Source organism: Bacillus rossius (assembly GCF_032445375.1).
Source record: "Bacillus rossius redtenbacheri isolate Brsri chromosome 9 unlocalized genomic scaffold, Brsri_v3 Brsri_v3_scf9_1, whole genome shotgun sequence".
Lineage (NCBI taxonomy): Eukaryota > Metazoa > Arthropoda > Insecta > Phasmatodea > Bacillidae > Bacillus > Bacillus rossius.
The window spans coordinates 18,425,465-18,544,241 of NW_026962012.1; the positions used below are offsets into that span (position 1 = coordinate 18,425,465).

The 118,777-nt window shown below is 39.7% G+C and overlaps 2 protein-coding genes across 2 annotated transcripts; both read right to left on the reverse strand.

The window, feature by feature from the left end:
• Positions 1-12,124: 12,124 nt before the first annotated feature.
• Positions 12,125-115,635, reverse strand: LOC134542661 (2-hydroxyacyl-CoA lyase 1). Its single transcript, XM_063387085.1, has 12 exons — positions 115,183-115,635; positions 83,151-83,377; positions 78,492-78,673; positions 77,348-77,524; positions 76,802-77,043; positions 65,022-65,207; positions 56,480-56,555; positions 53,090-53,179; positions 41,475-41,622; positions 37,974-38,081; positions 37,016-37,139; positions 12,125-12,444 (listed from the first exon to the last, which is right to left on the reverse strand). The coding sequence occupies exons 1-12, from the start codon at positions 115,231-115,233 to the stop codon at positions 12,349-12,351; spliced, it is 1,707 nt and encodes a 568-aa protein (XP_063243155.1). The 5' UTR covers positions 115,234-115,635; the 3' UTR covers positions 12,125-12,348.
• On the reverse strand, positions 69,687-72,627 carry LOC134542660 (uncharacterized). The gene is made up of 2 exons (XM_063387084.1): positions 72,201-72,627; positions 69,687-71,842 (listed from the first exon to the last, which is right to left on the reverse strand). The coding sequence occupies exon 2, from the start codon at positions 71,829-71,831 to the stop codon at positions 69,798-69,800; it is 2,034 nt and encodes a 677-aa protein (XP_063243154.1). The 5' UTR covers positions 71,832-71,842; positions 72,201-72,627; the 3' UTR covers positions 69,687-69,797.
• Positions 115,636-118,777: the final 3,142 nt, after the last annotated feature.

Consider the following 118,777-nt stretch of genomic DNA (forward strand, 5'->3'; position numbering starts at 1 on the left):
GTATAAAATAATGCAGTACAAACATTTGAATAAAAAATTTATGTTTGTTCTAAAATTTGGATCAAAATTTTCATTTTGACGTGACGTCTAATAAATCGATGAACGCCGGCTGCACGCATGGAAAAGTGTCCCGTTACGCACATTGTTCCATTACGCTGTGTCCCATTATGCTCATTGTTCCGTTACGCACATTGTTCCATTACGCAGTGTCCCGTTATGCTTGTTGTTCCGTTACGCTGTGTCCCATTACGCTCATTGTTCCGTTACACTGTCGGTGAGTGCAGTAATAATAGGTTATGTTACAATTGACTAAAAAATTATGGTAATTCATATAATTGATGATAGATATTTGATTACAGTTTATTTGTATGAAAACTTGTTCATAATTATATTTAAACTTTATAGCTAAAAACCAGTTTTTAAAATTAATTACAAGTCATCTACACGTGAACTGTTTCGTCGACTGTTTATAAAGTGAAGTGAAAAGTTAATGTGGTTTTCATTGCTTATTACAACAACAATTTCGACAATAAAGGTTAATTATTCTTGCATTTTAAAAATCTGATTACTAGTATGATTTCAAGTATTTATTCTTTTATTATTAAAACAAAAATGATTCAATTTTATTCATAAAAGTATGCAATAATTTCATCAATGTTTTGTTATGACGTTGTCACGTTAAACTATCGTCCGTGAACCGACTTTACAGTCAACCAATTTTTTGCCTTTTACTTTCTTTAAATTTGTATTGTGTACCCTATGAATTGAAACTTAAACATTTTTTTGTAAATTTTGAAGAATAAGCCTCTTTTCCATAAAAAAAATTGTAAATATTTTTCAATCATTTTCTAGGAGGGCATTTTGTTACTAAAAGTAGTTCACCATTTTAATGAGTGGTCAGGTTGGCTACATTAAAAGTACACTAATCCTTCACTTAGTATGACGAATTCGTTCCTATAAATGTTCGTGTTATTCGAAATAGCGTATTCTGAAGCATGTCTCCATAAATAGCAAGGATAATGTATTTAATGTGTTCCAAAAGTGTAGGGAAGTATTCTTTACATAATATAAATGAGTAGAATAACATTTAACAATAAATACGTCACACCATTTATCTTTATAAATTATAATCATACCATCAAATACTTTGTATGATAAATACAACACCGTGTAACAGGAGATGGTGGTTATGTTTTTACTGCTAGACGGCCGGTTGGCCTGCCCGCCTGTGTATGACCTTCAACTTACATCTCCTACCTTTTCACAATCTATCCAAACCATCCTTGGCAGGGAAACTGATTTCATCCGGATTCGAATATGATTCCAACTGCAGGTGCTTGTATATGTATACGTAGTTACCGGCAGACGAATGGGCCGAAGTTGCTTTGTGGTTGTGCATGCGAGTTCCCTGCCACTGGCTAGACTGAAGTTCGTCATGGCTCAGTTTGTGGGTATACCTGGTGGCATACGCATGGTCATAAAAACATCTAGTCCTTTACACTCCATAGCCGCAACTGAACTTGCCATAGTTGATGTTTGTACAACAGCTGATAGCTTAATCAGACCTGCATGCACATTTCTTCCCTCCTCATACATGTAAGCTTAATGTATTCCACGATATATCTTTTACTTACCAAGTCAAAACGGACTTATTTGCATCATGCCCAGAAATGATGCCTGAATTTTTTTTTGTCTGTGACAATTTCATGCTAACTGAAATTTACAGACGTGCTATTCAAGACAGGGGCAGTAAAATTAACATTACGCTAAATGAATTTGTGTTGTTGTAAGACGTGCTAAGTTATGGATTGGTGTACTTAGAATTTGGAACTGTTGGTAAGATTGCTACACTCGTTAAAGTGGTAAACTACTTGAAGTTTTACAGCACCCTTTTAGACATTTGAGTTAAATTTTTTTCTTCAGAACTACAGATTACCTATACCTACTTGTTGAGTATCTCTATAACTTTAATTAAATTAAACCAAAAACTAAAAAAACCTTCCTTTTGCACCATAAAGACAACATGGTAAGTATTAAATAAAGCAACGTCTGTCATTTGGCATAAGCAAGGCAGAATAACTTAAGTATAATATAAGCAAAGCGATGGGGCAAAAGGTATGTAAAACACATTGTAACATGTCTTCTCATATCATTAATTATTTCTAGGCCTAACTATAAAATTAAGAAAAGAGACAGGTTATTTCCGTATTATTTTTCACTTTTAATCAGATGTTTCCCGGAAACACTTTTCTCAACTTGAAAAGACCATATTTTGTGTGTCACGTCAAGTAATTAAAGAAAAGTTATGTAAAACTCTGACTAAATTTCAAATGTGTAGTAGCTTTTAGTGCATAACAAAGCAATTCTTCTTTTACTCTAAATACCAAAGATATTAAAATAAAAGAAGTTGAAGGTTTGTGTTATAAACACACAAAAAGCAACGTATCATGTTTAAGCATTTTATAAATATATCAATTCGAGATATAGTGAGAAAGTGAGAAAAAAATACCATGTTTAAAATAAAATCTTAAAATAATTAATGCATTAGGGAATTTTGATTTAATACACTCTTTGGACATAATTGCAATAGATAGAGTACTTATAAACAGTGAAAAACTGCAAAGTGATTGTTCAAAGAATTGTATCAAATATGTTGGAGACATTTAAGTACTTTGTTACTGAAATTTGTACAAAACTGTGATGCAAAGCATGAAGTTTTCAGGAATGGCATTGATCATCTCGTGGAAATGGCGGTATTTTGCGCCAAACTTCATATTTCCACAAATATTTTTAAATTATACGAAAAACTTAAAAAACAGCTAGATGATTTTAATATTTTTTACGAATGTCGCTGTTGAACATTTCTTAGTTATGATCTTACAATGCTTAAATCTAAATCTCTGTACAAAACGTTATAACGGTTCGTTATATATAAAAAATAGGAAAAAATAAAGATGTTAAGCGCCAATTGTAGTTTTTGTTTTAATTTTCAAAATAGAATTCTGTACAGACGAATCTAATCACTTCCAAAATATTTCTCCCTAATTCAACTCGTACATCCACCTGTCGAGAATTGCTTGCAGCTCGGGCGATGAGAATTAACGAAAAATAACGTAAATTAAGTCCTTCAGTAACATTTTACTGTAAGTACACGCAATCAGTGCGGCCTCAAACGTGGCCGCACCCAGCGAAAACAAATTTCGCCATGAGCCAGACGCCGACGTCGGCAGTTGCAATTTCTAGTTAAAAATGTCCAAAAAGTTCCAAAACAACAAATGATTAAATTACTATCTTCGGCATGGCTCTAGCTACCGACGTTAAATTTTCTCTTCTACAATTAATACATAATTTGTGAGAAGCCGCTGAACGCGCCCTCCTGGTGCGGCGATCGACGGACGACTGGTGAGATCACGGCACTGGTTCCTCCACGCAGGAAGGGCAGTCACATGACCTCACCGACCAATCACATACACTCTTCATTCACACCGACAATTACAAGCCAATCAGAACACAGAACATATACACTGAAAACCATTTCCACACATAGAAACAGGGGATTCACTTTCTCCTTCTCTCTCCAACACCGTGGGAGAGTAGTTCTCCTCCAGTTCCCACGCAGTGACGAGCTATCGTCTCTGTCTCTCTCTTGGTGGGGAATCACCGTTTCTATCTCACTCGCACTCATAGGTCTCATATACCTGCCTCTTCCTCATACATCCCACACCAAGTCCGTTGTTCTAGAACATTAGGTAACAGCAGTCATAACACAAATGACTTGACAAAATTAAACTATTTAGAAAAACCTGAAAAAGTAGGCCAAAACAGGCAAAAATACAGTAAAATGACTTATTTGTGAACAATTACATAACAAATAGTAATGATTGAAAATGTCTGTTACAATACAAAGTATATTCTTAAAACATACAGCAATGCAAATATCAACCCCTAAATACATAAAAACCGTAAAATATTCTTAGCAATACCTTTTAAGAAATGTTTACATTCATGAAATTTGTTTAAAAGAAAAATATTTATCTAGCAGGGCAGGGTCTAGCAACGTTACAAAGTATTCATAATTACAGTAGTCTAAAATTATCATATAAAAATACACACATACTTGGTATTGATGCATAAACAGATGCAATACAATTTTTATTAGTTACGTAGTGTGCTGCTAATGCATGCCCAATAATCATACTGGTGTATTATTGCGATGTACTGGAATCACAATGATCCCAGTAAGCTACAATACTGCCTGAACAAAGCAGAAATACTAAAATGCAAGAGTCGCAGGAAGCTTAAGTTTTGTTCTGATCCAGAGCAGCAAAAGAAAAAAAGATCATACCAAAGGTAAAGATTGCAGGCTTTAGTGGCGATTGTATGAAGTTGCTTGGCTCTGGGTTGTAGCCTCGTCCAAGGGGAATATATATGTATGTATATGTGTCTGTGTGTGTATGTTTAGAGGTGGGTTGCAGAGTATCAATCTGCTACTTTGTAACTGATACACACCTGTATCAAGTACTGCAAACGAGTACACTATTCAGGGGCGCAACAACAGGGAGGGGCAAGGGTATTTTGCCCCCCCTCTGAAACCTTGAAGTGGGAGCAAACGGGGGCAAAGAAAGTGCTATGTAATCAATTTTTAGATAATAAAACTGCTTAAATATCACCATTTTCCACCTTGAAATACAAATTTTCCCGGGGGAGGACCCCCGGACTCCCCGCTTCAATAGGGGGGATAGATGATTCTTTATAAAAAGGTATATTGCCCCACCCCTTCCCCTTTCGAAAATTAGTTGTTGCGCCCCTGACACTATTCAAGTATCAAGTACTTTAGTCAAATATGGTATAGGTATAGGACAATATGGGAAAGTCTGATCGTTTTCAATGGATAACGTACGAGACACGCTACTGCAGCGCCTCTAGCGGCCGGAACTGAAAAATGCCAGCGAAATTCAATCAAATTTAATTTCCATAAGGCAGCATGCACGCACGGTCTAGGTAGGATTTTGGTCTTTTAGATTTGAAACTCGAGGTATTATCGATGGTAATATAATGCTCAATTACGTACATGACTATGAGAGTTTTAATTAAGTACGTCAGGTGCAAACATTACTGCTTGAAACTGTTAAATGCAGATAAGAAATCAGAAACGAAAGTTTTCCGTTTCCGGAGGTCTCGTCCCAAACCGCTCAACATACGAAGGTGGGGGATGGCTCATATTGTAGGGGGGACCGTGCGTGGAGTCTGGGGGGGGGGGGGGTGGCAGCATACCCCTTCCCCACACAATTTTTTTTTTTAGGAGGCTCCTACGCGAAGGCAATGAATCAGGGAGAGGTGGGAGTCGGTGCATTACATAGGGAGTAACATGCTCCAAGTATGGTTGGGGTTTTGTCACCCCCCTCCCCCCATTTGCCCCCTCCACCCTCCAAATATTTATATTCGGAAAGCTCCTACGCCAAGGCAATGTATTGTGGAAAGGTGGGAGTTGGTGCGTGTTGTAGGGGTCACATGCTCCAAGTGTGGTATAAGGTGCATCCTAGCTGCTCCATTTTCTCTCCACCATCCTCCAAAGTTTTGGAATTTTTGAGGGTCCTGCTACAATACAGCTGGCATTGGGACGGTGGGAGGTTTAGCATGTCGCATAAATTATGTACAAAAATTTTTTTTTGAAACACTGCATGTCGGTTACGAACCAGCCTGTGGTTTCAATTGACCTTGATCATTACAAAAGGGCAATTTTGCAATTGTAATCCAGGCCACACGAAATGTTAATGATTATTTCCTTTTTCTGTCTGTATAAACAGGTACATTACTTCAATAAATCATTATTATGGAGCCACATAACCACGTCAAATACAAGGAAATTCCAGTTAATACATAACCAAAGTGTAAAAAGAAATTATATTTTAACTCATTTGTGGGGCATGTGATTACTATATTGTTACGAAATAAGAACTTTTGTTTATCCCCCGAAAAACAACCATTTTGCTAAACTTAAAATACTAAATTAAGAAATAGATGACAAAATTCATAATAATTAGCTATCAAAATTGTTTTCTTCCAAAATATATTTCATGGCAAATGATTTATGGCATATAGAGATACGACTGCCAAAGTTTTCTTGTGTCCATTACTTAGGTGCTTAAAATGTTAGTAAAATGGCTGTTTTCATAGTGTTAGACAGCAGCTACCTTCCAACACTTTTTTCTAGGTGTGTCCTTTGTCTGAATACATATGCAAGTACAATCCAGATCACATGTAAAGGTGACCAACTCACAATCAAAAAGAAAGTTTTCCAAATTTTGACAGTTCTCTTCTGAGAAAGATGTTGACCTTCAGTATTACCTGGCTTCCTGGAAAAAGTGTGTCTGCAATGCTGTTTACAAAGGCAATTCTCAGAAGTAAACTGTCAAAATTGTAACATTGCAAGACCCCTGCCCTCCTAGCTAAATATTTTTCTTTTAAACTATTTTCATGAATGTAAACATTTCTTAAAGTCTCAATAATAATATTTTACAGTTTTAATGTATTTTAGGGTTGATATTTGCACGTGCTATGTTTTTTAAGGATGTACGATGTATTTTTACAGACATTTTAAATCATTATTAATTTTTATGTAATTATTCACAAATAAGCCATTGTACTGGATTTTTGCTTGTTTTGGCCTTCTTTTTCAGGTTTTTCTAAATAAGTTTAATTTTGTAAAGTAATTTGTAATATGATAGCTGTTACATAAGGTTCTAGAACATTGGAATTGGCGTGGGATGTATTAGAGAGAGGCATAAGAGTCTGTAAGTGCGAGAGAGAACGAAACAGTGATTCCCCGGTAACAGAGACGAAAGCTGGGATTCCCCACTGGTCGTGGGAAATGTGTGATAACTGCTGTCTCACGGTGTGGGAGAGAGAAGGAGAATGTAAAGTTCCTGGCTCTGTGTGTAGAGAACTGTTTTCAAGGTGTGCCGTGTATTCTTATTGGCTTGTGATGTGTAGTGTGAATGAAGCGTGTGTGTGATTGGTCAGTGAGGTCATGTGACTGCCCTCCCTGTGTGGAGGAACCAGTGCCATGATCTCACCAGTCGTCCGTCGATCGCCGCACCAGGAGGGCGCGTTCGGCGGCTTCTCACGAAATATGTAGTTTTGGATGCGGTTGTTTCGTCTTTCGGACAATAAAACTCTCAAATGAAAAAGGAAGAACATCTTTTTATTTTATTTCAAATAACGAATTGTTGTAAAATACAAGCACAACTTACATGAAAAACACTTTAATTACAGGATCAGCCACGCAAGTTGTTAACAAAGTTGAAATTATAGTCACAAAAATTTCACCTGCCTTTCGCTGACTCCATTTTGTAAAGGATTGTGTTACAAACGTAATGATCTTACTGTTGGTAACCCAAAGAAATTCTGCAAAATTTTGTAAGCTTTTGGAGAACAATAGTAAACAGCGGAAGCAAAAGTTTTGTCAAATTCAGTATAGCGCCGACTTCTGCCTTTTTTCCTTTTGTTGAGTAGCAATGACAATAAAAAACTTTTCACCAGAGCACTTTTTTAAGTTTTCAACACTATATGATGACACTTGTTCCTCCAAAGCAGATTTTTCTTTCCTAATTGCCCGTATTAGTCTCCGCTGTCTACTAACCGTTTTCTGGGCTCTCCGTAATTTCTGCTGCAATGATTTGATTTCGAGGTCAACATTCGTCCTCCTACGCTTTGGGATTCTGGCATCAGGAAGAATTTCTGGAACAAAATGAACTTTATTGCTAACTGATAACACACAAAACTAGTATCTGACATGTTTACAATAACTGCAGGGCAATTAACTTAGCCTTTTTGAAATAACGTGGTCAAAAACTACTATTGCCAAGATTATAAAGTGACTGATGCAAATGAAATAACACTGGAATGTAAAATAAAACACAACCATATACATATAGAAACCCAAATGCTTCAACGAATAAGAAATATGAATGCCGACACATATATACATACATACATTAATTTTTATTTTCAAAAGAAGCTTTGCTCACTTTACCTTGATAAAATTTACCATGTTTAAATGAGGAAAATATTTAGTTTACTGACTGAAAACATCATGTATGATCATATCAGATACAGAAATGTTAAATTATCAAGCATTGGCAGGAAGACTAATTTGGCACGTTATTTAAACACACCATAATTGTAAGGCATACAATGTTAGTGTTATATCAGTTTTATATGATGGTGACTACAATACTTAAATTTAAAGAGTTTAATACTCAAACATAAATAAACATGAAGTTAGTGCTATAATAATAGCCTATTTTTCACCAAGCTAATTATTTTTACCAGGAACTAAAATCCATTATTTTTCTCTATGAAGATTGATTTTTATTTTGTATAAATTTGTATGAGTGGGAATGTTTTCGTAACCAATTTTATCTTTGTGATTTTGTGTCTGCATGCAAATTAATTGTATAAAAAATCTTTACAAATAACTTTTTTCAGAAATATTATAATATTAGATTGTAATAAATATATAGACTAATTTTGTTAGTATCAAACATAAATTTATCCGAAGATAGTTCCTAATCTATTACATACTTAAATATTTTAATTTATTATTACAAATAATAAACCAATTAATAGTTGTTTAAATATATGCAATTTTTCGGAGGTATTGCAGAGTATGCACTTGATGTCTTAGAAACTGACGGTAGTAAACAACAGTTTTTTACCAATACAATGAGTTATTACTGGAAAAATATAAGAATGTGAAGCCATATTAGGATGTTTAGGTAATATTTTTCTCATAAAGAAAGTTAAAATCAACTTATTCTTTCACCGATTTTGTAATGTGGGTGTGCTAACTTCGCACTTATTTAAAACATTATTATTTGGTAAAATATGTTTGATCGAACGCAAATTTTTGTTGATCAAAACTGATCTAACGATTGGCATAAAGAAAGTTCTAATTTTTAAAAGTGGGGGTGCTAACTACACACTTTTTAAAACATGAATATTTGGTAAAATATGTTTGATCAAACACAACTTTTGGTTGATCAAAACTGATATAACAATGATCTAACGAAGTATATAAAAAAAGTGTTAATCCTCCTTTTCCTTCCCCGATTTTCAAAGTGGGGGTGCTAACTTCGCACTTTTTTAAATAATGATTATTACCAAAATACCACACTTTATGAAATGAAACTTTTTGTTGATCAAAACTGATCTAACGATTGACATATAGACAAGTGTGGTTTCCAAAAGTGGGGGTGCTAACTTCGCACCGGTGGCGCTGGCCAGTGCTCGCATTCTGGAGGGGCTCTTGGCTGGGTCGGGGGGGTCTCGGCTTGTGATTTCATGGCCTCTCCAACCCGCTGCTGGTACATTGGTGTATTGTTGTTAGTTTTCACAGGTGGCTTGCATAGTGGGGTTTATGTGCACGCGCTAGTCAGTTGGCCCTGTGCGCACTTGAGGTACTTAGAGGACAGGTTGCATTGATTTTTGGTATGGAACCACTGCTATCACCGGTGACATTGTGCTAATTTTGGTTTCTCGGGCCTGTACGACTCGAATGCGCACCTAATGGCACTCTGGTGATTTTCGAGAGGCCCTCAATCTTGTAGCCCAGGGGTAGTCTGGCCACAAAGATCGGCAATTTCCTGGTCTTGTGTTTCTTTGTAGTTGGGTCCTGGTAGGTGGAGGTTATCTGCTCTATGTTCTCGACTGGAACTTCATTGTCCGGCAGGGCCTCCACAAGGTCCTGTGTGGTGACGTCCTGTCGGGCCTGTACCTCCTGGTGTCAGCTGCTGTCCTGCACTACTATGTCATACTTCATGGTATGGCCCTGAGCTGCCCCTGTTCCTGGGATTGGGGGGGGGGGGGGCGGCTGTGGTCTGAGTGCTCTGCTCAGTGCTGGCGGAGCTCTGAGCAGTTTGCTTGAATTTCTTTGTTCTATTTCGATGCTCTTTCTGGACCATGAAGCCAGTCAGGTCTCGGGGCTGGTGGGCTGTGGGGTGAACGACCTGGGAGGGAGCTCCGGGATTGTCTGCCCGGAGTTGCCTGTCAGAGTCCGGTGATGCCGGGGAGGACTGGGGGCGCTTGGGCGAGCACGAGTGGCCTGTATTAACGTCCCTCAGAGTTGGGGTTGAACACTGTGCGTTGTGCTGCTTGCTGGCTGACCTGTGCCAAGTTTTCTGTGGTGCAGGGATATCTCTAGGCTGGGAGGTCTGGGGGTCCTGTTGTGGTAAGGTCGGGGCAAGGTCTTCGCCGTCAGAGCCGCTGAATGAGACATCTGACGGGACTGGCAGGCAGGGGCCCAGTTCTTCGCTGTGGTGGGCGGGGTGGTTTGCGGAGGTTTTCCCCTCCGACTAGTGGGGATGAGACACTCAGAGGCTTCATATCTGCCATCCTTGCACGTGTTGTTTACGATACCTGGCGCTGAATCCCTCGTAGACCCGGGGTTTTACCCTGAAGAGAGGGGCGGGGGATGGGAGGCGTCTGTCTGCCTCGACCCAGCCGTCTTTCGTTTTCCCCTCGCTTCTCTCTGAAAGCTCGGCGACGGAACTCCTGGAAAACTCGCGACCGCTCGGCCCAGGTGCCGAAGCAGACCTCTTCAGATGCCACAGTGAACACTGTAGGCTGGATGCCTCACTTAATATTTTTTTAATAATTGAAACCACATATAAAACGGTACCTATGTATACGCTCTATCGGTTGCTGTTTGGGTTCTGAATTATAATTAATAAAAATTGTAAACCACACAATCTAGGAACACGGAAGCCCTGTTGCACATTACACTGTGGTTACCTCGGTAAATAATATTTTTCAATGATAGTAAATTAATGAAAAATAGGTACCTTTGTATCAGCTTTATTGGTACCAGAATGGGTTCTAAGGTATAAAAATGTTTTTGACACAAAGCTGGAAACCTCACATTCGAGGCCCTCTGAAGGCCATGTTTCAACCTGTACAGAGGTTCCTTAGCTATATATATATATTTTTTTTTAATTATAGTAAACACATGTAGAAAGATACTTATCTATCACATTTCCCATTACCGGTTCGGGTTCTGTGGTATAAAATATAAGGTTTATGACACATAGCTTTAACACCACACATTGGAGGACCTGAGAGGCTCTGGTGTACCCTGGAGGGTGGTTCCATCGCCAAACAAAATTTTAAAAATTTGTAAATACAGTAGTAAGGTATTAATGTATCAGCTTTATCGGTATCGGTTCGGGTTCAGTGGTATAAAAATTTAGTTTATGACAGGTAGCCTAAAAACTTTGTTCGAGACACTTTGTAAGGTGGTTCCATCACTAAATATTTTTTTCCAATAATAGTATAAACTTAAATGAAGGTAAAAATGTACCAGATTTATTGGTACCAGTTCGGGTTCTAAAGTATAAGAAATATATATTGCGCTATTCGAGCTACTCAGAGGCCCTTTGCCACCTTACGGTGGTCCACTTAATAAATAAATTTTTAAATGATATCTAACGCTCTATCGGTACCGTTTAGGGTTCTGGCGTATAAAACTTTTAATTTGTTACACACAGCCTGATAAACACTTTCGAGGAACTAATAGGCCCTTGTGCAACCTGTAATGTATTTCCTTTGCTAAATAAATGTTTCAATGACATTAACTTATGTAGGAAGGTATCTATGTAACAGTTATATTGGCCCTGGTTCCGGTTCCGAGATAGAAAAAATAAAATTTGTGACGTAGTGTCACAACAATAAATTAAAGGCCCTGGTACATCCTGTGCATTGGTTCCCTCTCTAAATAAATTTTTGGTCCACTTGTGCGGCTGGTAGCACCCTGCAACTGACAACGGCTTCGTCATCTCGACGCCTGCTTTTAAGCTAAGGCCTGCACATGCATTTGGGATTGGCATAAAGTGAATACAAAATAAATAAAAATGTAACATCGCACAAATAATACGTTCAGGTAGGTACTTTTCTTTACATGAGGGGAACTACATCTACAAAAATTTATATTCAACAAAATACTTTTAAAAATGAATTCGAAAAAACAATTTGCGGTTATTTAAATGTGAATTATAGGCCTGTTACATTCTTTTGTATTAGCGACTATTTAAACAATCAATGAAACATATGAAATAGCAGCTACAACTTTTTTTTTTTCAAAACAATTTATTGTAATTTTAATAAGTACATTCATCTTAAAAGTCAAAAATACATAAAAATAAAATAATACATATAAACCTCTCCCTTTATATATATACAGTGGCATGCAGAAAATGGGTGCTCGCTTCCCAGCCGTCTCGGGCAGCCCTGACTGCGGCCCGTCACTGGAGCGTGAGCCAAACACTTCCTCTTCACGTTCACTGAACCCGGTCACAACTTGGACTCGGTGAGCCAGGAGAAGGTCTGGGGCTTGCGGTCAGCCGTCGGGCTGATCATCACGTTGATGATGCTGGGAGCATCGCTCACCTGCAACCAGCCCGGCCAGCATCACTCGTCGTCTGGAGCCAAACAGCTTGTACATGTAAACATCTACTCCTCAGAACCATCTTGCATCTTTACTGTTTTTAATTCACAGAAAAAACATTTTACGAATAATATTAAACCGAAGAGTAAATTGATATCACATGTGCACATACTATAATGATACTATATATATTGAAACTTTGGAATACTAATTTGTATTCAATTTAAATCAATTCTACATATTCATAATTCAAACATTAACAAAGTGTAGTGGATATTTGATGAAGGAAACACAGCACCCTGAATTCACCAAAGCAGCGAGATTACGAATACATTCTTAGGAACCATCGAAAAATTAGAAATATGGTCACCAAAAAATTAGGCCTGTGCGGGATCCCGAATTTCGGGAAAAATTTTGGGAACATAGAGGCTTTTATCCCGTCGGGCGGAAAAATGGTAAATATGTACAGTCGCAGTAGATGCCAAAAAAAAAAATGTTAAAAATCTGAAAATACTTTTATTCTGTGCTCTTTCACTTCCTCTTTTCAAATCAACCGGCGGAGGTAAGAAATTCCAAATACTTTAGGAGATATTGAATTTTTAAATTTCATCATATGTAGAGTCGCTGTGGATGCCAAAAAAAATGCTCAAAATCTGAAAATACTTTTATTCTGTGCTCTTTCACTTCCTCTTTTCAAATCAACCGGCGGAGGTAAGAAATTCCAAATACTTTAGGAGATATCGAATTTTTTAATTTTCATCGCAATACCTGCGTAGTATGCGGCGATCACCATTGTTTCTTGTCATAGATAATGTTTCTTGTTTACGAGTATCATGTTTCTTATTGGACAATTTTGTCACGTGACTGTTCCGTGATTGGCCAGTATTCAAATGAACCAATAGGTGATTATTTATTCCGTGATTGGTCAGTATTCAAATGAACCAATACGTGATTATTTATTCATTTATTGTTCAATACAATGTTTAATTAATCGGTCAACTTCTGCCGTGAACGACTACATCATTTCCTTATAGTGGCAAAGGAAATGTACCCGCCTCCAACTTAGGTGAGTTTTTAACGTTTTTAATTTTAAAGTATTATTTTTTTATTTTGATATTGTTGCGCGAGTATTAAGTAAAAAAAATTACGTGAGTTGTTAATGTTCATCATTTGTCCGGGTTTTGTTAGGTCAGGTCAGTTACATTATAAATACGTAATTTAAAACTAAAGAACCATTAAATTAAATTCACATTATTTTTAATGTCCGCTTAGCTTGAAAGTATTTATAATGTAACTGACCTGACATAATCGACCATTTTATTTATTACGCATTCACTAACACACGTCAAAATAAAAAATGGCGACGTTCGAAGGGTTAAACGGGCGTTGTATTGCTAAATTAAAAAATTCGATATCTCATAAAGTATTTGGAATTTCTTATCTCCGCCGGTTGATTTGTAAAGAGGAAGTGAAAGAGCATAGAATAAAAGTATTTTCGAATTGTTAGCATTTTTTCCCGCATGAATACGCAGGTATTGTGATGAAAATTAAAAAATTTGATATCTCCGAAAGTAGTTGGAATTTCTTATCTCCGCCGGTTGATTTGAAAAGAGGAAGTGAAAGAGCACAGAATAAGTGTTTTCGGATTTTTAGCATGTTTTTTGGCATCTACCGCGACTGTACATATTTACCGGAAAAATAAATTTCCCGAAATTTTCGGGAATTTCACGTTTATCGTTACTAGATATAACATAACCTAAAATCAATCAGCTAATGAACATAATACAGTAGAACCTCGATGATACGTTCGTTTCATACATTTTCCCGTGTCATACGCCTATTAATTTTGGTCCCGCCGAAAGTACTTTTTCAAATGGTTTACTTTCCCGGAACACACACTTATAAAATCATTAATTTCCCGTTTCATACGTTTTAACGAAGCGGAAAAGTCCTAAAATTCACAAATGTTATATTCCTCCTTATAAACTACGTTTTAATGCTTTAATTTTGAAAAACGTTCATTGTTTACCTTTGCAAACGTAAGAAAATAATAGAGCTGTAGCAAACCGTATGTATTCGTTACTGAGTAACGGGTGCGGCATCTAGTAACGAGTAACGAAACGTTACACACGAATGCCTTTCGTTACTCGCATCTTTCGTATGTTTTACGCATGCGCGCGCTTATTCGTTACAAAGAACGATGTTTGTTTATTAATAAAAGTATAATTTGGAAATTCTTCGTCCAAGTTTTTTACTGTTTATTAAAGGTATTGTGTGTGTAGACAAAGTTTTAGATTCGAACAGAAACAACGTAAGAAAGTATTTTTTACAAATTATAAATATGTATGTTTTTGTTTTTTATTATCGCGTATTTTTACGTTTTATGTTCTTATATTAAAAGATATATTATAATAAAGCCGCTCTAATGAGATTTAATTGTTTCTTGGTTAACAAAAGCTGTTAATTATCATATATTTTTAATTGTTTATATTCGATTTATTTTTATTTACGCGACGTCATACTGTACGCGTACGAAATACGACTCGATTCGTTGCTGTTACATAACATAGCATGTGCCATGTTATGCGGTATCAGAAGTAACGAGTAACGATACGAAAGTAACGAGTACAGATTGTTATAGTAACGAATACATACGGGTACACATTTTTTCGTTACTTTTACACCTCTAGAAAATAACTTTATATTACCATAGATAAGGATAGTATCACGAAGACTGTTCACTTCGTTAGTTGCATCTATGTCCAGCACCAAGCGAGACTAGTGGCGCAAACTAGCAATGATTATGAAAATGGTGCACGCGTTTTACGAAGGCACGGATCTCATATTTTGTGCATTCATTAATCTTTGAACTGAATATACCCGTTTGTTATTATTTTCTTACGATCGGATTGTTTTGAATTTTACGTCTCTCAAATTAAAATTTTATTGATAATTGTTCTGTTGCTTAAAGTTGTTTGTAAAATAAAACAAACAAGCAAAAATGTATGATTTTTTTTACAATTGCCTAATTTTTTTTATTTTTAATTTAGGCTTGGCCAGTCTTTCTCATGTCAGCTTTACTTGATTATGGAATGTATTTTACATTTCTGGTGGTTTTATTATCTATATCTCTATCTATCTATCTCTATCTATCTCTATCTATCTCTCTATCTATTTCTATCTCTCTATCTATCTCTATCTATCTCTATCTATCTCTCTCTATCTATCTCTCTCTATCTAATTCTCTATCTCTATATATCTTTATATCTATCTCTCTATATCTCTACCTAAATCTATATATATATCTATATCTCTCTCTCTATATATATATATATATAATCTCTATATATCTATATAATCTCTATATTTCTATCCATCTATCTATCTATCTCGCCATCCAGAGCCGACCCGATGCCAGAAACGTCTAGAACCCAGCAACCCACAGAATCCCCAAGGCTGCTCAGTAATAGATAACAACACCAAGGAAGGACGATGCGCGGGGAGCGGAGGGTGGAGGGGGTAGCGACGACCCTCGTCATCTGGCTAGGCACTCGTGGCATGCCTGACATCAGTGGATGGCACATGACGCCAGTGGCCATGCAGGGCCGCCAGCCAGCTCCAACCTGATGCATGTCGCCGTCCTGTCCGTGTTAGTAACACTGCCCCCTCCTTAAACCTGTTCATCCCGAACAGGTAACACATCCTTCAGGCATATTCCCTCAATCGGTCCAAATGTACCACTTTCATACATCCCCTGTTTCCTCTCAAGATGTGGTAGACCAAATCATTTAGGCACTTCAAGACTCCATACGGGCCTTCCTATGCTGCAAGAAGCTTATGGTACCTTCCCTTCCTATGTCGCGGGTTGTACAGCCACATCAAATCGCCCTCCTGGAATCTAGTTGAGTTAGCCTTCAGGTCATACATCGTATTCATTCGATTCGTCGCTAATAAAAGATTCTTGTGGGCTTCTTCATGGAAGAGCGCCATTCGCTCCTCTAGACGATTCACATAATCAGTGGTGCTGTTCAACTCTCTGCGATGACGACCACATTTGACGTAACAGGGCAGCCTCAACTCCTGTCCAAACACAATACTCGCAGGGGTCTGCCCAGTGAGTCTCGGATGGCAGACCTATATGCCATCAGGAACAACTGGATGTGATGATCCCAATCCTGTTGATGCTCGGCCACATGCGACGTTTAAGGGAGAAGTTTTTGAAGTGAAAACTTCTTAAGTCGCGTTGAGCGATTTTTGGTAGGGGCAAAACTTACGGGTTCGCGTCACCGACATGCTAGTGACGTGTTGCGCCAGACTGGCGATGCGCAGCGTCCTGTGTACATGTATACGCATATGTACACTAATACATTTTATATACTCGACTGTATCATTGGACTCTTTGGATGGGTAAAATTTTGTGAATTCGCGTCACCGACATGCTGTAATAGCAGTAAGTGAAGTTAAATGGACCACTTTAAGAAGTTTAATTTGTGTATACTGTGTATTGCCCAATGAACACATGATCTGGTAAGCCATAGCTAAGTAATGAATTTTTGCATAAATTTGACATTCCACTGACATCTGTTCTAACTAAAAAATTATGTAAGGTTAAATGATATCATGCTGACATCATACTGATATAATACCAAAATCATTTTCTTACGTACATTTGACCTAAAAATAATGTCATATTACACATTTAAAAACAAATTTTTAAGTTTTCACTTCTGTCGGCAGTCCCCATGACTGCCTATTTTTATCCCAATTTTAATGGCCTAAAATATAGGTGCGATGATTATGCGAGTGCGACGATTATGCGATAAAAGAGGGTAATTAAGTGGGCTCCTATAGGCGTCCCCACGTCCCCGTCTCGCCGTAAGTGGTCAGCGCATGAACAAATGCAGAAATAAGGACACGTGATTCTGTAAATATGGTTTGTTACGATTTATAATAATGTGGGAGAACTGGGTTCGTAATGGATAGCCCCATTATGTTTTATTACACAGTTTTATTAATTGCTAATATATACACTGAACAGAAATCACTTACAATTAAAAATGTTTATCAAGTCACTCAATGTTTGCAAATGTTCTGCAGTTCGCACTCCTCACGGCACTAACCATCACGGGACTCTCGCGGCACCTGTTGCCGAACTCCATCGGCCAGTCAAACTCCGCGTCGCGTCCTCCCAGGGGGTCTCTCACCTCTCTTCACCGCTGTCGCACTTCACTTCGCTCAGAATCCACTCGGAACTGTCACTATACTTGTGTTTCCCTTCCCATCTACTGTTCTTTTTACCCATTTCCTTCCCCATTAGAGAAGAGATGGCATGCTGATCAATTTTTTTTTTTTTGGCAGTTCCTTCTATAAAAAAATAACGCCATTTTTAGCAGTTTTGTCATGGAATGTTGCAGTAGAAAACATGGGAAATCTCACTCCAAGAACAGTGTTTGGATGCAGTTGTGTCACACAAACCTGTCGAGATAGATGTGATGATTGTGTAGGTTGTAACGTAACACTCAAAACAAGAATAAGTAAAAAAAAAGGCCTTGGAAGCGTCAGCCCAGAAAACAAAACAAACAACAATAATTAGCACAGAGGTGCCCAGACGTCGTACAAAGGAATTTACTTATAACATACTAGCAACTCTAGGAGGTGTAATGCCCCTCGTGCCCAAAAACTATATTATTTTATTTTTATTTATTTATTTATTTATTTATTTAAATTTGTTACATGCCCACCGACAGTCTTGAGACTTTAGAGGTGGGCACGACACAAAACAAGTACAACACAAAACAAGTAAAAACAAACACTATCACAATAGAGACAGCACAGGATAAACACAAAACATGAAAACAGAAATTATATAAATACCAAAAGGACAAGATAACATGACACATTGCTTAGCGAAATGTTAATTACATAATTATTAAACTATACACAAAATATATAAAAAAAATGGATAATACAAAATATAACATGTGAGTAGAGGACAAGTTAAGAGGATAAATTTTTAAGTTTAGACAATTGATTATTATTGTTGAAATAAACCTCCTTGCTATTACAGGCCCCACGACAATGGGTGCCACTGAAAGTTAAATCTTGCTATTGTATTGATGTGTTCTCACGGGGTTCTTGGCGCCTACCCTCGTTGCAGTAAATACCAGGACCGCTACTGCTGGATTGTCTGCCCAGACTGATAGTCCAGCTAGCACGTCACTGCCCTGGGTTACTGTATGGAGAGTAATTATAAAAAGGAAATTTAGTGGTGTTACGTGAATAATGGAAATTTGCATATAAATGAAATAATAATAATTGAAAAACATATGATTTTAATGGTTCTTAAATATTGGTGTGAAGTTACGTTTAAAATGAGATTAATTGAGAAACAACCAAGGTGTCAAATCTAGGTGTCGGAAATTAGATGCAAATGACGTCACTAGAACACGTTGAATATCCTGCCGGGTCTAGCTATACGTTGTCGGAGGCTTGAGGCTCTCTTCACAGGACCTCCAGGTGGTCTGCTGCTACACTGGAACTCTGGATGCTGTAATTCTGTAATTAGCGAACTACAGAAGGGCTGCTGTCGCCGGGTATCAGCTGAAGACTCGACATCCCTCTCGTCCTGGAAAGTCTGGTTTAATTCTGGATTGGTCTCACCAATCTTCGTGGTCGAATCTCAGCTGGCGCTGCCCTCAGATGTCTGGAACCACTACGAGACGAAAACGGGACCGACGCGGAAGTTGGCACTCGAAGTCGCCGATACTCCCTATCTAGGATTTATTTAATCCAGATACAATTCTCTCAACTCGTAGAGAGGAGAATTCTAAGCAGGACACGATCGCGGATGACGCGAAATCTTCTATTTCTCGGGCGGCAACCAAGGCTTTGGTTCGCCCCAGCCCGAGAAACGTCTTCTTTCCGCAAGATGGCGATGGCGTCTCCCTTCTTACTCCTAATATCTATTTACTGGTCGTCCTTAGCAACCAAGGAGCTATCGATATCAGTAAACAGAATAAGCAACATAGTGAAATAAAAACGTGGATGTTGGAGTGTAAAAGAATTGAACTAAGACCAAATGAATAAAGTTTCCAAGGAATAATTCTTAGAAGACCCTGAAGTTGAAAGTGTGTCGTCTATGGTAATAAGATGTGTCATATTTGTTATGCCTTGGTTGTCCTCTTTACAATCAAAACAATTAAATACATAATATTCACTCATGGAATATACAATTAATATTACAATCATAATAAAAATAATAATATATAACTGTAAACAGTTGTACTGGTTACAGAGCCGCTTCAATGTTTGTTGTGATCTTTTCTTCCAGAAAAATCAAAATAAACTTTCTAAATATACATTGAGTTAACATGACTATGTTTTTCTTGAATAACAATTCATAAATTTCTTACTTCTGTTCGTTGAAAGTCTATCAGAGTCTGTGTGAGATAAGTTTCATGACGTTACATTCAGCATATCATAAAAGTAATACTTATTAACATAATATTCAAGATAATAAAATTAAACATATCCCTTGTTTTAAACTAATAGGTAACATGTTGTTATCTTTTCAATCAACATCAATTAATTATTTAAAACAAATCAAATTCTCATATTATATATACACAATATCACATATCATCAGTATCTAGTCCTGAATAAAGTGACTTAGTGTTTTTGTTTTCCTTTGTAGATAAAGATTACCAAAATATTGTAGCTGAGAATAAACATGTACAATAGACACAAGTACGTAGAAATGTTATTGAAGAATTCGGAGATCGTTGACAAAATATCTGACAATGTTTTCAGTTCAGATAATGCATGAAGTTATGAATCACAAATAAAACATTACGTAGTTATCACGTATACACACTCGTGTTCTTGAACACTTTCTCGTTGTCGACGAAAATGCACTCGCTAGTGTTCACTTTCTTTAGTTTGTCTGACAAAAATACTTGGACTAAATGGTTGTTCTCTGCTTATGCAAAATTGTTTATAATAGTATTGAAATGTCTTTATTACAAGCTCAATACTAATGGTTGAGTGTAATGATTCTCAAAATTAGCTCATAAGGCAAGCTTTTTCTTTTGTAAGAAGCATGTGTCAAATGACCAATTCTGTTAAATGAAATCTCATCAGATTCATATGTTCATAACAAGAGTAATGAAATACTAGCTCTTTGTTTAGCTTAGCGTGTAGGGTAGGAACAATTCCTAAATAGAAAAGAATATGAATGTCGAAGCTAGGAGAAATGAAACAAAGTAGTGTATGTGTATGTGCAATAGTGACAGAACAGTGTTCAGATATGTAAGTTGGTTGAAGGACGAACGGTAACGTGAACTATATCTCAAAAGAATCTCAGGTATTAATGATTGCGTATGTGACAGTGACGTGTTTCGCCTGACTAACAGCTGGCTCTTCTCTCAGATGACGCCTCTCGACGAACGCTACTGGATCTTAACGAGTTATCTTCATGATCTTCAAATCTTCCATGACGTAGACATACAGTAGATATCAAATTCTTCAATAATTTCAAAGATAAAATAATTATGTGGCATGGCTCAAATCTTACGCACTGGCTAATAAAAATTCACACCACCTATAGGTGTGACAAACATCGACGACGAAAATCGCATATCCGCGACAAATGTCCGCACTGGCCTACATGCTCAGTGGACAAAAACAAATCGTCGATAAGTGCTCTACGCACAGAAATGTCCTCACTGGTACTCCGACACAGTGGACACTAAATTAGCCTCAAGCATGCGTGCTTGTTTTAGCGATGCGACATAGTGCTCCCTTACTGTTGGGATAAACATTAATTATAGCCAAACAATAAATCTACTTCATGTCGAATGTCACTGATGACTTGACCAAACATCATTTCTTAAATATACGTTATAGATCAGCGTATCTAAGACTTAGGTTGCTTATAAAGCCTTAGCTGTGTTAGATTAAATCTTCCGATGACCTTGTCACTGTCAGTTTCCTTGAGAGTGTAACAGTTCTCATTTATTCGTTCACAAACTTGAAATGGCCCTTCGTATAATAAAAACAACTTCTTCGTCACCTGTTTCCACATGTCACTAACAGGATTAGTTCGTTTAAGCACTAGGTCTCCTATATTTAACTTCGTTATTCGTTTCGGCTTCTGTAGCTTACTTCGACGTTCTGCAGCTAGATGTAGATGAGCTGTAACAAATTTCTCTATTTGTTCCCTCATATCTTCGCTTATCGTTTCCGGTTCTTTCGTGTTCTTATCGTGGTCGGGTAATATGGCAATCGGTAACGCCTCTAATCGTTCCGCAGTAATAATTTCATGGGGTGTTAATCCTGTCGAACTGTGTACTGTATGATTAAGGATGCATTCTACCAACGGTATATAATCTCGCCAGCTTTGTTGTGCATTGTGACAATACGCCCTAAGCATATTTCCTAGATTCCTCATCTGCCGCTCCACAGGATTACTTTGAGGATGACGGACAGAAGAAGTAGTAGGGATCACCCCTAAACTTTGCATACCTCGCTGCCACTTAGCGCTGGTGAATTGCGTTCCACGGTCTGACAAAACGCACTCTACTTTTCCTATTTGCGAAATGAATGATTTCATCTTCCTTAACACGGTCTCAGCGTTTGCTTGCTTAATAGCAAAAAGCTTAGTATATTTGGAAAATATATCCATAATTACTACAACGTATTTTACGCCTGCCTTGGATGTGGGTAGGGGTCCATACAGATCAATAGAGACTAGCTGTAGCGGCTTTTCAGGTAAAATTGGCTGAAATGTCCCTTCCATACTTTCGTTAGAGTGTTTGGATTTCTGACATAGGTCACAAGTAGACACTATTTTTAATATACACTTCGGCATATTATTCCAGTAAACTTGTCTTCGTAGCATTTCGTAGAGCTTAGGAGAACCAATGTGACCTACCAATTCGTGTATTTCTCGAACTATAGTGTTTTGCATGCTAGCTGGTATCACTGGTTTCCAATACTTTTCCACTGGTGTTTTAGGTGCGTTATTCCTAAAGAGAATTCCTTCCTCTGATATACTATACAATAGATGTATCTTGTGAGTTTGTGGTAATTCCAATAATTTAGTTTTGACAGCTTGGCAAAACTCGTCCGTTTCTTGCGCTCCCTTAAGATTGTGAAATATATCCTGTAAATTAGGATTTTCCTCTATGGCTTGCGTGATTAATTTCGCTACCAGGTACTCCTTACTATTTCTGTTTTGAATTGACGACTCGCCTAACATGTCCGGAGCTCGGCTCAAATAGTCAGCTGCTATATTGTCTTGACCTTTCACGTGGTGTATTTCAATGTCATACTCCTGGATCAGTAAGCACCAGCGCGTTAATCTGCTACCGAATGTCTTGCCAGTTTTTAGACACGTCAGTGCCTGATGATCTGTCATTAATTTAATTTTATCGCCAAGGAGTAAATCTCTAAACTTCTGCAAAGACCAGACGATTGCCAACGCTTCCCGTTCGGTTACTGTATAATTTCTTTCCGCTGCGTTCATAGTACGACTCGCCATAGCAACTGTTTTCTCTATGCCCAATTCATCATATTGCGCTAGTTTCACGCCCAATGCATACGCTGATGCGTCAGTGTACAGAATAAACGTTTGTCCTTGGATTGGATGGTGTATTACATGTTCTTTCAAAAATATGGCTTTTAACGATTCAAACGCTTGCTGTTCAATTTCGGTCCAATTCCATTCTTTACTTTTCTTAAGTAATGCAAAAAGTGGTAATGCGATCTTAGCAACTTGATCCGAATAATTTCTGTAGAAACCTATCACTCCGATAAAAGCTCTGAGCTGCTTTACATTCCTCGGTGTAGGAAAATTCACGATAGCATTTAGCTTATCAGGTGCAGTTCTAATACCTGAAGGTGTGAGTATGTGACCTAAGAAAGGTACCTCTTCCCTGCAAAATAGCGATTTCTTTAGCTTGATTGTCATTCCTGCGGCTCTCAGTTTCGATATTACCATGTTTAGATGTTGCATGTGTTCTTCAAACGTACTGGAAGTTATCAATATGTCGTCCACGTATGCGCGTGCAAAACTCTTGCATTCCGGACCCAATGTCGCATCTAAACAACGAGTGAACTCCGCCACCGCATTGCAAAGTCCGAATGGCATGACTTTGAACATGTATTGGTGATTTCTGAAAAGAAATGCGGTGTACTGCTGTGACTCTCGTTTGAGCGGAATCTGCCAATAGCCTGCAGATAAATCAAGAGTAGTTAAGTACTTGACTCCCTGGTATAATCTCAGTATATCGCTCGTGTTTTGCGGACTTTCACGATCTCTTACAGTTATTTTGTTTATTTCTCGCGCGTCCAAACATAGCCTTACACTACCATCCTTCTTTCTTACGCAGACCATCGGATTAGCGAATGGACTAGCTTCTCTGTGAACTACTTTCCAGTCTAACATTAAATTTAAATATTCTTCGGCTTCCCTAAAATACTTCGCCGGTATCGGATACGATTTCTTGTGGAACGGTTCTCCTGCTTTCACAACTATTTTAGCTTCATACAAGTTGTTCCGACCTGGTTTATCTGAAAATACAATTTTATGGTTTTCCAATAAATTATACAGCTCCTGCTTCTGATTATTCTCGATCGTCTTTACCTCTAAAACGGCTTGCAACAAATCTTCGGATGTGGCCATTAAAGATTTTCCTTCACTCACATTAGATATCTGGTGTAGCCTTATCTCTTGCTGTAGCAATCCGACTAATTTATCAGATACCTGCCATTTTGTTGTAGTGTTTGGTACTGAGCTGTCAGTAGTAATTACTAACCATCCTCCAAAGTCTAGTATAATGCCGTACTTTGTTAAGAAGTCTGTTCCTAGAATGACTGGTTTAGCTAGACCTCTAACAATCAATGGGTTATCTGTTTTAGTGTGTCCCAATCCTTCTATAGTAATCATTGCCTGTCGATTCACTACTGGGCTTGCTCTAGATGTGACTCCTAATATCTTGAGACTTGAAATGGGTAATATAGGTAATTTAAAAGCTGTATCTTCAATTGCAGATACTAAACTTTCGCTAATGCAACTTATCTCAGCACCACTATCCAATAACACAGGTGCGAGTAATCCGCAAACAAATAAATTTAATTCCGGACAAAATGCTTCTGGAATTTTAGTAACAATGTCATCTTCGTTTGACAAGAAATCTCTCTCATTTTCATGCATTACTATTGTACACATACTCTTACTGTCTTGGACTAGGATTAACCCCTTATTACTATTCACGATCGGTGCTCGGGGCGTACCATCACCGACCTCTTCCAGTTTAACTTTCTATTTTCCTGGCTATTACCGGCGCTAAACGTCACGGTACTGGACGTAGATTTAGCCAGTATCGGTTCTATGCCTTGTGGATTTGCATAGTAGGTGATAGGGTTGACGGATTCTTGTCTCGCAAAATACCCTGCGTACTGTGATGAAGATGAAGGTTGATTCTGGAATGTATTCTGTGAAAATTGAATAGCTTCATTACCGGCGGCTTCACTTCTCAGTTGGTTAACCGATAACTTGCTAGGGGAGTTTGGTTTGTGTGGCTGTCGGTTCCGCGGACTACCGGATGACTTCGCTTCTCCTCGATTTTCGTAATAATGTTTCGAGTTGTCGTAGTTTTTACTCGAATATTTGGGCGAATGTCTGTCGTCCTTATAGCGCGGTGACCTGGGTGGCCGTCTCGGTGAGGTAGGCGGGGTTCTAGACTGTTCGCACCTGCCTTCTCGCCTAGGCGTTGAATCATAAATAATTCCTCCGCGTCTGTATTCTCCGCGTTCCTCGCTGTTACGCCACGAGCGGTTGTGTTTTGAGCGTTCAAACTCGCGTGACTTCGAACCTCTATGGTAAACATCGTTGTTGTTACGGCCTGAATACCAAGTGTTTCGTCTATGGGCCGGCTTATTCTTGCCCCAAATTAGACTGTTAACGTGTGGCTGTTTACGTTGGTTATTGTCCGGATAATTTTCATTACGCCGCTGATTCCAAGGCTGATACAACGGTGGTTGTCTGTTTACCGGTGATTTTTCCGTTTCCTCTCGTTGGCTATTTCTATTCTGACGGTCGAGCCTGTCATATGCGAGTAGCTGTTCCCGGAAATCTGCTATCCCGTCAAAGCTTCTACCTGTCAGATGTAATTGGTAGCGCATCGGAAGTTGGCCTAGAATCATTGCCACGAATTCATCGTCGCTCATGACAACGTCTAGATAGCGGGTACGCTCAAACATGTCGCTTAAATGAGCCTCGAGTGTTTTGTTTTTCTTAGGATCATACTTTTCTCCGTGTAACTGAGCACGTAAATTCCCCTGAATTTTTAAGCTCCAGTGTTGTTGTAGGAAAGCTGCTTTAAACTGTCCAAATGACGATATGGAAGTTTGGTGAACTTCCCACCAATAATATGCGGTACTTTTCAAACAGTTGTTCAAACATCGCAATTTTTCTGTGTCCGAAAGATTGAATCTCTCCGCGTATTCTTCAAATAATTTTATAAATTTACGTGGATTTTCCGTGGATTTTGAGGAAAATACAGGCATTTCCTCTGACCAATGCCTAGCAGGGTGGTTTAAGGCTGCTGTATCCACTAATATTACTTGTTGTCCGGTTGTAGTGTTGGTAATCACGTCTTGTGAACGGTAAGTAGGCGTAGCCTGGTGTGACAACGCGGACGGGTCTCGCTGCGCTGACGTCATCGTTTCTGCCGCAGACGCGCTCGTTGTGTCAACGTTTATCGGTGTATGCGCTGCCGCTCCAGACAATGATAAATGCTGCACGCAGTTCTCGAGCTGGATCAATTTTCTATTCACGGTTCGAATGTCGTCTGCACTACTCGCTTCATGTCGTTGTAGCACGGTATTTACGTTTGCGAATTGTGTTTCGCTAAGCTGAACGTAATGGTTGAACTGTTCCTCTGCAGCACGTTTTGCTACTTCTATGCACGTAGTTTCCGTGTTGATTACGTGTTGTTGTAACTCGGTTACTTGCGCATCAATTTCCTCAAATCTGTTCATTACCGTTTCGCGAATGTTATGAACTTCCTCCTGCGTGTCGCGAATTTGTGTAGCTAGCTGTCTGGTTACGTCACCAATTTTAGCTTCTACTTTGTCTATCAATTCAAAGTGTTGTCGCGCTAGCTCTTCAGACAAATTTTTAGCCTGTTCCGCCGCTTCGGACCTCTGCTTAGCCATTTCGCTAGACATATGTTCGGTCACTTCGGTACGCTGGGATTCTAACGCAGTATTAATTTGTCTAGCCATTTCGTTAGACATATGTTCAGTTACTTCCATACGCTGTGATTCTAACGCAGTATGAATTTGTATAGTAACCACATTCAATGCTCGCATTAAATCCTCCATGGAAATATTATTCGTGTTTTCTTTAGCTGCCTGCACAACTGGTTCGGAAGCGTTACTTTCCTCTATGCGCGCGGGTTCGGGAGCAAAGCTAATTTCTTGACCTGCCTCAACGCTTAGTGTGGGTGTATCCTCTTTGTTTTCGCTTTCCACAACGCCTAGAATTTCTTTCTGGCCCTCGCCTGACGTTTCCTCCTTGTCGGAGCTGGTCTTTTTGTGCCTCAGGAAATACATACCTTCGTCGGCCATCTTGTTGTGGTTCCGACGTACTAGTATGCTATGCTACAGCAAACTACACAATTTCAATTTGGTAGACGGTCCAGTGTGTGTCGACCCTCGTCGAAGCCCCTAAGTTGGCTCGCCACTGAAATAAACCTCCTTGCTATTACAGGCCCCACGACAATGGGTGCCACTGAAAGTTAAATCTTGCTATTGTATTGATGTGTTCTCACGGGGTTCTTGGCGCCTACCCTCGTTGCAGTAAATACCAGGACCGCTACTGCTGGATTGTCTGCCCAGACTGATAGTCCAGCTAGCACGTCACTGCCCTGGGTTACTGTATGGAGAGTAATTATAAAAAGGAAATTTAGTGGTGTTACGTGAATAATGGAAATTTGCATATAAATGAAATAATAATAATTGAAAAACATATGATTTTAATGGTTCTTAAATATTGGTGTGAAGTTACGTTTAAAATGAGATTAATTGAGAAACAACCAAGGTGTCAAATCTAGGTGTCGGAAATTAGATGCAAATGACGTCACTAGAACACGTTGAATATCCTGCCGGGTCTAGCTATACGTTGTCGGAGGCTTGAGGCTCTCTTCACAGGACCTCCAGGTGGTCTGCTGCTACACTGGAACTCTGGATGCTGTAATTCTGTAATTAGCGAACTACAGAAGGGCTGCTGTCGCCGGGTATCAGCTGAAGACTCGACATCCCTCTCGTCCTGGAAAGTCTGGTTTAATTCTGGATTGGTCTCACCAATCTTCGTGGTCGAATCTCAGCTGGCGCTGCCCTCAGATGTCTGGAACCACTACGAGACGAAAACGGGACCGACGCGGAAGTTGGCACTCGAAGTCGCCGATACTCCCTATCTAGGATTTATTTAATCCAGATACAATTCTCTCAACTCGTAGAGAGGAGAATTCTAAGCAGGACACGATCGCGGATGACGCGAAATCTTCTATTTCTCGGGCGGCAACCAAGGCTTTGGTTCGCCCCAGCCCGAGAAACGTCTTCTTTCCGCAAGATGGCGATGGCGTCTCCCTTCTTACTCCTAATATCTATTTACTGGTCGTCCTTAGCAACCAAGGAGCTATCGATATCAGTAAACAGAATAAGCAACATAGTGAAATAAAAACGTGGATGTTGGAGTGTAAAAGAATTGAACTAAGACCAAATGAATAAAGTTTCCAAGGAATAATTCTTAGAAGACCCTGAAGTTGAAAGTGTGTCGTCTATGGTAATAAGATGTGTCATATTTGTTATGCCTTGGTTGTCCTCTTTACAATCAAAACAATTAAATACATAATATTCACTCATGGAATATACAATTAATATTACAATCATAATAAAAATAATAATATATAACTGTAAACAGTTGTACTGGTTACATTGTGATTCCTAACTAATCGGTATATTATGTCATTAAAGTTATGTAGAGTACAATATGTTTGGTATAAACGAGAATTAAACTGTGGTATTTTTAACCCAGTGGTTTCCAGGAGATAAGTACAGTTAATTTTAGCGTTAAAACAATTTTCAACAAACAGAGAATCTAAATATACTCTATGTGCACCAAGAGGAGTTAAAGCAGGTGAAGGAAGGTTTTTTAAGTTTATTAAATTAATTAATTTTGTTTGTATACTTTCTAGTTTATTTGCATCGGCCGACTTGATGTCATTCCAGATTACTGAACAATATTCTAATTTGGACCTTATTAAGGCAAAATACAGGGAGAGAATTGAGTCTGAATTGGTAGCATAAAAAGTAATAAATTTGATCATAGCAAGGGTTTTGCGGGAAGACATGTATAAATAGTTTACATGATTATGGAAAAACAATTTAGAATCTAAAATAACACCAAGATCCTTAATTGTTGAACATTTCGTGATTACAGAGTTTTCTAAAATATAATCAAAATTAAGTGGTTGATATTTCCTTGTAAAGGATATAACAAATGTTTTGTGTTTATTTAGTGTAACCAGATTAAATTTACACCAATTGTTTACTTGGGAAATGTCATTTTGTAATAATATACAGTCATTCTGTGTTATTATATTCCTAAATATTTTTAGATCATCGGCAAAAAGTACTCCTGTAGAATGGTTGAGAATTTGAGGTAGGTCGTTTATATATAAATTAAAAAGAAGAGGCGATAATGTACCTCCTTGAGGGACACCAGAAGAGATACTAAACAGGGAAGAATTGTGGTTATTAATTGTAACATAAAAACTTCTATTAGTTAAGTAATTAGAAAACCAGTTTGTAAAATTTTGAGTTAAACCAAAGTTAAATAATTTTTTAAGAAGTATAGAATGGTTCACAGTGTCAAAGGCCTTGGCTAAATCAAAATAACAGGCATCCACTTGCCCTCTGTTGGTAACCACTCTGTGTATAGGATTTAAAAAAGTAAGCAAGTTAGTGGTGGTCGATAAACCTTTCCTAAAACCATGCTGACTGTTCGATAAACTGTTCTTAAGCTGGAAATTTAAAAATCTAAAAATTATTTTTTCAAATATTTTAGAAAAACCATTGAGTAGAGAAATAGGCCTATAATTGTTAACATTCTGTTTAGAGCCTTTTTTGTGGATAGGTATCACCTTAGCAGTTTTCCATTTCTCCGGGAAAACAGAGGATTGTAAATAAAAATTAAAAATATGCAGCAAAAGAGGGACTAATAATTCAGAGCAGCCTTTTATAATGAAATTAGGTATGCCATCAGGACCAGTAGATTTGGATGATTTCAACGATTTTATGCCCCATAATACTAAACATTCTGAGATTGTGGGCACAGGAATAGATACTAAATGTATATTGTTTGTCACAGGTTGTTGGATACATGTAGAAGGTTCGTAGACACTGGAAAAATATTTAGCGTATCCATTGGCTAGTTCAGCTGGATCATTCGTGATAGTTCCATTAATTTTTAGAGAATGCTGTTCATAAAAACCATCTTTCATTAGTTTGACATATCGCCAAAATTTTTTAGGGTTAGTTTTAATATAATTGTTGGTATTTCGAGTCCATTGAATTTTGTCTCTTTTTATTAAATATTTTACTAATTTACGATGTGGCGCGAACGTGTGTCTCTGTCTATGACTATTACAACTGCGTTTGACACAGTTAACACGTCACAGTTACTTAACTTTGAGTAATTACAGATGATAGTACGGTGTAGTGTATGTTAAAGATAATGTATGTTAAATGGCTGGCAAAGTATGGTGGTTGGCTGTACTCGTGTACGATTAATAACAAAACTGATAACGTTTAATAATTAAAACAATATCAAATGGTATTAATTGTATTGCAATACTATAATTGATATAATTTCAACACATAGATATGTACAACCCTTAAACTGAAAATTATTGATCTGAATAGATTATCCTAAAGTTGGACCAGCTTTTAAATAACCTACCAAATACAGATAGCCAGACATGAATAGATTTGGGTCCAGTTTCGATACCACACCGTCATTACTGAATTATCAAGGTTTGCAACTACCGGTACCGACTAGCTCAAGTTGTGGTAGGGCAGGTTCTTCGGCCATTCAGGACTGCTGGGTAGATCGGTGTATGGTCGCAGGAACTTGTAGAAAGGGACGCTGCAATAGAGTTCTAATCCACTACGACTGCCGTAGGCTACGACTCATTGACTGGATCGGCGACATCAAAATGGTCCTGAAAAAACGTGGTACAAGGAAAGTTCTCACCACGAGATGGCAGGAATCAGATGTAGAAGTCGCGATGCTGGAAGCACTCGCGAAACGCCTCGTATGTCGTGTGAAGGCGTATACCCTGTATTCTGAGGTAGATGAACTCAGAATTCTCCTATCTGAATACTCCGTTTATACTGTAGTATCTAACTATCGTAGCGGACTCGATCTTCTTGTTTCCTTTGCGGGCACCAGGTTTTTGGCAACACTTCGCAAGGGGAACGTCTTCTCTCGAACCTGGCGTCCTAGAATCCCTCTCTATTCCTCCTTTTTCAACCTCAACTTCCCAGGAATTGTTGTAGCAACCAGCGAGCTCGCAACTAGCAGGAAGAAATACTCAGCAGTTGTAGTAAAATCCAATGTACGGTAATTAAACCTGTGTTTAACTCATGTAAAGCTTGCAGAAAAAGCAATAGGCGTCCAAAGAATAATTAAATGAAGACAATAAATTATTAAACTGCTGCGATTTCCAAAGACTAAACATACTGGCTGGCCTTAGCTATCCATATTAGTGTGATTGCTGGTACAACTTATAATACAAATACATATTTAAATATAATAATTAATTTACAATAAACATGAGATAATGAAATCAACCTGTAAACGGTTGACTGTTTACAACGATAATAAGAGAAAAGTGAATAGTAATACGTGTTGTTGTTTCTTTTATAAAGCTTATGGAAATGCTTCTTTGACTTTAATGCTTGAATTAACTCACTGGTAAACCAAATTGGAAATTTAGATGATTTTTTGTTTGCCATTGGAATAAAGATATTCATATTTTCAACAACGCAATTGGTTAGTTGGTCAACAAGTTCATTTACATCCATAGAATTATAAAAATCTGACCAGTCATGATTTTTAATGGAATTGAAAAGACCGAGGAAATCACCTTTTTTATAGTTTCTAAACGTTGATGTAATGTTGGAACTGTTTTTGAAGGACTCAATCTTGATGTTGATGTTTAATGCAGGATGATAAATATCTTCTTTGATAAGAACATCATAAGCCTTTGTCACTGAACACAGCTGTAGACTAACTAATTAAAAACACCTTGGAAACTGCTGGGCAAAATATTAAGGAAATTAAAATCAATTACCAGAGGGGACACGAGGCGGTGAACAAGACAAAATTTACACTCCCTGCACACTAGTAACTTGGGAGTTCGTGGATCGTTATGTAGAAGAAGGTATATGATAAATAAATACACTATATAAATAATTTGGTCTATAGGTTTTCCTGGCTTATTATTAAGAGGCCCTGTTTTAGCATTATTTTGACATGATAATAAAGATCTTAGTTATTAACAAAGTTAAGGGGGCGCCCCTACATTATTTAAAACAACACCCATTACACCTTAACAAACAAATGATTACATTAACAAAATTCTCAAGTATAGCACCAAAATTCAACTCTCCCAACGATTACATATATATTAGTTTCCTTGATTTTACACGTTCTTGAGGATTACGTTCTTAAAGCACTGCTCGCTGGTATCTTTTTAATGAATTTAGTTCCTTCTATGCAAGCGGAAAATATATATAGCTCATATCACCCGGGTCTTCCCAGGATGACGTCGGACCGAGAGGAAAACTCTTCTAAAGGGGGAAATCAGCTGGAGGTCCCGAAGATCATGCGGGGAGCAATGTCTCTCCCCAGAAACTTGGACCCTGTCTGAAACACAAGTCAAATTCAAAACGAATTAGACCTGCTTCCAGACAGTCATACACATTCGGCGCGAAAGGCCAACAAACGGAAATATGGGGAGGGGGAAAAAACGGATTACTCACCAAACAGGGTGTGGAAACAGGGCCTCCGAGGTGTCTCGCGCCGACATCAGGATGACGCGCACCGAGAAATCGCGGATGTGAGTTAGGAAAACAAATTTTTAAAGAATAAAAAAAATTAAAAAATTAACAACACATGACTTTTTCTAAAAACTACGTCTGCCTGGCTACTGTACAAATGGGATCACATCCCTTAAGCAACTGACTACATCTTTTATGCAACCGAAATCGCCGTTCTCGCGAAAAGCCTCTTAGCGCAGAGGACGCCGAGAACACGTGGTCAGCAGCCCAGCTCAGAGAACTAAGTGCCGATGATGGCGGACAAGACTTCTAATTAAAACAGGCGCTAAAGCCCTAGGGAGGAGGGGGGAAGGTTCGGTTCTAAGCCGAAAATTTCTGAAGGAGTCCGAGGCGGGCGTGACAAGAACACGACATGCGCGCTCTCTACCGGACCTAAACAAAAGCAACGAACAATCGACTTCTACAGGCCGCGAGAAGAAAGCATAGTGCCTTATGGCGCAGCGACGCTGCTCTCTAGCGGCGTAAAGGGGAACTAACTGAGGCGGTGAGCTGACTTGCCACCAGGTGTCATGAGGGTGAGCTCTGCACGCTGGCGACCAGGCCCGCGGTTACTTTTTCCTCCGCTAGATGTCGTGGACGTGTCTGTAAGACCAGGGAGAAGGTCCTTGAATTAGGCCATCGTCTTGGCTAAGTTCCCGTCAGGTCACTGCTCCTGGCTTGATTTCTCAGAACTAAGGTGAGGTGGAGAGAGAGGAAGGGGGGGCAGAAATAGCCACTAAGGTGGGAACGCAGGTCCACTGGAGACCCATTCTTGACGAGACTTGCTATTCTCAGCAAGCCTGTAAGAAGTAGCAGCTTTCAGTCCACAAGCTGCTCTATGCAATTTTGGTCATGAAGAGAAATAAAATTACAAACTCGGGACGTGACTGCAGGCGAGAGAAATTTCAACCGGGCTGTCCATGTCTACATTAGACAGCAAAATATCAGATAGGCCCCCTGAGAAAGGGGGCTTCGGTCCACTGGCACAAATTTTAAACACGTGGCGTACACCGGCCTAACAAAGAGTAAATCACCCCCTTATCAACCAGATAAAATTAGAAAAATCAAATTTCCAAAAAATTTTTTAAACTTATAGAAAAATCAAAAAAGTGACGAAATGCCTAATTTCCGGCACAGAGGCTATGTGGATCGAGGATGAATAATAATGTAAAAAAAAATGCTGGTTTGATTTATATAACTGCCCTTTTACTAAAATAATTTACTTAGCTTTTTCTTTTCTTTTATCTTCATCTTTTAGGTACACATGTATTAAAATATATAAATTACAAACAGGATAGAACCCCGGGGCAACAAAATACATATAAAAGTAAAACAACCATACCTCTTAAACTTGACCTTGGTTTTACGTGAGCTCGCAAGCTCAAAGGAAAGACAAATATTCTAATTTTGTGTCCAATTCTTGAAGCTAATCTTGCACCCCGCCTGTAACCGAAGTCCCAAATTGCTTAGACTGGTTAACAGGCGGCTAAGGTTGGGCAAATCTATGTCCAGGGAAAGGCCAAAAAGAGGGGGGGGGGGGGGGGGGGGAGGTATGAAGACCACTTACCCAAAATAGCGGGGTGAAGTCACGTTAGCTGGCTCCAGGAGTAGAGTAGGCAACTCCCGGCGCGGAAGTTCGCGGTAGCAGTGACGAGAAAGGTGAAGAAATAATTTAGATAAAAAAAACTAGCACGGGCAGACAAATTTAAAAATAAGAAAACTAAGGCATCTAAGCCTTGGTGTTGGAGACTACATGACGTAGTGTCAAGTCTTTGAAGTACAACTGCGATGAACTCTCGCTAATCGCACGTGTGGTCCGTACTGACCAGATGCTGCCCACCGAATATTCAAAAGGACGCGCATGGAGACGGGAGGAACTACACTCAGGGACGCGCAGGGAGATGGCAGGAACTACACTCCGGGACGCGCAGCAAGACGGGAGGAACTACACTCCGGGATGCGCAGGGAGATGGCAGGAACTACACTCCGGGACGCGCAGGGAGACGGGATGAACTACACTCTGCACGCGCAGGGAGACGGGAGGAACTACACTCCGGGACGCGCAGGGAGATGGCAGGAACTACACTCCGGGGCGCGCAGGGAGAAGGGAGTAACTACACTCCGGGACGCGCAGGGAGATGGCAGGAACTACACTCCGGGACGCGCAGGGAGACGGGATGAACTACACTCTGCACGCGCAGGGAGACGGGAGGAACTACACTCCGGGACGCGCAGGGAGATGGCAGTAACTACACTCCGGGGCGCGCAGGGAGAAGGGAGTAACTACACTCCGGGACGCGCAGGGAGATGGCAGGAACTACACTCCGGGACGCGCAGGGAGACGGGATGAACTACACTCTGCACGCGCAGGGAGACGGGAGGAACTACACTCCGGGACGCGCAGGGAGATGGCAGGAACTACACTCCGGGGCGCGCAGGGAGAAGGGAGTAACTACACTCCGGGACGCGCAGGGAGATGGCAGTAACTACACTCCGGGGCGCGCAGGGAGAAGGGAGTAACTACACTCCGGGACGCGCAGGGAGATGGCAGGAACTACACTCCGGGACGCGCAGGGAGACGGGATGAACTACACTCTGCACGCGCAGGGAGACGGGAGGAACTACACTCCGGGACGCGCAGGGAGATGGCAGGAACTACACTCCGGGGCGCGCAGGGAGAAGGGAGTAACTACACTCAGGGACGCGCAGGGAGATGGCAGGAACTACACTCCGGGGCGCGCAGGGAGAAGGGAGTAACTACACTCCGGGACGCGCAGGGAGATGGCAAGAACTACACTCCGGGGCGCGCAGGGAGAAGGGAGTAACTACACTCCGGGACGCGCAGGGAGATGGCAGGAACTACACTCAGGGGCGCGCAGGGAGAAGGGAGTAACTACACTCCGGGACGCGCAGGGAGATGGCAGGAACTACACTCCGGGACGCGCAGGGAGATGGCAGGAACTACACTCCGGGGCGCGCAGGGAGAAGGGAGTAACTACACTCCGGGACGCGCAGGGAGATGGCAGGAACTACACTCCGGGGCGCGCAGGGAGAAGGGAGTAACTACACTCCGGGACGCGCAGGGAGATGGCAGGAACTACACTCCGGGACGCGCAGGGAGATGGCAGGAACTACACTCCGGGGCGTGCAGGGAGAAGGGAGTAACTACACTCCGGGACGCGCAGGGAGATGGCAGGAACTACACTCCGGGGCGCGCAGGGAGAAGGGAGTAACTACACTCCGGGACGCACAGGGAGATGGCAGGAACTACACTCCGGGACGCGCAGGGAGAAGGGAGTAACTACACTCCGGGACGCGCAGGGAGATGGCAGGAACTACACTCCGGGGCGCGCAGGGAGATGGCAGGAACTACACTCCGGGGCGTGCAGGGAGAAGGGAGTAACTACACTCCGGGACGCGCAGGGAGATGGCAGGAACTACACTCCGGGGCGCGCAGGGAGAAGGGAGTAACTACACTCCGGGACGCACAGGGAGATGGCAGGAACTACACTCCGGGACGCGCAGGGAGAAGGGAGTAACTACACTCCGGGACGCGCAGGGAGATGGCAGGAACTACACTCCGGGGCGCGCAGGGAGAAGGGAGTAACTACACTCCGGGACGCGCAGGGAGATGGCAGGAACTACACTCCGGGACGCGCAGGGAGACGGGATGAACTACACTCCGGGGCGCGCAGGGAGAAGGGAGTAACTACACTCCGGGACGCGCAGGGAGATGGCAGGAACTACACTCCGGGACGCGCAGGGAGACGGGATGAACTACACTCTGCACGCGCAGGGAGACGGGAGGAACTACACTCCGGGACGCGCAGTTTGATGGCAAGAACTACACTCCGGGACCCGCGGGGAGACGGTAGGAACAGGAATCGCGCTGCTTACACAGCTTGGGAAGAACAAAGCTTGGCAGGTCCCTGTGGTCAAACCCACAGTCTAAAGTTTAAATTATAGCATCCCCTTAAGATACAGCAGTAAAAAAAAATTAAGTAATGGCCTCTACACACTTATCAAAGTTCAAAAAGTTGAAATAATCACTGTGCCGACAGAAATGCCTGAACTTGCGGCACAGGATGCCGTTACCGTAAATGGGCTGAAACCTATTGGGCAACCCAGGTGTTATAGAGCACTGCTTGACGTGCCGAGCATCAACAAACCCAAACACAAATTATTGTACAAAACAAGTGGTCACGATGCTCAGGATGCATTCGGGGAAGTGATGAATATTAAGATTGATGATAGAAAAAGAAAATTTTTGGTGTTGATTTAGCGCTTTTTCAGTGTAAAAATATAATAACCATACACAAAGGTTTTGTGAAGTTAAAGTTGTGGGAATGCTGCATATCATCATGTGTCAGGCGGGGAAGTGGACGAAGGTTGAGGGACTACCTGCAGGCTGCGGTGCAGGGCCCCCTGCAGCTGGTCCACCGAGGTGCAGATGTGGCCCTCGGCCCCCGCCAGTCCCATCATGTGCTCGTAGCGGGCGCCCACGCTCAGCGCCTGCGGGGGCGTCCTGCAACCACACACTCCGCACTCGCGTCTCCCCGCCGCTCCGCCGCCACGCTCTTCCTGCATTCAAGCAAGCCATAGCCGTAGACTCTGCTTCTCCATTACCCGCATAACAATCTTAACATGCACAAAAATATGGTAAACATTGTGCACCTGAAATAAAGTAAGAAAAAAAGGGGGGCTTGTCTGTAATGTCGGTTTACGGACGATAATTTTACGTGATAACGTCATGAGAAAACATTGATGAAAAATCGCATACTTTTTAATTTTCAAATATTATTTACAGTTTTTTTTTTTTTTTTTTTTTGCAAATTCAATTTAAATAATTTGTTCAAATATAATCACGAACAATTAGTTACAGAAATAAACCGAAATCAAATCAATGTCAATAAATTGTTTGATTTGAAATGACAAAAATTTGACAAATAAATCAATTTTTTTTTAAATTCTTGCTTTTGAAAAGCCCGCCTTAACCTGTTTGATATTATAGAAGATTTTCTCGCACGGTGGTTGGCCGGTTCTTGCACGTTCGGCTCAGGTGGAACTTGCCAATGAGTCATGCTTTTTCGTGCGTGAAAGCCGGGGTTCATCGATTTATAAGACGTTATCACGTCGAAAACTTATAAACAGTATAAACATACGATGTATCGTGTGTTCATTGTGTAATGGACGACATCTTTTTTTTTTTTTTTTTTTTTTTTGGAAGGCTGACACACCAGCTCCTAGCTGTGTAGGTTTAAGTATAGAAGTCATCTTATTTGAGATATTTTCAATTACAGCTGGTCTTCAGTTCCCGGTGCAGTATTCAAGTGAATGTGATATGTAGGTGCGTGCTTACACTCGAGTGAGCTCGCCTGCCTCCTGGATGCTGCTGAAGGTGTCCTGGTCAAAGCCGCTGTAGATGCCGTTGTTGTTCACGATGATGATGACGACCGGAAGCTTGTACCTGCAACAAGCCATCTTTCTGTTGCCCAGCACGTTTTCAACCATGTACTCTGTATATGAGTGTCGGGTTTAAACCAGGGTTGGCTGGTTTAAACCACAATGGTTTAAATCAAGTGTTTTAATTTTATTTTTTTAAATAATGTGTTTTTAATCAGATTATCTTAATAAAATGTAATGAAAGGTCTAATTCCACTCTGATAACTACAATAGTTTGCTCATTAATGTTACTTGTGATTCAAGAACAAATAATTATAAACTAATAAAGAACTTAGCATTTAAATTATCTTAAATAAGTTATAGATTATATCCAGCTAAATAATCTTCTAACATTAAATTAATTATCAAATCATAGTCAAAAGTGTAAAAAAAAGAGGAAATAATAAATTTACTATTTTAAAAAATATCCTTTTTTTTTGTGGGAAATCCCTGATTGTACTGTAATTCCCTTTTTGGGTGAAACATATTCTATGGAGAATCCTCGTCCTTTACAGAAAACTCAGTAAATATCTTACATTGCAGGTTTTTCGCAGAGTAAAAATAAAATTAGATAAATTAAAAGTAAAAAAGTTTTAAAAAAAATCTTTTATTTAAACGCTTTAAAAAGAAGAAAATACATTTTTCCTTAAAAAATTTAACTATCAACTTATAACCTCATTATATAAAATTTATATGATCATAAAAGCTTGTCGCACGATTTGTAAAAAACTAGTACCAATTTTATTATGTAAATTGATCTGCTAATTTTATTGTATTTTCAATTTCAATTTAATTAAATGCTGATAGGTAATTAAACCTCGCGACAAGCTTTTATGATCATATAAATTGTATATAATGACGTTATAAATTGATAGTTAAAATTTTTAAGGAAAAATTTATTTTCTTCTTTTTAGAGCATTTAAATAAAAGCTTTTTTTAATATTTTTTTGTGTTTAATTTATTTTTTATTTTTTAGATATCGCTGGCAAGGTTTCTCAGTCTGTTCATCTCATTCAACGCATCATTGTTGCAAGGTCGTTTGCAGGTTAAATTTGTGAATCGTGTTCCTCCTGTGATTCCCCTGCTCTTAACCGTTGCATGCGTTGTTTAACTTTATCAAGCGTTAACTGTAGTTGAGTAGGTGTTACGCTATTGTCTTGATCACGTCTTCTGTTAAGTCTTTGGCGTTTTACGTCATCGCCTTCGTGAGCAAGCTTTTCCTGCCGTTTTAATTTCTTTTTTTCCATTCTTCTCTTCCTTTGTGTTGATGTTTCTGTTTTTCCCATTTTCTTCCCACGAGTACCGAAGAAAGATTCGTCGACCCTCCCAGAGCTCCGTTTAGAACGGTAAGAGCTAATATACCACAGGGTTCGCCCAGGTGCCCTGAGGTGGTACGTTCACGACATCATATTACACCCCGATGCTACTTAGTTCTCGGCACAGCCTCACCTTGACTTGGGTGTTTGGGAGAATGCGCCACTTATTTCAGCTTGGAGCTTACTTGTGCCTGACGAAACACAGATCCGAGTTTGATTTTGGAGTTGTCCTTCTCCTAGACAGGTTGTAGGCCAATGCTGATGACGCCCATCTCGCCAAATTACACAAGTCAAAATTATTTCAGCTTGGAGCACACTTTTCAATTTACTCTCAATAAGCCCTTTCATTTGATACCCATATTGTAGAAGTGCATTAAAAATAACTACTCCGACATCTTGGATGGTCCGCCATATTGGATTTAGAATGACGCCAAATTATTTTTCGAGTTGCTCTCAACCATTCTTTTCATTTGATACCCATATTGTAGAAGTGCATTAAAAATAACTACTCCGCCATCTTGGATAGTCCGCCATTTTGGATTTAGAATGAAGCCAAATTATTTTTCAAGTTACTCTCAACAAGCCCTTTGATTTGATATCCATATTGTAGAAATGCATTAAAAATAATTATTCTGCCATCTTGGATGGTCTGCCATATTGGATTTAAAATGATGTCACACACCATATCGTGCATTGTCATCCAAACTAAATATGTACATACAAAATTTCAGCTCAATCAGTTGAAGATATCTACTTCAAAATTGAGTTCAAAGATTCCACCCGAACAAACATACTTACATACATACATTGCAAGTTAAATAAAAGCTTTTAAAAAATACCATTTTCCAAGACCAAAGAAATTTCTGTATTCATCCCTTAAACAGCGTTAATAAATTCCTACTAGTTTTTGAGCAATCCCAGTTTTTAGCTCACATTTCAGTATATATGCATTGCTGCTTCCATTAATTGTTTACACGTGTCGGTTCTGAAGAACTTAAATACTGTGAATGGTCAATTAGGAAAGGCTAGCAACTATAAAAATACTATAAATATTTCTTATGGTTGCTCATGAACTGTGAGTTTAAGATGTAGCTATCCTGACCTACCCAACCTTACACATACATTTTTAATGTAGCTATACCAACCCAACCTACCATTCACAATATTTTTAAGTATTTTTTATGTCACTAACCAAAACTATGAATCGTTTGTATTATTACGTGATTCAAAAAACTACTTTAAATGAAATATAAAAAAAAAAAAACTTTCTTACTTCAATGATATTTGGAAAAACGACCAAAAAACTGGGAAAAAAAATATTTACCTACAACTGCAATACACCATTATATTAACTACTTTTATTATAAAACAATATTGTTGACTATAATTCCCCTAAATAAACACACAAACCCGCGTGGTTTAACAATATTGTAGTGGCAGCAGGAATGCACAGATACTGAAATGTGAATTAAAAACTGAGATTTCTCAGAAACTAGCAAGAATTTATGAATGATTTTTTCAGGGTGAATACAGTAATATCTGTAGTGTTGGAAAATTTTATTTTCGTAAACTTCTTTTACTTGGTGTAAACTGCATGGTAAGTAACATATTTAAGGAAATACCCTTTCTGTGGTTATGTCCCAATCAGATATGCAGATTTTCTGGACTTCAGTTATTTGATGTTATAACTTTTCTGGTTCAAAATAAGTGGCAGAAAGTGGAATGTTGTATGGCTTTCACTTGAACATGCTGAGAACCAAAATAACTAATGAAAAAAAAAAAACTTTTTTTTTCCCAACCCTGGATAAAACAAACAAAAACATCGCTCTACAAGTTACCAGGCAAACTTTTGCAGATGAATATTGGTCCGGAGTAGAATGACATGACGGGAAGAGGGCACAGCTCACCTGAACATGGTCTCCAGCTCCATGCCGGAGAAGAATGACATGACGGGAAGAGGGGCACAGCTCACCTGAACATGGTCTCCAGCTCCATGCCGGAGAAGAATGACATGACGGGAAGAGGGGCACAGCTCACCTGAACATGGTCTCCAGCTCCATGCCGGAGAAGAATGACATGACGGGAAGAGGGGCACAGCTCACCTGAACATGGTCTCCAGCTCCATGCCGGAGAAGCCGAAGGCAGAGTCGCCCTCCACACAGACCACCTTCTTGTCCGGCGCGTGGTCGCGGCACCACAGCGCTGCCGCTATCGCGAACCCCAGGCCGACCCCCATCGTGCCGAACGTGCCTGCGACACGAGAGCCAAACAGCCTGATGGTACCTCTACGAGGGCACTGTGCGGGCAACTGTCAACCTCCACCCTGACCATTATGCCAAGAGTGCCTGCGACATGAGGGTCTAAATGGTTTGCTGGCATCTCACCAGGTGTTGTTTTCCTCTTTAAATCTAAAAACACTGCAGGAACTCGTGAACCTCCACCCAACCCTCATAATGCCAAGCCTACGTGCGACAAGAGAGCATAATGGCCTTCTGGAACCTCGCACTGTGTGGCTCCCCTCTCTGAGGAAACTGCAGGAACTGGTCAAACCGCAACCTAACCCTTATCATGCGGAACGTGCCTGCGATATGAGTGCCTAAATGGCCTGCTGTCACTTCGCACCATGTTGTTCCCCTCTATGAGGACACTGTACAAGAACTGGTCAAACAACCCACTACTGTGCCAATTGTAGTTACAATACCAAGTTTGTAACAAATAATGTTTTTATGTGTTTGGTGTTGATTGATGCCATTTATGAAAGCAATCATCAATTGGAATGTCGTAGATTTTAACAAAAGAAATAAATTTTATGAACAGAGTATTGAAATATTTTGAATGCAATATTTTCTCAACTGCAGCATCATACAGTAATACTGATGATATATTGGTCTTTGAGCTATGTGTAGCAACACAAATGTGTACATATTTTATGTTTTAAACTTTGGCTATTTAGTTAAAAAGCAGGAACGTCACTTGTGACAATTCGAGCAAAGCTGTTACTTCGATCGCTGTGAGAACTACACTTAAATTGGGATGATCCTCTTCAAAGTGAGGTTTGCGACAAGTGGAAACATAATAGAACGCAGCTTTGTTGCTGAAAAGAATTAAAATTGAAAGATGTAACATGCTTTATGAACCTGAGTCAGTGGAGTGTTCTTGAGCCTGTGTAAGTTGAGCTCATTTGTTTCCGTGATGTCTGATGCTGCCTATGTGCTGTGGTGTATTTATGCTCACACTATGAAGATGGTATCAAACTAGTGCATATGGTTACTGGAAAAACAAGGGTAGCTTTAGTGAAGCAGGTGTTGTACCACTGGAACTGAGTGGCAGAGTGTTATTAGCACAGTTCCTGGTAGCCGTGAAACGCATTAGAGATCATGCAGACTCAACTATTGTGTTGGCTAGGATCACCACAGAAGCAATGGAAAACATTTGCGGCCAACAGAGTATCATTAACCCATGGTCTTGTTGATTCATCTGTGGTATCATGTGGATGGTAAAGACAACCCAACAGACTGCGCATCACGAATTGTCAATTATCGTTTGTGGTGGCCAAGTCTTGCATGGCTTCAGGACTCCTTGCTTCCACATAATGAGGTTGAAAACCCTTATTACCATCTACGATTTTGTAACAACTGAAGGATCTCAGAAGAGGAATGGAACAAATCCCGTCTTTGGCTGCAAAGGAGCTAAATAAGGCACTGTTCCACTGGGTGAGAATAGTACAACATGAAAATTTTTCTTATAAATCCACTGTCTAAAGAAAGACAAGCCAGTGCCAGTAAAGAGCCATATCACTACTCTCTGCTCTTTTTTGTAAAATGATGTGGTATTCAGGGTGGGCAGTGGCCCACATCCCAGAACAACAAAAACATCCAGCCTTACTACCTAAGCACAACAAGCTCATTATATTGCAGACCACATAACATATCTTCGCACTGGTCCTTAGTTGGTACAGGTGATTATTCAGCAGAGATTTTGGATACTTAGAGCCAAGAGTACCATTCTGTGTATATTATGGAAATGTGTGACATTTCATTGCCAATAAGTAGTGTCAGCAAAAACCACTGATGGTTAATTTTTCAGCAGCCATGGTAAACCTTGCTCATTCTTTCCTGCAGTATGGAGTGAATTATGCAGGATAACTCATTTTTCACAACTGTAAGGGGAGAAGCAATATCCACTTAATGCTATGTAGCTCTGTTTGTAAGTTTTGCAACAAAAGTGGTTCATTTAGAATTGTAAGAGACCCATCAACACCTGCTTTCATTGCAGCACTCTAGTGGTTTGTGTCACGTTGTGTTAAGCTCAGTGAAATATATAGTGATTGTGGTACCTCATTTGTTGGTGCCATTTGGGAATTGAAAGCGATGTTTGCACCAATGAAGAGTGACTGAAAGCAGACATCAAGCAAAGCAAGGTATTTCCTGGAACTTTAAGCCACCAGCAGTACCCCATCAAGGACTATGGAAGGCTGGCATTCAGAGTATGAAATACCAATCACGTCAAGTAGTTAGTGGCAGGGCCCTTACATTTGAATAAATGTACACAGTGCTGACATTGGTTGAAGCATGCCTTAACTCACGTCCACTTACAGCATTTCCAGTGGCCTCAGTGATCTCATGGTGATGACTCCAAAACTTTTTAAATGGAGATAGTCTTGTAGCCACACCCAGATGTGAGACTGCATCACAGAAATTCAACCATTTGTCCATATGGCATTTGTTACAATGGCTGGTGCAGTATTTCTGGCAGTGATGCTCAGTAGAATACCTGTCTCGACTTCAGGACTGGCCCACATGATGGGACATGATTGTGACCTGGTTGTCATAAGGATGAAAGACTACCAGCACAGCAGCGGAAACTTGGAAGGAGCACTGTTAAATTTCCTGAGGAAGATTATCTAGTACGAACTGTGAACTGTGTCAGTGAAAATTGCTTCAGGAGTTGAAGTAGCTTGGCTTCTGGGTTGTAGCCGTGTCCTTGGCGAATAATTCACCGACGTTTCGGTCGACACTGCAGTCGCCATCATCAGGGAGCAGTTACCTACTGAGGTTCTGAAGCATGATAACTTGTAAAAACCTCGCAAAAATGAAGAAAATTTATACAATACCAAACAAATATGGTCTATACTTCGTGAAATAAAAAATGCTTGCTACATACAAAAATAACTTGTTTTGTCTGCATGTGTATAAAAGTGAAAAACAAAATTTTATTTTGGATAAAAATGTTTGTTTTATTTAGTGTAAACTAATTTCTAGCTAAGGTTAGGTTCTCGTAGTACAACTTCTAACTTAAATATGTAAAATCCGTAATAAATGACTAAAAAAATGGAGAGTCATAACGTCTTTCCAGCAATTGTGACGGGTACGTACTACAGTATCCTAGAGATCGTATCCTACTGAGTTGAACGTTTTATTCAAATGTGTGTCCGTTTCATTGAATGTTTGTTGTCAAGTCTGTAGCCAGGGTTGAATATTTAATGGTTCAAAACCCCCCTTGGTCTTGTAGGAAGCATAAAATACATATTCAGGGATGTTTCGGCTCTACAGTAAGCTTTAAATTTGCTGAGTTGGTATTTTTATACAAAAAATTTTTTCTATGTGTTTGATGTATCCTTGTAGCCTGGTAGTATTGTAGACTCGAAGCTGATTGGAACCTTGTAGCTTGTAGTTTTGTAGCCAAGAAGTCTTGTAGCCTTGTTCGGAATAAATAATTAAACTATGTTCACAGAGATAAAAGAATGGGTGGATGAATGATTTAATCCAACTCTAAAGGAAGCCATGTGAAGGGAGTTCGCAGCAAAAGGGATTTATATGTTACAGAAAACACAGAAAAATTGAAATGGTGCCTTTTAATGTAAAAAATAACTCACTCCTGTAAATTGTTTATTGCAATGCAAATAAATTAGATGTAATAAAATTTATATATGAAATTAAAGATTTTGTATGTATTTATAAATGGTGGACAGAAATATTCAGTGTTTTAAAGAAACGTAATTACCATCCTAGATGTTACTACTTGGAAGATTTGCGAAGTTCGGCTATACATGGCGGATTCTATGGGGAAGAAATTCAGCCTACCAAATACCCAAGCGATAAGTATAAAAATTGATACATTAGAGAGATGATCCCTTGTTTGTGAAGTGGCTAGGATTCAATAAATGTGAAAATCAGTTGGATAAAATGTACTGATGTCATATAAATTTTAATGTTTTGTAATGTTGTAAATATTTATATCAATAAATGCAAGTCTAAAATAAATAAAAATGTATTTATTCATGTACTGTTTGAAACTTGTTATTAGTTACCAGAGGCCGGGATGCTCGTTGAAGGTGCTTGAAATGGTATTAGGAGGCTGGGGACGCGTGGCGACAGGTCTAAAAGACGCAGCTATTTGGGGTGTGGATGGTTCAGTGTGAGGGGGGAGGGGGGAGGTCTGCTGACGTCAAAGGCCGTGCGTCAGTGACGTGTGTGCTTGGCACGCACGAACAGGACTGCAATAGAAAGGGTAGAGGTGTGGGGACAGTTGAACCATTGCACCCTTAGGATGTATCATTCGTAGTTATCAACAGAGCTAGTAAGATATGTCGTGCCAGCTATGAGAAGATTGTTGACGAGGAGTTCTATGCGAGCTGTCAGGAAGCTAGCGGCCAGGAAGAAGCTCTTACGATGGACGAAGATGAAGAGTCCAGGGAAGACATCACAGACGTACCTGTGAACACCTCCACTCTGACTGGGGAGTATATTGCTGCTGTGTGGGGGAATATTAGGCACTTATTCCTGAACTATCGACTTTGGAGCTGTGTGATGCTTGTATAGTTGTGTGGACAGAGTAATTGATGGCTAGTATGGAAATAATGCAGGAGCGGGCTGTTGTGAAGGGGGTCGGTAACGCCCCTCTGAATGATATTGCTTTGGTGGGGGGAGAAGATAGTGTGAATATGTGTGTTTCTTTATTAAATAGATTTAAATATATATTTTAAAATATTATATTTACTTCGACTTCTTGTCACGACTTTTAAATTAAACTATTTTTATTTGATATGAAATGCATGTCGTAGCGGCAGTAATGGCTGAGGTGAGTGTTGTAACTGCATCATATACACTATAGCGATCAGACATTAAGTTGAAACGTAAAATGTTATGTGTCGGATGTGGCCTCTCTCATGAAGAGGGGGGCACATCTAGTACTGTACAAATGTGAATCGGCATTTTTGTTTCTATCATAATATTCTCGTGCACGATGCTTTTTTTTCTTTCATAAAAAATTTTAGGGGGGCGGATTTTTACACAAACATTTAAAATATCTGCTTCAATGCAACTTTTTAAACATTAATACGTGAACATGTTCCTACATTTAATAGAGAAATGAACATATATACACAAACATAAAATTTTTTGCTTCCATGCAGGTTTTTGAACTTGAGTATGCAAACATGTTACTGCTTAGAAGATACATCAATAAAAATATTACTTACGTGTGAGGACTCTGATTATTTTCTGGTCCTGAACGGTGTAGTATTTAGTAAATAAATTAAATTAACCAACTATTTTTAAAAAACATTATCATTACTATGTATCCGACACGATGAGACGATTATTTTGATATATGATAACATATATCTCAGACTATACATTTAAACATCATAAATGATTATGTCTTTAAAAAATTGTTGTCTTGAACAAAATGTCTGTGGATTTTGCGGATTTTTTGTTCTATAAGGCTCATAGCATAAATGGTGGTCACAGCAACAAAATTACTGTGGATTTTGTGAATTTTGTGATTTATTTTATCATAATTTGTGAATTTTTTGGTTTATTAGGGTCATAACAACCCTGGTAAGAAATATAAACTCAACCTTACATACACTAACATACTTAAGAAATTTACATCCGATGACGACATCCATCACATTAATTCAAGATGGCGGTTTCCATTAAACAAGATGGTCGCCTCCAGCAGACTATAATGCTATACATTTTTTTATTTTGATAATAAATTTATTTTTAAGATGTCGAAGTAACCAAATTTGCAATGGGTAGGAGTAGGGAGCTCGATGATGATGTCATTGTAACGAAAAGTGCAATGCACAGGAGTGAGTAGCTCGATGACGAAGTCATCAATTTTTTAAAATAAGATTTTATTAATATTTTTTTAATTGTTAATTTTTTTTTCGATTTTCTAAGTTAATATTTGAGGATTTTCAAGATGGTGGACGTGACATCATAATTCAGTGGAATGTTCTAGAAAACAAAATGGCGGAATTCTCTAGAAAACAAAATGGCGGAATCTACTGAGGCCACCATTGCCAAAGGTCAAGGTCAAATCCAAGATGGACACCGGAAGTGATGTAATCCAAGATGGCCACCTGAATTGACCTAATCTAATATGGCCGCCGGAAGTGACTCAATCCAAGATGGCCACCAGAGTGACGTAATCCAAGATGGTCGCCGTGGCTCCCCGGCTCCCCGGCTCCCCAGCCATGAGCCGGTGTCCCCATATGAACTAAATACACCTACTCAAGTTGTCTGCTAATTGTTTCGGCCCAATAACCTACTTCTGTGTTGTTTGCAATGTTCAGTGTATTGTGATTTTTAGGACAATGAAAATATTATGTATCATTTTACAAAAATTATTGTATATTTACATCTCACGATATTTTGAATAAAGTTGTTACCAGTGTCTTGTCACACTGTAATTTTTTTGTATAATTGTAGGCAATATCATTTATTGAAAGTGACCCGTGTCCCGAGAACAGAGAACCATGAACGAAGACCCAAGACCTGTGACCCATCGCTCATCGAACAGACTGGAAGGGACATGGTTCAGTGACCTGTGATCAGGGTCATCCACACCACGTGACTCCCGTCTACCTCGAGGCACATGCTGGGACCCGGTCCCGGGATCCGACTCCAATGGCAGTGATTCGCGGCCGAGACCATCGGCGAACAGCCCAGAAGAGAGCCGGGTCGCTGAACGGTGAACCAAAAGTATTAATCGAATATATCAGTGGCTCATTTTGCATGTATAAGGGGGCCCGTCAGTGCCAATTCCTTGTCTAGACAACATAGGATAGCTACCGTCACATCCCAACCTGCCTACGCCATAAGGATGCTCGAGGCAGCCATGCCAGGAGGGACTCTGGTAAGTGCAGTGAAAAAGGTTCTACGCTCCCACACTTAAAACAAACTTCGTCACGTGGTGAACCGTGAGAAGTACGAGCGAGTGGTTTTGGTGAGGAGAAGCGGCAGTATTGGTGTTTATTGCAGCTAGTTGATATCCAGAGTAAGTGGCGTGGGGGTGGCGCCAGGTGTTCTTGACAAACAACGAGGACACCCAGGGCTGACCAGAGAGTGGCCGCGGACGAGTGGTTGGAGTGACCCCAGGTCTAGCTCAAGAGGATCGTCGAGACGAGCAGCTGAAAGGTCCGTACCACCGCCGCAGCTGACTTCACGGCGGGGCAGCTGATTCAAGACGGAGTGGACGTTTCCGGATCAGCGGGTGGTGGTGACCAAAACCAGCACGCGGAACCTGAGATGGAAGACTACAGAATCCTGGTGTCAGAGACCGCACATCGTGCAGCGGACGACCAGCCGAGCTGCAGGTACTGACGAGGTGAGTGGAGTAACTTACTTAACGTCCTCAGAACAGGACAGAATTCACTTCCAAGTGGACTTACATTACAGTTCGTAAAGTACTCGGATACTTTGACATTTCCCTTTGTTTTCATTGTTTATTTGTTGTTTGCAACTCAAGCAAATTTATGATCGTTGTGTAATCCTTTCTTAATATGGGTAGGTGTAGAGTAAATATTTAGTGGTGGTTTTTTATGCCTGAATGTAGAACATGCATATAGTAAGTTAGTTTTGTGGTAAAAATAACCTCGATAATTTTAAAGGAAACATACAGTAGAACCCCGATTTCGCGAACATGGATTTAACGAAAACAGCGATTTAACGTCAAGGTTTTCAGGAACCATCAAAAAACACCAATTTATTAAAATAATAATATAGATTTCCAAAAAATGAAAGTAAATTGTAACGGAAACTTATTAAAAAATACACTCTGTGGTGTCAGTAATAGAATGGAGGTACTATATATTAAAATGTGCCTTTGCATCATCTGTCCAATCACGAAAAAATAAAAAAAAATTGTTCAAACTCCAGGCGCTGTAACTGAATTGCGTAGGTGCGTGCCATTGAGCGCGCCTGGACAGATAGACTGTCCGCGACACATGACGTCATGAAGGGTTTCTTTGTCCGCATCCCCCTCCCCCTTCCTTATCCCTGGCTTGACTCACCACGTTATCTTCCAATCACGCCCGCATAGTAACAGTGCTAGCCAATAATCACACGTTTCCAAATATTCCTTTTCCCATCCTCCAGGTTTTTTCAACTGTGACCACGTCACACCAATACACCACTATCATTATTTTCAGTAAGAGCTTTGTGCGCGGTGTTTAGTTTTTGGAATACATTTTTTATAAGTGCTGTTCCGACTTCGATGTTTTTGGAGTAGATAATCACAGCGACAGACCAACAGGATGTGCTCCCGCCCTTGCCGTCAGCGATGTTTATTTTGACAGCTCAAGCAATTATCTTTCCCACGTCCCTTCGCAGCGTAAAAAAAAAAAAGGAAGAAAAAAAACACGGAATGCAGATGGAAAAGTAACTATGCATTAAAATTAATATATTTACGGCCCTGCTATATTTTTCTATTCAATAAAATTCGAGGTATTAGTGATTTTTCAGCAGAAACTGCTGTGTGACTAATAAACAAATTGTATCATAATAACTTAAACTTATAAAGTATTTATTAACGGCGAAGGACAGTCGTATAAGCCCATAAAAATATTTATTTTACCAAGAATGGACTATACAACCTGGCTTTTGTCGCACGCGGTGTGGGAGGGGAGGAGGATGGTGACAGTTTCTCACGCAGAAGGTTGAAATAAGGGAGGGAATGTGTTGAAATGTTAGTTGATAAAAGGATGGGGGCGCGAGGGGAGGGGGGGGGGTTACATGGTTTGTAGCTCTGGGAGGGATGAGCCTTGAAGAATTAGCAGGGGATGGGAGAGGTAAGGGTCACGTCACATGACGTCAAGCCACCGCTACCGCCAGCCAGGCAGCACGAGTTTCTTACGCACTCGCAGAAGCTACCACAGCGGCTTTTCGTGCGTGCGGGCGGGTAAGATAACTTGACAGCTGAGACGGCTATTCGTGCGATAGTGGACACGCCGAGCTTAGCTAGACACTGCCGCGTGCATCGGCGGGATTCTACTGTACATGGCTTTATTTACTGTTTTTGGACATCAGCTTTGTTACGTTTTTTTGACGATTTGTTTATGTTACTGGTATTAGAACTGGACAAAACTGGGACATGGGCGTTGGAGCTTTTATTTTTTTTCCGCTAAGCTCGTGTCTATTGGCTGGCTGCTGATGGAAGGTCACGAGTCAGGGTGGAGCGTTGAGTGAGTTATACTGCGCATGCGCAGCTCAGCGAACAGAGAGAGCCAGCCGGCGGCTACGCCGTGCCGTAACAACAGCTGACTGAGTACGAGTACAATTAATTACCTTTCTCCGCGTACGGCGTGCTATGGACGGTAAATTCCCACCAATTTGCGGCCATTTTTTTTAAATTTTTTTATTGTGACGCAATGTGTATGTAGTTCGTATTTGTTATAAACGCTGCAGGTTGCGACTGTATTTTAATAAACTTTAACATATTTCTTACACTTTTCATATATTTTTTTGCCTAATTTTTCATGGTTTCTGAAAATCTGTACGTACGACTGAGGTGTACGTACGAACCGGGGGCCGTACGAGAGAGATAAAAATCGTTTAAGATGGAAAGTTGACAAAGTCTGAGATAGCATGGCAGCACAAGATATCTGCGTCGACTCTATCTACGATATGGAAACGTAGGGACGCGATTATGAGTGCGGGGGTCATTGAAAAAAGGGTAAATCGGATTTAACGAAACATCGATTTAGAGTAAACATTTTCGGTAACCATAGCACTTCGTTAAATCGGGGTTCTACTGTAATTGAAACAAGTGTGCTGATTGGTTATAAGTGGCTTATCCTCTTCAATGATGTGTTCCGCCTAGATTGAGGGCTGCTTTTACTAAAGTTTGATGTCACTGGTTTCTTGTATTACCATTTCTATATACATAGTTTTATATTGTCTGTTCGCAGCTTAAGTCTGGAAACATCTTAGAGGAGCTGAGCAAATATTGTCAGCGCTCACATTCTTTCATTTATTCATTATACATAATGAGCCTTATTTAATTTATTGGTAATAAATGCTGTTGTTACTGTCAAAGCAAGCCCTCACTAGTAATTTTTGAAGATTGTTGAAGAAAATTCCCCCCCCCCCCCCCCCGTATTCCCCAACAAAGTATTTTTGTTAACATGTATTTATTTAATTATGTTATGTGGAATATATTCGTATTGGCAATCCTACATAAAAACACATAACAAATTATTCAAAATCTTATCAATTGTCAAATTAGGCACAGCTTAAGCAGTTTTACCTTCCGACAAATCGTTATTTGCATCTTTAGTTTTCAAGATGTCTGCTTTAGTGCCGTGTAAAAAAAAAAAGTAAAAAAAAATATGCCGTTCTCTTCTCCTATACGAGAGTTACCAACTGTTTCTGACGTCAGTTCAAATTTATCCCAACACTTCCAACTCGCAAGGAGTAGGAGAGATGGCAGGTGAAACAAAGGAGCTGTCCTGTCGGTGTGTGTGTACACCCCTGGGGCTGGAGTCCCGTTAGCCCTGATGCCCAGGGGATTAGCACCCCTCCTCATGCAGGCTAGCAGGCTGTTAGCGCACTCGACGGTGTGTGACAGTTGACTACCTGCCCCTCCAGAGTAATCAGTTGCCTCACGGCTACACACGTCATTTTCTTTTCTGACGTGATAACGTCTTATAAATCGATGAACGCCGGCTGCACGCACGAAAAAGAATGACTCATCGTCACGTTCCGCAGGTTTTGGCGGGCAAGTCACATCAGTTTTGTCATAAACACATGCAGCAAGTAAGCTGCTATTGTGTCACATGGTGTTAGATCGATTGTGACTGTTGATTCATGTGCCATGGAAACTATGGCGTTCACTTTTTTTAATGGCCATCGCAATGGAGCCTATGTTTAGTGGTGTTGAATTCCCGGACTGTTGACATTTATTTTTTCCCACTAATGGTACGTGTTACAACACATATATTGTTTTTTAAAGTTCGAAATGTCAAAATTATGCAGTGTTTTTAATATTTACACGACTTTTCTTTTACTGTTTAGCAAAAAGTTGTGAAAAAACTTGGTATACTTGTTACATGTTTGAAACGTAGCTTATTGTTTTTTTTTAATGATGAAGTCTCAATAAAACATAAAAAAAATTTTTTATATTACACAAATGATAAATTCAAATTCAACAGCGAACATTGGTATACGACAAACACACAAGGTATTCTATGTCAAATAGTCATAAGCAAAAGAATATTCACTATTTTGAAGAGTTATCATTTGAAGTAAAATTTAATAAAAATAAAAAATCTGTTCATATTTGAAAATTTGAATTTTTTTCTCAGGCCTATCGATTTGCATAATAACCTTTAAGAAACGGTACCTACAGGAGAACTGAATAAACAAGAATGCAAGAGTAGCGAGAAGTCAGGAGACAGGAGACAGGAGACAGGAGACAGGAACTGCACCTGCATCCAAGCGGTGGCGAGGCAGCTCGTTGAGCAGCATCGAGCGCCCTATGTCCATGGTGTTGGCCCCCTCGCTGACGATGATGCTGTCTGAAACACGACATGCACTCTCTGGGGCACACCTGCGTGAGTGAAAACATCGTTGGCCTACATGAAAGTTAACACAATGTTTATAATTTTGAATGGTATGTATATTGCTTTGACTTATTAGATATCTAATAATAACTGAGATTCATGAAGAAAACAAATTAACCATTTGGTTTGCTTCTCATTTTTATTAAACACATTTTGGAGAAAGCCACACAACTGGTCAAACAAATGCTTTGCTTGTATCAGTGTAAGTATTGCAGGAAAGTGTAAACCGAGGAAAAACTCTTAAACTCCTCTTATACATAAGTACATTTAATGTATGGATTCTTTCTTTAATATATACTTACACTTTACAATAAAGCCAACTAATATACCATCCATACTCAAACCATGCCCAAATTACATAACATAAAAAAACCACAAAAAGTTAAAAATTTATTTTGGATTAAATTAATTTATCTTATTTATGGTATTCGGTTAAATAAGCATGTACAAAAATATTTAGGTGTTAAAGTTTTTGAATGAGAATTTACACATAAAACAAAAACTCTACTTTTGCATTTATTCTCAATTTCAGTCAACCCTCTATAACTAGTAAATAAATATTACTAAACAAAAATATTTTGTATTAATTTAACACAAAATGACAACAAAAACCATGACTGAAATGTGAAACAGAACTAACATTACCGTCGTAGTAAACACTGACCACGAAAGCGGCAAGATACAGAGTCCGCGCGCTATTGATATCGGTAGGTACTCACTACGTGCCCGCACTCTGAACTGCATCAACCTAACGAGCGCTCCACTGTGCAACGGAACAAGTAACTGAAAATGTGTCTGAAGGAAAATTTTCACATCGCACAGCTTCGTATTCCTGTTATTAAATAAGTAAACAGTGATTTCCTAAAGACTCATGGATTTCAACTTAAAAATATAAAAATAAATATATTTTGTATTAAATACAATGTTTTCGGGCCACTTAAACGTCAGAAATAATAACGTACATCATTCATCTTAATTAGAAAATGGCAAGCTTGAACATTTTATCATGTTTGATGGGAAATTCTATTATGTGAGAAAGTCTTAAATGAGTTTTACCAAATAAAGACCAGATTTTTACGTAGTAAACGAGACATGAAAGGCAGAAAGCAAAAAATTTTCACTGTGCAATTTGAGGGAAAGTATTGCATTGCATTCAAAGACAAGTAAATGGAACATAAAGAATATGTCGTTAATTGCGGGAAAATACCGAAAATTAAAATATAATTAAAGATATTACCCAATGGGATTATAATTGGGCATGGAAGATAAATTACTCAATTTGAAGTATTTACAACAATTTATCATGTAGCAAGATGAACTGTTTTGATGCAACACTTGTTGCCTTCTTAAAATAAAATTCACATAAATAAGATCGTTAACACTTGTCATAAAGTTCTAAAATATCTACCTAAATGCTATAATTACATTAACAAATATAAAAAAAAGTTATATAGGAAAAAAGAGTAAAAATTCGGTATCATATAATTATTCAAGTTAATCCCTTGATCCAAATATCTTGATCCCGGATACACTGATTATGTGGTACATGATGCTTTTTTTTAGTACATCGACATATCCTAGCCTTAACATAAACTTGTGATACAACAATGAATTATGATTGTAAGTTGAACACAAATGAAAACATTTCCACAAGACCTGACATAATTTGTTTGCTTTTTGATATTTGAGTTTGTGTTGTGTACAGGATCTTTAGACATAGGTACTAATTTAAAACAGCAAGAATTATGTACCATAGGATAAATATATAGAAGATCATGCCTTCAGGGTCAAGAGATAAACTTAGAGACATGATACGGAACAATTATTGGGGAAACTCGCCATGTAAAAAATGAGTTAATACATTGAGCAATGTACCTTTTAAGATCTATTTCATAGGTTATTATAAAAAACAATGCATTTCTTTAGAAGCACGAGTTTTGATAATTGACCAGCAAAAAAGATTTTTACCATTAATTTTTGTTTTTTGTTTATGTAAATTGCATATCTTTGACATTTCTAAATTGTATCTAGTGGAATTTGGGTTAGTCTGAAGGATGCCTTTTTTTAAATAAAATGAAAATTTAAAACAATTTTATTTTTGCATCCTAACATGTTTTCCAGTCATTCTCTAAGAGGGTGTTGTGACACAGTCTACCATTCAAACAAGTGGTTAGGTTAGGTACATTACAAAATACTGAGAAATTGTGCGCACGGTAGGTTAGGTTACGTCAGCAATATTAATAATACCGTGGCATTGTTGTAAGCGGTTAGTTAGGCTAGATTAACTACATTTAAAAAAACCTTCGAAACCGTGTGAATGATTGGTTTTGTTACGCTAAACTACGTTAAGAACGGTATGCTGCAGTAAGGGTTGGTTGTTGGTAGTAGGATGGTTAGGTTGAGTTAGCTACAATTTTAAATTGGTAAATTCCTACACAACCATTCAAACGATATAACATTTTGAAAATGTTTGGCGCACGCTGGCTTCCCCTGTTCCCCTCCCACAATCCTTCATCTCCCCTCCTCCCCTCTCGGTTCTCACTTGGGCCGAGGAACAGCTGCACTGCCTGACTCCTCACTCCTGCTCCACCTGGCCCTAGAGGCCTCCAAGGCCTCCGTGCAGACCTTCGAGCCGGCCCGTCAGGCGGGGGCTCTCTCGTCGCCACTGGCGGCCCCATAGAGCAGCTCCACTGAGGGCAACCAGCTGCTCCATGGCGCCACCTCACATCCCTGCACCAGCGCCCTCCAGCGCCCTCCAGTTCAACTGCAGATACGCGGCAGCCTGTGGGTTTCTGACCTGATCACGTCTTATAAATCGATGAACGCCGGCTGCACGCACGAAAAAGGCATGACTCATTGTCACGTTGCGCCTGAGCCGAGCGTGCAAGAACCGGCCAACCACCGTGCGAGAAACCTTCTATAATATCAAACAGGTTAAGGCGGGCTTTTTAACTAATTGTTCGTGATTATATTTAAACAAATTATTTAAATTAAATTTGCAAAAACTGTAAATAATATTTGAAAATTAAAAAGTATGCAATTTTTCATCAATGTTTTCTTATGACGTTATCACGTAAAATTATCGTCTGTAAACCGACTTTACAGACAATCCCCTTTTTGTTCCTGTCTCATTTTTACTCTTTAAACTGGATGCAGATGCATCTGCACAGTAATTGTGCTCAAGGTACTAACATCAATCTACAGCTAATCATGAGCTAGATAGAGTTAAAGAAACAAAATTGCAATGCACAATACCTTTAGGAATGATTTGCTGCACGTGGTGGAAAACAGTGTGATAGTTCAAGGGCGGAGTTGTGTCCTGAGCCATCTTCTGCTGAAACAAGTCAAAACTGCAAAGAACCTACTGCACAATAGAAACTAAACATACCAAGTGCAACCCTGCTGACTGATTATAAACACATATTTTGCCAAACAAGACACATTAACTCATGAGGGTCATAGCGTTTACCCCAGAAAGAAGCTACATGAGCAGGAACACGTTACTGATGTAACTTAACTATAATTGTGCCCCCCCTCCCCCTCCCTGTTGCTCAAATACCATTTAATCAACAGAGCCGCACAAATCATTACGCTCTGACTGGAGTTGCACACAACAACCAATGAAAAATCCCCACAATAATGCAACTCCCATTAAGCCACTGTCTCACACGTCTTAAAATACTAAACCAATCTTGCAGAGTACAAGAATTCTTAACAGGAAAACTGCATAGATGCAGGGTATAGTTACCCGTGCCAAGAATACCAATCAAACATCAATATCTATAATTTTCATAAGTATATGGCAATTTATTAAAAATAAATGCAAATACAAAGCTGTAAAACCTGCAAAACATTTTCCAAATTGGCTGTTCACCACGAATGTTAAATTGCATTTGACATCAAAATTTACTGGCCATGCTATTTAAAGGTAATTTAAAAATACATATTACAAAAATATAAATAATATATATAACACAAGGTAAAATAAGGCAGCTCCAAGCCTGAATTCATATAAAATTGAACTAAGACAAAATTGGCTAGCCAGAAACACCATAAATGATGCCAAACAAAATGTTAATTAAAGTTTATTAATTGAATGCTGCAGGTAATCCATCCTAAAGATCATGTGGCGCAAAGAAAATCCACATCTGAAAGCTGCTGCTGTTGCGCATTCACAAACTTTCTTCGCTGATCAACTACACAATAATTAAACTGGCAGCTAAGTTCAGTTCCTTAACTTCATTCAAATTAGTACCAACCTTGCTCGTAACATGCCTAGACATTCTCAGCTGAATGGCCCTCTTCGCCTCATAAATTCCATACAGCCTAGTTAATATCTGCTAAAATTTGCACTCGCAAAACAATGCTCGTGATAAAACCTGTTGCACTGATGTCCTCGGGATGCAAGGACAAGAGTGTTGCGCGAGAAATATAAAACTGATAAAATTAGACTTACAGTTCGTTTTTATAAACAGGTTCAAATGCTCACAAACCGTGATGCTAAAATCTTGTAAATCAGCCTCAACCATGTTCTCAATATGGTCACACATTGCTGCACGACATTACAATTCCCGATGACCGTCGCATACGTGGAAGACCAGCCCGCATAACCCGAGTCATCAAAAGTTTGCGCTCAACTGCTCCCAATGCAACTAGTCTGCGACCTAAAACTGCACTTCTCACTTGCACAGACCACAGTTACATAGTTGTAGTTACATGGTGAACTGCAACCCATTCTACCAGTAAGCCTCTGGAACTGATTTCCCTGGATTTGTTTAGACCTTTGCTTCAATCTAACGGAGGAGTGAAGAATATCTTTGTTATTGCGATGATCATTAGATCGTTGACGAAAGTGACCAAGAGGCTGGTGATAAAATGGAAGACTCCAGAGATCATAATAATAATATAAAAATGCCAGGAAGATGACAGCAGAAGACATTAATTATGCATCATGGGAAGATCCTAACATATTGGTTGACAGGTTAATACTTGTATATGCTTCGCTTTGTGCAGGAAACTATTCGCACATCAAAGAAATATCCTTCATACTCAAAAAACTCAGAGAAGCTGGCTACATACAATAATGACTTGTATTACTTGCATGGGTGTATTGAATTGAAAAAAATTAATAATATTTTGGATTTCAAAAATGTTTTTTTTTTTCATTTCTCAAAGTCTGATTTCTATCTAATGCCGAGTTTTCGTAATGTAATTTCAAGCTTAAAGATGTAAAAATCATCACCATTGACAGCCAAAAATGGAGAGTAATAATAGTCATACCAGCAATCAGGCCAAGTTCGATAAAAAAAAATGTACATAATTGGAATCATTTGGAGCTCAATATAGATGGAGCAGTTGGAGCACTTGGATCTGATGTAGCAATTGGTGGATTGGAGCAATTTCAGCTGTTGGAACTTTGGAGCAAATTGGAGCATTAAAGCAATTGGCACATTGGAGCAGTTTAAGCAATTGGAGCTGTTGGTACTTTGGAGCAGTTGAAGCCCATTAGAGCAGTTGGAGCATTAGGAGCTGTTTGTACATTGGAGCACTTGGATCTCGGAGCAGTTGAAACCGATTAGAGCAGTTGGAGCATTGGAGCAGTTAGAGCTGTTGGAGCAATTGGAGCATTGGAGCATTGACCTTTGGAGTCAATCCTGTTGGAGCCAAAGACAGTTGGAGCTTAAGACTGTTGGATACCAAAGATATTTGTATTTTTCTTGACAATATCATACAGAGCATTATCAATCAGCTTAGCTACATACGGACCTTTGAAATATAAATTGTTGTTGGACTGTGTATAGCCGTATCCGTTCGATGATAAAGTGAAGAAGTGTTGCTTTCAAGACATCGGCTGCTCTAATTTACAGTTCTGACAATGTGAAGCAGTCTGTTAAACACAGTGTCGAGAAACTCTGTCGGGAATAAAAAGACTATGTAGGCAATGGATATAGTTGGTCTCTGTCTTCAATAAACCAATTGGAGCTAAGAATTAGTCAGTTCAAGCAATGCAGAACTAAATTTTTATAAGATTGCTAACTTTAGTCAGTGTTCCTGTAGAAGAATATAAATTATGTAATAAAATTTATTTTGTAAAAGAACTTGCTGCATTTTATTTTCGAACCTGTCACTTTTTTCGTATTTTTTATTCTATTACATTTTTTTATTGACCAAGGATCGAACCATGGAAAAGATCTCATCGATTCCATCACTACATTAATGAGTGATTTTTTTTGATGAATTTTTGATTTTTTTCCGAGTTTATAGGTTAATTATTATGAATATTCAAGATGACGGTCATAAATGCTTACTGGAGGCTGGTTGGCAATGACAAAATGCTGCTTTTAGGACTTTCCAACGTATTTATTGAAATTATTATTTTTTAGATAAAATTGTTTGCAACACCCAGGAATCGAATCAAAGACAGAAACTTATTAATTTAATCAGTATATAAATTGTAAATTTATTTAATGAATTTTGGAATTTTTCCCAAAATTATAGCTAAATAATTACGAATTCCCAAGATGGCATTCAAATTTCAAGATGGCATGCATCTCAGTAATAATAAATTAATGTTGCACTCTAGCGGCCAAAAATTTATTAACATGATGGTATCGCACTTTAGCACACATGGCGGACATGATGTCATACTAGCTGGCGATATATATGCCTTGGCATTCGTGGTGGGAGGTCAGTAAGTCAGTGGCTTCTGTGGAGGAAGGACCTATCATCATTTTTTTTTACCTCACTGGGTTCGAACCAAGGATGTATGTGCGTGTTTAAATTATATTATATTAATATTTGATTTGTTAATTTTTTAATGAGTTTTTATTTTTTTCCAAGTTTCTAGCATAATAAATACAGATTTTAAAAATGACGGTCGTAACAGAAATTGCAACAATCTAGAAGCCAACATGTGTCCGTAACGAAACGAGCAACAATTATGTCATACAGTCCAAGATGGCGGGCGTAACGAAATGTGCAACATTTCTGGTATCCAAGATGGCGACCATAACGATATGTGCAATGTTGTTTTTTTATATAAATTTAGATTAATTAAAAAATTTTATGTGTTTTAATATTTTTCCCAATTTTCTAGCATAACAAATACAGATTTTAAGGATGGTGGACATGACGTCATACTAGCTGTCGATATATACCTTGGCATTAGTGGTGGGAGGTCAGTCTGCCGTTGGCTTCCGTAGAGGAAGGACCTGATGGCATTTTTCTTGTTTTTGCTCTAGCCGAGTTCGAACCGAAGACTCCATGATGTACGTTCTTTTAAATAATATTTTATTTTTAAAAATGTTTTAATTTTTTATGAATTTTAAATTTTTTCATTATACATAATACGGATTTTCAAGATGGCGGCCGTAACGGAAATTGCAACGGTGACATCATAATTCAGGATGTCGTCAGAGTCCTATCGGAGGCTGTAGATATGGATGCTTAGGCCTCAAAATGGACATATCAAGCCGCTGGCAGGAAGAGTGGACTAGCGCAAGTCAAGGGAAAGAGGTGTAACTTACCGAGCGTGGCAGCCGACATTTGAGGGATAGGCTTAGTAGGGTTTATTGATGCGGATTCGTGCAGGACTTTAATTAATCTGGAATGTTGTAAACACCTTCTTACGAAAACTGATCATAAAATATTTATTTATTTTCCATTTTATTTTATTTACAATTTGACAACTGTCACATGCACACCAAAACTTCTTGAAGAGATTGCAAGCATGTGCACGAAACATACAAGGAACAAAAATTTTTAAAATACTAAGAAAAATGACATAACAAACAATGGACACAGACACAAATAAACATTCAATAAATCAAACTTATTATATCAAAATCCTCAAAACTTTGATGGAGAATAAAATAGATTTATAGAAGTTATAATACTTGGAGGATAAATGATATCAACTGAATGTACACTAATTATGGGAATATCTACATGTACATGATTATCTGCATGAACAACTAAAGAACAAATAGCTAATTATTTTTATTTCCAAGTTGATCTAATCGAAACATATCAAGTAGATGTTTGACGACTGGAAAACTGGGAAACTCTTGTCGCAGTGGGTAATTCACGGATATGAAAGCTATCATGTTAATGGTAACCACTTGTGCCAACACGTGACTGGGGCACGTGGACCCGGCTACAGCGCCCTCTCGGGGTCGCTAGGCTTGAAGTCCCCTGTAGTTGTCTGCCCGCTATCCTTACCACTGGACGGTCGTGGCGGGTACACGCGGTCACACAACACAGTATTTACAGCTCAAGTCAAGATGATATTTTGTTTGCACAAGAATGCTGCACGTAGTTCTCTCCCTCTTAAAATACTGAATAAAAATGCCAACTGCAATAGAATGGGCTTACGGCGGACCAGGACACCGCCGTGACCTGGTCTAGTGGTTACTTAATGACATCAAATTCAAAATGTCGATTGAGATATTAAATAATTAATTAAACAGTTGGCCGCCAGTAGCGGGCCTCGAGAACACAATGAAAGGTATTTGAGCAATAATTAACATGATGGTTGTTAGCTGATCAGATATCGCCGAGGTGCGACGAAGCGTCCATCTGCGAGCGCTTGGTCTGCGGTCCGGGTGTCATGGCGACCGGAAGCCTCGACATTACCACTTTATATGAGAGAACCCTCCAAGTTCTTAATAAAGGATTACAACTAATTATAGCATTATAATCACTCACATGTATTAATAATAATAAATCATTGAAGTTCAAAAATAAACTGTCCACGTAAGGGTAGGCATGGCGCTGCTCCGTCCTTACATGCTACCTGCAAACATTGCTGTGCTTAAGGGGCTGGAATAAAGATGTAAAGTAAAAATGACAATTAATGAAATCAGGCGATTGTGGTAAGTGGCACTGGCTCTAAGAGTGTCTCTTGCAGGGCGGACTACACACGCACGCACGCACACTCGCTAGCGGCAGGCTCGAAACAGAGGGGAGAAGGGTCTGAGGTGGAGCAAGCCACATCGGGCTCAGGGAGGGCGTAGTCGCAGTCGGCGTCTATTAGCCTCCACCCCCCACCCTCTGGCCGAAGAAGCCCGATGTGGCACGACCTTACATGCTTGAGGAAGAGCAACACTGGCATACTTTAGGAACCAACGCCTGAAACAATAATGGCGACATCCATTAGATGAAATCAAGATGGCAGTCTTCACCAAACCAAAACAAGTTGGCTGCCTCAGCAGACGCTGGAGGTTTGATCGTAACAAAAAAAGTTAAGGTGTGTGACGCTCGAAATTTTAATAGTATCAAAAAGTGCAACACGCAGGAGTTGAGTGCTCGATACAAAACATTGTAATAATAATTCAAAATGGCGGAATCTAAGATGGCCACCAGGATTAAAGGTCAAGGTCATTCAATATGGCCGCCGGAAGTGATATTATCCAATATGGTCGCAGGAAATGATGTAATCCAAGATGGCCAGCGGAAGTGACGTTATGAAAGACTGCCAACGCGGCTCTCTGGCAGTGCATCAGGACCAACATAATACACACACTCACAATATATATCGTTTAAGAAAATATTTTGCTAGTGAATTACAAGTTCGACACTACATACTACAACATTTAGACATTTGACAATGCTTTTATGTAATCTTATATTATTCTACCTTATTTTTAACTTCACTGAGTAGTTAAACTTTGTTTTGCTTATTACTCCTTGATCTCTTTAGCATAGCATTTTTTTTCTCTTGATGAATTTTTTTGTTTGCATTTAGTCAATTTTGCTTTTTTCCTCCATGCTATCCACATAACGTGCATAGACAATTTGCGGTGCTATAGCACGGGATTTGTGATTTTAACTGCTTGAACACCTCCTGCATATATCACTGCACAATAGCCCTTGTCTTATGGCACCATCCGCTAGTCTAATTCCTTCCACGTTCAAAATAATTTGTTGGTTTTATTCTGTAGCAGAGTCTCCAATCGTTGATGTGGCAAATCAAAGTAAAAGTTTCGCCGCAACTCCAGAACGTTATCTTAACACGTGTCACATTCCTTACATCTGCTGCTGAGGTTCGCCCATACATAAACAGCGCTAAAAAATGGTAGGCACTGAGTGTAGTTTTCCAACTAAGCTGTGAACAGCCCTCAAAAAGAACCGAATACACAGCTGAGAAATGGCATAAGTGCCTCACAGTTTACCCACGATGAGCAGTTTTTCAACTAAGCTCTTTTCAACTTGATAGACAAACAAATAATAATTCCCCCATAAGTTAAAAAAAAAAACGATTTTTTTCCCGGTTTTCCCAGCACCTGGTTGATTCAATGTATCCTGATTTTCACGGTCGGGAGGCCACCCTGCAGATTGTAGTACAAAAAAATGTGTTTTCAGCTTGTTTGCTGTGTTGCAACTCTATCACCTACATTCAGAATGGTGATTTTTATAGTTTTATAGGTATGTTTTATGTCAGAGTCACTACGTTAAATTAACTGGACTTTATATAAGAAAAATGCAGGAACATAAATACGAACATAAATATGCTGTAAAATGTTTTCAAAATAATTGCATGTGAATTAAATGATTGTCGTCCATGAAAATATGTGTCCAGTTAAATGAAAAAGACAGCCTAGGTCCATCCTGTCAAGCACAATTAACTCTACTTTATATAAAACAAGTCTAGATTAAGCTGCTCGCTGGACTAGGCTTAAGTTTTCAAGTCTCGGTCCATCTATAATAATTAAAAGTACTCAAAAATGCTACTTTCACAATATTTACAATAATTTATTTTTCTATGGAAAAACTGATATTTTAGCAAAACAATTTTTTTTATATATCAGTCTCTGGATACGTAACAAAACCCTCAATAAACTATTTCATTACCAAAACAAAAAGTGTAAACCACAGAGTGAAACATCGACTCTGTATTTTTTACATTTACGTATGATATTTTCTTGTTAATATTGTTTTCAGTAATTCGAAAATGACAATACTATAATTTATATATAATGTTATTTTTTAAGTGTCATTTAACTATGTGAGAAATACACTATAGCATATTTAGATAAGATAATCAAAGATAGAATGACACAAGATACTGTTTATATCCGGATGTGTCTTTCGTGCATTTGTGCAGAAAATACTATCAATTGACAATTAAATAGGAAAACATACATTCAAGACATAATTATTTCCTTTTGAAGTCTAGATTGCCGTATTAATAATCTAAAACATACCGCAGGAATTCATTCCAAAACTGAGAAAAATTACAATGTTCTGAAACAAAAATAGCAAGGATGTATGTTTTTTGATAAAGGTGAATCATGAAATAATCCGCAACTTAAAGAAACCTTAAAGACGTAAATAAAGACAACTCCTATGTGAATTTTCTGCAAAGTATTACCGTGTGATTTTAAGCCAGTAGCACATTAAAAAAAAGTATTGAGTTGAACGAAAATAACTGTCCAGTACAACATATTTGTCTTTTGAGTTGAGTCAAGCAGCCACTACTTGCACAACTCACGCAGGGGTGCAACAAAAGGGAGGGGGGCAAGGGAATTTGCCCCCCCCTCTGAAACCTTGAAGTGGGGGCAAAATCAATTTTTAGATAATAAAACTATTTAAATAGCACCATTTTCCACCTTGAAATACAAATTTTCCCGGGGGAGGACCCCCGGACCCCCCGCTTCAATAGGGGGGATCGATGAGACTTTATAAAAAGGTATATTGCCCCCCCCCCCCCCCTCCTTTGGAAATTTAGTTGTTGCGCCCCTGAACTCACGCCATGGAAACCCACGTGAAGACAGACACACGAAGATGATCTACGTACCGCCACGTACTCCCTGTTGGCCTGCGCACGCGCTGCCAACTGCGGCACCCACGTGCCGTGCGGAGGCACGTACCAGTTGGTGGAGGCCAGCTCACGCAGCAGCAGGGTAGCCACTACGCCCACGTCCCCCTGCACGGCGACACGCGCCGCCACACTGTTGTGCAGCTCCTCCGCACACACGTCCACCTGCACACACGGCAAGCACTGCCTACCCAGCACACACAACTGTGCCCTGCACGGCCACACTGTTGTGCAGCTCCTCCGCACACACGTCCACCTGCGCACACGGCAAGCACTGCCTACCCAGCACACACAACTGTGCTGCCAATAGTGATTTTCATCACAATTTTTAAATTTAAATTATAAATTATTATTTTATCAGTCACTTTAGAGCTGGAATTCCAACTTGTTCACCCCACTGTAATCTCCCTCTTAATTTTTGTTCGGCTAGTTCCTCGAGTCGTTCCCAGCGCAGTATCTGAGAATTTACTGATCCTTGCCAGGCTAGCATTCTGTCTCAACTTTTCCCTGCCTCAGTGCATGACCGCAGATTGAAATTCACCCCAGCTTTCGTGACCATGTCCGCTTGTGCCTGCAGCTTCACAGATCAGCCCGTTTCTCAGAGCTTGTCTGAGGTGAGCACTTACTTTCATGACCTATTCTAATGTTCCAGGGCTGTCGAGCACGTATAGGTGCTCCAGGTAAGACATTTCTCTCGAGCCAGCACCTTCTCTTCCCTCTATCCCACGAATCGCTGCCCACAGCATTGACCGGTGCTTAACCCTGGCTAGCGACGGCATGTCTCAAGGTCTGGACACTGGTGTTCGAATGTACCGCCTCTGACCTCTAGTGGCGGAGTTGTCTACAACTTCCCTGGGTGTTCGAGTTTTTGCTCAACACAACTGCCCTCTAGCGACCTACGCAACAAACGTTTTCTTGTTTTTCTCTTTTGAGCCACCAGAGCACACCACCAGTCTCCTCCATGACAGTTATAAATAGGCATAAATTCCTGCATAAAAGGGGAATAATCGAGGAAGATAACGAGTATCGACCACTCACTAAAACAGCATGTTTATCCTGGAATCATGAGGAGTCTCGCCAAGGTGCCCACAAAACTCGACGCAAAATTACCGCGGTGGACGCTGAAACACTCATTATTTATAAAATTAACAAGCCTTTAACCATAACACTGACTGACTGACTGTTTACTAAAAGTTAACTAAAAACAAAGTTTGGGAAAAAAATCCCTTGACGAGGCGACTACATCTTAGTTGAAGTAGTGAAGTCTAATATAGTTGAGAGCTGGCCGAGGACGATGCAGTCAGTCGTAAGTCGCACCAAGAAGTCCCTGGTATGGCACCTGTGTTGCTTAATTAAATTCGACTCTTCACTTTGAAAGGAAGAGATACTTCGCCTACAGGACCGAAAGGTTCCGAGGGAGGGGACGAGAAATAGCTCGGCGCTGCAGTTGGCGCATGATCGCAGTGCTATCTACTGGGGAGTGGCAGAAACAGAGATGAAGTTGACTCTCACATCTCGAACGAGACTACTTCAAATACATGGGGCTTATGGTGGCATGGGGCTGGTGGTCCTGGTCAGGCAAGCAGGGGTGAAATTCAATCGCCGATCGTGGGGAGAATACGAGGTAAGATGCTGGCCTCTCAATGGATCGACAAGGTCTCAGATACTGCATTGGGAACGGTCCGAGAAACTAGCCGAACAAAAATTAAGTGGGAGGTTACAGTGGGCTGAACAAGTTTAAATTAAAGCTCTAAAATTACTGTTAAGAAGATAATTTTAAATACAAATTTAAAAATTGTGCCGAAAATCCCTATTGGCAGCACAAAACATTGCCCTGCAGAGCGACATGCATCGCCACACTGTTGTGCAGCTCCTACACACATGACCAGCGCTCACAGCAAGCACTGCCTATACAGCACACACAACATTGCCCTGCATAGCGACATATGCAACTACATTTATGTGCAGCACGCACTTCTAACCCTGCACACACATCATTGTTTGCACTGCGACATGTGCCTACACACTGTTGTGCAGCTCCTCTACACACAGCACGCAATGCCTGTCCAGCACTCAGGGTGGCCACTTTAATCGAGATACATAATCCAGTGTTTTCCAGGTTTTGTTTTAAAGATTTTCCAGGTTTTGCAATCAAAAGTAAAAAATACTAATTTTTTTAATACAAGATAACACAAAGCAATAATTTTAAAACACATGAAATTTATAGTACTTAAATATAAACCAAAAATGCACAAAAGTGATGCATTACTAAAAACAGGTGACAGTTTACTAACTACTGGCATAGTGAATAAGGGATTTTTAGTAACTTCAAACTTTTTGCACCCCCTTAACATGTGATACAGCATCATACACTATTCTTTGAGCTACAAGACTTTCCTCAGCCTGATTCTCAACCAAGCAATCAGAATTGACAGAAAAACCACACTCTAAGGATGCATTTCCGTGAGATAGGATGGGAAAATGCTTGATAAATTGTAACAAATTTGGGAATGTTTTGCCATATTCCAATATGATCTGCATATAAAACCAATCTAGATGCTAACTAGTGAGACAGAACGATTTCCTAGCTCCTTTCACTGAACACATTTGCCAAAATACTCTGTGCTCATTGTAATTTTATCAGCAAGGGATCCTGGAATATGTTGCTTTTCAACAAGAAGTTCCAGGCTTGACCGGAACCTCTTTTCAGCGAGGTTCTGGTTACTTGAGATTAACTCTGAGTTGACACACGAGATGTATCTGGAATACAGTAAGCAAGAGATGAGCCCCCTGAAACTTCCTGAAGGAAGTCAATATAAAATGTTCTACAATCATTTTTAAACTGTAACACTTCCTTCTCAGAAACATGGCCTCAAACTTTCCGCAAAGCATCTGTTGTGACAAAACCAATGTCTACCTGGTTTTCTACAAGAAGATTGCCTTTTTCTTCAAGTCTATACTTGAAATTGAATGAGTTATTTCCAGAACTTCTCTTTTAACTACTCTTTGAAGCACAGTAGTTGTGAGTGCTTGACGCGTTTAATGAAGGAATGGCATCATGGGGTTATCAGTCTGAAACTCTTTCAGTAAAGGTTCTACAAGCTCTGATGATACAATTAATAATGTGAGCTTGTAACCAATCAATCCATCCATCAAACCATCCTTTACAGCACTACAAACAATCATCAGAGCAAAAAAACTTCTTTTGAATTCAGGATATGTTTGACTTTGCCTTTGTTCTGGTTCTCAACAGCTTCCACACATGTCTTCATATACATGGCAATATTTCAAGAGTCCTTGTAGCCACTTTCTAATTTTCAACCCACCTAATGGAGCATAATTTAAGGGGGAATACATTGGAACCCTGGGCATGACATGAAATCTGCTCTGCGCAGAGAAACATTCTTGAAATGAATATACAAAGATCTGAAGAAATTTTCCAAAAACCATGCAGTCTTCTTCGTTCCATCCTTAAAAGCACCATGTATAACATGAAGACCACAACTGTCAATATTAATATGGTCAAAGCCTTCATGAACAATATGCAGTTCAGCAACCAATTCTCTGACCAGTTTTCAATTTACAGAGGAGCCATACATTGATATCTGAATGTTTTTTCTTAAAATTTCACACACTAAGGCACCTCACAGCCTGCAAGATATCCTGAACCCAGGTAGAGGTCAATAAAACTGATATAAAGTATCTAAACTCAACCTTGTTGGGTTTATCATCCAAGAATCTGACCTGTACATCAAACATTTCATTCTGAGACACCTTGTTTAAACTTTAATCAACCCCTATCACAATTTCTGATAACTTCTTAAAACACTCTCGGAGCTATTTTTCTGAAGAAAAAAAAGAGCTAGGTCATAGTTGAACAGATACCCAATGTTGGTCCGTTTTAACTCCATTTTCTGAGCAACTTCAAAATTAGGAAAAATAAGTTTCGTAGCTGCTACAACTTCCACTTCTTTTATGATCGATGAATGACTCTGCTCTTGTAACATGTTGCCCCAAGAGATATTTCATTACCAGATGGGCTAGCTGAAGTTGAAATAATGGTGCTGACATTATCTGAAGAAGATGCTGAGCTGTAAACAGATGACACTGTAGAAACATGAAGGTCATCTTGGATAAATTGTGATGCAAGTTTGGGACAGTATAACTACAGTCAAGTGGCCTAACTTTGGTCCACTTAACAGGATTTTGATTGTCCCAAGATTGTGAAATAAAAAAGTGGGCTAAATCTGTGTAATCATTTAGTCCATATATTGGAAAGGAACCAATTTTTGGAAACGTATCATGTGTTAGATGAATATAAATATTTAAAATGTTGATTTTTCTGGTGGAGCAAAGTTAACCAAGTCAGTGGTGTAACTTTGCACCATATTTTTATTTTGCTTTTATTTAACATGAAAAAGGTGGCTATTGCTGGAGAGTATAACTTTGCTCCACAAAGTAGATATTAATCTACACATATAGCTTACCATTTGTGCCAAATATCAAGTATTTTGTCAAGTTTTACCATAATTTTCGTTCAACAGTGATGATACAAAAAGTGAAAATGTATTTTCTAGATCTGTTTATTAATAGAAATAAATTTTGTAGGGTTAAATGAAGATGTTAAAATAAAACCATCACACATAATGTGTTACAATATCTCTATTTGTCAAAGTCTGCTATTTTATAACATCTGACATGACTTAATTGGTTATTGCATACTGTACAGTACATGCAACATGTTGGAACAGCTTTTCATATTTTTAAAACCACTTTTGACAATAGGAGAGGTTCATTAATTTTAAAATGTCCTCGGCCACTGACAGGTTCAATGTTACAAGGAGGTATCTTACAAATAACATCACAAGCTCTGTAAAAAATTTCATCTGGATGATCTGGCCAGCGCCAGTATCCACCAGATGTAGCCATGCATTTGACTTTGTACAAAAGTTCATTTTCTTCTTCAGCTATACATGTTACTGTACCAGGAAAAGTATGGCCATCATACACTACAATTACATAGTCATTAACCTTATAACCATCTGTGCGATTAATGACTACAGTACTGGTTGTGATTATAGTGTCACTGGTACAATCTTCAATCAATACAGTAGGGCTAGCATATTCACAGGTACTATCTTCCATCAACACAGTAGGGCTAGCATGTTCACAGGTACTATCTTCCATCAACACAGTAGGGCTAGCATGTTCACTGGTACAATCTTCAAGTAACATAGTAGGGCCAGCATGTATTGTTGATGACACACAAACGTCAACTACGTCCCGACTTTCTGAAGTACTAGTACATGGAATGTGCTCGCCTTCCCTAGGCCTATTTGGTTTGATAACCTTACATCGTCCTGGAAACTTCCGAACACCACCTCTAGTTTTTGGTCCTGAGCGCGCACACAGAATTTTTTTGTCATAGAAAGTTTCTACTTCTTCTACTGATACACTCCTGCCAGGTTCAATAGGTAGTTTAAACTTTCTTGATCGTTGAACCTTATCCAGATCAGAAGAACGCACTTCTGATATGAATGATTTGAAACATTCACCTACATTGTCAGTTATCTGCAATGCTTCTTTAGCATATTGCGGCAATTTTTGGATAACCTTATCTTTATCTATGGGATGGATACCAGTTGTTAAAAACCCTTTCACTAGGTTACTTGATGCAGTTGGTTCACCCATATCTAGTGTAAACTTTAGAAGCTGACAAAAAAGTGATTTTGGAAGGGCAACACAACGTTTTCCTTCTCTGGTTTGTCTCCAATCATACAGGATTTTCCTCCAATTAGACTTTAGCGACGAAAAATATGCCACATCTAGAGGTTGGAGTAAATGAGTGGAATTGGGAATAAGCATGACGAAAGATATATTGTTTTCAGTACATAACTTTAAGGTTTTCAAAGTCAAGTGTGCTGACATGTTGTCTCCGATTAACACTTTCTTGCCTGGATGTTTCAAAGCAAAAGGAAGGAAGTGGTTCTCAAACCAATCGTCGAAGACATCCTGATCAATCCACCCATGAAGTGTTACATTTAACCTAGTGCCTGGTGGAGCACCCTTCAGCCAGTCACTCCATTTCTGTTTCCCTTTCAGGATAACATAAGGAGGAAGAAATTCTCCTAAGGCATTTCCACAAAACATTGTGGTAAAACAAGACTTTGTGCTATTCAAAATCAGTTCAGGGTGGCGCGACCCTCGTCGAAAAAGAAGTTTTTTCTTACTAGGCACATCATGGAAACCTGTCTCGTCATAGTTATAAATGTTACAAGGTAGTACACCCTCAATTTCTTTTTCTAAATGCACAAAGAAATGTTTTACCATGTCTTCACTGACTTGAGCCCGGGATCTTGAGATATTACTTGCGAACCTTTGACCTAACTCAGCTTTGTGACGCTTTAGAAACAGTCTACCCCAATCCACGCCTGGTAAATTGTTTTTAAACTGAGGCACTTTAGTGTTTGTTGAATCTAAGTAACCTTTTACGATAAAGCGCACATCACACATTGATAAAGGCATTCCAAATTCACTGCATGTTATAACATGGTTTACAAAACTCTGCTCTTCTATCTCGGTAAACGCCTGAGGCCTGCCTATTGCTTTTTCGTGGCATCGCTTTAACTTGTTGCGAATTGTGTTCCTTGGTATACCATACTCTCTTTCTGCTTGGCGATGACCAATTTTACCTGCTTTGATATCCTCTAATACCTGCTGTAGAACAGCATCAGTATATGATTTATATGGCCTGGTACCAGGTAACTTCTTTTTCCTCAGCTCAGACATTGTACAGTCTTCTGTAAACAAATAATACAGTACAATAAGTAATATTTTGAAATCACCGCATTTACAGTTTCAATCACTTAGGCCTAAATTAGCATTCTTTGTACCGTAAATACAGTATCTTTTTTACAATATTTAAACATTAAAATAGGCTGTGAAAAGATTTTGGTTTGTATCAAAATATTAGGTTTACAATATAATATTTGGTAAATTACACAGTCACATAGGCCTACAAAACATCTCAGAAACACAAATTGTGTGTAACTTTGAGCCGGGGCAAAGTTGCCCTGAAATGTTCTGAATTGAAGGTAAGCATGCATTTGTATTATTAGTAATTTTTTCATTATTTGTTATTCCACTTTATTTACTTACCATTAAAGTGTTAACTGTGAAACAGATGGTGCTTTTTAAGAGGTGTCTCCTTGACCATCACCCTAAAAACACTGACAACTTTAAAACAACAGTCAAAATCAACTAAAAATCACAGTTGAATTCAAACATATCTTAATATAGATGAGAGGACTTGTCTGCACTACTGCCAACTTGACAGGAAAAGTGAAATTTCAGAAATGTTTACAAAAAAAAATTTCTCTCCACAGAATAAAGAGATATTGTTAACTGTCTTTTAAAACAAAAGAAGCTAGTGGAGCAAAGTTACACCCACTGGCACAAAGTTGCCCTACATGACTGTACCTGTAACGTGTGTACCTGCATACACACTCAGAAACCACAGTGCCCCTTAACACATCTGTGGATGCCGCCCGGGCAACACTGAGCGCGGGGGCTTTGAACGCTGCGGCTGGTGGTCTGGCTTCTTCGGAAGCGGTCGGGCATCATCGGTTGCGCGCCGATCCACCGGAAACGGAAGTCTGCCATCGTTCCCCCAAATGTACGAGACTATTCTGTTTTAGCCTGGGAAGGAGACCAGCGAGTATAAAAGGGCATGCTTCGAGTCAACAAAAGCAGAACTGGGACTTCACCGAGACAGGCCGCCGCACTGCTCGGACACCGCTCGCCGCCCTACGCTGTCAACATAGTGGAATCGCCGCCGCCTAGATACCCCGACAGACTTCATTTTGGTGAGACCTTTTCAAGACTGATAGAGACAAGTGTAGGAAGATAGTGTCGCTTTGGAAGCATAAAAAACTGAGAGCAGTTATGAAACTGAATTCACGTCTCTAGTTAGAAGTCGTATTAGGCGAGTGCAAGGCGAGTTCCAGGAGGGCGAGCGAGTGGAGGGCTACGGAAACATTAACCGAACACAACACGTAAATGCAAATAGCGACGTCGACAGAGAACTCCCTACGAAACTAACACCGGCAAACGTACCACCGTCCTCACAAGACAAGTGCTGTATGAACAGATGTTACCAGGGCATAAGAATAACCACGGGGAATAGGTGAGTTTTGTGTGACGGCGAGACTTTCAGTAGACATAATTAAAACTTTAAGGATATCATATCAGTTATGTACTGGGCAGCAATCTTTTTCTTTGTGAACTTGTTCAATTGTGTATAATATTTATGCAAAGGTCAGCCAGTAAATCTAAGGCAACCCGCATTTGTGATTGACGATGTATGCAGAGTAGGGTCAGTCGAGGCAGGCGACTTGATTAAGGGTGTTGTTTAGATAAATTATCAGATTGTTAATTTTTGTGTGTTTTGTGTTATAGCCGTCCGGTGACGAATTTTCGACCCCACCACTCAGGGGTTCCGCTCAATAACGATCAATGTCAGTTTGAGAATAAGATGAGCTATTTGTTTGTTGGAATATTGCTGTTAATAAAATGTTTTTACGAAATCCTCTAGGCACCTAATTTTCTGACACACTCGCATCCGTTCTTTCCTTCCTTGTTAGGGTTTCCTATTCCTCTAGTGATACTCGCGACATACCTATTGCATGGTTAAATACTATGCCAAAAAAAATATTTCATTTCCTAATAAACTTTAATATTTGCAGTTTTATTTTAAAATGAAAATAAGTGAGATGGCTTACAAACTCATCTTACCAATAACGAAACCAGAAACACCCATACCCGAGGTACACTGCCAGTATGTAATCGGTTAGTAGAACCACAAAGTGGTAATTAATGTGAATGTGCAGGTTGTTTGCGCTATTGAGAATAAAGTAACACCGAAATGACAAAGAACTGTCGCGGTCGGTCGTCAGCCGGTGATGGTCGCTCTACTCGTGCGCTCCCGCGTTGGCAGTTACTAACTTTTTTCTCAAACACATAGTGATAGTAGTGATAGTTTTAAGATTAACTCATCAATAAACAAAATGTCAGGAATTTCTGGGGTTTATGATGCTCCAGTATAATGAATCTTTAACCTGTACCATCATTTCTAATGAAGGTATGAATAAGAACAAAAACTCTCTTCTGAAATGTTTATTTATCGGGAAGGAATCTTCAACGGCCGCATCTATTCCTCCTACCTTGGAATCAAGTAAGTTAATTAAATTATTGGATCTCACTAAAATATTATGTAGTAAAGTTGACGAACTCAGAAGAGAGAATCAGGTAATAAAAATGCTTCTGAATGATTCAAAAAATAAATCAGTGACTTAAAAAATTAACTAGTTAACTAGTTCAAATAAAGCAACAGCTGAATTGTCAAAATGATTTTCAAAAGTCTTATAGTCAAGTTGTAACGAAAGCGAGTGCCATCAGGCGTCAAGACATGTCGCGTCTGCGATCGGCTCGCACGGCAACGGGACGGCTGACCTACTTACAACTCAGCGGGACTCTCATGCTGACAATAACATCCTGCCCAACTGTAACAACAACCAGCAGGTCGACGACCAAGGTTTCACCTTAGTGAAAAACAGTCGCAAGTCCAACTCAAACGTGAACCAAGCTCCATTATCCTCTACAAGTGAAAAGAAGAGAACACCTATGCCAGCTGGAATCAGGAATACTTCCTCTTTAAAAACTATCATTAAGCCTTCAGTCAAAAGAACTAAAGTTCTTTTTGTAACTAGCTTTGACCCATCAGTTACAGAGAAAGACATAGTCGATTACATTAAACAAGAACTTAACCTTACTCAGGTTAAAGTAGTTAAACTCCGCTCCAAGTACAACACCTACGCTTCCTTTCACGTCTCGGTATTGGAAGAAGATTTTGACAGAATTTAAAACACAGTTTAAAGGCCCAACGGATGTTTCATTAGTCCATTTTACGGAAAACTAAATAATGATAAAATCTCTACAAACCAGATAACCAATCCTGTTATCCACAAATCAACTGCTTGCAGCCTGAAAGAAACGTCTTCCATGAAGGTGGCAGGAGAACCACCTTAGCACATGTCTGTTATGACTGTGTCTGTGTCCTCTGAATGTGAAATCTTCTATCAAAATGTCAGAGGCTTAAGGACAAAACCTGTTGAATTTTTTTGATAATATCTTAAGTACCTACTGATCAAGATATAATATGTCTGACTGAAACATGGTTCACCAACAACAGCATCAACTCTCATTATTTTACCGATAATTATCTCATATTCAGGTCAGATAGAGACCCTACCCTTACATTAATGGAAAGAGGCGTAGTGCCATTGCATGATTTCAATCACTCAGGTGTTGAAGCCATTTGGATAAAAATAAAAACCCAGAAATCAAAGTCTTTAACCATTGGCAAAATTTATATTCCCCCACAAACATCTCTTTCTCTATATGCATTTTATTTTGATGATATTGAAGGTAAATTGACAAATACTTTTGATAATTTATTAATATTGGGTGATTTCAACATGCCTGGTGTTGATTGGTCACACTTGCATACATTAAATATTCTTAATTCAAGTATCAAATCTAAAGCACGGACTTTAATCAATTTCAATTCAGCATTGGGTCTATCTCAATTTAATTTCACTCAACTTTCTAATCAGCAACTGGAACTCTGCTTCACCAATCTCGATCATTGTACTGTTAGCAAAGCTCTGGATTCCCTCGTCAAAGAAGATCTGTTACATCCTTCTATTGTGATTAACATTGAACTTAACACAGAACAATTATTTTAAAATGTTTCTTTATGTTTTAAAAACTATAAGGACGTTGATTATCTTGGTTCATATAATGCTTTAAAAAAAATAATTGGTCACATATTTATAATACTTGTGATGTTAACTTTATGGTTGATCATTTGACATTTACAATGAATCATTTTATACATTTGTATATTCCTACTATTGTGAAAACTATATCAAATATCTGTTTGGTTCTCCTATCAACTCATCAAGTATTCTAAAAACTGGTAAATTAGGAGGATTTTGGCGAAATTTGGGCAAATTTTAAGGAATTTTGAGTCTTTTTGGCTAATTTTGATGACCACCTTGACGTCATAATCCAAGATGACAGACCAGCTCCACGGCTCCACAACCAGAATCCAGCCGCAGGAATACAATCATAAACTACAAAACTTAATTTTTTTTAATTTGAGTTCTAGGTGCCCCTAACTGTCTAGTGAAGGGCTAATCGAGGGAGTGAGGGTGGGAACCTACTCGTGAAGAAAACCGCCCCCAGTACAGATGCCTGGGATCGAACCAACGATCTCCTGAAGTTGAGCTGAACATGCTACTGCAAAACCTAACACAGTGTTGATACTAGAAGTTGTGCCCCCAAACTGCCACCAGGAAAAGCTATTTCTTTCTCTAAAACAGTATTTGATAAACTTAAAAATTTTAAAATTGTGAGTACCTGACGAAATTTATAATTGAATATAGCATGCCCAAAAAATTGTGCCTGAAAAAAATATAATATGTGTTCAAGGTTTGAACAGAAGGCACATATTTGCAGCTGAATAAATAAGAGTGATTGTGACACATCACAAAGGCAACTACCACGAAATCAGATTGAGCAGCTGAAGGATGCCGGCTATGCCACGTACCAGCTGCACACCATCTGACAAAAGTTTGCCGAGACGTGTCGCGGGCCGTACGTCTGCAGGCGTGTCAGGTTCAAGAGAGTCCTGTTACCTGTATGAAGTTGACGTGCGGGCTGAAGCGTGGCGGGCGGCCAAAGTGCAGCATCCAATTGAGTCGCGCGCCCAGTAGGACGATCGTGTCTGCCTGCTGCAGGGCGAGCGTGCGTGCAGCCGTCACGCACAGCGGGTCCGTGTCGGGAACCACGCCCTTGCCCATAGGCGTGGCCAAGAAGGGCAGCAGGCAATTGTGTACCAGCTCGCCGACAGCGTCTTCAGCTCGGCCGTACGCAGCCCCTGCACAAGGTAACGCATGCTCCAAAATTAAATATAACCAGGGCTGTTGCTACCGTGAGGGTGCATGCAACCCAAATAACGCTCCTATCAAAAGAGCAAATAACGAGGATCTCAGTGCTCTGAAGATCTGGCCCACGACGGCCTGAACAATCTCCATACTCGGGAAGTGTACAGATCAATGGCCAGCGGATCCTCGAAGATAAAACCTTGCTAATGATGCAGTAAGCATGACAGCTCAATCAGTGCATGAGCTGCAGATACATACAGATCACTGTAGTCAGTCAAAAAATGGTTGAGTGCTGACCTTTCCCAATGATGAGTAACGGCCTCTTCGAAGCCCGAAGAATGTCGGCAGCCTTGCTGATGTCTGCAGGGTCGGGCCAGAGCAACGGGGGCTCCGGCACAAGGGCCACAGCTGACACGGCGCTCGCCTCCACCCTCTGGCTCAGCACATTGGCTGGGAAGTCCAGGTAGCTGGCTCCTGTCACAAACACCACAGCTGCACAAATGCCAGTCTCTGGATGCATAGCCTGGAAGGTCCAGGATATGGCTCCTGTCATACACGCCTCAGCTGCACCTCTCACTGGATGCATTGTCCGGGTGGTCCAGGTAGCTGGCTCCTGTCACACACACCACAGCTGCACAATTGCCTCTCTCTGGATGCATAGCCTGGAAGGTCCAGGAGATGGCTCCTGTCATACACGCCTCAGCTGCACCTCTCACTGGATGCATTGTCCGGGTGGTCCAGGTAGCTGGCTCCTGTCACACACACCACAGCTGCACAATTGCCTCTCTCTGGATGCATAGCCTGGAAGGTCCAGGAGATGGCTCCTGTCATACACGCCTCAGCTGCACCTCTCACTGGATGCATTGTCTGGGTGGTCCAGGTAGGTGGCTCGTGTCAAACCTTCCAAAGCTGTACAACTGCTCTTCTCTGAATACATTCCCTAGGAGGTGCAGAAAACTGGCTCCTATCAAACATCTAAATCTGCAATCATTGGCTCCGAGATCCAAGTAGCTGGTTCCTATTAAATACTAGAAATCTCCACAACTGCCTCTCTCTGGCCATCTTTTTTGGAAGGTCCAGGTAGCTGCATCCTGTCACACACGCCACGGCTGAAACAATTCCTCTCTCTGGAAGCACTAACTGAAAGGTCCACGTAGCTCGCTCCTGTCACACTCGCCAGAGCTGCACAACTTCTCCTGGCCGCATTAACCGTGAGGTTCAGGTAGCTGGCTAGTGTCACACACGCCACAGCTGCACAACTGCCTATCAATGGATGCATGGCACTCGTCGTAAGACAACATGGTTACAACTGATTTTCAATTGTATAACAAGCATTTTATTTTCATGCATTAATAAAATGCTAATATTACATGTGAAACATAAATAGGAAACGTAACAGATTAACGCTATGTTCCTCTGGTATCGACACGACGGGTGTTACCTGGGCGGCCGAAGGTGGCCAGACGCACGGCCTTCTCGACGTGCAGCGGAATGAGGGCTGCGCTGGGAGGCCGTGCACTGTACTTGCAGTAGGGGCGCGCCATGTCCACCTGCGCGCACTCCTGGAAGCCCCCCAGCCCCTCGTGGTCTTGCGCGCACGAACCTCCCACCACCAGCACGGGCCTGCAACGCAACGCCGGCCACCGCTGACCTACACCGTGCACAGCATGCTGTCACAAGCTTCCAGTACACTTCCTGTGCGCCCAAAAAAGAAAATAAAACATTCACAGAGTGACCACACAAAATCTCAAATTAAATTCCTTGTCTTTGCTACAGCAATGGGGGTTGAAGTGTTCGTCGCCACCACATGTATAACGGGCATGTGGACCCGGCTGCTCTGTTCCCAGGGCCGTGACGTAGCCCGTGTGTGGCGAGGCCCGTTTCCCCCCTGTCTCACTGAAAACCTCCGAGAACGACAGGTGCATGAAGCTCCTTCCTCTCGCAGCGCTCGCGACTCACTGCCCGTTCGTCCTCGCTCGGCAACTCTCGGGAGCGGAGCACTGACGCCACACCGGCGGGCGGTCGTAGAGGGTGGGGGGTGGAAGGAGGGGGCTCGCAGCGTGTAAGGGGAGAGGTGGTGGCACATCGGGCTCAGAAGGGTGCAGCCCGGGACGATGTCATCTTGTCCAGGTTTTCCCTGACCCTCATTTTGCACTGTTATGCTGCTTCACTTTGAAAAATTCATCCGCTGTCACTCTTCCCCTGTGATTGTGAGCCCAAGCTGAGAATACCTGTGTATACTCAACTATATGTGTCCCCGCTGGATTAATTATTAAAAGTAATAATTAAAGTCTTTCACATGCGAGGAAGGCGAGAAGAAAATTAACATTAAAAAAATTTAGTGTAATGTATATTGTGTTGATTGTTGCAAAACTATAGATGCTAGGTGTTATTATGATGTATTATATTAAACTGTTCGACAGGCCTGTAAAAAAAACTATTTATGCTTACAGAATTTATTCTTTTCGTTAACTATTACGGCCTTTAAGTGACAGTTGCATTATTTCCTTCATAATTTTACTTATATTTAAGCACACTAACTGGCGAATCTTTATTGTATTTTTACTATTATATTAAAATGTCAGATATAGCATCTGATTATAGTAACACCATGTTTAATGTGTACGGTCCTGTGTTGGAAAATACAGAAAACTATAATAATGTGATATCAATATGAATATTCATTACACTATGTTGGAAGTGCAGACTCTCAGGTAGTCGGCGAGGTGGGCACTCAGCGGTCATAAGCACAGTCTGGTACTAGCTGGAAAGACAATTCAGAAGCTACGACTGTAGCTATCGTAGGCATTGATTCCTCAGCTTCTGTAGTCCTTCGGATCTGTAAAATGCTAAGACTTGGAATGCTCTCACCGAAGTTGACCAAACCGGTGTCAGCAACGAAAGAATATTAGCACACCAACCAATTCTGCAGGCGGTAGGAACGAATCCCGTGCAACGCGGAAGCTTAGTCACTACACAGCATTCCGCCCTATGCCTAGCAAAAATAATACTGACGACATCCTGGAAAAGACACTTTCCAATGACAAAACTACCACTCGCGGTCGTGGCAGAAGTCTTCATGTCATCCACACGGGATTATCCCACACGCGGTAGTGGCGGAGATCTTCCTGTCATAGGCGCGGGATTGCCCCACACGCGGACGTGGCAGAAGTCTCCCTGTCATTCGCACGGGATTGCCCTACTCGCGGTCGTGGCGGAAGTCTTCCTGTCATCCGCGCGGGATTGCCCCACAAGCGGTAGTGGCGGAAGTCTTCCTGTCATCCGCGCGAGATTGCCCCAATCGCGGTTGTGGCGGAAGTCTTCCTGTCATTCGCACGGGATTGCCCTACTCGTGGTCGTAGCGGAAGTCTTCATGTCAACCGCGCGGATTTGCCCCACACGCGTTAGTGGATGAAGTCTTCCTGTCATCCGCATGGGACTGCCCCACAAGCGGTCGTGGCGGAAGTCTTCCTGTCATCCGCACGGGATTGCCCTACTCGCGGTCGTGGCGGAAGTCTTCCTGTCATCCGCACGGGGCTGCCCCACAAGCGGTAGTGGCGGAAGTCTTCCTGTCATCCGCGCGGGATTGCCCCACACACGATAGTGGCGGAAGTCTTCCTGTCATCCGCGCGGGATTTCCCCACACGCGGTAGTGGCGGAAGTCTTCCTGTCATCTGCGCGGGATTGCCCCACAAGCGGTAGTGGCGGAAGTCTTCCTGTCATCCGCGCGGGATTGCCCCACACGCGGTCGTGGCGGTTGTCTTCCTGTCATCCGCGCGAGATTGCCCCAATCGCGGTCGTGGCGGAATTCTTCCTGTCATCCGCACGGGGCTGCCCCACAAGCGGTAGTGGCGGAAGTCTTCCTGTCATCCGCGCGGGATTGCCCCACACACGATAGTGGCGGAAGTCTTCCTGTCATCCGCGCGGGATTTCCCCACACGCGGTAGTGGCGGAAGTCTTCCTGTCATCCGCGCAGGATTGCCCCACAAGCGGTAGTGGCGGAAGTCTTCCTGTCATCCGCGCGGGATTGCCCCACACGCGGTCGTGGCGGTTGTCTTCCTGTCATCCGCGCGAGATTGCCCCAATCGCGGTCGTGGCGGAATTCTTCCTGTCATTCGCACGGAATTTCCCTACTCGCGGTCGTGGCGGAAGTCTTCCTGTCATCCGCACAGGGCTGCCCCACACGCGGTCGTGGCGGAAGTCTTCCTGTCATCCGCGCGGGATTGCCCCACAAGCGGTAGTGGCGGAAGTCTTCCTGTCATATGCGCGGGATTGCCCCACACGCGGTCGTGGCGGAAGTCTTCCTGTCATCTGCGCGGGATTGCCCCACACGCGGTAGTGGCGGAATTCTTCCTGTCATCCGCGCGAGATTGCCCCAATCGCAGTCGTGGAGGAAGTCTTCCTGTCATTCGCACGGGATTGCCCTACTTGTGGTAGTGGCGGTTGTCTTCCTGTCATCCGCGCGGGATTGCCCTACTCGTGGTCGTGGCGGAAGTTTTCCTGTCATCCGCACCGGATTGCCCTACTCGCGGTCTTGGCGGATGTCTTCCTGTCATCCGCACGGGATTGCCCTACTCGCGGTCATGGCGGTTGTCTTCCTGTCATCCGCGCGGGATTGCCCCACACGCGGTAGTGGCGGATGTCTTCCTGTCATCCACGCGGAAATACCTCACACGCGGTCGTGGCGTAAGTCTTCCTGTCATCCGCACGGGATTGCCCCACACGTGGTAGTGGCGGAAGTCTTCCTGTCATCCGCGCGGGATTGCCCCACATGCGGTAGTGGCGGAAGTCTTCCTGTCATATGCGCGGGATTGCCCCACACGCGGATGTGGCGGAAGTCTTTCTGTCATCCGCACGGGACTTCCCCATACGCGGTCGTCACGGAAGTCTTCGCGCGCCGCGATTCTGGCCTGACCACTTAGTATCTTCGTCATCAGAACGCCTCTCCGTTTTTCTTTTAAGATGTAATCAGTTAGACATGGGAAATGATTCCCACAATTGTAGTGATTAGCCTTTAGTCAGTCTATGTAGCTCTACCTCGTAGGAGTAGTCATGTTTTATTCATCATCAGTTAATAATTAATTTTTTAATCATGGAAACTCCCGCAACAACCGCGAGTTCGCGAGCTCAGCACCCGGGCTGATCCTAAAAGCCATCTCCCTGTTTGGTGAATTTTGAAAACTTTTTCTCCCTGAACATCATCGTAATTAGAAGCCATTTTTGCCTATTTTGACAACTGTCTGTGAACCAGTCCTGAACATATGTGTTTCGGATCTGTTCACAGACAGGGTGCAAGAACCAGACAGATTACAAGAGCCGGACACATACCAAGGACCAGATCAGTTTCCAAGGGCCGGATGACTAAGGCCCTCTGACGTCCAGTAAGCTGTTCCACTTCGTCCAGCAATCGTCAAACAGCCAGCCCTTCAGTTTTTCTTTTTTTTTTTTTACCTTTTCGGACTAGCATTGAACCACGACGTTGATCCAACGTTTCTGGGACTGCGACTCCTTAAGATGTTTATTGTTACGAATTTTATTTAAATTATGTTAATCATCCATATAATTATCTAATAACGGATGGCCCATTCTTTTAATAATGTGATTATTAATCTATGTTATATATATATATATATATATATGTATACTTTTTTGTTAATAAATTTATAAAATATCCAATGTGAAAATAATCAAAAGTAAAATAAAAACAGAAGTACTAATATCTAGACAAAATCATTATTTTGCCTTCTGAAACCAAAAGATCCACTAGTTACCCCCAGTCATCAGGAGCGTGAATTGTAACAAAGTTATTACATAACTTGGGTTTACTCTGTTATGACTGAGGAGTGTAACAATGCTTATCAAAAAATTACACTAACCCATTAAAAAAAAACCTGACTTTTCACGGTAAACAGTTTTCCGGTCTCTGACCACACTGATTAAGAACTAAATCAACTAATATCCATAAACAACTACTTTAAGAAATCTGCCTGCCATACACTTGCACAGAAGAAAATAGAGAAGGTAGTAACTGAATACGTAGGCTGTACGTCGTGCTACAGTGTATCATGAGTGTTGTTGAAGGCAATGTGGCAGCACTCACCAGCAGTTGGACTGTGCATTGGCAAGGCCTCCCAACGCATGCAGCAGGCCCGGCCCAGACACCACCAGACACACTCCCGGCCGCCGTGTCAGGTAGCCCACTGCCTGCGCAGCGTAGCACGCCGCCTGCTCGTTGCGCATGCCCACGTAGTGCAGACCTGCCTGCTGCAGAGCCAGGCTCAGCTCCACCACTGGGATGCCCACTATACCGAACACGTACTGCAGGCCCTGCACACAATGCACAGACACCCTCCTGCACTGCCTGCGCAGCGTAGCACGCCGCCTGCTCGTTGCTCATGCCCACGTAGTGCAGACCTGCCTGCTGCAGAGCCAGGCTCAGCTCCACCACTGGGATGCCCACTATACCGAACACGTACTGCAGGCCCTGCACACAATGCACACACACCCTCCTGCACTGCCTGCGCAGCGTAGCACGCCGCCTGCTCGTTGCTCAAGCCCACGTAGTGCAGACCTGCCTGCTGCAGAGCCAGGCTCAGCTCCACCACTGGGATGCCCACTATACCGAACACGTACTGCAGGCTTGGCACACATTGCACACAATGCACACACACCCTCCTGCACTGCCTGTGCAGCGTAGCACGCCGCCTGCTCGTTGCGCATGCCCACGTAGTGCAGACCTGCCTGCTGCAGAGCCAGGCTCAGCTCCACCACTGGGATGCCCACTATACCGAACACGTACTGCAGGCCCTGCACACAATGCACACACACCCTCCTGCACTGCCTGTGCAGCGTAGCACGCCGCCTGCTCGTTGCGCATGCCCACGTAGTGCAGACCTGCCTGCTGCAGAGCCAGGCTCAGCTCCACCACTGGGATGCCCACTATACCGAACACGTACTGCAGGCCCTGCACACAATGCACACACACCCTCCTGCACTGCCTGCGCAGCGTAGCACGCCGCCTGCTCGTTGCTCATGCCCACGTAGTGCAGACCTGCCTGCTGCAGAGCCAGGCTCAGCTCCACCACTGGGATGCCCACTATACCGAACACGTACTGCAGGCCCTGCACACAATGCACACACACCCTCCTGCACTGCCTGTGCAGCGTAGCACGCCGCCTGCTCGTTGCGCATGCCCACGTAGTGCAGACCTGCCTGCTGCAGAGCCAGGCTCAGCTCCACCACTGGGATGCCCACTATACCGAACACGTACTGCAGGCCCTGCACACAATGCACACACGCCCTCCTGCACTGCCTGCGCAGCGTAGCACGCCGCCTGCTCGTTGCGCATGCCCACGTAGTGCAGACCTGCCTGCTGCAGAGCCAGGCTCAGCTCCACCACTGGGATGCCCACTATACCGAACACGTACTGCAGGCCCTGCACACAATGCACACACACCCTCCTGCACTGCCTGTGCAGCATAGCACGCCGCCTGCTCGTTGCTCATGCCCACGTAGTGCAGACCTGCCTGCTGCAGAGCCAGGCTCAGCTCCACCACTGGGATGCCCACTATACCGAACACGTACTGCAGGCCCTGCACACAATGCACACACACCCTCCTGCACTGCCTGTGCAGCATAGCACGCCGCCTGCTCGTTGCTCATGCCCACGTAGTGCAGACCTGCCTGCTGCAGAGCCAGGCTCAGCTCCACCACTGGGATGCCCACTATACCGAACACGTACTGCAGGCCCTGCACACAATGCACACACACCCTCCTGCACTGCCTGTGCAGCGTAGCACGCCGCCTGCTCGTTGCGCATGCCCACGTAGTGCAGACCTGCCTGCTGCAAGGCCAGGCTCAGCTCCACCACTGGGATGCCCACTATACCGAACACGTACTGCAGGCCCTGCACACAATGCACACACGCCCTCCAGCACTGTCTGCGCAGTATAGAACTGCACCATGCTCGTTGCGCATGCCCACGTAGTGCAGACCTGCCTGCTGCAGAGCCAGGCTCAGCTCCACCACTGGGATGCCCACTATACCGAACACGTACTGCAGGCCCTGCACACAATGCACACACACCCTCCTGCACTGCCTGTGCAGCGTAGCACGCCGCCTGCTCGTTGCGCATGCCCACGTAGTGCAGACCTGCCTGCTGCAGAGCCAGGCTCAGCTCCACCACCGGGATGCCCACTATACCGAACACGTACTGCAGGCCCTGCACACAATGCACACACACCCTCCTGCACTGCCTGTGCAGCGTAGCACGCCGCCTGCTCGTTGCGCATGCCCACGTAGTGCAGACCTGCCTGCTGCAGAGCCAGGCTCAGCTCCACCACTGGGATGCCCACTATACCGAACACGTACTGCAGGCCCTGCACACAATGCACACACGCCCTCCAGCACTGTCTGCGCAGTATAGAACTGCACCATGCTCGTTGCGCATGCCCACGTAGTGCAGACCTGCCTGCTGCAGAGCCAGGCTCAGCTCCACCACTGGGATGCCCACTATACCGAACACGTACTGCAGGCCCTGCACACAATGCACACACACCCTCCTGCACTGCCTGTGCAGCATAGCACGCCGCCTGCTCGTTGCTCATGCCCACGTAGTGCAGACCTGCCTGCTGCAGAGCCAGGCTCAGCTCCACCACTGGGATGCCCACTATACCGAACACGTACTGCAGGCCCTGCACACAATGCACACACACCCTCCTGCACTGCCTGTGCAGCATAGCACGCCGCCTGCTCGTTGCTCATGCCCACGTAGTGCAGACCTGCCTGCTGCAGAGCCAGGCTCAGCTCCACCACTGGGATGCCCACTATACCGAACACGTACTGCAGGCCCTGCACACAATGCACACACACCCTCCTGCACTGCCTGTGCAGCGTAGCACGCCACCTGCTCGTTGCGCATGCCCACGTAGTGCAGACCTGCCTGCTGCAGAGCCAGGCTCAGCTCCACCACTGGGATGCCCACTATACCGAACACGTACTGCAGGCCCTGCACACAATGCACACACGCCCTCCAGCACTGTCTGCGCAGTATAGAACTGCACCATGCTCGTTGCGCATGCCCACGTAGTGCAGACCTGCCTGCTGCAGAGCCAGGCTCAGCTCCACCACTGAGATGCCCACTATACCGAACACGTACTGCAGGCCCTGCACACAATGCACACACACCCTCCTGCACTGCCTGTGCAGCGTAGCACGCCGCCTGCTCGTTGCGCATGCCCAGGTAGTGCAGACCTGCCTGCTGCAGAGCCAGGCTCAGCTCCACCACCGGGATGCCCACTATACCGAACACGTACTGCAGGCCCTGCACACAATGCACACACACCCTCCTGCACTGCCTGTGCAGCGTAGCACGCCGCCTGCTCGTTGCGCATGCCCACGTAGTGCAGACCTGCCTGCTGCAGAGCCAGGCTCAGCTCCACCACTGGGATGCCCACTATACCGAACACGTACTGCAGGCCCTGCACACAATGCACACACGCCCTCCAGCACTGTCTGCGCAGTATAGAACTGCACCATGCTCGTTGCGCATGCCCACGTAGTGCAGACCTGCCTGCTGCAGAGCCAGGCTCAGCTCCACCACTGGGATGCCCACTATACCGAACACGTACTGCAGGCCCTGCACACAATGCACACACGCCCTCCTGCACTGTCTGCGCAGTATAGAACTGCACCATGCTCGTTGCGCATGCCCACGTAGTGCAGACCTGCCTGCTGCAGAGCCAGGCTCAGCTCCACCACTGGGATGCCCACTATACCGAACACGTACTGCAGGCCCTGCACACAATGCACACACACCCTCCTGCACTGCCTGTGCAGCGTAGCACGCCGCCTGCTCGTTGCGCATGCCCACGTAGTGCAGACCTGCCTGCTGCAGAGCCAGGCTCAGCTCCACCACTGGGATGCCCACTATACCGAACATGTACTGCAGGCCCTGCACACAATGCACACACGCCTTCCTGAACTGTCAGCCCTCTTTATGACCCCTGACTCTTTCATACACGTTGTGTTTACAGGGTGTAGATATGAGGTTACTGCAAGATACACATTGCCACCATCTCCAACATTGTCATGGGGTCTGAGTAAGAACTAAAGTACAACTTACTTTTATTTATTATATATGGTGTCCGTGAAAGACGGCACGTTATTATTGGATCAGATAGAGAATAAATTTCTGAGACAGGAAGTATTTGCTGATTCTTGATCTGACCCATAGGTAAGTAGTAATTAATTAAAATAGTTAACCAATGATGAGCTCGCTCTAAGAGAAAGAATAAGAGTGGGGGGTACTGTTATTACCGTGGGGGGGGGGGGAAGAGAGAGAGAGAGAGAGAGAGAGAGAGAGAGAGAGAGAGAAGCGCGAGGTACTACTGCTTACTGTCTCTCATGGCACGCCGAGAGTATAAGGGGACAAGCAATGGAATTATTAAATAACAATACAAATGTTTCTTTGCGCCACAAGATTTCAATTATATATTTTGCCTGGTTCAGATTAGTATTGTTTTTTTTTCTTAATTTAGTTTAAGTAATTTTTTTTAATTTAATTCAGTAATCATTTGCTTTTGAATACTTTGCTAATTTGTTAATGTTTGTTTTGAATGATAATAATGGCTAAATTCACTTACATGCAATATTTACAGGAAATTTATTTCTGTATTATTTTAGCTAATGTGAAACAGTTTTATTTTGAGTTATGTAACAGTTAAAAGTTGACATCGTGCCGGGCTGCGCCCTTCTGAGCCCGATGTGCCACCACCTCTCCCCTTACACGCTGCGAGCCCCCTCCTTCCACCCCCACCCTCTACGACCGCCCGCCGGTGTGGCGTAAGTGCTCCGCTCCCGAGAGTTGCCGAGCGAGGACGAACGGGCAGTGAGTCGCGAGCGCTGAGAGAGGAAGGAGCTTCATGCACCTGTCGTTCTCGGAGGTTATGAGTGAGACAGGGGGAAACGGGCCTCGCCACACACGGGCTACATCGCGGCCCTGAGAACAGAGTAGTTGGGTCCACATGCCCGTTATACATGTGGTGGCGACGAACACTTCAACCCGCATTGCTGTAGCAAAGTAGTAAGGGCACGAGCTCCGCGGGTGTTCGTGTGCGGCCGCGAGGTGCGCTGCAAGCGGAAGAGAACCAACAAGGACCTGGTGGTTGCGGCCCGTGCAGTTGGACAGCCCGAGGCCTGCCGCGACAGATGGGGTCGACCATCATCCGAGCAGCTGCGACTGGATTGGGCGTGAGCTCCGGGAACAAACCCAAATATACTGGTCAGATTTCTTACAGAGTGTTTACTTTGGCAAGGCAACAGACTAAGAGTCCCTGTAAGCCTGGGCAGTGAACGAAAGGGAAATAAGACTGTTTATTTTTTTTTTTGCGCTGGTACACGTGGAGTAGTTGGGCAGCCTTCGCAGCCGAGTTCTGTCTCACCCGCACAGGCCAGGATACATTGTACGCGCCGTCTCGAGATTTCTTTCGCACTGGACTTACATCATGGGCATTTTCGCCCAAGAAGTATGGAATCACTGAGGGAAATAAACACCCGATATTTTCTGATCTCTAGTCTGAACTGAAACATCACCCTTATCTGTTAGGTGACCTAGAAAGAGGTAAAGCTGTTTCGTTGGTCGTAATCGATCCTTAACAGCCTGTGTCGGGCTGTATAGTAGAAGACACATAATAATATGAATAAATTTAATTGATGTCGTCAGAGGTGAACAGAAATAAAAGGAAAGATAATCTTTCAAAAGAACTTATCCGGAAATTAGTAATTTAATAAAAGGTACGACCGCGGCAGAGAGCTCATGAACTTTTGCAAATTTTCATTATCTTTGTGTATAGTGTTTGATAGTTTTTTTAAAGATACATTTTTTGGGACTTCGCTGCAAGAGCGTTTATTATCAGTATACCGAACTTTGTAACAAACTGTAAGATTTATAGTTAGAACTTAATTTTAAGTTATAGGTGAAATTGCTAATAGGAATATGGTATATTTTTAATGGTGTTAATTTTCATGTTGATAATCATTTACAAGATTTTATTATCTTGCCGGTATATGTGCCTAGCTTCCTACAGATTTTCCAAATGGAACAAAAAAGTATATTTTCAGTTTTTACTGATAAATTTTTTGGTGAAAATAGTTTTTGGTTTCTTTGCCTAGATGACTCAATTCCCACTAAATTTTTTATTTGTCTCTGCTATTTTTAGCATTGCTTCAGTAGTGACAGGGACTAAATTCAACCTTTAAAATTTTTATATTTCTCTAATTTTTATAATTCTGTTGATCGCGAGTTTAGACCCAGCCAGGGGCAATGCATTCCTGGTATGAGGGCATGCATACCCACAAGACCATGTTGCAAACATGCTAACACCAGAACTATTAGAAGACCATGTTGCAAGCAGGTAAACAAGGGAACTATCACAAGACTTAATTGTACGCAGGCTAACAATGGCACTGTTGTGTGACTTTGTTGCAAGCGGACTAAATTGATCCTTCAAAAGACCATGTTTAAGCATACCAACAATGGAAGAGATGCAACACCTTGTTGCAAGCAAGCTAACAACTACACTGTTGGTAAACTACTGAAAGCAAGTAACCATAGAAAAGTCGTGAGATTATATTTAAAATCCAGCTAACAATGAAACTAACTTGAGACTATTGTTTAAGTAGGCTAATAACAGATGTGTAGCAAAACAATGTTCAGGACAGGCTAACAATATTACTGTCGGTAGACTGTGTTGCAAGCATGCTAACAATGAAACTGTTGCTGGACTGTTGCAAGCAGGCTAACAATAGAACTGAGGCAAGACATGATTGCAAGCCTTTTAACCATAAAACTGTTTTGCGACTGTGTTGCAAGCAGACCAAATATGGATCTATCAATAGTCCTTGTTACAAAAAGGCTAAAAATGTAACTGTCTTGAGAATATGTTGCAAGAAGACTAACAATGAAACTGTAGTAAAACATTTTTACGAGCAGTCTAACAGAGGAACAGTAGTGAGACGCTAATAATGGAATTATCTTGAGATGGGAATTGCAAGCAGGTTAAAATTGTCTTGAGACCATGTTGCATGCAGAATAATAGAACTGCTGGGTAACCTTGTTGCAAGCAAGTGAACAATTAAACTGTTTTGAGACAGTGTTGTAAGAAGCAAAAAATGAAACTGTTGTGAGAGCTTGATGCAAAACAGCTAACAATGAGACTATGTTTAAAATGTTTCAAACAGGCTAACTGTGTTGAGAACCTTTTTAAAATGACTACTAATTAAAACTCATATCTGTGTTGCAAGCAAGCAAAAAATTGGAACTTTAGTGAGACCATGTTGCAAGCAAGCTAACAGAACTAAAGTGAGATCAAATTGCATGAGAATAAAAAGGGAACTGTCACAAGACAGTGTTGCAAGCAGACAAACGAACTGTCTTAGACCTTGTTGCAAGATGTCTAATAATAAAAAGAAACTGTAATGAGACTGTGTTGCTAGCAAGCTAACAAACCTTCACGACACTGTGTTGCAAGCAAGTAAACATGAAAACTGCCGTGAGACCATGTTACAGTAGGCTAAAATGAAACTGTCATGAGACCTTGTTGCAAAACAGCTAACTATGATACTGTATTTAGACTGTGTTGAAAGAGGGGTAACATTTAAAAAAATTTGACACTGTGTCGCAAGTAGTATTACAATGTAACTGTCGCATGACCTTGTTGCTAACAAGTTAATATGGAATAATTGAGAGACCGTGTTTCGAGCAGGCTGAAAATTAAACTGTCACAATTTTTTTTTTATAAACAGGATAACTAATCTCTTTTGAGACTGTTTCGCTAGCAAGCTAACAAAGAAGCTGTCATGAGATGGTGTTGCAATCAAGTAAACATTGAAACTGACATGAGACCATGTTACAAGTAGGCTAACAATTAAAACATTTTGAAACTGTGTTGAAAGAGGCAAACAATTTTAACTGTATTGCGACTGTCTTGCAGGCAGGCTAACAATCAAACTGTCAAGAGACTTTGTTGGAAACAGGCTAATAATGAAACTGTTTTAAACACTGTTGCAAACTGGCTAACAATAGACTGTAGTAAGGTCTTGATGCAAACAGGCTAACAATAAATCTGTTTTGAGATTATGTTGCAACCAGGCTTAAAATAAAATTTTCACGAGTCATTGTTGCAAGCTAACATGGAAACATCATGAGACTCTGTTGCAACCAGGATAACCAAGAAAACTGTTGTAACTGTCGCCGGCATACTAACAATTTACTATTTTGAGACTGAGTTTCAAGTAGACTAACAATCAAACTGTTGCGAGACGTTATAACAAGCTAAAATGGAACTGTTAGCAAACAGTTGCCAGCATAATAACTGAACTGTCACGAGACTGTTTTTTAACAGGCTAAAATAGAACCTTTGTGAGACTGTTGCAAACAAAAAACGAAGGAATTGTTTCAACACCTTGTTGCAAGCAGGCTGTCAGTAGATTGTTTGCAAGTAGGCCCATTATGGAAATGTGAAATTATAGGCAGGCAAAATATGTAACTGTATGAGACCATGTTATAATTTGACTAACAATAAAACTGTTGCAGGACAACCATCAGGAGACCATGTTACAAGATAGCAAACAAGGGTAATGTCACAATACTGTGTTGCAATCAGGATAACAACAGAATTCTAGTAAGACCATATTGCCCGCAGATTTACAATGAAACTGTCAAAAGACTGTTGCAAGCAGGCTGTCAATATAACTCTAGTTAGACCTGGCTGCCAGTAGAAAACAAGGAAAATATTGCGAGACTGTATTCCAAGCAGACTAACATGGAAGAGATCGTGTTGCAGCAGATCAACAATTAACTGTGGCAAGACCTGGTATCAAACTGGCTAACAAATTAACTGTTTTGACACCATGTTGCAAGTAGACCCAAAATGGAACTGCCACGAGACCTTGTTGCAAGCAGGCTCACAATGAAACTGTCTTGAGACTTTGTTGCGAGAAGGTTAACAATGGAACTGTCCTGAGACTTTGTTTCAATAAGGCAAACAATGAAACTGTCTTGAGACTGTGTTGCAAAAATACTAACAATGAAACTGTAGTAAAAAATTTTGCCAGCAGTCTAACACAAAAACTGTAGTGAGATGATGTTGCCAGAAAGCTAATAATGTGCAAGTATCACGAGATGGGAATCGCAAGCAAGTGAACATTAAAATTATCTTGAGACCATTTGAAAGCAGAATAATAGAGCTGTTGGGTGACTTTTCTGAAAGCAAGTGAACAATTAAACTGTTTTGAGACAGTGTTGTACAAAGCAAAGAAAAAAAAAATGAAACTGTTGCGAGAGCTTGATGCAAAAGAGCAAACAATGAGACTGTGTTTCAAGGAGGCTAACAATTAAACTATATTGGGGCCTTGTTATAAAATGCCTAACAATAAAACTGTATTGAGATTGTTTTAAAAGCTGTATTACAATGGAACTGTCAAGTGACCATATTGCTAGCAAGTTAATATAGAATTTGTTAGAAAGAGTTTCAGCAAAATAACAATTGAAGACACAAAATATGTTTGCAAGCAGGCTGACAACAAAACTTTTTTTTGAGACTGTGTTGTAAAAAGCTAACAACAGAACTGTATTAGGACCATGTTGCATGCAGGCTAACAATGGAACTGTCACGATACTGTTTTACAAGCAGGGTAACAAAGGAATTGTCATGAGACTGTGTTGAGAGCTGGGAAACAATGGAACTATAGTAAGGGCATGTTTCCAGCAGTCAAATAATGAAACTTTCATGAACCAAATTACAAGAAGACTAACAATGGCTCTGACAAAATGGTGTTGCAAGCAGGCTAGTAATGAAAATGTTTGCTTACTGTGTAGCATGCACACGAACAAACGGATTGTGGCTAGACCTTGTTGAAAGCAAAGTAGCAATGTAACTTTTAGGCAACAGGTTATAGCAGGATAACATTTTAACTGTATCGAGACTAACATGGAAATTTGATGACACTGTTAAAAGCAGACCAATGAAGTAACTTTTGCAAGACCTTTTTGGCAAGTAGGCCAACTATTGAACAGTCTGCCGACAGTTTCAAACAATCTAACAATGGAACTCTTTTAAAAGTGTGTTACAAGCAGGCTAAAAATAAGTCTATAGTAAAAGAGTGTTGCAAGCATGCTATCAACGGGCATATCCCATGACAGTATTGCAAGCAGGCTAACAGTTGATCTTTTGAAAGCTAGTGTTGAAATCAGGTTGACAACAAAACTGTTATTCAGCACGCTAACGACTGAACTGCCGCAAAACTGTTGCATGCAGGCTAACATTGAATCTTTGTGAGACTGTTGTAAGTAGATAGACAATAAAACTGTTGTGAAACCTTGCTACAAGTAGGCAATGTAATTTATTTTACTGTGTTGTAAGCAAGCTAACAATGGAACTGTGGCAAGATGTTATCAGAAAGCTAACAAAGGAACTGTCATTAAACTGTGTTTCAGCAGGCTAACAGTGAAAGCTGTCATGAATCCATATTGCAAGCAGGTTAAAAATAAAACAGTTTATGACCTTGCTGCAAGCTAGCTAACAATGAAACTGTTGAGATGTGTTTCAAACAGGTAAACAATGGAACTGTTGAGAGACCTTTTTGCAAGCAGGCAATGGAACTGTTGCCAGATCTTCTTTCAAACAGTATTACAACGAAACTGTCTTGAGACTGTGATGCAAGCATGATAAAAATGTCATTTTGAAAGATGGTGATGCAAGCAGGGTAACAATAGAGCTGGTGTGAGACCTTGTTGCAAAAAAAAACTAACAAAATCTGTTCTGAGTCTGTGGACCGGGTTTCAGCACACTAGAAAAAACTTTCCTGAGACTTTGTTGTAAACAGGCTAAAATTGAACTTTTTTTCAGGCTGTATTGCACACAAACTAGCATTGGAAATTTTGCAAGATATTGTAGCAGGCTAACAAAAAAAATTTTCTAGAAATTTTTTGCTAACAGATTAAGAATACCACTGTTGCAAGACCTTGTTGTGAGCAGAAAAACAATAAAACTGTCACAAGCAAGACCTTGTGCAAACAGGGTAACAATAAAACTGTTTTGAAACTGTATTACAAGCAATCACACAATGAAATTGTCATGAGACCTTGTTGCAAGCACGCTAACAATGGAATTATTGAGAGGCCTTGTTGCAAAGAGGCCTATGATGAAACTGTCTGAGACTTGTGTTATAAGGAAACTACAATGAAATTGCTACAAGACCTTGTTGCAAGTAGACATATAATAACTGTTTCGAGAACGTGTTTCAATCATACTAACAATGGAACAATATCCCAAGACTTCTGTGCAAGCAAACTTAAAATGGAACTGTCACTAGACTTTGTTGCAAGCAGGCTAGCAGTGAAACAGCCTATTTTCAAACAGACTAGCAATGGAACTGTCAGGAGACCTTGTTGCAAGCAGACTATAAATGGAAATGTTTGGTTTCTGTGTTGCAAGCCAACTAACAATGAAACTGTGGTGAGACCTTGTTGCAAGCAGACTGATAACTTAACTTTTTAACTATTAAAAATTTTTGTTGTGCCCAAAACCCTTTTTAGTAATTGTTGGATGAACACTATCATTTTATTTAAGCCTTAAATAACTTAAAGTGCAGCAGAGTGAAAATCTGTAAGCTTTTTAGGATGCCCTACGGATATACTTTTTATTTCACTGCTATGATTTTAAAAGCAACCGTTCCCCCTCTATGATTTACGCCAAAAACAAAAATACTTGATGCATTATTTCACAATAATTTATATATTTTATAAGCATATTCCAAAAAATAAAAATAAAATTGAAACATTTATTTAGTAAAAAAAATTCGTTTTTATTTTTTATTTAATTATGGTGATGACTAAAACACTCATTAGTACTTCACTGACCCATAAGTTAATGTATCTGCCAAAATATTTTCACTTAAACAATTTATTTCAGTTAATTAAAATATATTTTTAATGCTCTGTATTGAGAACAGAAAATATATATATATATATATATATACATATATAAATATTTAAAACTATTTACAATTTAAAATAAGATTTGTTAAGCATTTTTAACACTTCTGCATTTGGTATTTGGCCATTTTTCAATATTTCCAAGGTAAAAAGGAAATGTGTATATTTGTTAATAGGTACTTACATTATCTGCAATAACCCTTAATTATATGGAAAAAATTATTAATTTTTGATACTATCTTGAGTTGTGTACTAGAATTTTTAGTACAGGTAGTTTATTTTAAGAAGGCATTGGATCATTTAAACAAAGTTTTAAAAAAACTCTGTATCAGGTGAAAGAAAACTGACTAAATATAATGAAAAAGATTATATTGTCAAAATGGGCAATTTAGTTTGCTATAACAAATCTTCTTTTACAATGGCAAAAAAAAATATTTTATCACTCATGAAAAAATCTGTTAGTATTTTCATGCACAGTTAGTTTCTTTAGTTTATTATTTATTTATAACTGTCATTATCTACACCAAACCCATGTAAGTTGCTTGCAGACAATTACCATAGAAGGAGAAAGCCATCTTGGCTGAGAAGTAATGTCACTTGCTTTAAGCCAAGGGGATCCTGATTTGATTCCTACAAAGCAGCACTGGTTTGATTTCTAAAAAAGTTACTAAATTCTGTGACAATTTTATTTTGCTGTATGAATAAAACATGTTCTCTTAGAAACACCCTTCCTACCCTCTGAAGGAATTTTCTAACCTAACAGAAGATAGAGAAATTGGACTATGGTTGAACTGATATTTTTCATTTACCAAAATAATTAATAATGTAAGTACTAAAAATTACATTTTATGAACAAGACTTAATTTATGCCATTACCCACTGTGTTACATCGAGGTTGGTCCAGCTGAGCAACCCAGAATAGTAACAAGACAGTTTAATCACTTGAAAAGTTTACATACAATTGTTTTGAAGTTTTGTTTTCATTTTAAGTTTATCGTATTGCCAACATTGATGATGAATTATTCCCTTAGGATAAAAGTTTGTATTTAGTTGTATTTAAAATAAAAGAGTTTTTCTAAGGTTGTTGTCTTATTATCTTGTTTAATTATTACTTGTCAAAAAAAATTGAGGATCACAACTTACCTAACAGGTCCAGATGATATATCACATAAACACTGTAGCGTGTCGCTAGATAACCAAAAAAAAAATTTTAATCTCTTTGTTTAATGTTGAAGAAAGGCAAAATATCCCGCGGATATGTCCTGGAATCACCGTGGACAGACACCAATGCCTGGAGTCGAATTCCAAGTTAGTCCAAAAAAAAATTTTTTAAAAAAATTATATTTAGCCTGGCCCTGACCAGCTTCTGTACTTGTAACTCAACTCATTTTTTTTCCGTGAGCTGCCGACGACACGACCGAATTCGGCAACAACTGAACGACAACTAGGTGAACAACGAAGTTGTTTCCCCTTACAAAGGTGAAAACAAAGGGGAAGCAACCCTGTGTAAACTGACCAATCACGAAACAGAATCAGGTACATGACCATATAGGGAATAATACTAGAAAAACTTTTTTCCTCTGAAAGTCTGGAAAGACACATCACACCACCTCAAGGTTCGCTCTGATTGGCTGGCACCCAGGAAAAAATCTAGTCCATTGCTGTGCAGTCGTGCGCCTACGTGCTGGGTTTTCCCAACAATGCACTAACTCGAGGCGTGAAAAATAACTTACTGGTGACAATGTCTTCCTTTCTTATTAAACCTTCTAGAATGTTACAATCTTACTGCCCAGAGAATGCTTTAAAACTGCACTAACATAATTAACAGACAAACTAATTTTAAATGACTAAGCAGAATAGAGAAAATAATAATAATAAAATACAGTCATATTTTATGTAGAACCTAATCAAAAATAATAATTAATATAGAAGCACAATCAAAATACCTTGAATGCCTATGCATAGTAGAAGAAACATGAGTATGAATTAATTACCTATAAAACATTAAGTAAACATCAGCAACATAATACAGGCTAATTATAAAGTCCGTGAAACATTTCATAAAATTGGTACAGCGAAATGGAAAAGAATAACGTAACAAATTATATACCGCGTGAAAGAACAGCTCTCAAAGTTTTTTTGAATGTAGCGCCAAAAAGCTATTTTAAAAAACAACCGACAGGGGCACTAGTACATGTAGTTGCTGAAAATGGCTGCGAACCAGGCAGAGAAAGCCTTTTGGGTGCTTGAATACGCCCGTATCGAATCGGTAGTGAGTGTCCAAAGAGCTTTCCGTGGCAAGTTTAACAAAATACCACCAGTTTACAGTAGCATAATGAAGTGGTACAAGAAATTCGAGGAAGACGGCTGTTTGTGCGACGCAAAACGGTCGGGTCGGCCAGGCGTGTCACAACAGACAGTGGATTGTGTACGGGACGTGATGGTGCGGAGTCCCAAGAAGTCAACTTATCGGGCTAGTGCAGAATTGAACATCACTCAGCCAACAGTGTGGAAAATTCTTCGTAAGCGATTAAGAGTGAAGCCGTACAAATTGCAGCTTCTGCAAGCCATCAGCCACGATGACAAATTGCTCCGACTGCAGTTCTGCATTGCCATGCAGAACCGTCTTGAAGACGATGACTTTGCAAGCAAATTAATCTTCAGTGACGAAGCCACTTTTCATCTCTCAGGAAGAGTCAACCAACACAACACATGCATATGGGAGACAGAGAATCCACAAGCAACTCTCGAACACGTCCAAAATGGTGCTCCACCTCATTACCACAATGTGGTACGAGATTATCTGAATGAGACGTTGCCACATCGCTGGATGGGCCGTGGGGCGGCCGCTGACCAAGTGCTACTCCCGTGGCCACCACGATCACCGGACTTGACACCTTGCGACTTTTTCTTGTGGGGATACATCAAGGATAGTGTTTGTGTTCCACCTCTACCACAGAACCTTGACGAATTGAGACACCGCATCGTAGCAGCTGCTCTTACCATCCCTCCTGATTTCTGGGTCGGGTATGGGCAGAATTGGACTATCGATTAGATGTGTGTCGTGTGATGCAAGGTGGACACATAGAACAATTATAACTAGTGAAAAAAAAACTTTGAGAGTTTTTCTTTCACGTGGTATATAATTTGTTACATAATTCTTAGCCATTTCACTGAACCAATTTTTTGAAATGTTTCACTGACTTTATAATTAACCTGTTCATTCTCATTTCAAATGTAAACAGTAGCAGGGGGAAGGAATGATATGTTACATCAAACCCCTCCCTACTTTTTGATTGAATTAGAAAGATTAAATCAAAAAGTACACAAAAAATTAAAAGTAGCAAGAAAAATACCATAAAAATGCAACATGTTAACAGCTTATCACACAGTACATCATAAGTTTTATCGATGAATTAAGAAATGTTGTTCATGTTCATCATCAATATCAAAATTGAAATGAGGTATTACCTCTTGCCACATAAATATTAGAAAAATAATTACTGTTGATACATGATAACAAATATTTTCTAAATAGGTCATCATATATTTTTTTCAATGATATATTCTTTTTTGTGCTCTCTTGTTTACAATATAATAATATTTCTGTTCTTTTGTGCAAAATCAATAAACATTGGCTTCTAATTATCATCACCAGTAAACAACATAATGTATAATACACTTCAACAGCCAGATGGAAGAGGCCAGGGGGTAGAGATACTAACCTGAAAAAACAAATTTGGCTGTTGCCCGATCACATTAAATTAAATCCCCTTGCATTCCAGATGCCTTGAAAAATTACAAAACATATAAAAATGCTGTACTGCTGGATATCGAGATACCTTATTGGCCAACCATCAAATCAACTCTGCAATAATCAGAACAGAACGACACTCTGTTACATCTCAATATGTAACATAGCATAATTTCTGCCCCCTACTACTAACATTTGAAATGAGAATGTGTTATGTTACTGATGTCCTCTTAATGTTTTATAAAGGATTTGTACTCATATTTCTTCTGTTGTGTATAGGCATTTAAGTCATATTGTTATTGTTTGTGCTTTAATATGATTATCAATTGGGGTTAGGTTTTATATAAATCTGAAAGTAGTATGTTTTATTGTCATTTTTTCTCCATAAAGTTTGCTTGATCATTTAAAATCAACATGTGTATTAGTTACATTTGTCAAATCTTAAAGTATATTCTGGGCGGCAAGACAGTAACAATCTAGAAGGTTTAAAAGTAAAGGAAGACACGGGCGTGACACTTTGTCTCCAGCAAGTAGATTTCGCGCCTCGAATTAGTGGGAAAACCCATCAGAATAAACTTTGAGGTGGCATGATGTATCTCTCCAGACTTTCAGAGAAAAATGTTTTTACAGTATTTCTCCTGGTCATTTTTCCTATTCTGATGTGTGGTTGGTCATTTGGCAAACGGGGTTGCCTCCCCTATGTTTTCGCCTTTGTAAGGGAAGACAACTTGGTTGTCCAGTTGACCTAGAGGGCCTGAGGTTTCCAGTGTTTTTTTGACTATGGAAGTCAAACAGTTACTGACTTTTTGGAATGTGCCTTTTTTGGTACAGGCATGAATTTCAACACTTGCTTTGTAATACAACAGATTTGAATTTGCTTGACAGGAGTGAGGGATGGAGAAACATTTTATTACTGACCATTGCTTTAATTCCGTGTTTATACTACGGGATTTCACTAAAGCCGTTAGTTAGGGTGACAATATGTTATTTTTCTTTTGTTAAGTGACATGAGTAAATTTTATATGATATTCACAGTTCACTTTTTTTCCTCAAATATAGTTGCTCATTTTTTTTCCATACCATAAAGAAAATTAATAATAATTTTAATAAATATTTTTATGGTTTGTTAACATTTGTGACCTGCATTGTTTTATTGCCCAATCAACGGCAATAGCGAAATAATTACAAAGTAATTAATTTTATTATTTTGTTGCCTTCATTTGGGTTTTGAATTAACTACACTCACTAACTAACTACACTACTCACATAAATGTCATGTTATGATGGTTTTTATATATTTACTAGTGTTTTTTTAAAACTAATGAGGAAAGAATGAGTTGATATGTTGTGTCAATAAATTTTGTTACAATTATAGTTTGTTAAGTCCATGAGGTTGACGCCCCCCGTCGGTGCTTCTCTCGTTGCATCAACAACACCTGCCCAGAAGCGCGTGCGGGCAAACGCTACGAAGATAGCACCGCTACCGGCCACGCTGGCCATATCACTCCACCGGGTGTGGCTAGGCGCTTCCGCCGAACTAGGCAAAAGGATTTATGCATTTCTAAAACTTGTAACAGCTTTCAATTATTTTTGTCATACATAAAAATTGTTCAACGTGCGACCATGTCTGTTTTCCCGCGGGAGGTGGCGTCTCCCTCCGGCCCGGCGCTGGGGAGACAAGCCAGTCACAGTCGGGAGATGACAGAGGCCGGCAGCCTCCGTGCCTCGCGGAAACAGGACTTCCGCAGGCAAACGAGCATCTGGTGGAGACGTCCGCCACAGTACGGCTCATCACGCTCGCAGCCAACACGACGACAGCTACGCCTTGAGAAAAGTGTCGGAGTTCACGTACGTGCTTTAGTATTAGCTTCAGAGACTTTGTTCAACGCGAGAACGCCTGCCACTTTAATGGGAAGTTCCATGAGAATGTGGACGAGGTTGGAAAAAAATTACAAGTTTAGTTATTAACAAACTTATAAACAATTCTGAAAGCTAAATCTCTGTACTTTTAAATTCATCATCACTTTTATTTTTAGAAAAGTGCTAGAATTAAAAAAAAATGCATATTTGAAACATGCAGTTTTTTCAAAAATTAAAAATAATACATTAAAAGTCCACAAAGAATTAAATATTTATGAGAAACATTACAATTATCTTAATTCAACACAAGCCAATAGGTGAAAACTAATTTTTTAATATATAATGTTTATATAATACTTATGTTCAAATGACTGCATTCTGTCATTTCGTTACCAGGAAAATATTTTTTCCCATGAAAACCAACAGAAATTTTATGCAAAGTTAAAAAAGGCAAGTAAATATAGTTTAGTGTATAAAGAAATATACCTATAACAAATACTTAGATATTCATTTCAAAAGCATATTTTTAATATGGTAATGGAATGACATAAAATGGTAATGGAATGACCATAGGCCTACTACTTAGTTATAATTTTATTTTGATGTTTCTTATATAGTTAATTGTTTGAGACATATTTGTTTGCTCTACTAGTACCGATGTTAAATACTGTAAATGTACCGAATGATCAAAGAAAAGCAGGAAAACAGTTTTAACAAGAAAACTTTACAGACAATTAGCTAGGTACTTGGCACTCAGAACCTAGAGAGAATTCAGAGAAAGCAAATAAGTTGTAACAACCCATATTACAGCCTTACTCATGCAATCCAGTAATAATATTTTTTTATAATTTTTTTTTTGTCAAATTTCAGGTTAGATATAAATTTTTTTCCTTTCAAAGTTATTTAGAACGTAATTCTACGGGTTTCTTGAATTTATTTTTAAAATTCATAAGTTTATTTTTGAAGTATTTTTTTTTTTTGCTGGCTTCTTTGTGTGGGAAGGCGTGCTGACGTAATTCTCCTTCGTTATTTCCACGACCGAGGCTTTGTTTCACACGCTAGGCGTTTGAGTCACTGTCACGGGAGTGTGAGAAAGATACAAAATCGCTGCATCGTGGGAACAGAAGTAAGCATTTCGTGGAATGTTATGTTGCCATGCGCCGTGATTGGCTGAGAATTACGTCAGCGAGCCCAGGACACTGCCCGCACGAAGGGAAGGAAGGCTGTAAGACCAGTCATTGTCCGAGCACCGGGCCGGGCGGTCGATGTTCGGGCGGCGGGCCGAGCAGGCCGTGGTCGGGCGATGGTTCCGTGTATTATTCTCTTCTGGACGTACAGTTTAGTTTTTTTGTGTGCTCTGTTGTATGGAATATGGTGTGATTTAAACCATTAATTAAAAAAAAAACAGGTACCTAATACATTGAACATTGTGTATAAATTTCTTCTTTCTTCATGACCTGCAACCTGTATGTTCCACTCACCACATAATTTGAGCTAGCCGGAGGAGGTGAGTGGTAACAAAGTATTTACTTTCATTTCAATAAATAAGGTAATATAAAGTTCATTTACTTATTCTGAAAGCTGGTAATTGCCACATAATCTCAATGTTTATTTTCAAGTAGCATAATAAACTTTATTTCCTTGTTGCAGAGGGTGCCATGCCTCTCACAGAAGCTGAGAAGATGAAGCGGTATGGCAACGGTGTAAGGAGAAAAGGCTTGGGTGATGAAATGAAGCAAAGATACGAAAAGAAAAAAAAAAATTGGTTGTCTGTAAGGTCGGTTTGCATAAGATAGTTTAACGTGACGTCATAAGAAAACATTGATGAAAGGATTGATCCAGAAGAAAAGGAAATATCATATTCGGCCTGAGACTGAGCCGTAATAGGTTTTTGCAACCAAACCATTTAGGCATCAAAAATATTATATTCTTTGAGGAAGAATTTTTTTTTTTAATTTTTCTATCTTTTGTATGATAAAATCTACCTCTGCATACTTTTATGAATAAAATTGAATCATTTTTATTGAATTATCACTATTTTGTATGGATACAAAGGAGTGAAATGAAATGTACAATTGAATTAATAAATTTACTTTTATTTGCTTTCATTAATTCAAATATATTTATTACTTCTGAAGTGTCATGCGCGCCGTATTTATTTTTACAAGTACAAAAAAAAATTTCACAGCGGGCGGGATTCTAACCATGAACCTTTGAATTGGTAGTCAGCTATGCTAACCGCACGGCCACGAGGACATATTGAAAATAATTGTTTCAGATTGTTTGTGTTTTGTGTGTGTGTGTGTGTGTGTGTGTGTATTTTTTTTATAAAATTTTTGTCTTGTGTTGTGGGAGTATTAAAAATGTATGTAGTCCGCCATATTTATTTATTTTAGTGGTAGGCGGGAACTTAAAAATATATTGTCGGCTGAAAATCGGTGGACGATCGTTAAATTACATAATATTAATAATTCAAACGACGAAAATATGATTGAAAAGTCAAATCGATTGTTGTCCCAACCGAGTGGAAGAGAGATGCCACGCATGCGTACAATGAGCATAATAGGACACATCCGTAGTGGGACATCCGTAGTGGGACAATGTGCATTACGGGACACTTTTTCGTGCATGCAGCCGACGTTCATCGATTTATTAGACGTCACGTAAAAACAAAAGCGCAGAAGTTTCACTTCTGCTCAGCTGAAGGTGCTGAGGAAAAAAGAGAGAATTAATCAGAAGAAATGTAGAAGTAAGCTGGGAAACGTAGTTGAAACTATTAATAACCCCCACAATAGTAGTGCTACCAGTCCTTATAAATCACGGGCAACATTACAGAAAGCTGTTAAACGTGTGTGTACTCAAGTACCTAATAGTCCAAGTAAGTGCAAAAAAGTTGTCTCTGAGCTTGCAGTTGCTCATGGACTTTTGATTAACACATCTTACAGGAGAAATAAAATTGAGCGTTTACAACCGGGTACAGAAGAATGTGTTATTGCATTTTATGTTCGAGATGACATTTCATGGCAATCTCCAGGAATGAAAGATTACATATGTGATTGTTGAAGCTAAAACTGGTGAAGAAGATAACGTTCAGAAGAGGTTCATGATCATGACTTTAAAAGAAGCTTATGCCTTATATGAAGGAGAGTTTCCAAACATGCCAGTGCAACTGGCCAAGTTTTGTGCTTTTACGACCCCAGTTTGTGTGTACCGTACAAGAAACACCACACAATGTTTGTCTGTGCCGTTATCACGAGAATGTGAAGTTGCTTTTACGAGCAATAAGTGAGAAATTACCACAAGTTGGTATTACATATAAGGATTTAATTAACACTGTAGTGTGTAGTCAGGAGAATGAAGACTGTACGTTGTCGAAGTGTGAGAAATGTGCAAATATACTTCTTAAAGATAAGTACTCTTTAGATGAAGAATTGCTACAGTAAGTGGTTAGGTGGGATCACTGGAAGACAATAAATCCACGCGTAACTTTAATTGAAAAACTAGGAACGGTTGATCAGTGTCTTGATGTTCTCTCAGATTTGGTACCCCATTTCTTACAACATACGTTCATTAAACGACAGCAGTCAAAATATTTTGAACAAAAGAAGAATTTGGCAAGGGAAAGGGACATTTTAGTGCAAGTGGACTTAGCAGCAGAATGAAGTACAGAGTGGTCATTGGTCAAAGGCACAAATCACAATCTTGACAGCATATGTTTGGAACTCAGAAAATAGTGGATACTCCATTGTTGTTGTTAGTGATGACCTTGATCACTGTAAGTATTCTGTGTATGCTTTCTTAGATGAAATAATGAAGTACATTATTTCTGCTAACCCATGTGTAGAAACTGTAACATTCATGAGTGATGGAGCTGCCAGTCAATTTAAGCAATGTTTCCTATTTTGCAATTTCACATTTTTTTAAAGAACGCAATGGGGTAACAGTCTCTTGTCATGACACTTCTTTGCCACCTCCCATGGCAACGGAGTTGTCGATGGGATTGGTGGAACCATTAAACGTACAGTATGGACAGCCTGCAAAACTGGGCAACATGCAGTCAAGAATGCAGAGTACTTTGCAACCATTGCACGTGAACGATGCCATGGGATACATATTTCATATGTTTCTAGCCTTCAAATATCTGAGCATAAGGATGACTTGGATCATATGTGGATTGGAATAATTCCAGTAGGACGGCCAAAAAATATCCATGCTGTGATACCCATTGCTCCATACATAACTGCACATCGGCACTACTCATTATCATCCCAGAAATTGATTCATCATTTCAAAAAGCAATCTTTAATAAATCGGAATTTTGCACAGGAACCTGAAAAACATACAGAGCTATTTCAAGGAGATTTTGCTTTAGTATCCTATGCTGGAAAAAGAAGCACTCATTTTTTGTGGGGCAGGTTACTGACACTGGTACAGAAACATATGATATCTCATTTCTAAGAAAAAGTGACGAATTCGGGAACCTCTTTACATGTCCAGCTAAAGAAGATAAATGTTGGGTAGAAGCAGGCCAAATTGTTATAAAACTCCTGTCGCCTACTATTGATCAGAGGAATAAATACCATTTTGCTTGCCCTGTCACTACAGCAGAATGAAGTTGTCATTCCATTACCAAATAGTGACATTCTGTTACTGTTTTTTATTTTATTTTTGTATACTGTTAATAAGGGTGTGAAATATTTAATGAACATGTAATTTTGTTCCTCTTTCTTTTCTTTCTATTATTTAATGTTTGTATGAGTTTGTATCCAGTTAGTGAGCTGAATTATTATTGTATTGTATGGGAGAACAAAACGCATGTCCAAAATGATGTCATTCAGTTACCTGCAACTGCTTTGTCTGCTAATAACTAATAAATTGTAAAATGCTTAAAAATTAAGTTTTCCACTTCCGTTGAGAAACAAGTAAGTAACTATCCTCACTTTAATTTTCTAGTGGTTCAAATCAGTGTTTAAAATGTAAAGATGATTCAAAACTGTCATTCCGTTACTCATGGAACTTCCCTAATATAGTGCACAGTCAGTACGAAAGTGTTGATGTCTCAAGTAAAGTGTTAGGGTTTTATGTATGTACTTTAGTATTAGCTTCAAGGATTGAGTTCCAACCAGAAATGTCCGCCGCTTCACTTGTCGGGAAGAGACCTTCACTAGCGACTTAATTAGTGCCACAACTGTAAGGAACCAACGTTGCTAGTGTTCCACGCACGTACGTTAGTATTAGCCACGTCACCCGTCGGGAAGAGACCTGCAATAGCAGCGTAATCAGTACCGCCACTGGAAGGGGCCGCGTTAGTGCAGAGACGTCTATCCGGTAACAGAAACGGTCAGGAGTACGATAGCACCGTGTACCTCATGCCAGGGCTAATAAAAGACTATAATTTATCCGTGTATTCTTCATTTCATTTAATACGGCGTCCTGGGTAGCCCTGACAACCCAGGGAGTCTCAGCCTCCGGTCACATGGCCGGACCGAGCCCCGAGACCCACTTGTTTTCCTTACGGACTCGCAATCTCCACAGGGAGGCAGACGGAGCCGTGTCAAGGTAAGTGAATAATATTATTATTTTTGACAAAGATTTGTTTACATTTGGTGTTGGGGTATTTGTTTGGATAGATCGATAGAATTGACTGCATATACATCTTGGTGTAGGGTTTTAGTTTTATTAGATGATATTGACTAAATAAGTTTTTATTTACATTGAATATGAAAACCAGATTAAATTTTGACATAAGGAAACATAAATCTTATTATGTATACATAATAAGATTACATGATAAAGATGCAGTTTTAACAGTATTTGTTCTTGTATTTAAAAAAAGGGGAACAATGAATTATTGGACACGTATTTGAAACTGATTAAACAAATTGGTTCTATAATGATGATATGATTTTAAGTTTGTAAACAATGTTATATGTTTATTTTGAAAAAAAAAAAATTTAAAACATACACCTTCACATGCTCTTACATATGGATGTTTGAGTCACAATTAAGGGAATGCAGATTATAATCAAATAATTAATTTACATCACTGCATAATTTTATAAACTGATGATACATAGATAGTTTTGTAAAAAAAAAATGATGTATACTGAAAAGTAGTTGTGTATTTTTCTGTGCTTGAGAGTAAGTTATATATGTTACCTACTGAAATACATGTTTAAGTTGTTTTCTTGCAGAGGTAAAAATGATATATTCAAATGTTTACTTAAAGTTATGAGGCATTATGGAGTCTTTGGATAGCTCTGCAGTAACACATGTTTCAGTGTTCATTGCGGTGAGGCACCCGGGTGGCAGGGAGGTTAACTTCAACTGTGTTTCAGTGTGAGGTTTGCTTTCTGCAAGGGCACTGGGTCCCTTTGCGTCTCCTTGGCCCGTCTCACCCTCATTCAGCAGAGTTGTCGTCGTCGTTGAGAACAGTACAAGGATGAAATACCGTCGAGTAATCAAGGGAAACATGGTTTGCTTCCAAGGATCAATACTTTGTGTGTATGAAAGTAACACTACACAATTTATTTGAAGGTACAGAAATGGAAATGGTTATTTAAAAGTATTATTGTAAAATTGTATGAGTTAAAATGTTTTATAGATTTCAATAAAAGAAATGTCAATATTCAATACTAAATGTGAAAAATTTACATTTAAATCATGAAAAAATAAATAAAATAAAAATAATATTGTTATCAATTATTTTCAAGTACATAATCAAGGTAATTACATTTTTCTAATGTGATGAGAATGTGTTGTCAATTTGAGATATGAGTTTTATGTTCTGATCATTGCAGAGTTGATTTGATGTGGTTGGCCAATAAGGTATCTGGATGTCTAGAAGTACAGCATTTTTGTATCTTTTGTAAATTTTTCAAGGCAACTGGAATGCAAGGGGATTTAATTTGATGTAATCAAGCAACAGGCCAATTTTGTTTTTCAGGGCAGAGTCCCTCCTACTCGACCTCTTCCACATCTCTGTTGAAGTGTAGGTATTGTATATGATGTTGCTTGCTGGCAATGGTAATGAGTAGCCAATGTTTATTGATTCTTCACAAAGACACAGCAATAGGTACTCTTACAGTGTAAACAAAACAACACATGAATGAACACATGCTAAAAATGTTATCAAAACCTTTATAAAATTGTATCGTTGATATAAAATATGATAGTATATTTTGAAAATATTTGTAATCATGTTTCAAGAATAATGTTTTTTTTTAATATTTATGTGGCAAGAAGAAATATTTTAAGTTATATTTTGATCTTTATGATGAACCAATTTCTAATGCATTGCTAAAACTTATGAAGTATTGTGCGGAAGCTGTTAACATTTTGCAATTGTGATATTTTTCGTGACACTTGTCACTTTTTGTGTGCTTTTCTATTTAATTTTTCAAATTCAATCAAAAAGTAAGGGGGTTATGTAACATAGCATAATTCCTGCCCCCTGCTACCAATAACATTTGAAATGAGAATGTGTTGTGTTACTGATGTCCTGTTAAGGGTGTGCCTCCCATTTCAAGTCTTAGTTTTATATTTATATTAATCCCTGATCAACTTTTAAACTTTTTCAATTGTTTAACTTTCACGAAATGAAAAATTTATACAGCGCATACTTTTTGCATAATTAGCTGCCAAAGTTACATTTTTAACATTTTTGGGTTGTACAAATAAGGAGAATTTAATTTATTGCAGAACTGAAACTTTTTAGGTTTACCTAGAATGCCACTGGCTACTTCATGATATGGTTTTCATTTTTATCACAAAAACTCATTTCATGTTTCTTGGCTGTCAAAATCATAACAAATTTGAGAGTTTTGAAATGCCAGGTAAAATTAATTAATATTTTCTGAAAGAAATTCAAACCATTTCTTGAAGTAGCCAGTGGCATTGCAGTTAAACATAAAAAGTTTCATTTTTTCAATAAATGAAAATCTCCTTAAGTTATTTGTACAACCCAAAAACATTAAAAATGTAACTTTGGCAGCTAATTATGCAAAAAGTATGCTCTGTATATATTTTTCATCTCGTGAAAGTTAAACAACTGAAAAAGTCTAAAAGTTGAGCAGTGATTAATATAAATATAAAACCAAGACTTGAAATGGGAGGCTCATAATGGGATTGTACTCATATTTCTTCCGTTGTGTACAGGCAGTCAAGGTCACGGTGGTGAAGTGATGACAGAGGCAGAGGATGAGTCGAAGGGGGAAGGGGGAAGGGGGAAGGGGGACACTGGCGTGACCACGTGGTCCTCCAGTGTTGCCAGCTCTGGCCCACTGCAGAGAGCAGGGTATTACATAATGACTGTACTTCAATTACATGGGAAAATTTTATGTTTCTATTTTCTGTTTGTTTTTGTAGGTAAATTAACTAATTGCATTATGTAGGCTAATCTTTGTTTTCTGACATTTGTATTTAAAGTAGTATTTTGAGTCACATAATTAGTAACAAACAATTTGAATGGGAGTGAAAAATTAAAAATCATGAGGATGGTTGAATACATTAGGTTAGCTACATTAAAAATACTTCAAAACATTGTGGACAGTTGGTTGGGTTAGTATAGCTACATTAAAAATACTGTAAAATATTTCTAATGGTTGCTTAGGAATTATGGAATTTAAGATGTACCTATCCTGACCTAAACAACCATCCACATTATTTCCAGTATTTTTAATGTAGCTGTACTAACCCAACCCACCGTTCACATTGTTTTGAAGTATTTGTTATGTTGCTAATGTAACGTAATCGACCATTTTCACAAATTAACTCAATTTCTCCAAATCATATACACACACTGACCCACACGGGAAAGCAAAAAATGACGGCGGCCACTTCAATGCACAGGTGTTACGATAAAAACCTATTAACTGTGATTTCTCAGAAACCAGTAGGAATATAGAAACCCTGTTTTCAGGGTTAATATTGAATAATCTCTATAGTGTTCAAGGTAATTTTCTCGTATTGAAGCTTTTCCGTAAATAAAATAAAAAGTGGAAAATACCTTTTTTGAACACTAAAGACGTTCTTCTATTTACTCTGCAAACAGCTTTTCTTAATTCCTACCGGTTTCTGTGAAATGACAGTATGTATGTTACATTAGATAGCCTATGCAGTGAAGCGACCGTCGCAATTGTGTGGTTTTCCATACATTATAAAATGTTTATTTTAGATTTGGATATTGTAATGCAATGGAACATAAATAATAAGGTAAATAGGGTACACATCCCAATAATTGACCACACAAGAGAATTTTTTTGCATCACATTTTCTGGGGAAGAAAATAAAACACCTAGGTAATTGCTTGTGTGCTTGAAAAATACTTTATTTATTTCTGCATTTACTGAAATATTTACAATAAACAAAAGTCCTGGGTATAAGTTCCCTCCATCTCTTTAAATATTACGTGTCGTTTTTGCCCAGTGGTTGACCAGGCATGTCTAGAGAATGACCATTTCCCACCCAGTAATTGACCATTTTAGTTTTCATTGCAATTTTATGGCCTTATATAATCAAAACTGTAATGTAACAAGTACATAAATACACTTACATAATATGACAACAAAATATAATAAAAAAAACTTTAAAGTAACTTAGATCTCCCTACAATATATATTTTTCATACATAAATACAGAAAATTAGTAATTGCCCTGTGAATTACAAAAAAAAATACATGATCTTAGTAAAAAAACTATTTAGATTGACTCTCACACTTTGCACAGTGTTGTGTGAAGGTTCATTAAAATATTTGCACAGTTACAAACAGGAAGAACATGAGTGTTTTAATGTTGATTTTACACTCATGCTTACACACCACTTAAAAAAGGTTGGCAATTGGCTTTGAAAATTTATACTTGATACGATCACCCACTGTTATAATTTGAGGCATTTCAAGTTTTTTTAGAATCTGTTTTTTTTTCTACAACACTGACATCTTTTTCATTTACTTTGAATACTGTCCCAATCTCATCACATGAATTCAAAGCCATAACCTCGATTTCCCCACAAAGAGTGTTTTGAACAATACATACATATTTATGAGAAACTTTTTTCCCTGGAAAAGACACCAAAACAAAGTCTCCCTTACTGTAGTCTTTTAAGTCAACAGTCATTGGAAGTAGTTCTCGTCTTGCAGCAGTAGGCCTTATGTATTCCATCTCTTCTTCGGTGTTAGTCTCGTTGTATTCACTTTCCCCACTTTCAACCCATTCCTCTGCGTCAGTTTCAGAACTACTGTCCTTGCAAACTTTAGATTTCTTCTTTTTTGTTGCATTTTTGGGTTTTGCCTTCAATTCTTGTTTTTGTTTTCGTAACATTTCCCTTTTCTTTTTCTTTTCTTCTTGTTCATCTTTTAGCTTTTCTTTCTCTTGCCAATATGACAACCACTTCTGAGATGTTGCTGCATGTGGCAGCCTCTCTCTTTTTATTCGTTTTGTAGATTTTTGATGGGATTCAGTAGGCCATAAGACATGGTCCAGAAAACTGGGGCTCACTGAATGGTCACTAATAACACAATGGCGTTTTGGAGTTGTACGTTGCTCATTTTGACTGGGCTCGGATGTGTCCAAGTTCTCATTTGGCTGGTCTAGAAATGTGTTGCAGTTTGTGAAAGCCTCGGTTTCTCCAATATTTTCCAATCGAGAATCTTTGGAAGTCGTAGGTTGGACATCAAGAGACACATCTCTGAAGCTGGAGTTTTCAGAATTTATGCAATCTTCTGACCCAACACATCTCAACCGCAATTTCTTCCATACATCAAATAGCTCTTTGGCAGAATCTTCTCCAGTCCAGCCAGTAGAAAAACTCTTTCTGAATTCTTCTGCTCTTTCAGGTTTCATAACCGACTCAAAGTACAGTAAATGTTCAATTTTAAACTCTGTAGGTTTTAGGATGGTATTCCCTTCACTTCCGACAACTCTTGTTTCATGTGTCATACATTTTTGATAGTCAATAGCATTGGCATCAAAAGGAAAAATACCACATTTTCGGAAGCCATTTTTTTACAGTTTCTTCTGTAACTTGGCTAACAGCAGTTTCTAATAAAGAGCCAAACATAGCTCTTGTCAGTGCCCTGTTATTGTTGTTTTTCTTCCAATTATACACAACATGTTTCCAGTTATTTTTAAGTGACCTAAAAACCGACACATCTGCTGGTTGCAAAATGTGTGTAGCATTTGGCAACAATGCAAAGAGTAAAATCCCATTATCTTTACAAAATTTTGACACATTATAAGTCAAGTGTGATCGGTGACCATCAAATAGGAAATTTTATATTTTTCCTTTTGAGGAAAGGAAGAAATGTATTACACACATAACCATAAAATGTTTGACCAGTCTTCCACCCTGACTTTGATCTTCCAGCTACCCACTCTGGATTCAGACCCCGCACTACTTCAGCAGGAATGCGTTCATATGGATATATTATCATTGGGGGCAAAATACTGCCATTTGCACTAAGGGTCATCAAAACCGTTAAGCATTCTTTGTCGGGGCCACTTTTCACTTCATACATGTCCTTCATTCCTTTAGGCCCAAGTACCAGACCAGTTTTCGGATTGGTCAAGAAACCAGACTCATCCGAATTATAAATTCTTTCTGGCATTTGTAGTATATCCAACACATTTTCGTTCATCAAGTATTCATTCAACTCATTATGCCATTGTCTAATACTCTGTTCTGTCACATGTGCTCTTCCTAAATTTATGCTTTCTGCATGACGTTGACAAATATCAGGATGTCTCTTTAAGAATAGGTTGAACCATTTCTCACCAGGTACTTGGTTTTTAAAGGTTCGTTGTCTGCTATCATTTGCTATAATTTCCTCAACGGTTTCTATTAGTGCTCTTTTGTTTAAATAAATACCCTTCTTAGCATTTTCCATTATCCATCTACATAAAATATTTTCCTCTTGTGGTGTCAAAATTGTAGGAGGCCCCATTCTCCTAGCAACAGGAACTTTGTCTTTCATTTTGTTTATTAAAGTAGAGTGAGGTACATTGTACTTTCTTTCAGCTTCCCTTATTTTGCCACCATCCCTTACAAACTGAAGAGCTTCCCTTAAGTCATCTTCAGAGTACTTAAAGAAAGATTTTTTTACCTGTTTTGCAGCCATTTTCAGTGACAGTCATTGGAACGCCAACTGGAAAAAAAAATAATTTTTTCAGTATTTGTGATTTGTAAGCACAGTTATTTAAAATGCTGGAATGAACATCCATCCTAATCGCTAATACTGAAATAGATGATTGATTATTATGGATTATGATGTAGGTAAAGAACACATCCTGGACATGCAGCCTAGAAAATAAATTTCATAGCCTTTTATACTATATATTTATTTATATACTAATAGGCCTACACACTAATGAATTTTATATTTAACAACATCGGTAAAAGCAAAATTTTTTTTAAATTTATTTTTTAATGTAAATGAAAATATTAAGTATATAGCCATTAGTTGACCAGTAAACAGCCAATAATTGACCACATGGTCAACCATTAGAATGAAAAGGATTTCTGGTGTTATTTTTTGTTGGTAAGATCAAGTATGAAATATTATGGAGCTATGAACTTTAAATAATCAAATATTGGTGAAAGACCAAAAAACCTAGTAATTGACCAAAATGGTCAATCAGTGGTCAACTGTACTTTTATTGTAACCACTAATTGACCAGTTAGGTTTTTAGGTTAAGGTCACTACAAATGGTTTTGACACAAACATTATATGATTCTTTGTACATTTTTCTTCATTACTCAATAAAAACATACATAAATACATCAATTATAAAATAAGATGGTAATGGATAAATGTTACTGGTGCATCCTTACCTGGCTTATTGCATGAGGGCTCTTATAAGTGAGCATGTGCTGTAAGGAAATTCAAGATGGCTCTGCAGACACGCATCTTTTTCCTGTCAAGTTATTTTGTTTCCTGTTCATTTATTGGTAGCATAGAAACATCTGGAACCAGTCAGAATTGTTCTGTCTTCATTTACATATCTAATATTTTAATTTAAAACTGGAAATGGTCAACCACTGGTGGGTGGTCAACTATTAGCACATCTACCTTATGTAGTTGAGCGGTATTTGCGAAAAAAATGTTAAAAATCTGAAAATACTTTTATTAAGTATATGCTCATTAAATTCCTCTTTTCATTAAAGCTGGCGGAGAAAGAAATTCCAAATACTTTAGGAGATATCGCCGTTCTTAATTTTACTATAGAAGATCTGTGTAATCATTCGACTGTCGCAAATTTTGTAATTTTGCCGTGTTCGTGAATGACTAATTAATTAAAATGGTCGATTAGGTGAGGTCAGTTACATTATAAATACTTTGGAACTAAGGTGACATTAAAAATAATGTAAATTAATTTTAATTATTCTTTAGTTATAAATTATTTATAATGTAACTGACCTGACCTAACCAACCGGGACAAAGGATGGACAGTAGGAACTCACGTAATTTTTTTTTTAATTATTACTTGCGCAACAATATTCAAATAACAAAGAAAACATTAAAATTTGAAACGTTAAAAACTCACCTAAGTTAGAGGAGGCTACAATTCCTTTGCCATTAGTAGAAAATGATGTAGTCGTTCACCTACATCGCGGAAATAAAAAAATTCATACTCCTTAACAAGAAACAATTTTAAACGCCGCATGAATGTACAGGTATTGTGATGAAATTAAAAAATTCAATATCTCCTAAAGTATTTGGAATTTCTTATTTCCGCCAGGTTTAATGAAAAGAGGAAGTTAAAAAGCATAGAATAAAAGCATTTTCTGAATTTTTAAATTTTATTTAACAAATATCACCCCACTATGAAAATTAAAAAACTTGATATCTCCTAAAGTATTTGGAATTTATCTCCGCCGGCTTTAATGAAAAGAGGAATTTAAAGAGCATATAATAAAAGTATTTTCAGATTTTTAACATTTTATTTCCGCAAATACCGCTAAAATACATATTAACCAATAATAATTTCAGAAAAAAATTACCTGATACCCTACTGTGCATTCAACCCCAATCCCTTTAAAGTATGGAGGCACGAAGCGCTGACTCCTTACGTTCAATAGCATAAAACCTGACGTATAAAAGAAATTGATATTGCATGTAAGAAAACTACAGGATGACAACAGGCTATCTAATGTGACCTACAAATGGTAGCTAATATCTCAGAAACCAGTAGGAATTAAGAAATGCTGTTTACAGGGTAAATAGAGGAACAACTCAAGTGTTTGAAAAATATATTTTCGTAGTTTTATTTTTACATTACGTAGAAGTCCCTAGAGCTGTAAGAATATTACTTTCAGTTAGAAGAGGGATGTAGAAATATTTCCCAGAATATGCACTTATAGTAATTAGATTCTTAAAATTTTGCACTAGAGCTACCTGTTTTATTATTTGACCACAAACATCTGATTAAATGAAGAGGCGCGCACATAAAACATTTTTTCACGAATATTAACGAAGCAGTAAAATTCCTTAATGGTTAATATTGATCTAACTCAATTATGCTCACCTGTTTTGCAAGAGCATTTGCCAATATTTGATTTCCATCCAGATCTTCCATTTTCTTTTCTCTTATAATCCGTATACTGAAACGGCAGTTAAATTACACTACAGGAGATAAAGAAGTTGTCAGTGACATAGCAAAATATTATCAGTCTTGGAAAGGGAAACATAACACTTGAGATAGTCACTATTTAATTTCTGAAACAAGTTAAAATCTATGTGGGGGAAGTAAGCTGATGAAAATTACAACACATCACTCTACTCGTTATCCTATAACATTTATTATGAAGTGCAAGAATTATGAAAAATAAAAAAAATTAAAAAAAATGAATAAACTAAAAGCCCGCACTAGACTTTTGATTCTTGTATATAGTTGTTGCCAATAATATAGAACCGAATACCGGACCTTTTCCGGAAATCATGGAAAACTTCCGTTTAGTCTTAGCGATAGTGGTAGTGCTGTCTCAAGGCATTTATTTATTTATTTATTTATTTATAAGCCTCCATTTCTCCAGGCAGCCTGAAGGGGAGTTGTCAATACAAAACACATAGGACACTCACATACAGAACTCAAATTCAGTACAGCGGATATTTTGTCATGGTGCTACCAGCAAATCATATACAGTAGCAATTAATATACAGTTTTGATACATTAAATTATATAACATATATTAAAAAATAAAAACAAAAGTGGGACTTATATACATATGTAGATAGATACAAGACAAGACAGATACAAGTCATAAATAGTCAATGTTTACAGAACATTTAATATACAAAACAGATACAATAACTATATTTGCAGAGCATTTAATACAACGAGCATTACTCCTACGGAAAGAGTGGTAACTTCCATGTTAAATGCGTGTCACAATAAGCAGACTGCTATGGAGCGACCGCAGCGATACCATGTGTGTCGTGGCAAAACCTGAACTAACGAGCGTGCGGCGCATGCTCATTAGGAGCCCTTTTTTTTAGCTGCCAGGTGCTTGCTTTTCCCGCCATACAAAAAATTAACGATTTGTTTGTAAACAAAGATGCAGAGAAGCAAAACATTCTTCACAAAGGATGTTACTTTTTATTATTTTCGAAACTAAATTGGTCAATTACTTTGATATTATCTTATAAAACACTTGTAATTAATTTTCTCGGCAAATAATTATGTACTATATCTAAACAGGCGTAATTCGGACCTATTGCATCTCTGCATGTTTAGTTCCGAAAGTTACACTCGTTAAATACTTAACCTTCTTTAAGCTTTCAGTTGCAAAGAAAGGCTAATATTCTTGTTAAGGTGCCTGATATTATCTGGCTTGTACCATATGAAACCCCGACATGTCATGTAACCATAATAAATATATTGCCAGAATGGAATCACTTTCGTGAGCATTTTGTTTGGCTTAAGTTACCATGCGCATGCATAAAACGTACCTATATTTTAAAAACATACAGGCCTCTAACCCAGGCGTGAATACATTTAATTACACTTTTAACACATTGGTCAGGAAGGTTCTGTTATGAAATGAATCTAGTTATCATGTTCGTTACTAAAGTTTTTTTTCTCCTGTAGGCCTGACTAAATCCTACTTTGTTACCATTAAAACCAATTTTATCACAACTGGGTTTACAGTTTGAACCCCCCCCCCCCCTTCATTAGTTTTATACACAGTTAAACATTAATAACATATCACCTCAAAATTATGAATTACATGGTACACAAATAGGCCAAAATTGCATTTTGTAATAGATTCTCACTTATAGAATGGGCCTTAAATGTTGGCCAGCGCATACAGCTGGCTTCGCAAGGAGGTTGGAGGGAGAGTTTCACCACAAACTATGTGGCGTTCCTACAGACCATGACGTCCTTCTGCACACTGCAAGCCCGACCAAACCCCTGCTTGGCAGGTCCTCACAAGGCAGCAGTAGCTAGGTAGGTAAACTATCTTTCAGGCGGAGAAGCAGTGTAGCCATACAGACTATACATTAACATATTGAGAAGCGAGAACATGTTTATACTTTACAAACTACTCAGTGAAATTGCGCTGTTGCACTGCATTGCCAGTCGCCACTTCTCAGAATATTTATTTGCAGAATAAGAAGCATGTTGAAGGTTGGGATATAATGTAGGCTAACAGTGACACATAATCAACACTGTTAATATTTGTTGAACTATTCAGGTTTTTAATCAGAATATAGAAAACTAAAGCAGAATAATTAATATAGCAGTTTTTGCCTAAGTCATGAGCATACATTTAGCCAGACGGATCAATAATTCTGTGTACTCTGTTTTGCAAAAATCTGGCTTCTGGGAGCCATAGTAGATCAAGCTGTCAAAACAACTGTCCAAAAGTTGGCAAAAACAGTTAACCATGATCACTCTGATGTTTGATAAGAAACCTATTTCAATGAATGAATTAATGAATGTCTCATTTATGTGCCATACTTTCTGAAAAAAGGAAAGGGTAAATTGAATTTGCTGTAAATAAAAAATGTATCTTCAGACATGTTATACCAATATATTTAAATATCATTCAAGATCAAAAATTAAAAGGTTCACTGTTCACAAGACACAAAACCTAAACCCATGTTTACTGGTGCCAATAAAATGTGCAATTATAGTTGTCGTGTTTTCCTATATTTACAAAATTAATGTTAAAATTATATTTCAACAATCAAAAACAAAACTGTTACAACAAACTCATGCTGTATAATAGTGTAAATATGTACCAAGGTAATTTTTCCAGTTGTTAGGGTTTCACCCACTCACTTTTGTGGTGCTGTAGTGCCATAACTGTCACAGGGTATACTGAAAGCTCCAAAGTCAGGGTATGACCTACTTGGGCCAGATTATTTTCAAATGCAGAATATATTTCATGCAAAGGTAACCTGAATAGGCTATTTATATGTATTACTAGTTTACCTGAGTCAAACAACATAATTTACTCTACTAATTAGTTTATTACATCCGCCAGATCATTTCAGAGTACAATTCTTTACAAATATATTAGACAAGTGAATTTCATAAATTAAATATCATGATGAGCAAAAAATCAACCAATATATGAAGAAATATTTACACTCTTCAGCGGCAAGAAGAAGTTTTTATTTTATTTATTTATTGTTTTAAAATGTCCAAGTCGACTTCAAACATATACAATTATATTGTACATGTAGTATGTATAGGACTCGTCAAGAATATCAAACATTATGAATACACATTTAAGTACAATCATATAAACATAAACAAAAATAATAGTAAAAAAAATGTACATCATAAAATAATAATAATAATAATTCATTTATAGCATAGTTTTGCTTCCATAAAATCATTAATAGAATAAAAACTGAATTCCAACAGAAATCTTTCAGTTTATTTTAAATACATAAGTTGGTTTTCTGATTTAAAATGTGGTGGAAGTTTATTATAAAAAAACATATAGCAGAGTATCTCGAACTATTAGCAAAACATTTTGTACCTACGATGTTGTAATATATGAAAATTATTTTTTGTTCTAGTCAAATAATTATGTAAATTGAAATTCTGCAGTTCATTCAATTGTGAATGAGCAAATATAAGTAATTCATAAATGTATAACGATGGT

What these genes read in the sequence shown, in the direction of transcription:
- LOC134542661 (XM_063387085.1), bottom strand. Translation starts at nt 115,233, where the DNA reads ATGGAAGATCTGGATGGAAATCAAATATTGGCAAATGCTCTTGCAAAA. An exon ending in CGCACGTCAACTTCATACAG is followed by an intron (nt 65,208 to 76,801) that starts GTAACAGGACTC and finishes CCGTGTGTGCAG; the next exon opens with GTGGACGTGTGTGCGGAGGA. An exon ending in CCCTGCACCGCAGCCTGCAG is followed by an intron (nt 12,445 to 37,015) that starts GTAGTCCCTCAA and finishes GGCTGGTTGCAG; the next exon opens with GTGAGCGATGCTCCCAGCAT.
- LOC134542660 (XM_063387084.1), bottom strand. Translation starts at nt 71,831, where the DNA reads ATGTCTGAGCTGAGGAAAAAGAAGTTACCTGGTACCAGGCCATATAAA.